The sequence below is a fragment of the Coffea arabica genome, chromosome 6e (genome assembly GCF_036785885.1).
Source record: "Coffea arabica cultivar ET-39 chromosome 6e, Coffea Arabica ET-39 HiFi, whole genome shotgun sequence".
NCBI lineage: Eukaryota > Viridiplantae > Streptophyta > Magnoliopsida > Gentianales > Rubiaceae > Coffea > Coffea arabica.
Window position 1 is genome coordinate 18,572,481 of NC_092321.1, and position 140,522 is coordinate 18,713,002.

Below are 140,522 nucleotides of genomic sequence, written 5' to 3' on the forward strand. Positions count from 1 at the left end.
AAAATGTGAAAGTTTTACGGTTCTCACACTTCAACACTTTTCATTCCCTCAAGGATCTCGCAAGGCCCAAGTGATGGAATATGTACTCCGAGCATGCGAGACTAAGCCTATGAAGACCCAAGGCTTGTGTGATGCACACACTTGGTTAGTCCAAATGGTGCCGAATGCAACAATGGAAATGGAGTGGAAATACAGCTAGCTGGAGTTGGTTATGGCCATGCAGAGACGTTAGTTACAACCATGCAAACGATATTTTTCCATGCAGTTGTAGTTTGTTAATAAATTTGTTAGTAAGGAATCTTTTAACGTCTGCCGAGGTCAGTATTAGTTGATAGCCGCACTTAGTGGCCGACATAGAAATGTTATAAATAGAAAAGTTAGAGCCAGGCAATGGGATATCTGATAATAGCCTTGTCATAGCCTTTCATTTGTCTTTTCATAGCTTTCATTTCTTCTTTCTCTGTAAACTCTTGGTTACTAAGAAATACCAAATCCTTTTCATCTTTGGATCTTCGAAGTTACTTCTTCGCCATCTTTTGTAGCTTCAAGAACTTAGATAAGCAGGCCTTCACTGACCTCTACATCAGTGGTATCAGACCTGGGTTGAACCATCTAGTTCACCAATGGCAGAGGGCACTAGGTCTCAAGACGTCAGAAAGATGGAGGAACATGTTCGCTCCATGCTGAAGGAACAACAGGAACAGTTCGAAAGGGAGATAGCAGCTCTAAGGAACTTGGTGATTGAATTACACGCACAGAAGGGTCCAGTAGAAGGAAATGACTCCCCTCATAATTCAGATTCTTCAAACAGCAATCGAGAGAATTAACATGTTCCCTCTCACTTATCCCAGATTGATTTTCCAAAATTTCATGGGGAGGATTTCAGGGGATAGTTGTATAAGTGTGAGCAGTTTTTTGAGATAGATGAGACGCCAAGCTCAGTGAAGGTCAAAATCGCTGCCATGAATTTGGAGGGAAAAGCTCTCCAGTGGCACCAAATTTTCATGCTATCCAGGCTTACGCGGGAGATACCGGCTTGGGAGGAGTATATAAGGGAATTATCCTCCAGGTTTGGAGATTCCTTGTATGACGATCCAATGGGAGAACTTAAAAGCTTGAAACAATCTGGGACAGTACAGGAGTATCACGACCTGTTTGAGGAGCTGCTCAATAGGGTGGAGCTTCCTGAGGACTACGCCACAAGCTGTTTCGTGAGTGGGTTGAAACCAGAAATCCAGTTGACGGTAAGGATGTTCATGCCTAAAAACGTGCAGCATGCTAGGATCCTAGCCAAGATTGAAGAAGCTAAGGTGCTTGTGCAGCAAAAAGGGAAGGGGTTATCCAAACCTTTCACAAGTTATCCAGGTCATACCAGCAATTCCGCTCCCTTCCACGCTAACCCGTCTGGTCACAAATGGAAGGTAGATTCTAAGCCACTTCTGCCCCTACCTACTTTTCCAACACTACCTAGTAATGAGAAGCAGAAAGAGTTAGTCGTCAAGAAACCTTTCAAGAGGCTGAGCAGAGCAGAAATGGATGAGAAGAGAGCTAGGGGGTTATGTTTTTGGTGTGATGAGAGGTTCACCGCTGGACACAGATGTGTCAATAAACAATTCCACCGGTTGGAGGTTTGGGATGATATGTCAGGGAAGGGGGAGAATGAGTCAGGAAGTGAAGAAGACACACTGGATGAAGGTCAACTGGCACACATTTCTCTTAATGCCATGACCAGCATGAGTGTTCCTAATTTTAGGACTATGAGAGTCACTGGTCATGTGGGAAGGCAGTCTGTGAATATTTTCATAGATTGTGGTAGCTCCCATAATTTCGTTCACCCTAAGGTAGTACAGAAGTTGGGTTTGACTACACAAAGGGTTGATCCCTTGGTGGTAGAGGTAGCGGATAGAAATAAGTTGACCACTCGGGACCTTTGTAAGGACTTCACTTGGAAAATGCAAGGGCAAGAGTTCAAGGCAGACTTACTAATGTTACCAGTGGGTGGTTGTGAGCTAGTTCTTGGCATGCAATGGCTGAGTACCCTCGATGATATGAAGTAGAATTTTGGAGAACTGAGGATGGAATTTATGCAAACTGGTCACAAGGTGACCCTAAGAGGAATCAAACAGCAAGGGTTGCATCTAATCCGGAAGAAAAAGATGCAGAAGCTCCTTCAAAAGCCTGAGCAGATTGCCGAGGCACAGTTATGCCTGATCAGAGTAGTACCGGATCCTGCCTCAAAACCACTATCTCTCTGCACCATCTCCACTAATATAAGTGAACATCAGGTAGGCCATTCAATGGAACTTGAACATTTGTTGGATGAGTACAGTGATTTGTTTCAAGAATCTAACAACTTGCCACCAGAAAGGTTTCATGACCATAAAATTACTCTGAAGGAGGGAACCGAACCTATCAATGTGAGGCCATATAGATATCCTGTTTTCCAGAAGTGTGAGATTGAAAGGCTAGTGGTTGAGATGCTTGCGTGTGGCATTATCAGAATCAGCTCTAGTCATTTTTCTTCTCCAGTAGTGTTAGTGAAAAAGAAGGATGGTTCATGGAGGATGTGTGTTGATTACAGGCAATTGAATAATGCCACGGTAAAGGATAAGTTCCCTATTCCTTTAATAGAGGAGCTGCTGGATGAATTGTACGAGGCAAAATTTTTCACCAAGTTGGATCTGAGGTCTGGATATCACCAGATCAGGATGAAGGCTGAAGATGTGGAGAAGACAGCTTTCAGAACTCATGATGGTCATTATGAATTTCTGGTTATGCCCTTTGGGCTAACCAATGCTCCCTCAACCTTTCAGAGCTTAATGAATGATATCTTCAGGCCATTCTTAAGAAAGTTTATTTTGATCTTTTTTGATGACATCCTGATATATAGTGTGGAGTGGGAGGAACATTTACAACATCTTAACACTGTGTTTGGATTGTTGAGGCAACATTCTTTGCAGGTGAAGAAAAGCAAGTGTGCTTTTACTCAACAACAGATTGACTATTTGGGACATGTTATTGATGCCAACGAAGTTCAGGCAGATCCACAGAAGATCTCTACAATCATGGATTGGCCTATACCTCAGACAATCAAAGCATTAAGAGGATTTCTGGGGCTCACTGGATACTATCGAAGGTTCATAAGGAACTATGAAAAAATTGCAAAATCATTAACAGGTTTGCTTAAAAAGAACCAGTTCAAGTGGCATGAGGGGGCCACTCTTGCTTTCAAGAACTTGCAGGAAGCCATGAGTAAGCCTCCTGTCTTAGCTCTGCCAGACTTCACTCAAGAGTTCATACTGGAGACTGATGCTTCTGGAAGTGGAATTGGAGCAGTGCTGATGCAAAAGAGGCAACCCCTGGCATTCTTCAGCAAGGCATTGGGGCCCAAGCATCAGGCTTTATCTGTGTATGAAAAGGAAATGTTGGCAATAGTGACTGCCGTCTTGAAGTGGAGAGCTTATTTGGTGGGAAGGCACTTTATTATCAAAACTGATCATCAGAGTCTGAAGTATATAATGGAGCAACGGGTGCACACACCTTTGCAACAGAAATGGATAGCCAAACTAATGGGGTTTGACTATGAGGTGCAATACAAACAGGGATGCAATAATATTGTTGCAGATGCACTTTCTAGAAGGCCACTAGAGGAAGGTTCAATGTATGATTTGGTCACTATCACATCTTCACTGATCAAAGATATACAACACAGTTGGCAGCAAGACAGGCACATTCAGGAGCAGATTCAAAAGGTAGCTCACAATGCGCACCTCCCCGGTAGTTACTCCTGGCAGCAAGGGTTACTAAAAAGGAAAGGCAGACTAGTGGTGGGCAACAATCAGGCATTGAGGAACAAGCTAATTTCCTTGTGGCATTCCAGTTCACAAGGAGGGCATTCTGGAGTAGAGGTGACCTACAGGAGACTTAAACAGGTCTTATACTGGCAACACATGTTTAAGGATGTGGCTCAGTATGTAGCCTCTTGTGATATATGTCAGAGGCATAAATCAGATAATGCAGCTTATCCTGGGTTGCTGCAACCGTTGCCTATACATCATAGGATCTGGACAGATATCTCTATGGATTTTATTAAAGGCTTGCCCCCCTCACATGGCAAGAAGGTGATTCTGGTGGTGGTTGATAGGCTCAGCAAATATGCGCACTTTATGGCAGTAGCTCACCCTTACACAGCCATTTCAATTGCTCAGCTATTCATGGATACGGTTTACAGGATGCATGGTTTACCTCAGACAATTGTAAGTGATAGGGACCCCACTTTTTTGAGCTCCTTCTAGCAAGAGCTTTTCAGGTTACAACATGTCAAGTTGAACATGTCTACTGCTTACCATCCTCAGAGTGATGGCCAGACGGAAGTGGTTAACCGATGCTTGGAGAATTACCTGAGGTGTATGGCTAGTGATCATCCTAAGGAGTAGAGCTTATGGCTACCACTAGCAGAATACTGGTACAACACCAACTATCACTCATCTGCTAAGTTCACTCCTTATGAGATAGTCTATGGCCAACCTCCACCTCTTCATGTTCCTTATTTGCCTGAAGCTACATCAATGGAATCGGTTGACAGAAGTTTGCATGCAAGGGAGAAGGTCATTCATTCTCTACGACACAACCTGACTAAGGCACAGCACAGAATGAAACAATTGGCTGATCAACATAGAACAGAAAGGGAATTCAGCGTTGGTGATTGGGTTTATGCCAAGCTTCAACCTTATAGACAACACTCACTGAGGAGTCATCACTGCCAGAAACTATCTCCACGTTACTTTGGCCCATTCCAGGTGATAGCAAGAGTTGGCACAGTAGCCTACAGGTTGGCACTATCCGCACACGTTCGTATTCACAATACCTTTCATGTTTCTGTGCTCAAAAGGAAGGTGGGCTCAGGGGACGTTCAGGCTCATATACTAGCTGGGGTTTCACAGCAGGACCAACTTCTGTTAAAGCCTATAGCAATATTGGACAGGCGCTTGGTCAAACGAGGGAGGGCCGCTGCTACGCAAGTGTTGGTCCAGTGGAGCAACAGCTTTCCAGAGGATGCAACGTGGGAATATTTACAGGATCTTCAATTGCAATTTCCCCATTTCAGTCCTTGAGGACAAGGACCTTGTAAGGGGAGGGTATTGATGCACACACTTGGTTAGTCCAAATGGTGCCGAATGCAGCAATGGAAATGGAGTGAAAATACAGCTAGCTGGAGTTGGTTATGGCCATGCAGAGACGTTAGTTACAACCATGCAAATGATATTTTTCCATGCAGTTGTAGTTTGTTAATAAATTTGTTAGTAAGGAATCTTTTGACGTCAACCGAGGTCAGTATTAGTTGATAGCCGCACTTAGTGGCTGACATAGAAATGTTATAAATAGAAAAGTTAGAGCCAGGCAATGGGATATCTGATAATAGCCTTGTCATAGCCTTTCATTTGTCTTTTCATAGCTTTCATTTCTTCTTTCTCTGTAAACTCTCGGTTACTAAGAAATACCAAATCCTTTTCATCTTTGGATCTTCGAGGTTACTTCTTCGCCATCTTTTGTAGCTTCAAGAACTTAGATAAGCAGGCCTCCACTGACCTCTGCATCATTGTGCCACATCCTACGAGTCATTGGTAGATTTTGCATGAAAGTTCTTGGGATTGAATACCGACATTTAAGTTTTATCAACGCATCACCTCGCAAAATCTAATGCTGCTAGATTACAGAACTATACAATCACAGAAGCTCCTGAACGAATTTCAACTCTAAAGATGGTTGGCTGTCACACCATGCCATTCCTTTCATAGTTTTCTATTGCCACTATCAGCAGGGTGATAATCGTTTATACAGGACTGTTCTATCTGGAGAGAATGGTGATAGGGTTGAAGCTCTTGCAATATGTCACATGGATACCTCCCAATGGAGCCATGATCACGTTTCCTTCCGAGTGCTTCGTATCGAACCGGGCACTGCCCCTGTTTGCCATTTCTTCCCAGCAGAGGACTTTGTATTGGTTCCATCTACTTCTTCAATCTAGTAATCTAGCACTCTTATCCAAGAGCTCAGCTCAAGTGATTTCTGTATTTTCGTTGTTCAGCTCAAATCACCTTGTCGTAATGTGTGATACTGGAACCTGTTTCATTCGTGTGCCTCATGTTTGAATTCTGTATTGAATAAACCTCTGACGAGTACTAGTGCTTCTTTGGACAATCAAAGTTTTATATGCTTCAATTTCTTGGTGCATCTCGAACATTCATGTTTCTAGATTGCACCCTAAAGTTTTTTCTTTCTTCTGCTAATGTTTCCCCTAATGTAGAATTTCTTTTAGTTTCCCGGCGCGGAGGTTTATTGTTGGCATATTAAATTAAGTCTCAAAGATAAAAATTTCTATATTATTATTTCATGTTTCTTTTAGTTTCACGCTTAATTGGTACATCGATGAAAGCGTGTATCATGTACAATAGAATGTTACACCATAACTAGCTAAGGTAATAACACTCATTTGATCGGTAACTTCATTTGTAAGAGCAGTTAAGAATTTCATGACCTTAAAAGCTTTCTATTGTTATTTTTACTAATTTTATATCATGTTAGTAGTATAATTTACTTGTTTTATTTGTGATAATCTAAATAATAGAAAAGTTTGAAAATCACTGGTAATTGACAATTTTTCTTATGCGATCAATACTTAATATTTCTTATACGCGGTAAGTCTATTTTTGGGATTATTTTTATTTTAAACAATTATTTATTTTGACTTAAATTATATTGTGTTTGAAAAGAAGAACCTTTTGAATAAAATTATAAAAATGAAAATATAAGAGCATGTAGAATTTGTATGCGAGAAATTATTATAGCCAAGACTAATCTAATAAATCATGAAAATAATGAATGAATTAACATGTGAGAGATAGAGAAGAATGTGAGTAAGTGAGTAGGAACAAACTTCACTTAGAGAGAGAGGAAAGGTAATGAGTGCTTAATGGATGTAAAAATATCAAGAAAAATGTATGAAGTTAACTGATTAAGGGTAACCTTGGTATTTGATAAACATTTGCCCTGAAAATATCAAGAGATTTTATTTCCTTTTTTAATTTGGATACTATTAGTTTAGGAACCATATATTTAGTTTCCTTTTTTTTTTATTAGTTTTAGTATTTATAGGATTCTTATCCTTTGTGTAATGGGGAATTACGTGAGTACTAGTACGAAGGATTGGTGGTGTGTTTCTGGGGATACGGTTGTGAAGAAACGAAAACAGCCAGAAAGAACAACGCACTAATATTTGGCTATTCTTTTGTTCGTTAGTTATTAGAAAAAATTAATTTTCCCTTTATTACTTATTTTCTTTTTCTCTTCAACTACAATACCTAGTCGTACTTTTGGCTGCAGATGAACCATGACAAGTGGATAAATTCCTACTCTAGGCAAAGAATAATCAAAGTTCTGATTTATTGAATACTATGGGATCTAATTTGATTTTATTTGCTTTATTCAGTTATAATTTTTTATATATTCCCAATTCATTCATGAGAATGATTATTTTATACAATTAAATAATTGATCACTATTTACTAGTGATAAGTGACTAATTTACGTTTTATTTGAATGATATTTTATATTATTTTTAGTCACTTTGGTTATATTATTGAAAGAAAATGAATCATTTTGGCTATAATTGGTGAAAAATGTTCTTAAGCGATTAAATGAGGTTTTCATCACTTTTTACTTAGATTTTGTGAATTTTGACTGCTTTGACACATCTTTGTATTTTGGCTATGACTTAAGCTACAATGATCGGATTGAGATAATTCTTAAATCAAATTGAAGATAAGAGATAGACCTACAACTTTGGTGAAGACATCAAAATCCAGTTCTAAGGTTTTCCAGGTCAAAAAGCTGAATTACAGTAACTAATTTTCTATGGTCGAAACTGAAACAAGACAGTGAGCAGTCAAGGGTATTTCGATCATTTCTCATCTTATACAAATCCAAATGAGGTGATTCTTGATAAATTGGAAAGTTAACTCAAAGGGTTACAAGTTTTATGTTTTGGTCAAGAGTTAATTCATCTTCCATCATCAAGAAAAGTTCAGTTGAAATTGAGACAAAATTCGAGCAGTAGTGAAGTTTGAACACAAAATGCACAAAAAGGTCACTGTAGCAATCCGGTCGGAAATCGGCCGGATTGTAGTCAGAAAAGGCTGCTCTGTATGCGGATAATTTGATTTCACCTCTAACAAGTCACATGTAATGCTAGACATATGACAACCATTTTACAACTGTAAAGGGAGGTGTAAGCCTCATTTCTTGACCACCTTTGTTTTGAAATAGCCAAAAACTTGTAAGATTGAGGAGAGACATATGGGAGAAGCTTGGAGTCTGTAGAAATGTAATTCTTCCATTTCCTTAGTGTAAGATAGTTTAGATAGTTAGTTCATCCATTCTTGTATATTGGCTAAATTAGGATGAAGATGGAGATGAAGAAGGAGGAGTTAAAGCTCACGTGACATGGATTATCTCTTCTCCAACTCTTTATCTTTTGTATTGGATTCTTAAGTATGGTTAATATGCAAGTTCTGGAATTTGTGTTTATTATGTATCTTTAAAGTTTATACCTTGGGTTTGGTTGAACTTCCTATGGTTGTTAGTGTTTATTATTTGGCTATTTGATGCTATTACTTGAGCAAGTTATTTAGCACTTTAACTCTTTAAATCATGATTAATCTGGTACCATTAATTGTGATTATCTAAGATGTTGTTTCTGCAATGAAAATTGAGATTTAACATTTGTTCAATAAGTGCTAAATATAGGGAGTATACTCACGAAAGTAGAGGTGCACCTATGTGGTTTTGATGATTAATTTCATGTAATTTCATTGAAAAATGAATTTGTAACTAATTCATAACCATGAGAAGAGGTATGGATTAGTTATGAGTATAATTAATTCACTACGAAAGTAGGATTCATATGCTTAAGGAAATTACACCATAACTAGCCTATAAAGTAGTAGTCAATGACCAAAATATAGCACTTGCATGAGTAGTTAGGAATATCATAATCTAAAGAGCTTTCATTTGTTATTTTCTTGTATAAGTTTAGTAGGTTTTACTTTTTATAATTCATTGATAGTCTAAATAATAGAGAAGTTTAAGTAGTACCGGTAATTGTTTAATCTTTCTCGTGAAATCGACTCGATATATACCCTAAACTACTAGTTGACCTGTATACTTACAGTGAAATGAGTGTATTTCGAAATTTTTTAACTTGTACATATATCAAAAGCCTGTCAACTAGTTAGAATAATCTACTACTATCTAAAACATCAAATTCGTAATTTTTTGGTAGTTTTAGTATTTGTGGTTAGTGAGATAATTTAATTGTTATAGAAACTTTCGAATTTATGTCATGCAAATGTACAATTTATGTAAATGAACCAAACTTTTATGTTTGTTAGATAAAATTGGTAGCTTTTCTAATAATTTATGATAGCTTTTCTAATAATATGTTTGTTAGATAGAACTGGTAGCTTTTTTCACAGTATTCTGATTAATTTATTGACATTTAAAAAAAAATCACTCAGTTTATGAGAATGTGATCCTATTTGTCACTACATTTGAGTTTGTATTTTTGGAATAGGAATTTCTTTCTCTTTGTTGATTTAACACCCATCATAAATCTTCAAGCATTTGGACTTTCTAGAAAGCACTTAGGGAAAGACAAAAATAAAGCCCATCTAGGAGGGAGGGACCAAGGATGCTTGGGGAGCAGGATAATGGTTTCTGCACATGGATTCATGCATTTTTCTCCTGATCAGAGGCGACAGAGGGAAATCTTATCCTCATGTCACACGATAATGGTACCATATTTAATTGAACATCACAAGTCACAACTGACGGATTTCTGGAGTTGCACAATCTTCGAGTAAAGGTATTGAGCACCGCAGATAGATTGCATTCTTAATTAGTAAAGTTGATTGACAGGACCATTCTTGTCCTTTAACGGGATTCTGGGACCAGTCCATACTGAACTGAATTATTGTAGTGCCACGGAATGCGTTAGTGTGCCATTGTCGGTGGAGTTACAGCATTAAAGAAGTACAGTAGTCGTTGTTGAATTAATTAATGAGCACAATGGAAATGTACAATTAATTGCACAGCCCGGGGTATAGGGCTGTCAACGGTCGGATCTGGATCAAAATTCATTATTTTGAATTTAGACCCATCAAATTATATCGGATTCGGATCCGACCCGTTTACCCGACGAATCTTCTACTCTATATTCCGGATTCGAATCCGTTGGGTCTCGGTCCGGGTCGGGTCTACCTGAAAAAAATATCAAACTTTATAATTTTTAATAAAAATGAGAAAAAATATATTTGTACACTAATTTCTAATTAATACAAAGAAAAAACCAAATAAGAAAAGAAATCAAATTAAGTTTACTCAAATACATCACCCTAATCAAATTATATTGATACATATATATTTTTAAAATTATTAATCCATTTATATTCGGATCCGGATCTAATACAGGTCGGAATACTATATTCGTATCCGACCCATTTTTTGTTTGACAAAACGGATCAAGATCCGGATCCGGTTAACAGAATTAAATCCCTACCTATACCCGCAATAATTTCACGGATCCGGTCCAGGTCCGGGTCTAGACCCGATCCGTTGACAGGCCTACCGGGTAGATGATTAGAAAAAAGTGACCCGGCAAATAACCATGCATCAATAAATGCTGAAAGGATAAAAAAAAGAGAATTTTGCAGGTTGAAATTAGATAACTATGCATCGTTATTTTTTTTCCCATATTGGACAAACTTTTGCTAAATAATTCCTCCCTCACCCTTGCTCTCTCATCCTTTTATGAATCGATCATAATCTTTTTCATGTCAAATTTTAAATACAAAACCATCAAATCATGTAAGTCATATTTTTTATGCTTATTTATAAGTTTTATCGCTTTCCCTTACAATTTGTCAAAGATCCAATTTGCAGGTATGTGAAGAATGTTCTCCAACAAAAGAATAAAATAATATATGAAGAAATTTTGTTCTTTTTTTTTTTGCAAGATTTTTTTTAATTTTATCAATCTATCATAACATTTTCCATATGAAATAGTATCATAATCTTCATGTAAGTCCTATTTTTTCATGCTTAATTATAAGATTGATTCCTTTTCCTTTTTATTTGTCAAGGATGCACTCTGCAGTTACATCAAGAATGTTTTTCAACAAAAGAAAAAAAAAAAAGGTACATCAAGATGGTTTATTCACTATTTTTTGCGTACGGATTTGTGTTTAGATCAATTTTAGGCCATTTGTGTTGTTTCCATAGATTTGTCCTAAACTGAGATATTCTGAGATAGTACAACATTTTTAAAGGTGGTCTGTGATAGTATCCTGTGATTTGCGAACTTCAGCCAAACCAAGAGTGAAGAAGAACATGATACTTCATTGTTGCCTACAGAATCTTTGCACTAACAATGCATAAATAAATTTTCCTTTAAAATATAATAACATTGACATGTCAAATTCATATGTTATGGTGGTATCTGTAGTCACCCCCTCCTCCTTCCTGAAAGAATCAGTATACCACGGATAGTAACTGTACGCTTTCAAACAAAAAATTGTATACTTAGTGTTACTGCCTTGCTGAGGTCTCATATAACTATTTGGGCTCCAAAGGACCGAGCTTTCGATAGAGTGCAAGAAGATACAGCACTTTATTATATATTTAGTAATACCAACGGATTTGATAAGGTCTTAATTTGTCCTGGTCGCGTGAAAACACCACGTTCTGTTTTTCAACTTTATATTTCCAGCTTTTTTTTTTAAAAAAAAAAGCTTTATATTTCCTGATACAAGATTAGGACAGCTAGCGTGGGACTTATATTTGTACTCATTGGAAAACTTTAATTTATTAACTCTGTGGTTGTCCGTCTGCTTAATTTTTATAATGATGGCTTCTTGGCATTGATTCCTCAACAACCGTTTATTTCTTCTAAGCTCTGAGTTTGCTGGCCCCGTTTCTGTGTAAAACAATTTGTTATGCACAATAATGGTTTCTGGATGTCGTTTCTTACATTTTCTTCTGATCAGCAGATAGAGGGAAAATCGGGGACGGACAATTTGCTGCGATCCCCAGCTAAAGCTTATCTCGTAGAATATTTGTGGTCACGTGTCAAAGCTCAAACTCCAATATTTTGTTTTCGAAGGTTCGACGAGTCTAATCAAATTTTTTACAATATATTTTTAATTTTTATATTTATTATTATGAAATGTCAATAATATCTTTTATTCAAAATTATATGTAAAATATTAATTTTTATTACGGGAGGTTGATTAGATTCGAATAGACTTGATTAAACTCGATTGTACTCCAATAGACTAGATCGAGTTTCACTTAATTCGATTAGATTTAATTAAACTTGAATTCGAGTTCGAATTCGAATTCAGTAAACCAAAGTTGAGTTTGAACTCGAGTTCGAATAGTGCACTACTCGAATTCGATTCGATTCAAATGTACCCCTAATCAGAACTAATGATTTCACGTGGTCGGGCCAACCAAAACCTCATCAAATCTGAAATATCCATCTTATACTCAATCTCACACAATAATGGTTTCTTGGATGTCGATTCTTACATTTCTTCTGAGCTCTGATTTGCATTTTTGTGGTGGATACATTCAATTAACTTCGAACTTCGTACGAATAGAAAATAATAAAAAAATATAACTGCGTGACTCACGAGATGATAAAAAACTGTGTGTTAAGTGGTAGTTATACCTCTTGATTACATGATTCTAGTTGTTGATCTCTTTTATTTGGATTCCGATCTTATTCAAATAGTTTTGATTTTATTAGATAATGTATGTCTTGTGCATTTCAATCTTTACAATTTAATAATTCTTTCTTAGATTGGATTTACATGTTTAGTTCTGGATGGTATCATTAATACAATGGTACTACACATGCAAAGCTTATCATACTAAAAGTTAGAGGTGTCAAAATGTGATTGGGATTGGTTTGTAATTAGATTAATCTATTTATACCTATTTAATAAATGAGTCAAAATCTATCAATCCATTTATGTCCATTAATTTAATAAATGGGTATTGGTATATTCAATTACACATTTATGATATGTTTAAAATTTTACTTGTTTTTTTTTAGAATGTTATGTTCCTTTTTTTAGATATTGTTAATAAGAAATAATGACATTTTATTCTTATTAGGTGGGTAAGAAATTCAAATTTATCTATTGAACATTCACCAAAATTTATTTTAAATATACCATTATTTTTAAATGGGTATAAATGGGCAATGTGAGCCTATCTATTACGCACTAATCCAATGAGTTCAACTGAGTCTCCTTTGAAAAACATTCAAAATTCATTGCATATCCAAATCTACTTATTAATGGATGAATTTAGACGGATCAACATAATTGAGTTGTGATTAACGTATAAACTTCTAAGTAACCACCTTTTCTTATATGCATTGGACATTATCCATTGCAGAGTTTACTATTTTGGTCCCTTATGTTTATTGTTTTACTTAATATTTATTCCTAGTTAGCTATTTTACATGAGAAATAATCAATCTAGGACTTTGCAAGGCAAATGAAGGAAGCTAATGGAGGAATTGCGTGAATCACCTAGGCATGTAACATGACAAATTTTGCTCCTTCTTAATTCTCCTTTTAGCTTACCTTCAGCACATATTTTTCTAATTATATAGTTAGGAAAAGAGAATGGTAATTGGATATAAAAAAAAGAGGTTGCATACTCTTGAGAGTATGATAAATAAGTGTATATTAATCAATAAGACACCTTACTTGTAATCAAAAGATCACGAGTTCGACTTATTAAGTAGTTGAAAAAAAAAGTCTTCAAAAATCAGAGCAAGGCTAACTCTGGAAGTAAATTCCTTCTTGTACCTTGACATTAAATTTTATTTAATATGAACGACATTTATTATGTAGACGTCCAAATAAAGGAGATCATTGTAACTTTTCAGAAACTTGAATGGAGCAAAATGAAATTGTTATAAACCTCAAAGCAGTTTTACATAAATATCCCCACACATTGGAACACATTTACAAGCAGATTTTATCATGCTAGTACCTTTATAGTCGAAGAAAGCCGATACACTCAGTGCCACATTGTTCCCTCTCCCTCTCTCTCTCTCTCTCTCTGTGGTCTACTTCATTAATTGATTTTTTTTTTTGTTATAAAAATTTTAGGGGCTATCAGTTTCAGACGTTTGTTTTTCTTCGTTATTGGAAAAATCCAGCAGCTGTTTGCATGCTAATATATGGGATTTATCTTTTGCTTAGATCTGGAACACTTGCTGTCTAGCAGGAAAGAATTAGTACCTGCATATTATGTGACACTGAAAAAAAAAAAAAAAACCATCTTTCTTTCTGTCCTTCATTAGTTTGGCACTAAAACTTGAGTAAGGTTAACAGGATTGTGCGGTACAACCAACAATAATGGAAGGGGAGAAGATGGATACAGAGGGAAAGGTGGAGACAGAGAAGATGAACAAGGCAATTGCGATGGCATATGATGTCCAATCTAAAATAGTAGAGGATCTAACAGGGGATCACTTTCATGTTGGCTTCTATGACTCTAGCTCCGTTATCCCTGGTTCTGATGTCCATTCTGCTCAGACTCGCATGATCGAGGCGGGCCTCCGTTTTGCCTCTGTATCAGGTATATTCAGCGCACCTCTCTTAAGATATGCATAGGCAGTTTCTCTCGAGTTTTCTTCTCTAAGTACAAATGCTGTAGTTATGAAACAAAACTGTATTTTGCTGCAGAGCTAAGCTTTTTTACTGGGGTGCAGATTAATTCCAGTTAATTTCGATTGTGACTTCGTTGAGTCATCTACCCCGGCTATCAATTTGTATAGGCTCCGACCCGTTTTGGACGTGAATCTAGTTAGTATAGATAGTTTAATAAAAAAAAATTACATGTTCATTAAAAATTTGTTGCTAACCTACTTATTATTTTTTAAAAAAGATTTTTGATAAATCAAACAATTGTTAGAACTAATATTATTATTAATTTAAATTAATTTTAAAATTTGGATATATCCGACTCAAATCTGGATCTGATGAAATTCGAATCCGAAACTATATATTGGTCCCCGTCAAAATCTGAATCCGGATCTAAACTAGTTTATTACATGTCGGATTTGGGTGTGAATGTACGGATTTTGTCCGGGTTGACATTCCTGTACCGGAGTTACTTAGAGCCAAGGCACTGAAACTTTGGATAGAATTTTCCATTCATTAAGGCAACCTTTACCGAATCGTTTAAAAAGAGTGTTGGGGAATGTGATGCTTTTGCTAAAGAAATATTTTGGGCAATAGAAGCAATTTTAAATTGTTTCGGAACCTGCAAGTTTAGGGGCAAAGCTTTTGATCTCAAAGCACTTTTAATACGAGCTCAAAATTAACTTTTGTATTTCAAAAAAATCATAAAAATAAAATTTGACCATTTTATCATGAACTTTGAACTAAATAAATTGATAAAATATTTCTAATAGAAAAGGCACTTATGTAACTTTGCCCCCAAATGATATAATTGAACACTAAATAAGTGCTCTTGTCAGAATCTCTACTACGTGAAATACTTCTCAATAAGTCGTCATAATCTTAAGGATTAATCTTATAAACACTGTTAGTGGATACACTATCACCATTAAATATATAATACACGTGCAAAATTTGAATTTGACAGTATATATACTTACAATGTATATAAAATTTATTCTAATCTTAAGCAATTATCATTTCTCTGCCAATTGCGCTAGTCATGCATCTTGTTCTTAACAACACAAAATATTGCTTACCTTCGAAAAATCAACACATAATTTTATTGGTATCACTCAATTTCAATCATATTTCCTAAGATTTGACCTAATTAAAAAGTATGCCTTGTGATTTGATCAGATTACAGTCGAATCCCCCAGTAGCAAAACATTTGTCAAATACCCGGCCCTCACTTTAAATACAATATTGGCAATTAAACGCAGCCCTCACTTTACTTCTATTATTTCCTTTCAAGCTAAATACTTCTTCACATATAGGAAAGAAAATAAAACTTTCAGTTCATGACCAAAAAACACCATTTCAATTTTTTTTTTTATCAATCAGCAACATCTATACCATCCTACCCTACAATGGAGAAATCCAACTAGGTTGTATAAGGGGTTAGAGAGCAAGCAAGTTCATCTAAACCAAAGAGGTGCTCTGCCAAACTTTTTGAATTTTTTAACTATGAGGTGTGGGTGTAGGGTTTAAACCTTCGACGTACAATCTAAAACGAAATTTTAAATCCCTTATTTTGAATTGAAGTACCAAATTCTACACCCAATAGTACATGCACATGTAAATGGGGATAATCAACTGGGGAAGGATAAAAACAGAAGCAGCATTTTCTTGTTCTTCTTTCTTTTGGTCTTTCCTTTTCTTTCTCATTTTAGTAGCTTTAGTTTTTCTTTGGCTACATTTGTAATGGATTTAGGGGTATTTGGCTATTCAAAAGGTTAGATTACAAATTGGTCAAATTACAGGATTAGTTCTATAATTTGGACAAGCCTGATGCAATGTGAATATACATTAAGCATAGAATTTGTTTTTTCTGGGCAATCATATGCAATTTCTGTAATTGGTACTCTGGGTTTAGGTCATGCACGCATTGAAAAAAGAAATGGTTTGATTGCTTTTCAATGTGTCTATTTTCTTTCCTAGCTAGTGAAACATCCTCCTCATAATTTCTAGTTTTTTCTCCTCTCCAACTTGGTCATTTTTTGTTTCATTTTTTGTTTAATAGTCAACCAACCGGCATTATTTATCATGAAATAATATGCAGAGGATCCATCTAAGAAACCAAGAAACATACTTGATGTTGGATGCGGTATTGGTGGCAGCACCAGGTACCTAGCAAGTAAATATGGTTCTCAATGTAAAGGCATCACCCTTAGCCCTGTTGAGGCTGAAAGAGCTCGTGTTCTAACTTCTGCCCAAGGATTAGAAAGCCAGGTTTGTATGAACTCTCCGTGTTACAATTTTTATGCAAGTGCACAATGAGTAAAAATTTTCATTCTTCCATTTCTTAAGGAATGATGACAGGGTGCATACTACTACTATGCATACATACGTATGTGTGTACATATACATACACACATACATACATATATATATATATATGTGTGTGCATGTATGTATATATATATACATGTACATATACATATACATACACACACACAACATGCACACACATGCACATATACATGCATATATATATATATACATATATGTGTGTATGTATATATATGTATGTATGTAGAATTAATCTTCTATGCACTAACTAATAATTTATACACTATTAGATTTAGATGTTTTTCACACGTGCAACACATGAATTTGAAATTCAAATTAAGATTAATTATTATGCATGTCAGTACGGAGAAGATTAACCATATATTATTTGATTATACCAAGTTTTAAATTTAGATCAAGTCACATTCAAATAAACTTTGTAGAATGACTCGGAACTTTACTCCAAATTCCAAGTAAAAGCCACCACAATGCTAGAAAGAGAAGTAAGAAAGAAAAAGACGTAAAATCATTAGGCAGATATATAGTAGTGCTGCTTTCTTTTCCTAACAGCTACTAAAATGTACGCAGCAGGTCTCCTTTGAAGTGGCAGATGCACTGAATCAGCCATTTGCAGATGGGTCATTCGATTTAATTTGGTGTATTGAGTGCGCAGATCACATAAGCGACAAAACAAAGGTTATTTTTCTTCTTCTATCCTTTACAATTACTATTTCTCTTTATTTTTTTTTTATCATTCTTTAAAAAAGATTATCTACCCTACCTGTTGAACGTAGGCATCACATATATGTAATAATATAAAATTCTGCTGATGCTATTTTCTTCTTGATGAAGTTCGTTCATGAGTTGAATCGGGTGGCTGCCCCTGGTGCTACTATCATTTTACTCACTTGGTGTCATAGGGATCTTTCGCCTCTTGAACAAGATTTGCATCCAGATGAGAAAAAGTTACTGAGCCAACTGGAGAGCAGCATTCGTATTAAGTGGATTTCTGCTGCTGATTACATAAATTTATTCAAGTCCTGCTCTCTTGAGGTGTTCAATTGCGGTTCCTTTTTGCTACTTATTTATTCGATCAGTATCACTATTTTTCTTCGTCACAAAATTTTCCTTTTCCCGATTATCTAAGTCTCCTGTTGTTAACTAGGAGATCAAGTATGCAGACTGGTCTCCACACGTTGCTCCATATTATGCAGAAATGAGGAAGATAACGTTGTCATGGAAAGGAATCATGGCGTATGTTAGACATGCTGGTAAGCATTGTGTATTTCACTAGCATAGCCAATTCATTGCCATTATCTATCTTGTAATTTTATTTCACTAGCATAGCCAATTCATTACCATTATGCTATAATCATTAACCATTTCTCCATCTTTTCTCAATTTCAATTAATATAGGATGGAGGCAATTGAGCATCAGGGCGCTGATGATGCCGTCAGTGTTCGAAAAATTTAAAACTGGTCTGTTCAAGTATTGCATTCTTACGTGCCAGAAGCCTCAGTAGTTCACTTCTAGTGATGTTTAATGTCGTCGTATAAATATCACTCCACCATCGATAACGTGTGAATCTTTAAGTATTGCACTTATGTTTTTGGCCCTCAAAAGCCAATTTGTGCTTGTATTGTTCCTCACGACGCGTGAATCTTCTTGATTTTGAGATTTACCATTTTCCCTTTTTTTTTTGGGGGGGTAAGATCTTCTACTGTTTGTGCAAATGCGTTGCACAAGATCTTGATATTTGACAAGAGTTTCGAATATTAGATCGCAATGGCACGTAACTCGGTAAGATGATGTAATTTGTGCAACTTGGGTCCCTAAACAGTGTAACACTGTTTGTATAAAGTGTAACTCCTTTTTAACCACTTGTAACAAATTGTTCAAAGAGATCTAAATAGTTCAGAGACGGTCCCGCTCCAAATTCTAATTTGTGAGTACTTCAAAGTTCATGGGCAATAAGAGTGCAATTGGAGCCCTATTTTCCATCTTTTTCAAGGATAAACAAAAATGAATTAAAAAAATCATCATTGATCAAAAAAGAAAAACTCTATCGTTTGTCTAGCCTCTAAGCATGTTCGAAAATACTTGGTTAATCCCATTTGCTGTCTACCTGTCCTTAGACCTTCTTGAGTTTACTATTGCTCTTTTTTTTTTTTTTTGTGGTGAGAATTTCCTTTTTTTTGGGCCGGGGGGGGGGGGGGGGGGGGGGGGGGGGGGGGGTTGGGGCCACAGGTGGAGCGCTTTGACTCAACTTCGTAATGCATGGTATACTGAGAAGTAGCAGACAAACTAGTCTAAGTTGAACTCTCTTAATTGAGTACCTAAAATTGTATGTATCATCGGTGACTAGTCTCTTAGTACCTGAGCCAAGTATAATTTTGAGAAAAGCAAAGTCAAAATTTGGTCTCCAACAGCGGGAGAAGAGAAAACCAAATAGAAGTGTAGAGAAATTTAAGAGGCCAAGAAAAAAGAAAAGAGAAATACCCAATAAAAAAAAATTCTATTGTATAGTTTCCAAAATAGGCATCCAATAAAAAAAATTCTATTTCCCATACCTCACTTCTTAAATTCCACCATCTTTTTCTAATTTTTGTTTTAAGTTAAAGATGTCTATTCCGTTTCCAATAATTGGAATAATCAAGATCATGTATAATGTACGTCCCAAGATGTATAATGTAATCCAATAATCACGTATAAGATCATGTATAATTCCAATAATTTCACGTATAATGTTCGTAATCCAACAATTCCAATTTCTTGTTATCCAACTTTCGCTCCTCATCTCCAACCCAAGCTCAAACAGGATTTGGGGCCTTCCAAGTTGTGTAAATAAAATGACTTCAAGTATAAAACATGATCTTTGTACAAATTTAGTTGTACAAGTTACAAACTAAAATTTTACACTAAAATTATACTAGTTTACACCAAATAATATAAAAATTACACAACCTATTCAAGCTAGATAACAACTCAACTTGTGAGATCCAGATTTAGCTGAAACTCGCGGACAAGCATCGTTAGGAACCGGCGCCAGATTGCATTTGTGCTGCTTCGAATCCCATGCCAGCTTGAGTCTGGATTTTTTAGGTGCTACTGACATCAGCCCCCACTAATTAACATGTTTTTTTTTTTTTTGAGTCTTGGATTTTTTATTTTTTTTTGGGGTGGACTAAAATTTACATTTATTTGCTTATTTTAAGGTAAGAATATCTATAAAACTTGAATTTTTAATTTTAAGACTGTCAAACTGGAAATGTCATGCGCAAGATCACCTTAAGAACTTCTTTCAGAAGCATATACAATTTCTAAAGCAATATGAATTATTGAGCACAAGAAGTTTTTGTTTCTAGTCGCTCCTTGTGGAGGTACTAATTTCCTGCTGCAAGCCACCAAGTGTTGCTTTGGGAATACTTTTGGGAGAGTCTTAGATGTGGAATCTTAAAGAGTATTTCTGCAGGGAAAAGTTTTCATTTTAGGGAACAATTCCCGTTCTTTCCCCAAAGGAAAGAATAACAAAATTTGCATTAGTATGACATTAGCAAATGGATGTAACCTGCAATTTTTACTGCAGATCTAACCAAAAAAATGTTTGGTGGTTGTTTATATTAATTTTTGGTAAAAATCATCACCTATTAAACCATCACTTTAAGAAAGCATAAGGTCACGTGCAGGTTACCCTTTCATGTTTGATCAAGAGTCTGGTGGAAAAGAATTAGGATACTCTATTCGGGAGACGGTCATACGATTGCCTTGTGCTTTTTTTTTTTTTTTTTTTTCTGGAAGAAAATAAATTGTGTTCCCATTTTGCCATCACAATGGTGGGCATCTAAGAGGTGTGCATTTTTGGTCAAAAAACTGATAAAAAACGAGCTCTATGACTAAATGATGCATTTTTTTTAATTTAAGGGTCTATTTTAGCTAATTCTAATTGTGAGGGACTGAAAAAATTAGGAAAAATCATACAAAACATTTCTCATATTTTGTAAAATGACTTTTGTCGTCCCTCATTTTTAAAAGTGTACTTTTATGTCATTTACAAATTCACATTAGTCAAATTTGATCCCTACCTAGGTTTCTGACTAATTTTTTGTTAGAATCCACCACGTGCCTTGCACGTGATCATTTTTTAAGAGCAAAATTATCAAATTAAAATTTACATAATCCGATTCATAGTCCCTCATATTTCACAAAAATAAATTTTTTCATCTCTTACATTTTACAAAATGAATTGTTTCGTCCCTTATATTTCATAAAATGAATTTTTCAGCCCTTACATTTTACAAAATATTTTTTTATCCCTCATTGACCATGTGTATGAACAAATTTTTAAAAAAAATTCATGTATATAGCTATTTAATTTCATCTAAATAATACAAATAACATGTAATATATTTCTATTTGATTTTGTCTAAACATACTATTCGGGTGAAATTAAATAGATATATACAGAAATTTTAAAAAAAATATTAATTTTTCACTCGTTCATTTCTTTTTACTCGAAAATTGAAAACAAAGAAGACATTTAATTCTAAACATTATCAAGTGCTTATATTGAATTAAATTTGGACAGAAAAAAATAAACGAAGAAAAAGTATGACAAAATGAAATAAGTGATTGACACTTTCAAATTTTAAAACAATCACAAGGCAAGAAATTTAACTATTGGTCTTAAAAGGTGACGAGTAGAAATTTTAGATTTAAATCATAATTTGTTAGCATGACTATAGAATTTGAGTTAGGACCGATTAATTAGATGGTTTTATTAAACAACTCAATAAATGAATCATTACCAAAAAAGAAAAGGCCACAAATATTGAATAGATTAACATGGTGAAATCAAATGGATATATATGGGTTTAAAACAAAATTTTTAGATTTAAACTCATGTATGTATCTATTAAATAGTATGTGTACAACAACAATTTGTTTGTTGAAGTGAAATCAAATAGATATATACATGAATTTTTTTTTTTAAAAAAAAAAACTATTCATACACATGGTCAATAAGAGATGAGAAAATTCATTTTAAAAAATGTGAAAAACGAAACAATTCATTTTGTAAAATATAAGGGTCTATAGATCAGATTATGTAAAATTTGATTTGATAATTTTGTCCCTAAAAAATGATCACATGCAAGGCACGTGATAAATTTTGGCCAAAAACTAGTCGAAAATCTAGATGGTGACCAAATTTGACCAATGTGAATTTGTAAGGGACGTAAAATTACACTTTTAATAGTGAGGGAAGAAAAAAGCTATTTTATAAAACATGAGGGACGTTTTGAACGATTTTTCCAAAAATTTATCAAAAATTGGATGGAACTAATTTGACAATTTTTCGTTTATTGCAATATAATCAGCATGTGTAATATTAATGGGATCAGGGGTGGAAGGGCCTCACAAGTTTTATTTTCCACAAGTTTGCTCTTTGAAGTAACTGGGTTGGAAAATAGTATACCAAAAGTTTAAATATATTGTAAATGATTTGACATAGAGTGCAATAAAACGTGAAATTACTAACTTATCCCGAAATCAAGTAAAGTACAACTCCAGATCCAAATCAAGGGCCTGAACTAAACATGTAAATCCCATCTCAGAAAAAATTATTAAATTGCAAAGATTGAAATGCACAAGAAAGACATAATCTCAAAGAGTGCAGCTATTACTTAGGAAACACTTTAGTCTTTATTAATTAGAAAAGCACTCAATTCTTTATCCACACGTAAATCACCAATTATATCTTTGATTATTTTCTGTCTGTACTGGTACCTCTCTATCAGTTATGATTTACTCTAAGTCTGTCTGTACTGGTACCTCTCTATCAGCACATTGGCATAAAAAAGACAGTTATTAATCTAAGAAACAATTATTAAATTGTAAAAGTTGAAAGAGACAAGAAAGACATAATCTGAAATAGTCAAAACTATTGGAAAAATATTGGAGTCCAAATCGAAGAGATCGACAGCTAGAATCATGTGATCAAGACTTGCAACTACCACTTAAGAGCACTGAATTCTTTATCAACTCATGAATCACCCGGTTGCATTATTGATTATCTATCGGTACGAATTATGAAGTCAATTCGATGTATCAGTCACATAAGATGCAAATCAAAGCTCAGAAGAAATGTAAGAATCGATATCTAGAAACCATTATTGTGCATAATAAATTGTCTTATATAGCAAGTTAAATTCCATCTAGTTTCTCTTAAAAAAAAAGACATGACAATCACATAACCACTCCTCTAGCAAAGGAATCTTAATTCATATCCACCATATCCATAATCGAACAAGAAAGTGTAAAGGTCATCTCTAGTTTACTCTTTCTTCGATTGTGAATTTGGCGGATAATAATTAGGATTCCCTATTCAGGAGGTGGTCATGTGATTGTCATGTGCTTTTTTTGGAAGAAAATAAATTGTGTTCCCATTTTTCTATTTAAATTGTGGGTTACCTAAGAAAGGCACGCACTTTTGGGCTAGAAAACTGATGAAGGAATGAGCTCGCAGACTAAAAGGACGCTTTTCTTTTTTATATTTTGATGGACTATTTTGACTAATTCTAATTTTGATGGACTAAAAAAAGCTTTTACCGAAAATTTAAGAGACCAATTTGGCAATTTTTCTTTTATTATAATATAATCTGCATGTGACAATATCAATAGGATCAGGGTCTCACAAGTTTGCCTTTTAATGTAATTGAGTTGGAAAATAGTGTACCGTGATTTGAAATATGATGTGATTGAATTGAAAAATGGTGTAATAAAATATGAAAATACTAAATACCTGAAATTGAGTAGAAATACAACTTGCAAGGTCTCGAATTGAGATCAGAGGGGCCTCTCCAGAACTAAACAGATAAGTCCAATCTAAGAAATATATGTGTGTTTGGATTGTAAATCATTTGAGATATTTTTACTGTAGCATTTTTTGTGATGTGATGTATGTGAAATAAAAAGGTAATTGAAAAGATAAAAAGATATATTGAAAATTGTAATGATGATGTAAGTAAATATATTTATACAAATAATCTCCGGTCCAAACAATTAAATTGCAAAGATTGAAATGCACGAGAAAGACATAATCTAAAATAATCAAAATCCAATCTAAGAAACAATAGTGTAATAAAATATGAAATTACTTAATACCCAAAAGCGAGTAGAAGTATAATTTTTCAGGCCTCGAATCCAAATTAGGGGAACTCTCCAGAATTAAACATGTAAATCCAATCTAAGAAACAATGGTGTGATAAAATATGAAATTATTAAATACCCAAAATCGAGTAGAGATACAACTTGTCAAGCCTCGTGTCCAGATCAGGGGCCTCTCCAAAACTAAACATGTAAATCCAATCTAAAAAACAATTATTAAATTGCAATGATTGAAATGCACAAGAAAGATATATCTAAAAGAATCAAAATCCAATGCTACATATCTTTATGGGAAAAGACTCAGAGAGCTGGCGTCCGTACATTTCTGGACCAATCTTTCATGGGACAGTAAGGACGGTCCCATTTACAGAATAAAGGGATAATTTTAGAAACCTCCCTAGGGTTTTTTATAGTCTCATTGCCTTCCGCTGAGATTTTCAAAATATCGGAAATCTCCTCTAAAACTAGGGATGGCAATGGGGTGGGGGACACCTCTCCCAACCCCTGCCCTGTTGCATTTTAATTCTCCCCACTCCGCCTCGCTTCCCCGCGGGAGCACCCGCAGGGGAAGTACTAAAATTAAATTTCATTAAACTTTATTATATAATTTTATTATAATTAATTTTGAGCAAATAATCAAGTACTAAAATATTAACACATCACCAAATTATTATTCATTATAACTTCACTATTGAAACTCATAAAAATAATTAAACAAAGGTTATTTGAATGCAATCTAATATGATAAAACAAATATAACTAAAATAATCAAGTTTTCACTTTTGATACAAATACAATCACTAAATTATTATTGTATTTTTTTTAGAAAAAAGTGTTATTGTATTAAGTGTAGTTAGGAATTTAATATAAATGTATTAATAAATTTACTATAAATAATTAATAATTTTTATTAATAGGCATGTATAATTAGTAGTATAATTAAAAATATCATTATATATATATAATTATGTACATATATATATAGTTTTTCAACGGGAAACCCCCCGCCCCCGCCCCAACCCCCACCCCAATGACCCCCTGCGGGGCGGGTGCCCGCCCTCGTTGCCATTCCTACCTAAAACTAATTCGCTAGTAACAAATCAGCCCAATAAATACAAAAATAATATAAAATTGGTGTTAGGAGAGAGAAAATAATTTAATTTCATAACTACCCTCAAGTTTTGTTTTAGATAGTTAATTTACTAAGAACAAAATACATCTATTTTAACTTTATCAAATGTGAGACGATGTAACTGTTACAGCATTCATAAAACTTAAACAAAAATCAGCTTTTTAACTCTACAACAAATTTAGCAACTCAAAGTCAGTGACCAAAATGTGACATTTAAGAAAATTCAATGGCTAGAAAAGTAACTTCGCCAAAATCAAATCAAGACAACGTCGTTTAAGTTGGGCCCTGCTTTCCCTAACCAAACGCTGTCGTTTTAGCACCGCAACTTTTCATCAGCGAACCAGGCAAGACCTCGAACTGATCACCTGAATTTGCAGCGGCAAAATTTAACGAAAGAAAGGTGTTGAATCTGTAACTTACTAACTTCCCCACCGACTACCGAACTCTCCATTTCAGTTTTCCCTCCCGAAATCAAAACCCAGAAAGGAATTTTCCGACCATTCAAATCCCGTACAACCGCTGAAAATTGAGTGATCGGATTCCATGTTAACGCCGCCGTTTTCGAGTCTCGGCGAATCATAGCAGGGTCAGCGGCGGGTTAATCAGCAGATAGATTCCTGGTAAACCCTTTTATCTTTTGAAAAAATTTGATCCTGATTAGCCGTTTTGCTGTTCTTGTCTCTCGCGTTTTTGTGAAACTTTTAGTGGGATGTGTTTTTTCTGGTTTCACATTTTAGTGTAAAACTAGGAGATGGATTAGAGTGCCCAATTATGCCCAGTTAATTTCTAATTATTTTTGTAATCTTGATGGATGTTAATGATAAACTACAGATTTAGGATTGCATGATTGGAATGTATATAATTGATCAAAAACTGTGTCATAAAGAACAAAAGAGGTGAAAATTGTAATACAATATGCCTTTCAGAAAGGTAACAAACCAGAACTACATAATTAGTATCTATCCAACTGGCCAATAGTCACATTGTGCTGTAGTGTTCTCAGTATCCTCATCAGTATTTAAAAACTAGTCTCATAAACGAAATGCAAAGATGCTATTATTAAAAAAATATCCATAAACCAAAAAAATGGAAATTAGCTTCATACAATTCCACATTAAATGGAGCTATTAAAATTACTTAAATCTTGAATCCAGATGCTAGAATAGCACTCCAATCATAATACTGCAAGATAAAATAAAAGGACTTCATCAATGTTCTTGCCACTTATACTATACATGGGCAATGGAGCTTGAGTGAAGAGGTGTATCATGCTTCACCTAAGAGTTCATGCCAACTTCAGTCCTCTCTTTTGTCCCAAATTCAGAAACTAACCAATAACTATAAAAATGATGAAAAAAGATTAATTCTATAGCATTTTGTCAAAATTAACTATTCTCGGCTTCTCTTATTCTGCATTCAAAAACAAGTACCTTATTAATTACAAAGTCGCAATAATTTATGCAAGTCCTTAAAGAAGCAAATAAAATACAATCAAGATCAAAACTCCATTACTTTTGAAGTTCCAGTATCCACGTTCTACATGACTCAGGAAAAGGCTGCTAAATCTTAACTAAGGCATAAAGAGGACACATGAGCAACCATCATAGTTAAATCATACTCTTAATAGGCAGAAAAATCACATGGTATTCTAGCGTGTAAATCACATAGATAGACCATATCCTGTTTTAAGCCAAACTTTGACCATTCCACCATGCTGAAAAATGCCAAAAATAATTGATAGGGGTCACAATTATATAGTACTCGGTAAGAATTCAACTAAGTAGATAAAAGAAATCTCTGATACGAATCAATATACCACAAGTGAATGATAGGACATTAATTTACCTAAAACAAAACTTTCTCTTCTCTTTCTTAGGAAGCTCATTGACATCATATTCAACTTGTTTAGACATAATTCATAATCAAAACATGAGCCTTAGTAGCAAAAACCACGACAGAGTGGCAAAAATAAGATCAAATATTCAGAGAACAAACAAAAATAACTTCAAAACAGATGAAGCCAACTTCAGTTATAAAATTTCTTAATATTCTTTTTGAAGATGAGCCTTTTTCCTGACCTTTTTCAACTAAGAAAGTAATCAGTAAAATTAATGATACGAATACAAAACTTTAAATAAGAAATTAGCCCTAACAAAAGAAAAATGATAACCTGAAAGACAGTGGAGAATATTCTTAGCATTTCCTCTGCTTTGTGGACCGAGAAGCTATTTCTCTTTAATCCTGAAATGTTGAGAGAACAGTAGTGTGTTAGGAAAAAGATCAGATGACAGATAGATGGATTTCGTGATCTGAAATCTATTTCTGGTTTTTCTGGTTTCTCAATTCTCTTTTCACTTGCAAAATCACAAAATTACAGATCACATGACTGTACTGGAAAAAAAATGTGGTAGATAGAAGTAATACCTAGAGAATTCTAAGAGCTAGAGGCTTTAACTTCCACTTGTTTTTCCTATCATTTTCCTGAGCCAAAGAACTAAAGCTAGAACATCAAGGAATTTGATCTCAACAAACGGAGATTTTGAGTTGGTTATCCTACAGATTGCCTTTTGTGAGTCAATAGTTGCACATACACGTGCATAGAACAATCTAAAAGAAAAAAAAAAGTCCCATTAGATCAGCTTTAAAGAGTTCACAATTTAAAAAGGAAAAAAATCTCTAAAAGAGAAAAACTCGACTTCTTTCTAGGAATTCAAGTTATATGGTGGAGATGAAATTCAGATCTAGCCAAGGAAAATGACTTCTAGAATACTGATAGTGAGTTTCACATCAGATAGTGAGGATGAGATACCAACCTTCCTCTTCCTTGCATGAAGGAGAGGGAAAGGATTTGATGCTTTTTAGCCAAGGCAATATCAGGAAAAAAATGGCAGATAAACAGAAGATATCAGCCATTACTACCTGAGGGAGGGAGAGAAGAAGGAGATGAAAAAGAAGACAATGAGGAAATGGGAGAAGCTGATAATTAGGAGATGAGGAAAAAATCAGCATCAAAATTAGAAGAAATCAGCATCAAAATTAGGTGGTCAAAGGAAAATTGCAAAAGAAATTAGCATCTAGAAGAGAGTTGTCCAATATCAACATTAGCAAGAATACCAGGTAACTTCGTTAACAGACTTATCGAGTCCACCAACCTTGACTTTTTACATTTGACATTGGTTTGCTGATCATGATCTTTTGAGGCAAACAATCAGACACCTCATATACTTTAAAACTCTACTACTTCAACTAGCAACAAATGTTTTTAAGCCAAACATCGAACAAATTAACTAATAGCATGCTAAACATCTTAGCAAAGTATATATCACTTTGTAGGCATAAATCAAACATTATGTAGTAGATGGCATGCTAAACATCTATCCAAAGCAAACATGACATTCGAGGATTAAATCAAACGTTATTGATCCAGACCAAAGCAAAAAGGCCCCAGGATGTAATTTCTCTCACTTAAGCTATAAAAAGTCGTCCAGACATTATGAAATAGCTTGCTGCAACAAGACAGAAAATTATAAAGTTATGAGTAACTAACTAAAAGAATTTACAAACTGTTTGGTTGCTGCTGAGGAATGGCAATGAGAATCACTATGAAAGACCCCCTCAGTGGCAACGAGTGTCTGAAAATTCTTTGTAATGAAATCTGGTGTTTGGAAGTGCCATTGTGTAATGGGAATGATATATTTTAAAAATAAAAAAAATCCCTTAACTTTCTTCAATTTCCTTTCCTTTTCTTCCTTGCTGTTCATCTTCTTCCCAATTCGCAGCCACCTCCCACCGCAACCTCTTTTCTTTATTATTTGTTCTTATGTTGCTTGCTCTTTGATTTTGAGACACTGCCAACCCACCTCCCTTGGCCACTTTAGTTTTGTTTCCTGCTTCCATTTTGTGAAGACCCACTACTAGCACAATTCCATTTTTTTTCTTTTGTAATTCTTCTCCATCTTTTGACAACTGCCAAACTGCATGTTGCTGCCAAACGCTTTCACTGCTACTGCATCGGGATGTAAACTGAAGATATAATATACAAGACAGTAATCCTTAATCAATGGTGTGAGGGAAAGGGAGGGAACAAAGGTTGCAGAGATGGAGTAGAAAGGGAAGGCAAGAGGCGGCAATATGGAGGGTGGTGGGAGAGAGGAAAGGAAGAGAGGTTACAGGGATGGAGTAGAAGGGGAAGAGGAGATGCATTCTCCTTCTTTTTCCTTTTTCTTCAACTTTAATTTTGATTATTTTTATTTTGTTCTAAAAGGTGGAGGAATGAGAAGTGAAAGTGCCCAAATTGGTGGGGAATGAGTTTTTGGTATTTGAAGACCTAAAAGTGGGTAATCAAAAAAGTCATAGTAGTCTACCAAGCACCATCAGTGGGAGTGATTACCCTCTTATTCCCATTGAGGGGTACAAAACCTCCCAACCAAACGGGTGGTTAGTAGAAACAGTCAATCCACATCCTTTTATTCTAAGTTTCCCACCTAGATAGAGTTGCTAAAAATATCAACTGGAGAATTAAACTTTGAGAGCACAGGGAAAAAAAAGATAAGACCGTGAAATTATCATAATTTTCAATGCAAAAGAGTGAAAACATAAAATAATGGACCTCAAGGATCATCACTGGATAGAGACCTTAGAACCTCCTCTTATTCATGACTTCACTGGAATTTTAGGGAACAATTCAACATGCAGCACAAGTTTCTCTTTGATAACTGTATACTGTCAGGAAAACAAAAAAAAAAGAAGAAAGAAATAGACAAGGTAACCATATAATAGGCAAAATTACATAATAAAAAAGAATAACAAAAAACCTGAGAAAAATAACATATCTTCAGTCATTTATCCTCCATTTCTTGAAGACCTAATAATAGTGGTAAAGAGATTAAACAAACAGTGTTGATAACAAATCTCTCAAAGCAAAAACAGCCGCAGAACACAGAAAATTTGAAACATAAGCCACTGCACATACCCACAAGGCTCAACGAAGAAAATGTTCCATCTTTTTTTCTTTCTTACTTTATCTGACATATACCTTGAATCAGAAAATTTTGACCAAATCAGATTTGTTAGAAAGACTTTAAAAAACATTGTGAGGAAACAAAACCTGAGGTTAACTCATTTTTGGACCTAAAAAATTGAAAAAAGAAACACAGAAGCCTAACAAGTCTTCACCTTGAGACAAGAATCTCTACAATTCTTCATCCTTGATGATAGTCTTGATCTCTCAACCTGTAGCAAAAGTATGGAACTTGTTAGAGAATAAAAGAAAATTTAATCAAGGGGGAAAAAAGGATACACAATATTAAAATGGAGAAAGCAGTGGACTTGAGAGACAAACAAAAAATAAATAAGAGAGAGATGGAGAGAAGAATATTGACTTATGCTGAACACAAGAAAAGGGAAGAAGAGCAGAGGAAGAATATTGATTGATCGAGTAAAGGAAAAAGGGAAAAGAAGAGGAGAGGAGGACGTCTGGAGTGGGTAGTTCTCACTACGGATCTTCTGTCCCACCCTGTGCCACTCTCTGTTCCACTTTTTATTATATTGCTATTTCTCCTACATAAATATCATGTTTTAGTTCTTTTTTGTTTCCTTAAGATCCAATAACTATTAGCTAAATAATACAAAAAATTTAACAAACTCAAAAAATCAAAATGCATAAAAAATGAGATTTTTTATGAATTTTCTGCTGTATTTTTAATTTCTATTACATATTACTTTTTTGAAGCTGTTGTATTTATTTTTTATTCAATTGATAGTTATTGGATCTTAAGGAAACAAAAAAGAACTAAAACATGAAGTTTATGTAGAAGAAATAGCAATATAATAAAAAGTGGGACAGAGAGTGGTACAGAGTGTAAGACAGAAGATCCGTTGCGGGTAGATCTAGGGCAGTTCCTGATTTCCAGTGAAGACCTTGAGCCCAACGCTGTCCCAAATGGGAAAAAAACATGTCACGTGCAGGACACGTGTGAGGATGACCAAACTTGCCACCAATCTCCTTTTGCCACGTCACTAAGAAGCCAATCCCCTTGTGCCACATGGGCGGCCGACCATTCATACATGGTAGGGGAGATGTTCATGCTTATACGATATGGTTGATAATGTATTGGGCAAGTGTGTGCTAGCATAGTTGACAGGATGATTAAATTAGAGAAATTCATTATGTAACTCAGGCATTATCTTGTTGAAACCATGTTCAATGACTAGGTTGTCATTTGAGCTGTTTTTTTTATTTTTCTTTTTTTGGATTTTCCATTCCATATTGTTTACATGTATAGTAGGTAATAGATGAACTAATCTACTTGATACTTGTGCAGTATTGCTCAAGAGGTGGTGTTCATTTGTCATTGGTTCGTCAACTAGTGCAACCATAATTTCCTATTTAATTATGTTTTCAAAATTAGTTGAGCCCGGCTGCATAAGCATGAAACTTGAAATTTACATGTGTATAAACCAAGCTATTCAACATCAGTTTGAGCATGGCTTAGTAATACTGGGTTGTTTTAGCTCAGCTCAAGTTAAGATCAAAGCAAGATCTTTTCAAAGAAAAAAAAATCATACCAAGCTTGAATATTGTATTGTTTGACTAGATTAGGTTTGTTGAAACCCCTAGTTGCAATGTATGTTCTTTAGTAGATTAGTTTTTTTTTTTTTGGAATATAATGAGTTATAAGCATGTTCAGTACCATGAATTTGTTGTTCTATTTGTTTCTTTTCAGTGTTTTTCTTTGTGTGAATGCAGAAATGGGAGACAAAGAAGACCAGCTTGATATGACGCAAAAGGGTTTCATACCCTATTATGGACAATTGTTTGATTCAGACGACGAAGCTTACAAATTCTACAACATGTATGCAGCAACCATTGGATTTGGTGTTCGAAAAGAATATTGTAACAAAGATAAATTGGGAATGGTAACTTCAAGGAAGTTTGCATGTAATAAAGAAGGATTCCGGCGTCAGGATAAAAGGGATAGGGAAACAAAGAGACCTCGCGCAGAAACTAAGACAGGATGCCTTGCTTGTGTCATTGTACTACTTGACAGGGACACAAAAATGTATAAGGTGACACAATTTGTGGCAGAGCACAATCATCCATTGCATATTCCACAATGCGTACACATGATCCCCTCACAGAGAAGGACAACAATTACACAGGATAATTCTGAATTGGTTGATGCATATGGGTTATCATTGAAGCAGTCCAATAACCTTGTAGATAAGTTGGGGTATCTTCCAAACAAGCGCTCTAGAGGCTTAAGGTTTGGGGAAGCTGGAACCATTTTCAGATATTTTCAACAGCAACTTCTGGAAAACCCATCATTTTACTTTGCTGTACAATTGGATAGTGAGGAACAATTAACTAATGTCTTTTGGGCTGATGCAAGGATGACTATAGACTACAAATATTTTGGAGAGGTGGTTACTTTTGACACGACATTTAGAACAAACGAGGAATATCGTCCTTTGGGCATTTTTCTGGGATTTAATCATCACCGCCAGATGGTAATATTTGGTGCTGCACTATTATATGATGACAGTGTTGACTCCTACAAATGGTTGTTCCAAACCTTTCTAGAAGCCATGTCTGGTAAGCCACCGAGAACATTCTTCACGGATCAAGAACCAGCCATGGCAAAAGCTTCAGCTTCAGTGATGCCAAACACCTTCCATGGGTTGTGCACGCATCATATTCGTCAAAATTTCCTGAAACACCTTGGCCACATGATGAGGACTGAAACGGGTCTGGTACAATTGTTTAGCAAGTGTATGCTTGAAATTGAAGATGAAGTAGCATTTGAGGAAACTTGGAGAGAGATGCTTCAGAAACATAACCTGGATTCTAATACATGGCTTAAGAGTATTTATGAGCTGAGAGAAAAATGGGCAAAGACATACATGAAGACAAAGCTCACATTAGGCATGCGAAGCAAGCAACTCAGCAAAAGCTTCAATGCAGACCTCAAGCATCATTTAAAGACTGATCAAGATTTGGTGGAATTCTTTACCGAGTTTCATAGGGCTGTTGAGAAAAGAAGATACAAAGAATTGACTGCTGAATATGGGGCAAGGCAAAAGGTGCCAAGTTTGAAGATAAAGTACTCACCCATGCTTAATCAGGTTGCAGAGATATATACTCCTACTATATTTGAGGAGTTCCAAGATGAGTTTGACGTATCTCTTGCCTTGGTAGTGAAGGGTCATACAGTAAATGATAATGTGCATGAGTATATGTTGGCACGCTATAATGGAGGAGATGATCAGAGAGTCATTTGTGAGAAATCTACTCAATCAGTCTTGTGTAGTTGTCAGAAGTATGAATGTGAAGGAATTTTGTGCTCCCATGCAATCAAAGTACTAGATTTACTTAACATAAAGTTAGTGCCTAATGATTTAATAGAAAAGAGATGGACAAGAGATGCAAAAAAAGGAATTTTGAAAGGACCTAACCAGGAGAATGATATGGAGGAGGATGTCCATTTGAAAGTTGTAGGGCGGTATAGAATGCTGTGTTCAACTTTAGTTAGGGTTGCTATTAGGGCTGCAGAATGTCAAGAAGCTACAGACTACCTTGTGCAATGTGTGGATAAGTTGACAAGAAAAGTTGAAGAAATATGTAATAAGCAGATGTCAATTGAACAAGCTAGCACAAATCACCAGTCATCTTATAATGCAACAGACCAAGAAGATGTTTTGGTAATTTCCATGGATGTAAACCCATCAGGCTCAAAAAGTGGACAGGGCTGCAAGTCCAATAAACGGACAGGAAGCTGGACTGACATGTTCGGTGAAAAGAGTATGTATGAGTCAAATAACAACCAAGTTCAGGTAGTTGTAACTAGTACCTATAATCTTTTCAAGTTTGTTTAGTGGTAGACTTCATGTGCAGCATTTGAGATTGATCACACTTCCTTTTTTCATAGATTGCTGATCAAAGCCAAGAAGTTTCAGTTGACCATGTGTCTTCTCCTCAATCAGCTAATAACTCTGTTTCAGTAAGTAATATAGAAAATACTTTTGTTAAATGAACAACATTTCCTTCATGGTTGTTAGCTAAATAAGAACTGTTGGTTGTGTTATGTGATGCTCAGGCTAGGTCTTGCTCCCAATCTACTAGTGACCCTTTGCATTTACATCAAGCTACTACGTGTCCGTCCCAGGTAAACACTGATCATTGAGCAATTAAATTGGCAGTTTACCACTCTCTCAAATTACGCCTGCTCTATAATGCAAAAAATTGCTTCAAATGTCTGAGAATGGTAGGTTGGTGCTGAAAAACTGGAGGCACTTTTGCCCATACTAATACTTTTTGAATGATTCAGGATAGCAATAGCAATTCCCTCTTTGGTCAATCTTCTGTGGAAGTGGTCCAACGTGCGAACAATGTATGTTTGTTTATATAATAAGGATTTGTATTTTTGGAGACACTATATGGCACCAAATTTTGTGATGATATCTGTGACATTGTTAACGGGTTTGTTTTGTGCCACATAAGGGTGCTGTATTGGAAAATAGGAACTTCTTAATGAACTTCAATGGGCTTGGTACTGCAATGTCTCCCACTGGAACTCAGTTTCTGATGGTAAAGCAATCCATATTCTATTATCACCATATGTATCTGCAGAGTTTGTACTTGTGTGATTAATTTTTAATTACTTTTATATTGGGGTGCTTTTGCTGGTGCACAGCCACATTGGGCTGCTAATCAGAGCTGAGAAATCAACTATCAGTTGTCATCAACATACCTGCTTGTGAGGGGTTTGCAAGATAATCTATTTTATGTAAAGTTCCTAGGTTATATGATGTATTTTTGTGGCTAATGCAAATTGTAATGGAGTACTAAGCTCTTCTTTATGGAATATAATATCTTTTTGAAGCTTTTGACTTTGTTGGCTGGTGTTTGTTTTACAAGGTTTAGAACTGTATTGATATATGATAATGTCTACCTCAGGACAAAATATGTGTTGAGGCGATTAGGTGTTGTAGTTGTAACAAGAAAGTACAAGGGTATAAATGAAAAATGTCAATTGAGCATATGATCGGAAGTAACTTGTTACACACCTAAGCTGATTACTAGATTTGATTGATCTTCCTTCCTTACCATATGAATTACCCTACTAGTTTACTTGAAGACTTGGTTTTTTTCAGAGTTGACAGCGCAGCATAGTGTTACTTTTGTGCAATTACCCAAATACAGATTTTCCTTTCTTTGTTCTCGTGCTATTTCACAGTGAATAAATTGGTAAAGAATATCTAAGCAAATGAGTACAGCTGTCATTTGGACTGTAAAAAAAGTCTATTTTGCTGCAATTCCACTGACTATGATTGCTTCCTGTCAGTCATTTACGCTTCATTTGCTGTCTCACATGCTGCTGCATTTTAACCCTTGGGTTAAAGTGATTAAGCCTAACCACTCTGGCAATAAAATACACGTAGTAGACTCTGTACAGTTTCATATAAGATATAAATGTATGCCATGCCGATAACTTGATGTAACATGCAGCACTCCTTTTGATATTTTCTGCTCTTTTCCTGTATCTTAAGAGGGGTCTTTTTACGTATAAATAGTTCTTAGGGATTCCTATTGGCTGCATGATTCCACGTGTTATCAATTTCTTTTACCTGGGCTTTTGGAGTAATAGTTGATTTCTGATTTTGAAGTTAAGTCTCACAAGATGATATGAGAATTTCACAGCCAAATCCGCTAAAAATGATTTCTCAAATAGAGCTGTTCTTGATACCCCCTTAACTTTTGGTGGTAAAGCCCTAGAACATGTCTCATTTCATCATCAGCAACGTTGAAGAAGGCAGCAACTCCTTGTCTTTTCTGAACATCAATCACTAGTAAGTTTAAGTTTTTGAGTTTATAACTGTTTAATGACCACTTGATTTTCAAAGGGAATGCTAATGTTTAATTGTATTTTTTCAGTTTATGAATTTTGTTCAGAATGTTGTTATTGTTAAAACTATTCTTTTGTATGGTGAAGTTGCTTCATTGAACTTAATTTTGTATAGATTTGGTGAAAATGTATGGACTTATTCTACACACAGGATTTCCTGGAGAATTGAATGTAATAATATTTACATGATCATAAGGTTTCTGACCTTTTTTGTTCTTTCTTGGTCTTCTGCTACTGTTTTATCTTGGAGAGGTGAAGTAGAGTTGCTTGTGGGATTCTCTTAGATAAGCTTGGTGTGACGATAGAGTTGGATCCAACAATTTTCATGCCATTTGTGATGGATAATGTGATTACTGATAAGTCCCATTCTTTTTTGCCCAAGCTAGCTTCTTGCCCTTTTGTTCATTAATGCTGACATTTGGAAGAGCTCCTCAAAAGGGGAGTTAGCATTATTGCTCAACATGAGAAACTTGTTTGTGTGCATTGTCTTTGTGGTCAGTTCAGTAGTCTTGTAACTTTCTACATTTTTGACAGAATTGTTTGAAGCTCATTGTTGAATAGCTAAACTATAGTTAGAAAGTTTATTTGACTTGAATGTACAAAATTTGAACTTAATTCTTGAAACTCTTGTTATGGATTAAAGGCAATACAGAGCTATACACCCCGAGTGCTGAAAATCCACATTTTGAGAAGTTTCGCATGTTGTGATTTTCGCTGAATTTTCCCATATATTTATTTTATTTTATTTTAAGAATCAAAATATTGCCTCATTCTTCTGCTGGAAAATTTGTGAAATATGTAGAAAGGATAGACCTTGCGAATCTTTTGCAAAGATGAGGTGATAATTGTTTTTCCCACCTGATTGGACTGTTAGGAAGGAAAGGTTTATTCTAACGTGGTTTATTGTTGAGTTTGTAACTTTTCGATCTTTAGCTTTGTCCTGGGCATGTTTTTTCACGCTCAGTTGTTGGGAACAACTTCATATTAATTCAGATGCCTATTCTAATGCTCTCATTGTTGCTACTCTTGTTTCACTTACCTTCGTACTAGGTATCTCCAATGACTTCAAGTGGGTTCTTGGAGCAGCATTCTCTCTTTTCTTCTACAAGGTTTTCCTTTGATGTTCATACTTGAGTTTGAGTATGGTCTAATATTTTCCATGTGCTGATGACTAACTTTTTCATGAATTTGTTGCCCTATATTCATCCATAAATGAGGAGCAAAGAGCTTGTGAATCCTTAAATCTTGGACAAAGAAATGCCACCTGCTGTTTTTGGGAAGAATCTTTCAAGTTTTGCTGGCACTGTTCTTGTGAGGTAAAGATTGTTGGGAGTTTGCTGACATGTAAAGAATGTGAGATATATTTGCTTTTGACACCTTAGATTTTGGCTTCGTCTTGATGTCTCCAATATTTAGAACGAAAACGTTTAACAACATTTGTGGTAAATTGGAGACTTTTCGCTGGCTATATCCTTTTGGATTTGGTGTGACTAGTTTTCTTCTGAGTTGCACATTTAATTCCCCAAAAAAAAAAAAAAAGAATTGTCTCCATCCCTGTACCTTCAAGATTGACATTTCTCATCAAAAGATGAGTGAGGTGGCAAGGAACGGGCACTTTGTTTCAGGTAATAATTGAACTATTTTCCCCATTACTTTAGCATAAATTAGAACAAAAAGACTAACAGTCTCCTATAAAATGTGCATCTCCTGCGGCTGCTTGGTGGCATCTTCCAATTGGCTCAGGAGGTCTTCCCGGAAAAAGTAGATCCCAATTCCCAACTGCCCAAGGACGCTACAATTACCTCATGGGTGACATAATACTAGTGTATCATGTTCTATTAAGAGCATCCATCACACGTCACATCAATATTTTATTTTTTTCTCTTTTATTATACTTTCATTCATAATAGATTACACTCCACAAAACGTAATAGTATGGATCTATAATTAAATCAAATATTTATTTTGTTATTTTTAAAAAATAAATTATTAACTTTCATTAAATTTTTTACCTTTTGAATTTTTATTTTCTAAAAATAATATTATTAATTTCTAAGTTTGAACAATATATCTTTTTCTATCTCTCAAAAATAATATATTGTTATTTTTTGAAAAATAATTATGCAATTATTAAACAAATATGTGATACCTCAAATGTGAAGATATCATAATAATTCATACTTAATTAATAATTCTTTATGTAATTAATTGAACTCCATAACAAAATATTACATAATTTAAATCAAACAAAATACAAATAATAACAAAATGAATACTAGTTTTCATTGTTATTGCCTTTGAATCATTTCCAAATATGCTCAACCAAGTTTGATCGAAATTTTGTCTGTTGTAGCTTCAAAAAATTAGTCCATCGCAACTTCAAAAAAATTGGTCTGTTGTTAACATTAATCACCATTACGTGCATCATTTTAATGATGCGTGTAATGAGCATTACACGGTCACAATAAACCTGTGTCATGACATGCATTACACCACGCATCATTACCCTGGGAATGATATGTGTAATGGACCCGTGTCAGAGCATGCATTACACGCGTCATTACCCTCCCCTCCGTTGCTAATTAATAAAGGTCCTCACATCAATGAAGGTTCCGCGAATTTGATCTTACGTGTCTAGTCAACTTCCTTGTTTCCCAAGCACCTGAAGTCGAATGCAATTTGGCCTTTTCTTTCATGCCTTTTGGATCCAGGTTAACATGAAATCAAGATTTGGTTGCAGACATATAAATTGCAGTCCGATCTCACCACTCACCTAATACGAGGCAAAAGAGAGAGTTAAAACACTCCGAAGATAAAATCAAGAACTCTGCAGGTACCAAGAATCAGAGGATTCAGTCAGCTTGATAGAAAGAGATGGCAGATTTGTTCTTGAATCAGGCTAAGCAGTACTCCTCCAGCAGGCCAAGATACCCAGATCAACTTTTTGAATTCATTGCATCCAAAACCCCTTCCCATGACCTTGTGTGGGATGTGGGCACTGGCAGTGGCCAGGCTGCTGCTGCTGTAAGTCCCTCAACTTCTCTCTCCCTTCCATTGGAATGTTGACCATGGATGGTGTGTTTTACTGTTTGCTAGTTCGCACGTTGCAGGTCAGCTGGCGCAGACATCTTTTATTTTATTCCTTTTTGAATCTCTTTTAATACGATTTGGACTCAAAGGAATGTATAACAGATTGAAGTCATCTCAAGGGGATAAATTAACTTAAAAGGCTTGTGATTATGCAATTATGATTTGCTTGTCTCACATTTTACAATAAACAGTATTAGCAGTAATGGTTTTTTGTTACTGTCGGATTTGGTGATAACATATGAAGAAGTTGGTTGAATAAGCAATTGGTGACTTGGTCCTTGTTCGAATAGTCCAACCCTACAATTCAGGTCAAATTGGCTAATAATAGTCCAATTTACTTCTTTGCTTATTTACTGGCTTGATTAGCTGTTTGTTTAAGGTGACCAACTTACTTTTAAGTAGTAAATTTTTGAAGCTGCACAATATTTACCAAGCAATACCTTGGAGCTGAATATGGTTTGTCAAAAAGGGATTGGACAAACTGAATTGTATTACTAATATCGAATGCCTGCCTAAATTCAACTGGCAAGATTGTCTTATCATCTTATCCATGCAATTCATTCTTGTCAGCTGGCAAAGATCTACAAGAATGTAATTGCCACAGACACAAGCCCAAAGCAGCTGGAATTTGCACCAAAGGTTCCGAATATTCGATACCAATGTACTTCCCCAAAGTTGTCCATTGCAGAGCTTGAAGAAAACATTGCAGCAGAGTCCACTGTCGATTTAGTCACCATTGCTCAAGCTTTGCATTGGTTTGATTTTCCTACCTTCTACCAACAAGTGAAGTGGGCACTGAAAAAACCCAATGGAGTAATTGCTGCATGGTGCTACACCCTGCCAGAAATTAACCCCAGTTTTGATGCTGTCTTCCAAAGATTCTACAAAGTTGATACTGATCCTTACTGGGAACCAGAGCGTAAATTGGTGGATAATAAATATGAAACCATCGATTTCCCATTTGAGCCTGTGGATGGCGTTGATCATACGGGACCATTCCAATTCAAAGCAGAGACTGTGATGGATTTGGAAGGCTTCTTCACATACATAAGTTCATGGTCTTCCTACCAAACTGCTAAAGAGAAGGGTGTGGAACTCTTGAATGAAAATGTGGTCAAGGATTTTACCTCTGCTTGGAATGAAGATGGTATATCTAAAAAAGTTGTCACTTCCCCTATTCATCTGAGGATTGGGAAAGTTGGGAATTTGCATTGAAATCTCTGCCTGTTCCAGTCAGCAAGCCCCTTATGGCAATCATTTTCCACTGGTTGGTTTATTATTCTTGGATATAGGCCATGGACCATGGTTGATGGCTCAAAGATAAATAAATTTGCGTATTTCAGCATTGAATCTCCTGTCACTTGAAACTGTTATCTAATTGTTACTATTAGGTGATGGCTAACATCGGATTTGGGGCTTCTTGTTCCCGTTTCTAATGTCTTATAGTATTATGTTTCCAAGTTGAGTGGAAGGCTAGAAATGCTACCTACAGTCAGCCAAAAATTTTTATTATTATTTTTTTTTTAAATGATGTGGCAAAAACTAGATTTAAGGTACCTAAACGTTAAATGTGATTCCATTTTTCCTTTAAAGACAAATCTCGTTCAAGGGTGGGATGCCAATCTATATTTTATTAGTAATAAAATTAATTAGTACAAGAAGGTGGGGTTAGGCATTACCGTTTGCAGTACATGATAAGAAAAAAAAGAATATCATAAGACATGAATATCAAAAGGAAGTGCTACTTCCATAGTGCAAGAGGAAATGTGATTCCATACAAATATGCAATACAAATTAAAACAGAATGTAATTAGCACAAAATAATATTATAAAATTTGTAAAGTGTTATTTGCATAATCTTGGGACCAATAGAAAGTGTATCGACAAGTTTTTCTTTTTTTGATCAGTCCTAGTTTGCAAAAATTTATTTGATTATATCATAAATATTTCACCAACCATTTATTTATATGTTAAATCACCTTTTTTATCTCATATATATCATATTAAGACAGAATGCAATATTAATTTTTCAAAGAATTATCTTAAATACTCAGTTTGAGATAAACAAGTTTGGATTCTCCATTTTTTGAAAAACAAGTTTTTCATTTACAATATTACAATAATATACAAACAAAAACAACTCCAAAAAATACCACATTCATACAATATATCAAAAATAATTCCAAATATACAAAAAAAAAAGAAAAAAATAAAATCTACATCATCTTCTTCTTCCAACTATCACCACTATTGACCGCCACCACCATCCTCTCCTTCCCTCTCTATTCCCGCTCCCTCTTTCTCCTCCCCTTTCCCATCACATCCACCTCTCCCCCCTCCGCCCCCTCCCCCAAATCTTATTGCGACTAGGTTCTGACCAGAGGCCTCGATTTGGTCGAGACCAGATCGAGGAAGGGGAGGGGAAGTGACAGGTGTCGAACCTATGCAATAATCATATTAAAACTTAACTACCACTAAAAGCAGTCAATAATCAATTTTAGGTACTGGAGCAGGGACTCTAGGTGTGCAATGGGTTACTTGATTCACCCTGTTCTCGAAGAGTTTGCTTAATCCGATATACCAGAATTAATTAGTTGACAAAATTTATTAACTAGTAGACAGTGGCAGGCAGGATCATCTCCTCAGGGACTGGGGGTATTTGTCTCTTTGCGGTTCCAATTGGTAAAAAGGGAGTTTATCAGAATAAAGCTAAAAAATAATTAAGCAATTCAACTAAAACGAATAATTAACTAGCACGAAGGTAAACAGGAATTAAATCAAGAATAGATAAATTCTAACCAAGGATACAACTATTCAGACACAGTCAATTCATCCGATCATTGATGCAAGGGAGGTTCACTTTATTTTATTAATAGGTTAGTTATAGTCGCCAACGAGCTCTGACGATTAATTTTTCCTTAATTTATTGATAACCAAGGTACGACCATTGATTACTCCTAACCAGAAAATACTCCTAGGTACGACCGTAGGAATTAATTCCCCAATTGCATTAAGAATTAGAAAAACCTAACCCCAATCAATAACACGCTACGAGGGTTATTTAAATCAGATTGCACGTCCCCCTAGTGTGTAAAAACGCTAGTTGCCACTAATATTAATCGATTAAACAATTACGGGTTTAATTGACTAATTTGGCAGGAGATCAATAAGTCACATTGAACATCGGGCCCTTGACATCCAATTAACAAAATAATCCAAAGGAAATTCAAGTAGACAACGTACAAATATTAACAAATTAAGAAACGCGTGAAAACTAATTCGATCTCATAGATATTCGGGACTGCATCGTCGCGTTGATTCTTAACTAGATGAAAAGCTTAACCACGCCGTATAGTAAATCTCTACGTAAATTAATTGATTGCAAAGGCATTACGTTTTTTTAACTAAAAAGCAAGAAGTAAAAGCTGTTTCCCAGTGGGGAATAAAGCCGAACAGTCGGCCCGCATGAACAAGGAAGAATAATAAAAAAAACTATCTCTAAACAATGACTAATGCTCCCTACTTGTTTTTTGCTGAATTGAGAGAAAGGGTACAAAAAGAGAGCCCTGCGAATTCCACTTTTTTCCTTTCCTCTTGATAGGAAGACTCCTAGTCAGCAACTCTTCATCAGCACAAGGAAAAGGAAGTCCGTTACTTCTCCATGTGGGCCAGGTTTGTGGAGCCTTTTGAAGCCTCCCACGTATCGAAAAATTTTCAAGAAGGTTTCCCTTTTTTTTTTTTGCACTTTTTCGCTCCACTCCCTGAAATTGAGTCCAAATATCAAATATAAGTGGATATTAACAATTAAAATAATATTTGATAAGGACAAAGGAAAAAATTAACAATAAAATTACTAACAATTAACACTCTATCAGGAAGGGCGGGGTGCGGGAAAGGGGAAGGGGAGAAGGAAGGAGGAGGAGGAACAGGGATGGGGAGAGGGGAAGAGAGAGGACGTGATGGTACTGAATGGTAGTTTTAATTTTTTTTAAATACTCTAAAAATACTCCAAAAAAATATTTTAAAACATATTCAAAAACATCATAAAAAACATGTATAGTAAAAGTTTTTCATATATATTTTTACACGTAAATAGTTAATCCAGATGAAGCTACTAGATATTTTTAAATGCACGTCACATCATATGCACTTAGGCCTGTCAACGGGCCAGAATTCATTATTCCGGACCCGGATCCGACCTGTTTACCCGAAGGGTCTTCTACTCCATGTTCCGGATCCGAATTCGACGGGTCTCAGATCCGGGTCAGGTTTACCCGAAAAAATTATCAAAACTTACAATTTCTAATAAAAATGAGAAAAAAATATATTTGTAAACTAATTTCTAACTAGTACAAGACAAAAACCAAATAAGAAAAGAAATCAAATTGACTTAACTCAAATACATCACCCTAATCATATTATATTGATAAATATATATATTTTAAATTATTAATCCATTTACATCCGGATCGGGTCTAATACGGATCGAAATACTATATTCCGTATTTGACGCGTTTTTTGTTTGACAAAATGGATCCGAATCCGAGTCCGGGTAACGGAATTAAATCCCTACCCATACTCGTAATAATTTCACGAATCTGGTCCAGGTCCGGATCTAGACCCGGACCGTTGACCAATGTTTTGAAAACCAGACCGGACCGGCCGGTTGAACCGCGAACCGGCCATGGCACCGGTCCGGTTCTATGCTCTGGTTGACTTTGCCAGAGAACCGGTCAAACCCGGTAAAAACCGGGAAAACCGGTGAACCGTGTTGAACCGGATTGAACCGGTTTTTGAGTTTTCCTTTTTTTTTTTTTTTACTTTTTGCAAAATGCTTCTATCAAGATTCAAACTCAAAACCTTTGTAATAGAAGACCAATGTAGTAACCATTGCACCATCACATCTTATTTGTTTTTTTTGATAACTTATTTATATAAAACAAACATCTATATTTCATTTTTCCATTTTTCTTATAAAATCTCATCATCTCATGACTCTTTCTTTTTAATCTTCAACTCTTTCTTTTTTCCGTCATCTTTTCTTTTGTCACTCCATTTTTAATCAAACCTCATTAGTTTTAATTTATTGATGTTTTCTTCTATCTTTTAATTTTGTTTTTGCCCATTAAATTGGAAAAAGTTAAAAAAGAATTATTTTTCTTTAACCCAAATTATTTAATGCCACAACCACTCACTTTTATCTCATTTTTTGTTTCTTATCAAGTTTGCATTTCTATTTTCAATTCTCTTAACTTCTTTCGAACTCCAAACTTTCTTTTTTAAATTACAATCTTTAAATCTCAAAGACGTAAATTAAAATTTAAGTTCACAATATCAAATTCTCATAGACGTGAATTTGTATAATTTCAAAATATTGTGATATTTTTGGGTTGGATTTAAGATTTTTTTGGTAGATATAATTGAAATTGAGATGAAATTTATTTGTTTTAACTTATAATTTAAATAATTTATTTTTGAAAATCCAAATTATTCAAAAATAGTGAACTTTTCATCATATAAAGTTTTAAATTAGTCCATTGCATGTCTTATTTTGTGCATATATATATTTATATAAATTATTTTTAAAAAAATTCATTGAACCGAGGTTAAACCGGTCCGACCGGTTGAACCTCAACCCTTTCACCTCACCGGTTCAATTGACGGTCCGGGTTTTAAAACATTGCCGTTGACAGGCCTATGATGATTCCAACACACAGATTTGGAAAACTCTTTGGGAGCTGAACATAAAACATAAGATCAAGCTATTCATATGGAGATGCATTACGAATACATTGACAGCTAGGGAATCAATATTCAGGCGAACAAAGCAAGGATCGCCATTTTGCTCAAGATGTGGAGATGGCATTGAAACAGTAGAACATATTCTCTTCCACTGTCAACAGGCACAGAAGGTTTGGAAGCTAGCACCAGTACAATGGGATGGTTTACAAAACCAAACAGGGTGCTTTAAGCAATGGTGGACAGCATTAGTCCAAGCCAGAAGTAGGAAAGGAGGAAGACAGCATATTGCATTGACAGCTAATATACTTTGGCAACTATGGAAGGACAGGAACGATATGGAATTTGAAAGGAAAGAGAGAGACGGATGGAAATCTGTACGAAAAGCTAGTACAGAATGGATGGAGTATGAGGAAGCTGGGATAAAGAAAAAGGAGAAAAGTACACCAGAAACAGATAAAGCTAGAGAAAGCTCAAGGGAGGAAGGAAGGGTGGAGGAAGGCCTGATGGAACTTCAAATAGCTACCAAGAAATCAGCTGAGGGCAGGAAGTTGGGAATTGGTGTAGTAGCCAGGCAGGCTGGAGGACGAATCAGAGCGGAATGGAAATTAGTAGAAAGAAGTTCGGGAAGGGAGATTCAAGATGAAGCTGAAGCAGTAAGGCTGGTACTTCTGAAAGCAAGACAATTGAGCTGGCAGAGAATCAAAATCATCAATGCAAACAAACAGCTCATCGCTTTGCTGAAATCTGGGAAAGGAGACAATCCAAATACTGCTACATTGGTGGAAGACATACAAGCTTTAGCTAATCTGTTTCAAATGTGCTCTTTTGAAGAAAGGACTAGTTGTAATATGACTTTATGTAATCACATTTGTCATTATGCTTTAAGCATATGTAGGGACGAGGAGAGATTTTTTGGCTCTCCTTAAGTGTCTTGGTACACTTAGTACAGTTGCTTGAGCCATTGCTCAGATATTGTAAAGTTAGTTTTATTTATAAAATGACATCTATCGTTTCCGTAAAAAAAAAAAAAAAAGTATCTTTTGGTTTATATCTACCAGAGAGGCCGCAGTTGACTAGTCTTTGTCTAACAGCACATCGCAGTCCATTTTTTCTTGTTTGTTGCTTTTCACAGGCTATTGAAGTGAGGCCAAAACTCAGAAGTCCAACCAATGACTTATTCCTCAGGTTCAGATCTCTGTACTCATGCATATTTGCAGGATGGCGTACTGGGAAACAATTTGATCAACATTTTTCCGTTTCAATGCAAATTGCTCAACCTTGTCCTTTTCGTCATATACTAAGGCTTCATTTGGATGGGGAGAAAAGGACAGAAAAGAAAGTATCCTGAGAGAAAGTCTTATCATTTCATTTTGGGAGTGAGAAGCGAAATGAACGGATAAAAGTCCCTCTAATTGGTGAAAATTTTTCTGCCCAAAATTGGGAAGAAAAGGATGGAAACTTGTTGGGCACCAAAAAATATTTTTAATATGACAATTTTATCCTTTAAAAGCTGATACAAAAATTCATTATTTCCAATATATCCTAAAGTTGATTTGTAAAAGCACCGATGTGCAAAGCTTTCTCAATCCTATACTTTCAATACTTCCAACTAGTTGAATTCACTTGGCTTTCTTCCGTTCTTCACTCACAATTCAATAACAAAAGGTATTTTTTTTTACTCAATCTCTTCTTTCTTTCTATGCTCAGTCTTCTCTAGAGAATTGTGGTAAAAGCATCTTTTGTGTAGATTGTTATTGTTTATATTCTAAATTTTTTATTCATTTTCAGTCATAAAATTCTTGTCAATGAACTCTTGATTTTTATATTATTGACTTGTGATTATATATTGCATGGTTATGGTACATGTAAGCTTCAGTGGTGATAAATGAATATGAAATTTGAATGCATACAATCTGTTTGTTTATTTGCCTATGTAAGCTTCCAATTGTAAAATGATCATTCTAGAGTCCATAAACAATATGTTAGCCACTTTTTATTGTAACAATGCATCTTTCTTTGAAATGATTAAAAAGATGATGATACTAGAAGTATTATTTTTTTGATGTCTTTTGTTGTTAAAAGTGTTCTGTTGTATTTAAACTGATCAGTACATGAAGGTACCAATGCTGATAATAACACGCAAATGTAAATGACAAGTACCAATAACGAGCTGAAATTTAACACTTGAGTAAAAATGGGCAAATAGTTCCAGTTGCAAAAAAAAAAAAAAAAAAAAAAAGAAGAACAAGTTAATGCAAAGAAGGCAAGAAATGGATGTAATCAGAAAGTTACATGTCTTGAAAGCTGCTCAAAGCATTTTCCCTCTCCCATCTCCCCTCCCCCTCACAAGTATGAAAAAAAAAGCCCAAAAGCATATGATAAAAGGAAATTAATTAAGGAAAGAATTAGAGGAAAAAAAATAAGGTGAGGAGTGAGTTTCAGCTTAGCAAAAACACTAGCTGAAACATGTATAATGGCATTTCCAGTCAACATCAAAATCATATGTCAAGAATACCTAAAAGATACTACAAGGACTTGAGGCGATTTACATGCATGCAAGAGAATCAACGTCTAGCAAGAAATTTGTTTTATTATTCACCTTGTGGGAATGCATATGCAATTGTTTTAGAAATTTGTCTTACCTAAATATTGGAACAAGAAAGCTAATCTTTGGACTTTGATTTAAAAATTGAAAGGGCAAATAAGTAAAGTTGTATTCTCATAAAATCCATTCTTTCCACATTTCTCCAACTCTCAAATAAGAGAAAGATGTTTCTTTTCTTTTCTTTCGTTGAACTCCCAAACGAAATATGCATATTTTCCCTTCTTTTCCTTTGTTTCCTAAGTTATCTTTTCTTTTCTTTTCTCCTCCTTCATAAATTCCCAAACTAAGCCTTAATAAAATCATAGATTAGATTACTCTGGATTCACTCAAGACCTTGAACATTTTCATTCCTAGATTTACCTGGATCCAATATTAAAAAGTAAAAAAGTAAAAAAAAAACTATTTCCCTTCCTGGAAAAAGCAGAAGATAGTGATCTTTCTTCACAACACTAGGGGATTTGGAATCGTTTATCACTAAAGTTGGTCATCACATGCCAACTCAAATTGGTTATACCATTCTGTCTTGTAAGTATCTTCAATCACATTCCCTGTCTGCTGTCTCCTTTCGTTGTGGACAAATGAAAGTTTATTTGTTTAGGCTAATCAAAGTCTCACATCAATGAAAGGTAGATCATCCGAATTTATCATATTATTATTGAAAGGAGCTGCTTGCAGGGATAAAGTTCTCAACATCTTTGGGAAAACAAATTAAGTAGACCAAGTACCTCAAAGAACTATAAAGTCACATTCAGTCTCATAGGCAGATCAGAGATGGCAGAATTGTTTAATGAGCAGGCTAAACAGTACTCGGAAAGCCGGCCAACTTACCCAGAGGAGCTGTTCCAGTTCATTGCATCCAAGACACCGTGCCATGACCTCGCTTGGGACGTAGGCACCGGCAGTGGCCAGGCTGCAAGAACTGTAAGCATCTTTAAACCAGAGACGACCCTAAATTTTTCTTTGGAACAGTTTTTGTTGAACTGTGCTTTACTGATTAATCACTACTGACTTTTGTCAGTTGGCTGGGATATACAAGAACGTGGTAGCCACAGACACGAGCCCAAAGCAACTGGAATTTGCACTCAAGCTTCCCAACATTAGATATCAATGTACCCCTCCTAAGATGTCTATTGCTGAGCTTGAGCAAAATGTCTCGGCAGAATCAAGTGTTGATTTAGTGACAAGTGCTGCAGCTATGCACTGGTTTGATCTTCCAACTTTCTACCAGCAAGTGAAATGGATACTAAAAAAGCCGGATGGAGTAATTGCAGCATGGTCCTACGCTAAGGCGGAGATCAACGCTGCCAGTGCTAACACTCTTCTCCAAATACTATACGATAATTGTGATCCTTACTATGATCCACGAGCCAGATATTTCGTACATGACAGGTATAGAACCATTGATTTCCCATTTCAGCCAGTTGATGGGCTTGAGCACACTGGACCATTTGAATTCAAAACGGAACGCTTGATGGATTTAGATGACTGCTTCACATTCATAAAGTCATGGTCACCGTACCAAACTGCAAAAGATGCAGGAGTTGAACTCTTGAGTGATGATGTAGTTCAGGACTTCACCCGTGCTTGGCATGAAGATGCCAATCCCAAGAAAGTTGCTACTTTTCATATCAGCCTAAAGGTTGGAAAAGTTGGGAACTAGAACAAGTGAAGGCTTTGCAGGTTCGTTTAGATGAAACTTCTCATTTCCTACCGATTGAGTTCTGTATCAAACATCAAAGCCACTAGCTCATAATTACATTATGTAGGTTTAATTCCCAATAATTATTGTAAGAAGGTGAATTCATAGCCAGTTAAGAGACCTATATTCTTTGTCAAACTTTACATATATTAATTTGCTGGGAAACTTATTAGAGCTGAAGTTAATAAAATATGCAGCCGGATGGAAGTCTCTGAACGAACGCTAGAATCTTTATGCTCATGCTTTCCGGGAAGGCAGGTTGTTTTCCTCGCTCTCCTTATGAAAGATCTTCGCTTTAATCTGCTGAGATGAAAACTTCCCTTCCTTGTCTCACTTCGACCTCTGTCTCTGCTAGTACCTACTTCCCATAGTCATTGGCCGATTAATCTGCCTTACTCTCAGATCAGATGTTGAGTCAGTACCAGAATCTTAGCTACGGTTTATTCTAGTTGAGGTGGAATCTCTGTTTCAAGACCTTTTCAGCCGGCCTTCTACAAGCTTCACCAGAAGCGACTAGTCGCTCCCCCGAATGCCTCTTTAGTATAGGCTAGTTTGTCTTTTGCCTCCTTCCTCACTTCCTGGTATGGTGACCCGACGAGGAACGACAAGGCCATATCATTATGTAGAATTTGTTTTGAATCATTATCAGGAAATTATCAAATTTATGCAATCTTCTTATGCCTCTCTAATAAAAAAAAATTTAAATTTGTAGTTCACGTTGAAAACTATAGATTAAATTGAAACTTTTCATTCTTTTTATCCCACGTGACAATTAGAATACTTAGATGGCAACAATAATATCGTTATGAAAATAAAATTTGAAAGTGAATCATATTAAAAATATTTTTTTAGAAAGAGTCTTGTTTTAGCAAAAAAACTCGAGCAAAGTAAACCTTCCCACTATTAATGGGATTTGGAACCCCGACCTTGTAAATTGACGGCTAACTCAAATTGAGAAGAAATTCAAAACAATACAAGTTTTGGAGAAGACATTAAATCGCGAGTTGTGATTTCCTTCTTTTTTTAATCATATTCCCTTCCAAGTAGGGGTCTTGGGAGAAGAGGAAATCGTGTTATATTATCAAAACAATGCAAGTTTTGGATAAGACATTAAATTGGGAACTGCACCTGTCTGTTGCAGGCTGTCCTGTTAAATTGCGGTAATATTTGCAAACCTAACAGCCTGTTGGAGGCTGTCCTGTCAAATTGCGATAATACTTGCAAACATAACAAAGATAGGAATCAAATCCCCGATCATTGGACAGGAAGCATAGAGCTCAAACCGCTCAGTCCACAGAAGCCCAAAAATGCTGATAACAAAGTAACGACACTATGCACCATATCAAGTACTCCCTCCGTCCTGAAATATTTGTCACACTTCGTATCTCACACTTATTTTCAATAATGCCAAAATTTCAAATGATTTTAGTCTAAGTTTCAGCAATACCCTTATTCAGTTTCTATGCATTATAACTTATTGGATGACAGAAAGGTAATGGAGTGGTGGCAAGACTATGGGACGCATGTCTCAAAAATGTCTCCAGCTGTTTTTTTGGACAAGTATCTTGAACAGCATTGTTTGCACTTGCTGTAGGTTCATGCATATCAAGTGTAATTCTTAAATCCACGCGAGTAACACAAAAAAAAAAAAAACATGTTTTTACATTCATAACATGTACAAAATGAAGAAAATATTAAAGAATTAATTGTCGTGTCATCAGCTTATCGCTCTAATCAATATAATTGTTGTTTTTCTTTTGTCATTTTATCTTTTCAGTTGGCAAGGACATTCAAGAATGTCATAGGGACAGACACTAGTCCAGAGCAGCTAGAATTCGCAGCCAAGGTACCAAATGTTGATATGAATGTACTTCTTCCAAAATATCCACAGCAGAACTTGAAGAAAAATTGGATCGGGATCCAGTGTTATTTAGTGACCATTGCTCAAGCAATGCATTGGTTTGATCTCCCAGAGTTCTACAAGCTAGTAAAATGGATACTGAAAAAACCCAATGGAGTAATTGCTGCATGGTGCTATACTGTGGCAGAAGTTAACCAAAAAATCGATCCTCGCTCAAGCAATGCATTGGTTTGATCTCCCAGAGTTCTACAAGCAAGTAAAATGGATACTGAAAAACCCAATGGAGTAATTGCTGCAGAGTGCTATACTGTGGCAGAAGTTAACCAAAATATCGATCCTCTCATGCAGAAAGGATACTATGGTGATGCTCAGCCCTATTGGGAAGCACCAATTAAGCTGGTAGACAATAGATATGAGACCATTGATTTCCCATTTCAGCCTGTGGATGGACTTGATCACACTGGACCATTCAAATTTAAGTCAGAGACTCTGATGGATTTGGATGGCTACTTCACATATATAAGGTCATTGTCAGCTTACCAAACTGCAAAAGAAAAGGGAGTGGAACTCTTGACTGATGATTTGGTTAAGGATTTCACTGCTGCATGGAATGAAGATGGCAAACCAGAAAAGGTTGTTTCTTTTCCAACCTATCTGAAGATTGGGAGAGTTGGCAATTAGTATTAATATGGACTATAGAATCTTCTTTTCCTGAATGCTCATAGTATTATATGTAGGCTGTGCAAACTTTTCTTTACTGTCCCTTCTATGCTCTTTCAGCTATTAATATCTGGTGAGATCATTACTTTATTTATGGTTACATTGATACCAAAAAAAAAAGGTTAGATTGATGCAAGTGAGATAATCTACACCAATATGTAAATATATATTCATTAGCATTACCATGATAGATCACTATTACAATAACAGGACTCTTGATTAAAAAGAAAAGAAGTCAACTTGTAAGAGATAGAAGAGAGATAAGTAATCAGCTACATCAAATTGGATGAAAGAGTAAGCAAGAAATTCGTAATTGAAAATGTCGTCAGCTATGATGCAGGTCAAGACAGAATCTTGTTAGCTGCCAAATTCTAACAAGGTTGCAGAAGAAAACTTCGCTTCCTGCTTGTACTACTTTTTGACTGCTTTACATTTATTCGGGACAATGATGACCACAAAATGCCAGGATCCATTGAACTTCTTTCGATGGACCCATGCCAATTTACTTCTAGTACACTGCAGAAACCATTGCTTGCAATCTTAAAGTTCTTTTATTTTAGGCTAACTAAACTCAAGCATTAATGTGAACTGTAGGTCACCCGAAGATACTGTATTTTTATTAAAAGGAGTTGCTTGCAAGCTTAAAGTTCTCTAACATATTTGGGGGGAAAATACCAGTTTTCATCCCCAAACTTTGGGCACAAGACACATTTCGTCCCTCATTTTTCGGGCATGACACATTTGGTGTCTGAATTAACAATTTTTGACCAAATGTCATCCTCAGACGGCAATCTAGCCAACCTTTAACGGAACCGTTAAGTAAATGTGGCTATCCGAAGCAAAATCAGGTGGAAAATGACGTTGTCTTCACTTTCCCTTTTTCTTTCACTTCAACAACTTCCTTTGCAAATTTCCAATACTAAGCTCCTACTGCAAATTTCTCCAAGAGTAAACTCCCTCTTCCAATTATAAATATATAATTATAATTATATAATACATATAAATATTACTTATACTAATATTTTATATAATTATAATGTATATTAGATATTAAATTTAATCATTATATAACATTATATTCATAATAATAAATATAAATATAATTACATAATTTATTAATATTATATACACATATATATTATAAGGGATAATTTCAGAAACCTCCCCTGAATTAGCTTATGGAAAAATGGATAATTTATGGAGGAAAGCCATAAAGAGCTAGTGTTTTATTGGAGAACGGGTTTACTTTTATTTTATTCGATAAATAAATTTGTTTATGAAAAAATGGGTACTCTATTCTTATAATAGAGGAAAGCCATAAAGAGCTGGTGTTTTATTGAAAAATGGATTTATTTTTATTTTATCCGATAAATAAATTTGTTTATGGAAAAATGAGTACTCTGTTCTTATAATGGAGGAAAGCCATAAAGAGGTGGTCTTTTCTGAGAAAGGGATACTTTACAGAAAGTGACTGCGATTTGGTTTATGAAATTATCCCAAAATTTTTTTTGAATGAATTTGTTTATTTAATTAAATAATTATAACATATATTTATATAATACATTATATAATTATACTAATATTATTATAAAATATATTATTATAACTATATAATATATATAAATATTAATTATACTAATATATTATATGATTATGAAGTATATTATATATTAATTATAATTTTTAGTATATATTAGTATATTTATAATAATAAATATAATTATAATTATATAATATATTATTACTATATACACATATATATTATAAATATATGCACATATAATATGTATTTATAAATATATATATAAATATATTATAGTTATTAGGGTATTAGGGTATAGTTATTATAGTTATTACCCTAAATATATTATAGTTATTAGGGTATATACCCTAATAATATATTAGTATAATTATATAATGCATTATATAAATATATATAATAATTATTTAATTAAATAAACAAATTCATTCTATTTTTTTTTGGATAATTTCATAAATCAAATCGCGGTCAGTTTCTGTAAAGACTAGCTCTTTAGGACTTACCTCCATTATAAGAACAGAGTACCCATTTTTCCATAAACAAAATTATTTATCAGATAAAATAAAAATAAACCCGTTTTTCAATAAAACGCCAGTTCTTTATGGCTTTCCTCTATTATAAGAATAGAGTGCCCATTTTTTCATAAACAAATTTATTTATTGGATAAAATAAAAATAAACCTGTTCTCCAATAAAACACTAGCTCTTTATGGCTTTCCTCCATAAATTATCCATTTTCCCATTTTTCCATAAGCTAATTCAGGGGAGGTTTCTGAAATTATCCCTTATAATATATATATATGTGTATATAATATTAATAAATTATATAATTATAATTATATTTATTATTATGAATATAATGTTATATAATGATTAAATTTAATACCTAATATACATTATAATTATATAAAATATTAGTATAAGTAATATTTATATGTATTATATAATTATAATTATATATTTATAATTAGAAGATGGGGTTTACTCTCCGAGAAATTTGTAGTAGGAGCTTAGTCTTGAAAATTTGCAGAGGAAGTTGTTGAAGTGAAAGAAAAAGGGGAAGTGAAAACAACGTCATTTTCCACCTGATTTGCTTTGGATAGCCACATTTACTTAACGGTTCCGTTAAAGGTTGGCTAAATTGCCGTTTGAGGATGACATTTGATCAAAAATTGTTAATTCAGACACCAAATGTGTCATGCCCGAAAGATGAGGGACGAAATGTGCCTTGTGCCCAAAGTTTGGGGATGAAAACCGGTATTTTCCCCATATTTGGGAGAACAAATTAAGTAGACCAAGTACCTCCTCTCGGAACTGGTGAACATACATACCCACCCATTCAGTCTCATAGGCAGATCAGAGATGGCAGAATCGTATGATAAGCAGGCCAACTTACCCAGAGAAACTGTTCCAGTTCATAGCATCCAAGACACCGTGCCATGACCTTGCTTGGGATGTAGGCACGGGCAGTGGCCAGGCTGCGAGAACTGTAAGCATCTCTAAACCAAAATTCAACTCTGCATTTCTTCTTTTTCAGGACAGATTTTCTCGAATTGTGCTTTGCTGATTTATCACTACTGACTTTTGTCAGTTGGCTGGGATATACAAGAACGTGGTAGCCACAGACACGAGCCCAAAGCAACTGGAATTTGCAGTCAAGCTTCCCAACATTACATATCAATGCACCCCTCCTGAGATGTCTATTTCCGAGCTTGAGCAAACGGTCTCAGCAGAATCAAGTGTTGATTTAGTGACAAGTGCTACAGCCATGCATTGGTTTGATCTTCCAAATTTCTACCAGCAAGTGAAGTGGATACTAAAAGAGCCTGACGGAGTAATTGCAGCATGGTCCTATACTAAGGCAGAGATCAACGCTAGCGCCGCTAATGCTCTTCTCCAGAAACTGTATGATGATAGTGATCCTTACTTAGATCCACGAGCCAGATTTTTCCTACACGACAAGTATAGAACCATTGACTTCCCCTTTCAGCCAGTCGATGGACTCGACCACACTGGACCACTCGAATTCAAAATGGAATGGTTGATGGATTTAGATGACTGTTTCGCATTCATAAAGTCATGGGCACATTACCAAGCTGCAAAAGATACCGGAGTTGAACTCTTGCATGATGACTTTGTTCAAGACTTCACTCGTGCTTGGCATGAAGATGGCAATCCCAAAAAGATTGCTACTTTTCGTATTAACCTAAGGATTGGAAAAGTTGGGAACGGGAGCAAGTGAAGGTTTTGCAGCTTCGTATGGATGAAAGTTTCCATTTCCTACAGATTTGAGTTCTGTGTCAGATATCAAGCCACCAGCTAATAAGTACATAGCTTTTAGAGTGATTATTTCTCAAAAAAAGTCATTTAATAGCCAGGTAAGCCACCTATGTTCTCTTGACAAACATTTATTTACTTGCTGGGAAAATTAATTGAAGTTAATAAACATCCATCGAATCTGAAAAGAGGTTTAGAATACATTGTCCAAATAATGCTATCCTGTCAAGAAAATCTCAAATTTACCAAATTCCGCACTTGTCAATTCAGAAAAGTTCGTCTTATACTTGCCTAAAGTTCCATAATTGGCTATCCTGTTCATTATAATAAGTTTTATATCAGATAAGTAGACAAAGCTAATGGTGAATTAAGATACATAAGAGGTAAAAAATGAAAAGAAGAAGAAGATTACACCTAACTTATTGAATGGCTGATAGTCAAAACTGCACACTACTTGATGTAATCAACGGATTGATGACTAGAAGACTAAGCCTAATTGGATAGTTTGAGAAAGTATGTTTTGGTCCGGAGGTACCAAATGAAATCCATTGACATATATATATATATACATACAATGTCTTAACTTCGACTAAAAGTAATCGACAGGCCATCAATTCATAGTTAGCAGGGTTAAAATGCATCATCTTCGAAGATTGTAAATCGCATATCCGGGAAGATTGTAAACCGCATATCAGGGAAATTACTCTTAAGACAACAATCCGTCATCACGATTTTCTGCTAGCTAATGCAGTTATAATTCCTCCAGCTATAAGTCCCACAGTAGTAACTGAAATGCCAATTCCAATGACACCATCTGCACCATAAAGTTAAACTTTTATTTCATGTATTGCTCTACTCGAACAAAAAATCCTGAGGATTCAAAGCAATATGGCTATCACCTTTTGTAATTTGTTCTATGACTGTCTTCTCAAGGTACAAAGCCTGCCTCCAATCAGGTTTAATCTAGCAAACAAAGACAAAACCAAGGGGATAAAAGCACCACTCTTGAACGCAACCAAAATGTTCAACAATTTCTTTCTTTTGACAAGTAATAGTCACGTTAAACTATGAGCAATTTCACTAATGGGAGCAGAAAACTAACCTCCAAACATTTCTCTACAAGCTGCAGGCTCCTTGACTACTCACCACTTCTATAACAACCAACAGATAGAAGGTAAAGCTTTTCACTCTTCTGCGATGGACTATTGGTTCCAGAGAGAGAAGCTGCACACAAACAATAGTCAGTCTTTAGTAGTGAGAGTAGTTTGCAACTCATGTTTAAATCGAATTTAAATGCCAAAACTCCAATTGCAGTTCTCTCCTTCCAGCTTTCTACAAAGGTCACACACTCTCAAAACAGTATTTTTCATAGTATAGCAAAACTTACCATTCTATGTAAGTAACAAGTACTACAATAAAATTGATGTAAAATTTTAATTCTTCTACTTGTGAAACTCAGCGAACTCTAACACATGCAATGACATAATTCCTTAATACGACATGGCATATGCTTATGACATGCAGTATTATTTAAAAAAAAGGAAAAAAAACTCTTAGTGACATGATTACTTCTCTAGATAACAAACATCTACATTCCAGTGGGACAAGTGTCATTGAACAACCATAAACAAATAATGCATGTAGTTACTCATGCACGGAGGGCACAGATGGTCAATGATTAGGAAATTTTTTTTTGGCCAAAGAGTTTAAAAACAATAATAATGAGAAGAAGAGGAGGTATGAGAACTAAACACGGATCAAAATATAAGGCATAAAGTGGTTTTCTCTGCTTCCTTGTATAAGTTGAATGTGACTGAACATGCATATAAGTAACAAAGCAACACAATGAAATGACAATTATTTGCAAGATGTTGAAAATATCCAGTAAGCTATAGTGATTAGGGAAATAAAGGGACACAAATTATGCAAAAAACCAGATTTTGACGTTGAACAAATATAAAAAGAGATTTCAGAGTACTTGGACATTGACAGGTGAGAATTGAGAATGTAAAATCTGATTTTCGACATAAAAGTAGATGTTTGGTGTATTGAGAAATCACCTTCGAGCATAGCAATCCCTCGCTGCACATCTTCCAACTGTGTAGAATGAACAAGAGCCCATGACAATCGCATAATGCTTTCACTCTTGTGTTCATCAGTACCACTATTTTCTACCTCTGCCACTTCTTTCTCACAGCCCTGCGGATGAATAAAAGAAACTTAAGGCTAACACCAATGGATAAGATACTAAATGTAAGTTATGCACATATAGCAGCATATGTTACTAATACACTACTCAGAAAGCAATTCCTACATGAAGGCACTTAATATGAGCTTCAGAGACATTCCACAGTGCACTCTCCCCTTCTAAATCAAAAACACCAAAATCTTCCAAGTTATCCAAAAGGAAGGTTTTTGGACAATATGATGTGCATATCTTTGACCGGTGCATACTGTCATTTTTTTTACTCCATTCTGAAAAAGAATCAACCAAAAATAGAACATAAGAAATCTGGTAATCCTTTAAAATCCAAATTATTGTGAATTTCTCAAATAACAATCTGCAAAACTAACATAATTTGCATTTTTCCACACAATTTTATATGACATTTTCCCCACTGTCTAACATAGCCATCAATCAACCCGTAAAGACCTTCACAACACCTCTTGAAAGAATCCTGCTTCCACAACTCCCTAATAGATCAACTTTTGTGGCAAAGGGTTGTATTTTATGCAATGACATTGCTCTGGAAACTATCAACTTCCAAAACTTATCCTAGTACAACTTCTAAAAGCATCACGAATAGGCCTACATTGCTTCTTTTTTTTTTTTTTGGTAGATTATAGGCGTACATTGCTACATGCACATATATTTTTCTCATTTACGTTTGAATGGCTATTATTTTCTGAAAAATTACATAACACGTTTCAAAGCACCTTTTAATCTTACATGAACATTTATCCAAGAAATAAATAAATAAAAAAAGATAGACTGCAAACTATCAATTCAGATTATGGATGATTGCTTCGATTGCTACTTTAAAAAAAAAAAAAATACCTCTTTTTTCCATGTTTCCAGACGTACCTAGAAATCCAAAGGCTAGATTACGAACATAATCTACAAAAAAGGATTTCTACCATTTTTTTCCCACAACAACCAAATAGACTTATGAAAGAATTATAGAATCACAAAACTCTAGAGAATTGAAGAAATTCTAGAAACCCACGTCAAGTTTCTAAGATACTCAATCATGCAAGGCTTAAAAAGTTTAGAAAAATATGGATACAACCAAGAGAAGTCGGAAATTAATGCCAAAATTTTAACAGGGAAAAAAAAGGGTGCAAAAAACTTGGATCTTTACAAGGATAATGTCCCGATTGCACTTGGGAAGGTGCTGTCCAGGGTTGAAAAAGGAGGTGACAGAATCCAACCATTGCGAAATCTTGGTCTCCATCTTCACTTCAATATTGAATCATAGTTTTAATTTCACGCTATATATGTCCTAGGCATGGAAGGGGAGACATAGGCGAGGTATTTATACCTTTGGGGCACTCTGGGCTTGCACGTTTGTAAGAGTTGGGCTGTTGGGAATATAGAGCTGCTGAAATTGCCATTAACAATTATAAAGGCCGCACTCGATTTCATATTGAATACTTTTGTATGGTGCTCTTATTTGACTTTTTTTTAAAAATCTTTTAGTAAGAAGACGGTGAAATTTAAGAAGTTAAATTTTTATTTTATTTCCCATAGCTTAGACACATTAGAATGGGTTGTGCGTGTGTGTGTGTGTGTTAGGGGGGAGGGGGGTGGGAAATTGTCACTAACAATTATAAAGGACTAATTGGGTTGGACTTATTTCAATTTCGTATTGGATACTAATCTCCTTTTGAGTTTTGTACGGTGCTCTTATCTTGCCTTCTTTTTTTTATTGGTCTTTCAGCAAGGGAATGGTGAAATTAAAAAAATTAAAGATTTTTTTATCTCCCATAGTTTAGAGACCTGAGAATGGATGTTGGAAAAGGGAGAAGGGGGGAGGAATTGGATTAGATGGTAAGGTAAAAGGGAGTCACTCCTCTCACTAACAAGAAAAAAAATGGAGATGCCTTAGAACCCTTCATTGTATTTGAAAGGGGAAAAAAAAAAAAAAAGACTCCATCTCATGGGATCTTGTAAATGGGGCTTTAATTTTATTATTATTTAGAATAGTACTTTTTGATGATATACATACATAATATAAAAAAAATAATAGAAAAGATATTGACAAACGTGCGTAAAAAGAATAAATAGATTGTTGTCCACACCCAATATTTAATTTGCGGGATAAATAGTTAGCATCACATTATGTGTTTTTGTGGATTCTAACCGTATGCTTCCCGAATTTCATCTCCCAGCAAAATGGGCACATTAAAGCAAATTCTTGGGCATTGATGCAACCTCCAACAAGGCTATTGAACACCAATCTTGTCTTAATAATCTATACTAGATACATAAGACCGATAGACTTGGTCAAGCTATTAACTTAATGTTTTAGGATAAAAGTAAAGTGTAAATCTTTACTATACTGATATTTTATATTTGTAAATGCTAACAAGTTTGGGTGAAAGTCAAAGTGTGCAAAATTTATAATTTAAAGTCAAATTGAAATGATATCCCATTCATTAGAATTCGTTAATGTATATACTGTAGAAAAGATTAATCCAAAAATAAAACCTCAAAAGTATGTTAGAGTTTATTCTTTCTTGTTTTCCTTTGGACTGAATGAAAGAAAGATCCCAAAAGAGAAAAGATTTGACATTTACCTTCAATATTTATAGCAACTTAAGCGGACATTGGTTGCATGGAGACACAAACTGATTAAAATGGTATTATATTTGCGTAATATTATTGAATTTTGAGACGAAATAACTCCTTTTCTTTCAAATATCAAAATATCTAATATTTCAAAACAAAATGTATTGATTGCCCACAGTCATCATGAATAAAATAATTTGGGAAAGGAGATTGCGATAATCAAAGTGGCAAAAAACAAGACAGAAATTAGCTAGTTTTCATAATTAAGAAATCTAATTGTTATTTTTATATTGGTCGTTAAGGAATGCAAAAGAAAGGATTAAAAAGAACGTCGATTGACAAAAACATAATTTATAACATAGGATTTATCTGTATCAATTCCAATCAAATATTGAACTTAAAAAGAAGATTAATTTCTTTATACCGAAATAGTTTTATATATTAGATGAATATATTATTTCAATTTGTTACTTGTTTAATTTTTAGTTGTGTGGATTTGTAACAATCAAATATTTTCCAAGTCTTATGTCTTATTTGAATTTATTTTTTAATTATCATTCGAAGTTAAATACTAGTTGTATCATTTGAGGTTTAGTTAGTTGGCGGATAAGAGCACAAAAACTGTACCGAAGCATTCACTCACAAAACAAACAATGGCCCATGCAGGTCTCGAACCTGCGACCTTCGCGTTATTAGCACGACGCTCTAACCAACTGAGCTAATAGGCCGATGTGATTGTTATGGTAAAAGTAACCGTGGCATTGGAACGGCCGTCCACAGTATACATTTTACAAAGTAAACTTTGGAAATTGGGGCATCTTTGGGGACTCGAGAAAATTAAATATAGTTTAATCTCTTCTTGTTCAGACAAAATACCCTCCAAAATCCAAAGTCCCTTAGAGAAATTGAACCAAAAAAAAAGAAAACTGATATTCTGAATTCTGATGTTCCAACCCCAATGTCCAAAGTAGCCGTTAGTTAGTCCGCCTCATGCATTTCAAATTCGAACTCGGTCAAGCGCCCTATTTAGTATTTTCTTCCCATTAATCAAATACTACTGTACTCTACTATTCAGTCCCAAAGCCCAGCCCCTTCCTTTCCTCCAGATAAAAAAATCTGATAAAGAGAGGAAAGAACAGAAGAAATGTTGAAGGCTGCCCAATCTCCATTATCCGACCACCAGATCCAACGGCCGAAAAGTGGCCGGAAGCCACTGCAGCCAAAGAATTCTCCGGCCACTCCTGTTGTCATCACACCCCACCAAAAACCGAAGCAAAATGCTCCAACTGATCGGATTGAGGTGTCAGTGTTGGATAATGACTCGAACAAGGAGAACGTGAATCCCCTTTTTGCCACCCCGGTGAAGAATGAAGAATTCAGGATCGAACAATTCGATTCGTCCCTGGCTGAGGAGCTGAGTGCCATTCGCGAGAAGCTCGAGAGGTTGAGGATAGAGAAGGAGAAGACGGAGAAGATGCTCAGTGAGAGGGATTTGGTTCTAGATTTGCAGATGAATGAGCTGCACAAGAGAGGCGAATCTCAGAAGATGCTCGAAATCGAGGTTGATAGGCTGTATCGATTGAAGCAGCTCAAGTTATCTTGCATGGTAAGAAGGATTTAAGGGCTAAAAAAAACATCTTTCAAGATTCCCTTCATTGCCTTTTATCTGAGTTTACTTGTTAGATTTGATATTTCCAGCGATGGAGGTAATGTAAACTCTCTGAATTTACTTGGGAACAGGGCATTTCGCCAATCCGATCGCTGAGAAATAAGGCAAAAGAAAAGGGCGAGGCAAGTGATCAGTTGTTAAACTTATTTGGTCCTTGTAACTTGATAGAAAGGCCCGTGTCTTCTAAACCTGCATTCTCTGTTCTTTATTTTTCAGGGAACGAAAACTGATTACAGGGATGAAGTTAACCCGGAGGAAAGCCTGTGAAGCTGAGATCAGAAATTAATAGCGACAGATGCAACTGGCAATATAATACTGCCTGCAAATTGAAATTTGACAGGCACGAATTATATATATAGCTCCTTTTCACAATTTTTGTCTAGTGGAAGAAAGAAAAGGGGATGTGAAAACTGAAAACTGGTGTGGCAGCTAAATGGTGGCACAATACATCATTGTATAGTTTCTATCAGAGCTACTATCTCTCCTGTAGCGAAAGAAGGAAAACAAAAAGTTTATCCAATTACTGTTTATGTTTATTTCTATGTGTATTTTCTCTTTAGATTGGCTCTCTCAAGTCTCAACGGAGGAAAAGAAATTATAATATGTTGCAGATTATCATAAAAGCTTGATGGAAAGATGCAGGGCCAAGAAAAGAAAAGATTAACTGGGATGTCATTGACAGCATATTAAGTATTAACAGATCAATCAACAATCAGTACCTTTAGTTCACCTATCTGGGCTGGATGAGATGTCGTTTTGTTCAAAATATATCATGTTCCATTTGTGAGAAGCAGTTGCTTTGATGTGCTAATCAAGAAATATTGCTTCAATTCTCTGCTTGGATAATTTCTTGTCTTACTAGCAGTCTAGCATAGTTCAATTTTGATGTCAGAGGATATGTTTCCTCTCGACCGTTATTTTCCTCTGTATATGAGGAAACAATGCAAGTAGATTGACTTGTTTCCTTACTTGATGATGTTTTGATTTAATCCTTCCTCTTTGATAAGGAAAAGCTGAATAACAGCGCCTGAAATCCTCCTCTGTTTGTTCTGTATCATGACTTGCCAACTTCGATTCAAGGTGCTGTTGAATCTGGATTTTCTTCCACTTTTATTTCCCACATTTAACCACCCATGAATTTTATTTTCCGAAAACACAGAATAAGTAGTTTTAATCCACATAAATCCTATATTTCCTAGTTAAGGTGGGGCACTTTGGTTCCTTTTTGTTTTTGCCGCCTAAACTCAACATGCTTACCAACTTAACTGAAATGGTTCGGCAACCAACACATAAATTATCCCAAGTTCTAAACAACCGCGCATGAAATAGGAAATCACACGCTTAAGTGCAAGTCTAGTAAAAGACTACCAAAATGGAAAAAAAGAAATGATCTTTGGATCATAATCCTCTTGGGGATGGAGAACAAATTGATGGATTGCAGCTTATAACAAGTGCTGGAGAATTAAGGGATAGTTCTGTGGTCGTCGGAGCACAAATTGATCAATTGCAGAATGTCATGACAAGTGCTGCAGAATTAGGGGATATTTTTGTGGTCAATGGAGCACAAATACATGGATATGAGCAGATAACAAGTGGAGCAGGCCATGTTTCAATGAAGGATCAGATGCAAATCAGGCATGAAGAAGGGATGTCTCAATGCAAGGCAATGAGGGATCAAGAGGCAAATACTGCACCTACTAATCAAAGGGCAGATGATGACTTCGGAGTTGCAGATGAATATTCCAAGCTCAATCCAAATCTTGTACTAGGAGATGAGATCTACTTGATTCTCCCTCACTATGATCTGGATAACAGATGGGAACAGTCCTACTCAATATCCGTGCTCATCTTTTGATGTGGATCCCGCTCTCTTAGCTGTGTAATAGTCTGATAAACCCTGGCTTCCCAAATGAATCAGCATAAAAGCAAAACAAAAAAATTGTTAAAAGGTCGTGAAGATTTTTTTTTTTTAATCTGTGGCAGAGTATAGGACCATGCTGCAATTACTCCACTGGACTTTTTCAGTACCCGCTTGACTTGTTGTTGGTAGAAAGTTGGAAGATCAAACCAATGAATAGCTGTAGCAATGGTCATGACTAAATCATCATTTGGTTAATCTCAGCTATGTGAACTTTTCCACAGAATAGGTTTATATAAATATAATATATATGCAGCTTATGCATCCTAAAAAGAAATCATACTAGAGATTCATAAAAGAAACCAAGATATGTCTCTAAATGTAAACATATTTCATGTACAGAACTGGTTTTCAATAGCTATAAAAATGCAGAGCTGCAACTCAGGGTTGAGTTCAATATATCAAGTTGCGGACAAAAGTTAACTATTTGAACAACTAGGGATCTACACAAGTTAACATGATGTGTGCAAAAGTACTAGTATTCGATGATCTTTCCTTCTTCTACTTCCCGACATAAAATATGTGTCTTCATCATCATCTGCTGCCACGAATTCCTCCTTCAAGTGCAAGCCAAACTGTTCTGAAGGGTGCACAACCTTATCGGTCTTTAAGCCTTTCAATACCATCATAGCCGATCTGTTGCTTCCATGGACAACGTAAGAGGGAGAACACTGACTTAGTTGCTCAAGTTCCTGAGAATCATGAGATTGTCCTCAAAGTCAACTGTGCTTTCCATCATCTGCAACGCAAAAAGGGCAGCTTCCCTTTCTTTTTGCCTCAATTCAGCTTCTTTCTTCTTTAAGTGCTGCGCTGCTGCTCTTATTGTTGCTGCTTTAAGCTCCTCCCATAGCGCCATGTTATCGTTCCAATCTTGATGGACATGGACATCAATTTTGTCAGCTTTTGCTGTAGAGATGATTTCAGAAAAGCGAGGTGTTAACCTAACTGCACTTAAAGCCTTCTTCAAAACGTATTCGTTATCAGGATTTGGTCGACTTTTGCTGCAGCTTTGATCACCAAAAACACAAAATTTCCTTCCTGCTGCTTGGTTTTACAACTACTGATTGCACCAATCTTCTTCTTGCAGCGTTTCCATCTTTTTAAAGTATCCAATATTCTTTTTCTTTTTCCATCGCTTTTATGACCATCTAGAACCAGAAGTACTTGAGCAACTTTTTGATCCTTGCTCCCATTAATTTGCGACGTTGATTTTCTCCCCACTGGATTGTTCTTCTTCCCGACCATGCCATGCCGTTCTGTTATGGTATTGAACCAATTAGCAGCAATGGTGACAGATTAGTTGCAGCAGAAGTGAATTAACTCCTGACGAATTTGAATGGAACAGGGAATGGAGATGATTATTGGAGCTTCAACTTCTCATTAACAATAGGTATGTCAAATACAGGAACAGAATCAACGGATTTAGGATTGAAAGGGAAAGATTGAAGGAATTAAGAGAGAAGAGAGGAGGAAGTTGGCAGGGCCAATTCCACTTTACAAACAATGGAAATAATATGACAAAAATCTATGCTAACTCTCGGATTCTTCAGCCTTTTATGGCATTTCCAGACTAACTAACTTGTAAACTAGCTAATCAGGTGAGGCCACGTGGAAGTTCTGGAATCATCAGCTCCACTTGCGCCAAACAGAAGTATAATTCTGTTATATCAGGTAGAAGGCGTGATTTGTAAGTCACGCCTTTCTTCATCAAGTTGAGCAGCTGCGCCTTCAATGCAATCTGGAACACGCCTCCTGTTTATTCTTCATACTCCATGACAGAGCCTCCCCCTTAAACAATCCTTGTCCTCAAGGATGTCGAACAAAGTTCCAAGCTTCCAAACAAAGTCTTCGGATTGATATTTGGCAATTCGCAGCAAGCAAGTAGTATAAGAAAATGGCAAAGCTTGCTGATTCTTCTGTTTTAGCTGAGCAACAAGAGCTGAAATTCTAGAAGTAGCACCACCAACCATATATAATCTTTTAAGAGCAACTTGATCCGGATAATGCAAACCAAGGAATTTCTCTACTGCCTTTAAAAGGTCTTGCATGTTAGCATCAACACACCCAAGCAAGGTTTGAAGTCCTGCTGTTACTCCTGGATTTGAAACAGATAGGAGAATTCCTATGTAGCCATTACAGGCCAAGCCAGCCAGAAATTGCAGACCAAAGTACCTATTTGCAGAAATTGCAGAAATTGGTACCACTGTTCTAGTACCAAGTAAAGAGTTCATGTCAAATGATGACTCAACTTCCATCTCTTCCATGTCAATAGTGTCATATGTCATCCGCTCCTCAAATTTCTCATCAGAACAATTAAGGAACCAAGCAAGAGAACATTTCAAACCCTTCTTTCCAATCATTGCATGTCTTGGTTTAATAGTTGACTCAAGACCATAAGTGAAAAAGGCTGGGAAAGAAACCAAGTCATCCAACGGTCTTGCCATTTTTCCCTGGAAGTAATCAAAGCTTACTTTCATGACATCAAGATTTAGAGCAAGCAGTTGGGGACAGGCCATCACCATCTTTCTCACTTGTTCCAAGGAAAATCCGCATTCCTTGAGGAAATCCAAATGCTTCAATATGGCAGTATTATTGAGGCTGACAATCTGTGGCATCTTCTCTACAACTCTCCCAAAACCAACAGGATCCAATTGGATGATTGAATTAAGAAAGTCCCTTCGAGTGCAAAGTCTTGTTTGAACATCTACTCCTATAATTTCAGGATACTGTGCAATGACAGATGCAAGCAACGATTTCCTAACATTGAACTCTAAAAGGGACTCAACATTTGGCTTGATCCTGTCTTCAAGTCCAAATCCAAGAATAAAAGGTCTTTTCTCTATTAGTCTAGCTATGGCTAATTGTGGTATTCCCAAGCTTTCTAGATAATCCACAAATGGTTTGACTGTACGGCCAACTCTCACTCCTAATATTTGGGGGTATCTAGTTAGTAGCCCACCAATTTCTCTCCTTGCGACCCCTATTCCAACCAAGTAAGCCACTAAAGTACTCATGGTGCCTTCCAGCTTAAACCCCAATACTTCAGGATACTTCTCCAGAACCCGAGGAATATCATTTGGCTTGATATCCATTCCTTGAAGATACTTAACTACCGGTGCAAGATCGACAACAACACTAGAATGGAGGACTTGTGGGTATCTACGCAAGAATTCTGTAAACGTAGATTTTTTAACACCCAACTTGCCGAGGTAATCAAGGACGGGAACCATGTTTTTCTTGACACTGTAGCCAAGAACCAGTGGGTAATTGTTTATATCCTCAACAGTGAGGCCTAATCTGTGAAGAAAGTCCACACGTTCGCACATTACATCTACAGTGACAGGGAGCTCCAATCCATCAAGCTCATCAGGGAAAACACCAATTCCCCTCAAGAAATCATAAACAGGGGCTCGATTGGCTGCCTTCTCACTCCTAATCTGTGACAAACTAGGATGAGCATACAAAGAGGAAGAAGCCTTTTGCCTTTGAAGCCCTTCATTACCAGAATTGTCCTTGGACAAAGATAAGTCTAGAGAAGTAGATGAAACGGTTCTACCAGAAACTGAACAACTAAACCGCATGAATCTACATCCATTCATGGAAGAAGAATACAGTTGAGGCTTACAGAAGGAAATGGCAGGCACGTCACAAATGACAAGGGAGAAAGTAGGCCGGGCAATGGCCCTGTAGCCTATGATCATCATGATTGGTCTTTTAAATAAAATCTCAATGAACTTTTGCTTTACCTCACGGCTGACCGAAGACCAATTTCTGGGACAGTGGAGCGGTGAAGCAGAGTTAAATATTTCCTTGTCTATAGAGCCTTGTTGCCAACCTAGCTCCCCTGTAAGCAATTCATAGCTAAGCCCTTGAGAGATAACACAATCGTTGTGAGCCAATCTATCACACACTTGGTTTTTAGCTTTTTCTTCTTGATATTCCCTTGCTGATGTTTTATGTTGGTTCTCCTCTAAAAAATCCATTGGAGTCCTTTGGCACAACCCATCAAACATGTGGCTGACTACACTTTCATCCTTCAAGTTAGTGATTATATCATTGTGTTCAGCCTCTACACCCTCATTTTCTTTCATAAGCTGCTCTCCTTTTGGTGAATCAAGAGCAGAATCATGCTTCTCCATCACGGCTTCCTCGATTTTTGCTCGGAGATATGCTTCATACAAGATCTTGGGTGGACTCCTAAATCTCTTTAGCTTCATCTGGATATTCCAATCAAGCCCAAAGTTAAAACCATCAATAAAGTATTCCTCACTGAGTTCTGGTTTCAAAGCCAACATCTCGTTTCTCCACTCTTCAAATTCCTCATAGTACTCTACTACGTTAGTTGCTTGTTTAGGCTTATTATGCTCTACCAGGAAGTAATTCAGCATTTTAGAGATTTCTTCAAGGGTCTTCATATATATATATATATATTGATTGGTCAGAAAAGAGATGAAGATGGATAGGGATGAAGGTGAATCAGAAGTGAAGGAAAAATTAGGAGGAAAGATTTCTAATCAAGCAGCCAAACCCAGACGGACCGTAGCTGCTCTGATACCACTGTTATGGTATTGAACCAATTAGCAGCAATGGTGACAGATTAGTTGCAGCAGAAGTGAATTAACTCCTGACGAATTTGAATGGAACAGGGAATGGAGATGATTATTGGAGCTTCAACTTCTCATTAACAATAGGTATGTCAAATACAGGAACAGAATCAACGGATTTAGGATTGAAAGGGAAAGATTGAAGGAATTAAGAGAGAAGAGAGGAGGAAGTTGGCAGGGCCAATTCCACTTTACAAACAATGGAAATAATATGACAAAAATCTATGCTAACTCTCGGATTCTTCAGCCTTTTATGGCATTTCCAGACTAACTAACTTGTAAACTAGCTAATCAGGTGAGGCCACGTGGAAGTTCTGGAATCATCAGCTCCACTTGCGCCAAACAGAAGTATAATTCTGTTATATCAGGTAGAAGGCGTGATTTGTAAGTCACGCCTTTCTTCATCAAGTTGAGCAGCTGCGCCTTCAATGCAATCTGGAACACGCCTCCTGTTTATTCTTCATACTCCATGACACGTTCTTAGCTACTCCCATGTGCGATGGTAACAACAAAAACCAACCAACCCAAGAATGATTGTACTTCTAGAGGTCCAAATCTCCCAAACCCAAGAATCAAACCAGATAGTTTTCTGAAGAAAACCAAGATATAACTACTTTGTTACTACTTGCTAGGGATCAAAGAAAGAAGAAGAAACTAGTTTTGGTCCTTGGATGATATGAATAATGATGAAGTTTATCGCTCCCTTCGGGTAGTTTGCTATTCCAAGATCAAGGAATGTAACCCTCGATGATATGATCACTATGTTCTTGTTTTCGTTGCGGCCTGTAGTTTAGAGTAACAATGAACAGAATCCTTAAATACTAAACGAAACCTGTTGGATTTAGGAAAGTGGAAGAAACAGAGGAGCTCGTGTCTGGCGGCAAATTTCAAAAATAGCCGTCAGATTATGGGCTTGAGTGTTTCAGCAAAAGACCTCTCTTATTTTGCCCTTTTCAGTTTTGGCCCATGCTCACTTTGGGCAATTGCAATTTCTTTCTGCTTCCATAAACATTGATACCCTAAGGGCTAATTACAGTAAATTCTCCTAACTTATAGCTATTTTGTACTTTATTCGCTTATATCATTTTTCTCTTAATTTGTCTATTAGTCCTTAAAACCATTAGTCAACTCTAATATTTTGTATCACTCAACATAAATTTATAGATGCAAAAAAAAAAATTTAGAAAAATTTAGTAATTCAAATAAATTTTAATAGCATGTAAGTATATATTAAAATAACAACTCCGGAAATTAACCATATTTCTCTTTTTTAGTATTATCAATAAAAAAAAATGTATACTTCCATATAAAAATGGTCTAGCTATTAAAAAAAAGTTTAGCCATATGCACATTACTAAAGAAAACTGACAATATGTTAATCATTTTTAGACTTTTAAAAATAATTTTCATATTTTAATTTTTTTAATAATAATTTTTTTCCTACTATTGAATCATACTAGCAAGATATTCTCATCAATCTAAAAAAAGGTGCAATTATGGAATGAAATTTAACTAGGACCATACATATATATAAATTATTATATTTTATTATTGTGTTAGGAATATTTATTTTTTAGATATTAATTGTTCTGGATGTTATCAAATATTGGAGTTCATTAATGATTTTAGTAATAAATAAACAAATTGATAAAAAAAGGGTTAATCGCACTTTATCCCCTTTAAGTATGGGTCATTTCTCAATTTACCCCCTCAACATTTGTTTTTCCTGAGTTTACCCCCTCCATCAGTCCAGCTAAGCAATTACACCGTTAAAAACTTCAAGATGTCGAAATTGCCATTGGAAGAGAGCCGTTTGTTTTGGATGACTAAAATGTCCCTCAATGAGTTATAAAAGAGGGTGTCTGATACTTTTTAGCCTATTTTTTCTCTTTCATGCTTTTATCCAGTTGCAGCCTATTTTTTTTCTTTCACTTTAGCAGATCCAACAGCTCCTAAAATTTTTATTTCTCAACCAAAAGCATCATAAAAATGTCACAAAGTATTTCAAATAACGTTGAAAGATCACCCCAAAAAATGTGTGGATGTGGTAAAGAGGCACCATTGTGCACCTCTTGGACACTTGAAAATCCGGAAAGAAGATTTTACAGCTGCTCAAATTACAATGTAAGAATTGTTCATTAATAATCTGTTATTATTGTCTTTAATTTTGCTCTGTACATGAATAAGTCAGAAAGAGTTTTAGACAGCTATATTTTCTTTTTATTTAGAACTAGTATGCATGTGGGCACTTTTCATAGGTAGATCCTGAAGTTTGTAGCAAAGCAAAAGAAGTGCAGCGCTGCAATCTAAACTGTTGGAACAAAAGGAGAAACTAATGTATTTGTCAAGGGATCATGAAGAATTGGCAAATGAGCATGAAAAATTGAAAAGCAGATATGAAGCCTTAGCAATAGAAGTCTATATATTAAAAGCTGAAAACCAACAGCTACAGCAACAATACATGATTGTCAAAGCTGCTCAATCTTTATCATGGAGAAAAACACTAGCCATTACATTTCTGATTGCTAGCATTATGTATATGTACTCTATTTCTGAACCAAAAGGCAAGAAAAATTTGTTTTATCTACCATAGTTGTAAGCAAATATATATATATATATATATAAAGATTATATTAAGCTAAAAGCATTTTGCACATCAGATTACATCTTAGCATATGTCCACATGGCCACCCAAACAAAGGCCATTTTAGTAGAGCCTAACTAAAACATGATAGTAGAACATGCCCAAATAATGGCAAAAGAAAAAAACATAGGCCCATTTCTAACGTTGTTACAAAACAAGCAATCAAGTACTAGTAATGACAAAAACAGCAACTTAATTTCACTGCACTACACATCCAGGTGTGTGCACAACTGTTGAACGTCTAGTTGTAGTTGAAGATCCTTGGCTAGAGAACACAGCTTCTCCAAATCTAGTACTCTTGGTTTGAACCTATAGTCATGGATAAGGGGTATCTTAGTGCATCAAACTACTACTAAGGGTAGCATGTTAACATGGTCAAAAGATTTGAACTCACAATTCCAGTTTTAGCAACACCTGAATTGCCTTTCGAACTTCCAGTTTTAGCATCACCCGAATTGGTTCTTGGTCTTTTAGTTGTTGCTGTAGTTTTTACTTTTGAACTTGTACTTGGTAAGTTGGTGGTAGCAACAGTAGTAGTTGAAATTAAATTGGCACCAAATGTTAGTGTTATTGTCCACTGTATCATCAATAGCAATAAATAAGTGAGCATGTATAAAATGGCCATGCATACAAAATTTTAAAATGTAGGCTTACCAGTTGGATTGGGGGGGATTGGCCAGTCTTTGAAGTACTTGGAATCTGCATAATAAAAATAGTTTTTAATCAGTGCAAGTGTAACAAATTCAATTATAAATGCAAATAAAAAAGGAACTCACTACCTTAGAGTCAAATGGGATATATGTTTTACTTGTTGATACCCCTTGGCCATTCCAAAGTCCAATGCCACATAGTGGGCCATTGTTGTGGTCCGAACCCCTACCCTTACCTCTGCCTGTACCTCTATCTCTCATTTTAGCTCTAGTTAGGCCTTTTGCAGTAGTAGAATTAGTTATATCAGCACTTCTCCCAATACTTGGAATAAAACAGGCTCAACATTATTTCTAGAGTAGCCCCTACCAGCTCTCCATCCTTGTTTAGTAGGTCCTTATACCTTACAACACACCAAAAAGTGACAGTCAGATGTAAACAGAAAAACCCCAACAAGCATATATTGATTGAAGTTACCTGTGCATTCGCTGGTTTCGTTTGCCTCACAAATGAACAACCAGTGACCTTGCAACTTCTGGTATTGTGGTCAGTATGACCACAATGAATATGGTGAATTGGTAGCCCCATTTTAAACAGTTTTCCAACATGTAAGTCCTCTAATGGAGCCTTTCTTCTAACTTTCTTAGGTCTACCCGGGGCTATCCTCCTATGAGGTGGGAGTAATGAATCATTGCATGTGTTATCCAATTTGCTTGGTTTGGCATAGGCATAATAACTCCAGCATATGCCTTTTTATATGTTTCCACTGAGTAGTAACTATCAATATATGCTTATGGACTTTTGTTGTCTTGCACAAGTCCAACACATGCATGGACACATGGAATTCCTATCATATTCCACACATTGCATGTGCAAGACCTTTGAACTGCATGAACAGCAAAAGTTCATGCTATACTAGTCACCTCATAAACCTCTCTTGTAGACACAAGTGCATCAAATTGAGCTAATTGTTTTTTCCTCCAATTTTCTGACAAATTCTCGGACAAATGTGAGACTTCACCTTCTGAATCCAGTCTTTTTTTTCTTGAAACCTGCATATTATCTGCCTTCGAAAAGCTGCAAACATAGTCAAAACAGGCTCCTCCCTAATATCCTTAATGTATTGATTGAAATTCTCACATATGTTATTACTTAAAATGTCACATTTTACCCTTGGAGACAAGGTGAGTCTGGCCCACAGGTTAGCTGGTATAGAACTGAGCCATGCATGTGCTTTTGGTGCTACTGTTTGCAACTCTCTCATTTTTCTTTCATAGTGACTGGGCAAATAAGCCCTGGCTGTTGCCCACATTAAATCTCTTAGGTGCTTATCCTTGAATTTTAGCTTGAAATTAGCATACATGTGTCTAACACAGAATCGATGCTCCACTCCAGGATTTAAATCCCTGACATAAAAAAAATAAATCACAGAATTAGTGACATGAGTGAGCAAGGAATAAATGAAAATAAAGCAGATTGTAGTGGTGCTGACCTTTTGCCTATCTGACAAAAATACCCAACCCCTTTCAAGTGGAGTTCCAATGGCATCAGTAAAGCTGTCCAAAAACCACCCCCAACTATCTTGGCACTCAGACTCAACAAGAGCAATTGCAATTGGGAACATCTAGGTAATAGCATCCCTACCAATTGCAGATATAAGTTGTCCTCCTATGATCCCCTTAAGGTGACATGCATCCAGCCCTATTACATTTACAGCTCTACATGCATTTACAAAACCTTCCTTTTGTGCAGTAAACATTACAAACATTCTCTTGAAGATTGGGCTTTTACAAAGTTGGGATTTTTCAATTATAATAAATGCCATTGAACCTGGATTTTTTTGAAGGAGTATAGCACAATAGTTTCTTAGTCTTGCATACTGCTTTGCACATGACCCTTTGACTACTTCCTCTGCATTCTCTTTTGCTCTATACATTTGAGAGTTTGTACAATTAAGGTTATACTTCTTTTTTATGCTCTTCTTGTACCCTTTTACTTTCATACACAGATGGTCAGCAATCTCCTCCATAAACATCTTAGACAGCCACCTAGAATTTGCACTCTTGTTCTTGTAAGACCATGGACATTCATCAGGTAAGCCTTTAATGGACTTCACTTGGAGTGTAACTTTGCTTCTATTATAGCCACTAGGATATATTCTCCATCGACAGTTATTTGTACATATAGCTACAGCTTTATCTTTGTCATTCTTAGGTAAGGTAACTTCAAATCCATTCAAAATTGAATACATTCTATCTGCAACTCTAAAATCATAAATGTTGGTGAAAATTCTGCCTACAGTCAACTCTGGATTTTTTAGATCCCTTTCCCTGTTAAACTCAGGAAATTCATGCTCCATGGCTTCATCATTTGAATCATAAATTTGTTTAAGCATTTCATCATCACTAACATCTTCATTATCGACCATTTTTCCTTTCACTTTGGAGTTAATGTATGTATTATATTCTTCACTAATCAATTCCATGTACTTAGCATAATCAGGTTGTTTTAGGTGACAATCTACTTCACCAACATCCCTCTTTACCTCATCTATAGGGTCACATGCATCATTTAAACCATCCCCATTTAGGAAAAAATTAAAGTCAGAGTCATATTCAAATTCCCTACAACTATCCCCATCACCTTCATGTGAAGCATCTGAAGTATCACTTTCGGCCTCATCATTTTGGGGTTGTTCAGCATTAGGATTTAGATTTTGTTCACCATCAACCTCAATATTATCTTCTACAATAATTTCATCAGTTTGCATATCTTCTTCAGGGATCTCACCAACATAAAGTTGTATGATAGTTTGAGTTCTATTTATCACAAACATTTCTAGAACTGTCTGGTCACTGTTTAACAGCCTAAGACCAACCTGAAGGTCAAGATTCCCAACCCTGTAGTACACTGATGTATCATGTGGAATTCCAACTTCTTTAAAAGCAACTCAAAAATTGACATCAAATCAGGGCCAACATCATCAAAATTAGCAACTTCTCCCCCCATATACTGTAAATTTGGGACATGGGCAAAATGACCTCCACAGTGAACCTCTAAAACATAAGTTTTAAAATCCATTTTTCTATAATCACACAGATAAAGGCAACTTTTTAGTGCATGCACAGGTAATATAAAGCATACATCTTTTATTGTCCCACAAAAAAAAAATCCTAGTTTGTCTATTTAACAGCCGACATAAAACCAACCAAAGTAAACAAATAATCCAGCAAATTAATAATTAAAAAAGACAAAAGTTGCTAAAAATCCATCGTTTTCATCCTAACCTGACAATGACAAAACAACAAAACAAGGGACCACAGCAACAAATAATTCAAACAATAATTATCTACCACATTAAAGGCCATGAAGCCACTAAAAAAACCCATACCTTGCTATTGCTGTTTCTGTACAATACAATTGGTTAAAAACTAAAAGTTTCTAAGATCAAGAAAAAATAGCAAAGCCGAACCTTAAGGGCTGCCCTTGCTACAATCTACTTCCACTTCAAATTCAATTCTACCTCTGCTACACAAGTTCATCGATTGACCGATTTTTCCATTCAAGATTCTGGTGAATTTTCAAGTTCTTTAATGGAGGTTTTGCTAAGGATTCAGCCAAAGAAGAAAGTGGCTGATAGAGAAGAGAGAAAAGATGACCGACACTGACAAAAGGTAGGGAACGTTTTGTCTTCCGAATTTCTTTTTTTTTTGTCCCATGTGCCAGATGGAGGGAAATTTCCCTCTTCCATTATTCCAGGGTAATTTTGGAAACTTGTCTTTATCCCTTTCATAAACCTAGATATATGGGTATTTTGGGTTGTTCATTATTTTCTTAAGGATATTACTGTTTTTTCATTATTTGGTTTATCTCCATTGGGGTTGACCGTTAGTTTTTGGGGTAAACTGAGGAAAAACAAACAATGGGGGGTAAATTGAGAAATGGCCCATACGTAAAGGAGATAAAGTGCAATTAATCCTAAAAAAAATGATGTTAGGGGATGAAGTGCAAAACAAGCTATAATTTAAGGAGATATGTCGTAGTTAGCTCTTAGGAGGTAAATGTCTTTTTGCAATCATCATTACACAATGTTAGAATTGACTAATGGTTTAGGGGATAAAATGAGAAAAAATTAATGTTAGGGGATAAAGTACAAAAGTGGCCATACCTTTGGGGGAGTTTTTGTGACTAACCCTTTCTTAAATCCTGTTTTTGTCAATAAGGAAATTTTTTTAAAAAAAGGGTACAAGAACAGTGAGATTTGAAATTCGAGCGGTCCCTTGTGGTCTAGAGAGGTTGAATTAGACAGAATAAAAGTCCGAAAAGGGATTGCTGGCTAGAAAACAAAAAATTGCTTTCATAAGAAAAAAATTATGTGGTGCCTTCAAACTAGCATTTCCTCAATTTGTGTATTTTGATGATAAAAATAGTTCATCTATTAGTATTAGAAATTGTTACAATCTAGGGCCAAAAATACTTCTTGGTATATTTAACAATGAATTTAATTTGAAGGTACGATACTCAAAAGTGATGATAGAATCACCCTACTTTTGATAGCACAACTGCTACTTCTTTGGTTGAGTAAAATCCTTGGTTTGCACAGGCTAGATACTGAAAAAGAGAGGAGAATTTTACTAGAAATTTAGGAGTTATAAATTTGAGTGGAACTTTGACATGGTTTTCGCAAACTCCTAGTCTAGTTTTATGGTCATTGCTCTTATGGATAATGTAGAGTCTAGATCCAGATTCCCGAGATCTTTCGAGATCGGCTAATCTCAATGCGAGTTTCCTGCATAGTAACCGATAAAGATAGGACTGGTTCTCCGGTTCAACTCCGATACTTAAATTAGCGAGTGTTTACAATTCGAAAATATAAAATCGATTCGAAGGTTTTGGTAGCAGTTAACTTTGGAAATGAAGTAGAGGGGATATTTAGAGTAGAGCTGGGGGCACACCCTTAGGACAAGAGCCATTGTGATAGGACCATAGTTATCAAACCCGGCCCGGCCTGGCCTGACGGTTCAACCGATCAACCCGACGAACCGGCCATGAAATCGGGTTGGGTTGTTAATTGGATCGTTTGTGCAAGAAACCAGTTGACTTGTCAACGGACCGGCGATTCAACCAATCAATTTGGTTGAACCGAACAGTTTTGTTAGATTCCGGTTATTGTGTTAAAAATTTTTAGAAGATGTTGCACTGGAGAATTAAAAATTTTTAGAAGATGTTGCGCTGGAGAATCGAATCTTGGACCTCAACCACAAGAATGAAGCACGCTCACCACTGAACTAGCAAGTCATTGGGTTCTTGTTTAGCCCTTCTATATTATGTATTAGACCTTTATTCTTATTTTATTTCTTCAAAACAAAATTTGTTTAGAATCTTTTAATAAAATTTTATTATTCCCCAAATTCTATAAGTTATGAATGGATTTAAAAAATAGCATATTACACAATTCATTTTAAAGACAAATATTATTCTTAATAACTTTTTGCACTTTAAATTCGTAAATAAACTAGATAACTACACTTAGATAAAATTTTATACTTGAAATTTGGTGGATTACTAATTAAATTTAGATTTTGTTAATTCTTATAAGAATTAATGATTTTATAATAAATTGGACTAACTGAGTATTTACTATGACATAGTTTATTATAGTTTCAACCATATTAAAAATTATAAAATATAATATTTAAGTATATTTAGTGACCCACTGGTTGAACCAGTAACCCGTTGATTCATTTCTTTTACCAGGTTCCTCTCCGGGTCGGGTTTAATAACTATGGATAGGACAGAGTGTAGCGATAGGTCGACTCTAGATCTGTTATAGCAGGAGGATAGACTTGTCATAGTCTATAAAGTGTCATGTCAATCACTTCTTGTCAGAGAAATACTCGACGGCCAAAACCTCAGCTATAAGTGTATTTCACCGGACAGAGGGTTCAAGGAAGGGGGAGTTATCTCGGAAGATAATCCCGATTACTACAGATACTGGCATTCATAATATGCCACTCTAAGTCTTTACTTAGCAGATAATGAAGGAAATTATGTTCCATTCAACTGTAATTGCAACTTCATAGGCTTTGCTTTCCATCAACTCGTATTGGTACCGTCAGGCTTTGCTTAGCAAACAATGAAGATTCTCTTCTTGCTTTGTTTTTACCCTTAATACTTTATGGTCTTGTTCTCGGTTGCTTTATATATTATATCACTTAATTATGGAAACTAATTATACAGCAAAATCAAAATCAGCAAAAGCTACTCTTTGGGTGATTTTGGAATTAACCTTTTTTAGTAATTAAAAAATTTATAATCAAAACACAAAAAATATCATAAAAATCGATTATCTAAAAACAGAATCTATAATCAGTTAAAATAATCAATCGAAAACAGACCCTATGTTATCTAATCATGGGTGATTTTCGAATTAACCATTTTTAGTAATTAAAAAATTTATAATCAAAATACAAAAGTAACTAAAAATATCACAAAAACTTATTACCTAAAAACAGAATCTATAATCAATTAAAATAATCAATCGAGAATAGACCCTATGTTATCTAATCTGTTCGAGGTATCCTGTATCGATTTTTATTGAGCCTTGCTTGGATTGCTGTTTTCCGTAGAAAAATTTCGTCATTTTCCGTGAACACATTTCCCTATTACCTTTTTTCCTCACATACATCAAATCGCTACAGTAATTTTTCCATGAAAAATGACGGAAAATGCAATCCAAACGGGATATGCTTTGTTCGAATGACAATGGCAGTCGTTGGCATTTTGGGCCATTTTAGGTACATAATTTCATTCATCCGGCCATGCTAACAATACAAACCAGTTTGAGCAACAAAATTAGTTAATATTTCAAAGTCTGGAACTCTACACATGATTTTGCTTCCTATTTCATGAATCCGAATTAATTGAGTAAATCATCAAGATTTTCAACTTTGACTGAATTGAAAATTAAAGTCAGTTTGTGTTATGGTATTGGACCAATATGCAGCAATGGTGACAGATTACTTGCAGCAGAAATGAATTAACCCTTGACAATTCTAAATGGAACAGGAAATGATAATGAATATTGGAACTTCAGTTTCTGATTGACAATAGGTAGATCAATTACAGAAATAGAATCAATGGATTTAGGATCGAAAAGGAAAGATTGAAGGAATTGAAAGAGAAAAGAGAGGGAAATTGGCAGAGCCAATTTCTGTTACAATCAATGGAAATAATATGGCAAAAAATCTATCTAACTCTCGGATTCTTCAGCCTTTTATGGCATTTCCAGACTAACTAACTTCTAAACTAGCTAATCAGGTGAGGCCACGTGGAAGTTCTGGAATCATCAGCTCCACTTGCGCCAAACAGAAGCATAATTCTGTTATATCAGGTAGAAGGCGTGATTTGTAAGTCACGCCTTCCTTCTTCAAGTTGAGCAGCTGCGCCTTTCACACAAACTGGAACACGCCTTCCTCCTTCTTCAAGCTGTAACACGCCTTTCCTGTATTCTAGATCACGACTTCTGTATTTCCCTCATACTCCATGACAGTTTGTTGCTTGTACTTTTGAAGGAACAGGAGGGTATGGATTTTCCTGAACTTCGAGGGCTTACATATAACGATACACAGATGGAACTTGGAAGCTTTGAATTCTTGAACTATTCATTCCTCTACCAACTGAATCGATCTAAAACTCACAACATTCGAAAATCTATTGTCTCTTTTGATTGGCTAACAAGATATTATATGCTGGTTTACAAAAGAAAATGAATAGGTAAACCGCCTATAACAAAGGCAAAATTTATTACAAAGGGAAACACAATAACATTACAAAGAACAGGAAAAACAAATCTCTTTTCCAGAGTTATTGCAAAACGCAAGCTAATAGACTAGTACTGCATCCAATTAGTAGAAAAGAACGTGTCATGTATTAGAAAGAACCTTTCAGAGCTTTCTTTCCAGTTAGTCATCCAATACTACTGGTTCCCAACTTTCCCGATCCTCATATAAACAGGCCAAGTAGCAATCTTTTCTTGTTTGCCATCTTCATTCCAAGCAAGGGTAAAATCTTTCACCAAATCTTCACCCAAGAGCTCAACCCCATTTTCTTTTGCAGCTTGGTATGCAGACCATGATTTTATCAAAGTAAGATAGCCATCCAAATCGATCAATTTTTCCATTTTAAGCTCAAGTGGCCCTGTGTTTTCAAGTCCATCCACTGGCTCAAATGGGAAGTCAATGGTCCTGTAATTGTCCTCCATTATCAACTTGGACCGTGGCCCCCCAAATGGAGCAGCATCAACGTAATACAATTTAGTTAAAAGGGTGTCGAGATTTTTGTTGATCCGTGGCAGAGTATAGGACCATGCTGCAATTACTCCATTGGGCTTTTTCAGAACGCACTTGACTTGTTGGTAGAAAGATGGAAGATCAAACCAATGAATAGCTGTAGCAATGGTCACTAGATCAACACTGGATTCTGCTGCAATGCTTTGCTTAAGCTCAGCTATAGACATCTTCGGAGAGGTGCAATGGTATTTAATATTTGGAAGCTTCACAGCATGTTCCAGTTGCGTTGGGCTTGTATCTGTGGCTACCACATTCTTGTATATCCCGGCCAACTGATAAAAATTCACCAATATTAATCAAAGCCACATTCACATGATCAAAGTTTTGTTCACAAATTTGGGAATTATTATCTTAGAAATTAGTTTACCATATGAATTCATATTTCATATGGTTCTATAATCCCATCAGACAAAACCTTCAAATTGAGCTTTCAAGAAGGTAACCGGGAGGACCACTTTAGGGGAATTTGTCTACTTTTAAAATTGAGTTTTCAAGAATCATGCCTATCAAAAATGAGGTATCTATTGAAATTCAACAAAAAATTTTCCTTAACACAATAAATAGGTTGAACTGGTGAAATGGCGCAAGAAACTAAAAAAATATTATCAGTGAGTCCAAATAACAAAATCTCTGACATATGAAATTTGTTTAATAACTTGGGAATCCTTGAAGCCATGAGCCTAATTCTCCTACACAAATTAGAAGGTAAAATAAGGAGGAAAGGGGTCTTACAGATGTTGCTGCCTGGCCACTTCCTGTCCCAGCATCCCAGACAAGGTCGTGACAAGGTGTCTTGGAGGCAACAAACTGGAAGAGCTCCTCAGGATATATCGGCCGGCTGGCAGAGTACTCCTTCGCCTGCTTAACAAACCGCTCTGCCATCTCTGTGGATCGGTGGTGGGGGGTTAACTTATATGCAAATGCTAGTATTCTTTTGCTGTCTGATGAGCGAGATCAGTTGCAAGCCTCTGTGGCCCTTTTATAGTGGCAAACGCTAGATTCGGACTTGCTTAACCGCGTGTTGATCTTTGAATTTGATTGGCCTAACCAATAGGTTTATGTTCTTCAGGTGCCATCGCTATCCAAAATAGTCGCAAGAAGCAGTTGGAGGTAAAGGGTACTAAAGCAAAGCAAAGTTCGCTTAGGCAACCTTCGAGCTGACTTGACCACCACAAGGTAAGTGGGACGTCAATAATTCAAATTTTATCTTTTATAACTGTTATTTAATGTGACTTTTTCTTAGACCCAGCCAAATAAGAAATGAAGGGTTCAAATCTTGCATTTTTAAATTGCTACTTAACGTGGCTTTTTTTTTTTTTTAATATTAAGCGGATGCATAATACATCCATTTCGTTCGGTGGTGATTTAGTCCCATTCAAGTACCCGATGATTGATTTAAAATTTTTCTTGGGACTATAGGTTGGGGTTTCAAACCTCAAGTAAATTGGCCACTACAAGGAATTTAAAATTCCGCTTTGGATTATGAGTCGAGGAGGATTCAAACCCTGCGCTCTACAATTGAAAAAATTCAATGAGTGTGCTAGAGTTGGGATAGTGTAGAGGTTGCCGATTGACTAAGAAAAAAAAATAGGCAATTAAAAGTGTAATAATTAATTTTTGACTGATAGAAATATTTCCAAAAAAAAATTGTGAAACCCACTAATTTCATGATAAATAGCAGTAACAATCTAAATAAAACTAACTGCTAATGGACCTTATTGTCAATTGCGAACATTAGTAAGGTTAGATTTGAATTTTAGGATGCAAGTTTAGTCGAAGTGGTAATTAAAAGGTCTCAAGGCACTTGGTAGGTCAAAGTCATGGCGGCTCTTTGTCTGTATCCTAAAGTTTTCCGCGTGAACAAGTCACTGCTGTTTCTGTGATTGTAAAGAACTCTTCACAACCTTTTTTTTTTTTTTTTTTTTTTGATAGAAAGAGCGAAACATTTTATTAATATCAAACTAAATCTGCTTCAAGAACAGAGATAATAAAACAAGGTGGAGAGTCAGTCCACATACAATAATCTGGAATTGATAATGCATACTTAGCTAAAAGGCGAGCAACCTTATTGTTATTTCTAAGAGCCCAAGAAATCTCCCAAGCCAAGAAATTGTGCAAGCAAAAAAATGACGTCTTCAATAAGAATACCAGAGTGAGAATCATCGGGTTCAAAGTTTTCAATCATCTTGATGACGCGTTGAGAGTCCCCTTCACAACTTATGTTAGGATTTCTGTTAGTACTCATATTGAGACCTATACAGTTTAAATGAGGTACAGAGAAATGGACAAGTGGTTATTTACAGACAAAACATTCTTTTACTATCTTGATTGCTGCTGTATTATATGCCAAAATGCTGCCCTCCTTATGTATGTATAATGTATCACACACATGATATCATAAAAATGCTAAAATAAATAATCCCACAAAATTTTCCCAATAGTCTTTACTCCGAATGAACCCAATATGGCCTCTACAATACACAAGGTAGGTGACATTGCCATGTTTATAACATTCTAGCAAATTATTATTTGCTGCAAACCCAGAAACACGAGCCAAACTTGAATCAGATTCAAAAGCAAAAGATTAGTAACACAGTAAACAAGACAGAATAAAGCCTCAAAGATGCTCACTTAAGAGGAAGATGTTGAATTGTCTGCCAAAAAGTTCGAACAGAAGGCGAATTGGATAATCATGAAGCATACACAATTTCATTGCAGTAAAGAGTTCTTTACTTTCATACTGTGCATCTTTCTAATCATTTGACATGAATTATCTCAATTCAATCACAGCTTCTCCCATAATACGATTAAAAACACCTTTACAGAACAAAACAGCAGTCCTTTCCCTCTATTTAAAAACAAATAGAACTTAATAAGCAATTCATTTGGGAACATACACATAAAAGTCACCCGCTAGAAGCCAGGGCAGACTGCAAGACTTCTTCAAGGTACTTCTCGGCGGCAGCATATTGCCTCTTTTTATCCTCAATAGCTAATACAGCCAATGCTTTATCCTGTGAAAAAATAATCAAAACGTAAGAGGAGAACGCATAATTGCAACTATATAAAATCATTAGATAAAAAGATGAGCTTACAGGCGGCAAGTCTTGATAGCTTCTCAAGGTGTCAAGTATAGGTTTTGTTTTTCTCTCCAATTCCTTTCTATGCTCTGCCATTTCGGCCAAAACTCCATGACTTATCTCTGGACTGTATCCCACACGATTGAGCATCGCCTGCATTACAAATGTAAAATTCTAAGATAAAGTACCACCAGCACAAAATGCTATAATTTGGTCAAGTCTCTGGTCTGGTGCTTACTCGTACTTACAAGGTTACTTATATTGGTAGGTGAGAATAAGAGATCACTGAAAGAAGGCAAAAAAGAACTAGGAGAAACCAAAATTAGCATATATTTTCCATTTATATTATTTACTGTTGGACAACTAGGAAGGATGCAACTTCAAAACAGAACCAAATCCAAAGATGATGTTCGTTATCTCAATAACACATGAAACCTCAGAAGGACATATACCAAATTCTCAACAGCAAAATTTACAAACAATGACACAAATAATATGAAACACTACAGATAATAGTTTGACCAAAACACCATAAATTTATGTATCTTTTGGGTCTAACACCTTTGAGTAAGAGTAAGAAACTGGTATTTCATACCAATTAATGTTAAATTAAACTAACACCTAAAATGTATCAATTTATCAGCACTCACTTGCCTATAGAGTATGCCTTGACAACAGTTCATATCAATGAGGAAAAAGGAACAGAACAAAGAGTACTAAAATCAGCAATATTTTCCATATTAATGCACCTAAAGAAACATGTCTAAACCTACAGTTCAAGCACAAATCATGAATCAACTGAATATAGCCTACCTCAACTATATGGTTGCAGGTCACTCAACACTAAAAGCCAATGCAGTTGATCTTATGCTACAGAAGTAAAGTACTGAGATGACATGTGTCAGCTTAGCATAAGCAAATACCTAAAAGGCCCTATAAGATTAAGCAAAAAGATCTGTTTCTTCCACATCTTAAAAGAAGATTTAAACATGAAGAAAATATCTTTTTGCTTCCTGAAACTTTCAGTTTAATTTGCAAGATCTCATGAAATTGAAGACTATGATACAATAACTGTCTACAAAAACATGTAGAAATATTATAAATCAGTTATGTAGGTTAAAGCAAAACACATGAGTATTCATTTTGGTTAACAGACGGTTGCACCATTTAAATTAGTGTTACCTGAAGCTTCCAAGGCCAAGAAAGCCACCTTTTCATGAGAGGATTGTCACCTAAATATGTCATATGGTTTTTATCATATCCTCTCCTATCATCAATAAGGGCTTTACAGTAAATCTCTGGCCATTATTTATCTCTTGTTCCTTTAGTGTTCTTCACTTGGAAGGATAACGAAACTACTACAGAAGCTTTAGATAAAGGCAAGGACTGTCAAATAAACTATTTACTTTTACTCCTCTAACACCATGAAAAGAAGATTTAACAAAGAAGACAGAATCTAATGCTAACAGCTAACTAGTCGTACAAACCACAAGCTCCAAATCAAAGCAGCCATGTAATATCAGACATTATCTACCAACGTTACATGCCATTACCACAAAACTCGTCCAAAATCAACAAGACGCCCTCTCTTACTGCGAAAACAGACGGGATTGGCACTTTATCCTCAAAAATTCTGAAATTCTTAGGTCAACTACACCTGATGCCATATCAAAACCTCGACAGATTCCATCTCCCACCCAATAGAAGGCTATTCATCTTATCATCTCATATTTCTTTTCACTGCTCTACCAAACAGCACTGATTATTTGCCACTTTTAATTGAATATGCCAGAGTAATTTATATGCTAGGAGCAAATCCTTGGAACATGGAAACATTTACATCATAAGTCATAACCCTAAGAAATATTAACCAAAAGTTTTCCAAGCAGAAAATCAGAAATATCCTACTCTATACACAACAAATTTCAGAATTTTGATCCTGAAAAAACTGTAAATCTCATCTAACCAATAATCCACATAACTTCTATGCACCTTTTTAACCAATTTACATTCTGTCCCCCAACGAAGACTACAAACTTATAAGACCAATATACAGCACACTAAAAATCATTTAAATATGCTGATCAAAGAAGGTAACAGTGTTTGGTGCCCTGTATCCACTCTTACTTTCTGGAAAGATATACAACTATAATTCAAGCAGCTCCCTGATTCCCCTTCTACAAAAGGCTAAGAGCGTTTCACCAGAATTATTCAATATCATCTCAAAATGCACCAGTAAGCCCAAAGTTCTGGATTCCAGCAGGTATCAAACACTCACCCATTTTAGCTTCTTGCACATCATTTGAGTGATTTTTGACACCAAATGACAAGCATGTAAACTAAGCAAAACACCTAGTAGGGGTGTGCAAGAAGCTAAAAAGGCTGTGAGAATTTCATTGCCCCTTAATTTATAGCTAAAATTTCAAAAATCCCACTGCATGGACCCTAAACTTGTTTTCCAATTTCACGTGATTTAAAAAGTACAGACAAGATTAAGAAAAGAGGTATTCGTACAAAAATAATTAAAAAGCAAAATACATGCTGGCGTTATTCAGAATATAGAGGCTTTGTACACAAAGTAGGATTAACCAAAATATCAGCTGCCATTGCACAGAGATATAGCTCGCCAACCGCCATTGAAAATTTTTGTGACATCCAGCAAATAGATACATTAATAAATAAAAAGGAAATTAGAAAATGCAGTTTCATAAGCCAGGTAGAAACCACATTGGAAAAGCATCACATAATCATTTCATCTATTAACCATAAAACAAAACTTATCTAACATTTAGAAATGGTAAAGTTCCCTAAAGAAGATACTACCTTGCAGTTAGAATACTGTTTCTCATACTGGCGCTCTTTCGAGTCCATAATAGCCAAATTTGTTCTGCGACTTTCCATTTCTGCTTCACAGGGAGCTATATCGTCTTCCAGTTGTGCAAGAATTCTACAAACAAACACAGGATTAGGAATGTACAAATTGACCACAAAGCTCAACATTGACTATTGCTCCTAGAGAAAATCCAAGCAAAGGAACCTAAATTTTGTCCAGATGGTGCAGAAGAAGATTTACCTTTTTAAATAAGTCAACCTTGAGATTGCCTTGCGAGTAAAATCGAGGAGTACTTTTGACTCCTGCTGCACTTTAGACCTCTTCTCTTCTACAGCAGTTTTCCTTAAGGAAAGATCTGCCATTGCTACAAGGAAACTAAAATTTCCCCCACAAGCTAAGCTCATTGGCACTTAAAATGGAATACATAATTGAATTAAATTGGGAAAAAAAAACTCACCTACTTAATTCAGTATCTCTAATATTCAGTAAATCAGCTACACTGGCAAGAACTTGTGCAGAGGACACCACATTTGATGGTAAACTCTCTTGAGCCAAACCCACATGCTCCAATATCTCTCGTATCCTCACAGCTACAATCACAGAGCAATAAACATTAGAGCCAATAAAATGAAACAACGTCCCAAAGACTAATGCAGCCGTTTTCCTTCTATTTCTAACTGTGAAGGTCAGTAAACAATACTTCCTATTACAAGCATGGCTGCACACAGTTAAACATCATCGTTAAATTAACAACACTGGTTTATAATATGATATCTAAAACTACAAGAACACAAAATTTACTGTAATTATATATAAACATGGAATAGAAATTTAAGAAATTAAATGAAGGCATAACAAAAGCATATGTCGAAGAATCAAGGACCTTGGGCGCGATATTCAGTTGCTTTCTGGCGAAAGTCATTGGCAACAATAGAAGCAGCTTGAGTTTTGGCTTGGGAAATGGTGGCACTGTTGTGCAAATGAGCAATGCTTCTAGGGGTGTACTCAAATTCAGGGACTTCTTTTCCAACTGCACTGAATTGGGATTCAAGCCATGATTTCACTTCAGCAATTCGATTCACATCGAACCCACTGCTGCTATTCTTTGATGCTTCTGATGTAACAGAGGGCGAAGGATCTCCTCCACCAACAATTTCACTCATTTCTCTTCTTTTTCTCCTCAGACCTATAAGAACAAAATAAAATTAACAAATTAGAAATCAGAGAAATCAAGATCGGAAATTTATGGGACAAATAGCTGTTTAAAAGTTAAGATGCAAAAACCCATTTTTGGGATTAGTTATCTGAAATGCTTTTTCCGAAAAAAAAAAAAAAAAAAACCATGTTTTAAATTACTATGGAACAACATATCAAAAAAAAAAGGTAAGTACTAATGCTGTTGAATTCCTTAAGCAGGGACTTTGAGTCAGTAACAAATGACTAATCAAAGAAGAAAAATTCATGAGAAGAGGCCAGAAATGAGGTGGACTTGGAAGGTTACTTTTGAGGTTTTCTCAAATGGGTCCGGGAAATTTTGAGTAAAAATGAAGTTTTTAAGATGAAATTTGGGTTCTTAATCATATGAACCCCAAATATACATAAAGTTACTGACCAAAAGAAAATCTGCACACATTTGCAGAGAGAGAGAGAGAGAGGGAGAGAGGGAGAGGGAGCGACCTGATGAAGAAGTCTATTGAGTGGATTTGAAGTGAGAAATGCCGGCTTCAGAGATTATTTTAAACAGCTTTTCACAGAGCACAACCTTTGCTTTTGAGAAAATTGCTGAAATAGTCCCTGCTTTTTTTGAAAAATCATACTTTGGTCTTGAATCTATAAAACGTATTTTATCACGAATTTTGTTTCTTTTTTTTTAGGTATTATCTTCAAATTTTATGCCAAGCTATTTTCACAATAGTGGAAGAGAGTTGTACGCTTGTCCTATCCATAATTTGAAGAATTCTTCAAAACATTTGTATTCTACGGTCCGAACAAGTTATTTTTATAACCAGTTACATTTATATTATATGGTGTTTGTTAAAATGGACTAATACAAAATTACTTTTATTATTACAATTTAGGGCGATAATTAAACTTTTTATTTTCCTTTTAAGAACAAAGAGTGATTGCTAGCTTTCAAATCAAGAAATTTAACTCTTTATCCCTTTTTTTTTTAGCTAAGACCATTGACCAATGAGCTTTAATTCTTAATCACATTAGTCCAACCAATTGTTAAAAATCTCTAACATTAATCATCTCCAAGGATTAGCAAAGCATTATTGGTTTGTCCAGTTCATTATTGAAGGATGGATTTTCCCTTTAAGGCCATTCTTTTATTTAACCAATGTTTTTAAACTCGGACCGGCCAGTGAACCGGAGAGGTTGCCGGTTCGCGGTCCGACCGGTCCAACCGGCCGGTTCATAGGTTCACTGTTTTTTTTTTTTTTTTTTTGTTAAGTACTAAGCAGTTTTCATTCTACACTTGAACTTTACCAACATAACTTAATTTAAGTTATGATAATAATAAATTTCGTAAAAGTTATACATAAAACATGGAATGATAAATATAATTAAAATATCATAATTCACCACAAGTTTTCATAAATTCATTATAAACATAAATAGATACAATCCAAATGTTCACTAATTATCACAAATAAAAACACAAAAAATAAATAAATTAAATATTGAAATTCTTTTACAACCCTTAAAAAAATCCATAAAAGAGTTCAAGTTAAAACAAACTATTTGAATAGCAAACTTTTATGAGTGGCATGATAAGCAACCACACCACCTTCACAATTTAATCAACTTAAGCTGAAAAAGTTAAAATTTTATTATAAAAATATAAATCTAATTGCTCAAACTAAAAAAAAAACTAAAAATTTTTTAAAAACAAATATACAGTTAAACACATAAAAAATTAATTGCTACTAAACATTACTAATTAACATGTTATATTAAATTCAATGATCCTATACCATTAATTATTTTAAATTCAATTATCAATAGCTTCGATTATGTGGCAACTACCATATTTTTTACCAGCCCAATGTTATTATTTGTAATTCCTACTCAATTCCTACATGGATGTGCATTACTTTTGCAAAAATTTCATCCTTAATTAATCAAATAAAAATAAAACAAAAAATGAGGGAAACATATGAAAATTGAGGGGAAAAAGAAGAAAATGCAAAAAAATCAACTAAAGATAATAATATAGAAAAAAAAAGCCTTGAAAAGAAAAAATTTAAACTTACCAAGATGTTGGAAAACAAGAAAAGTTGAAATTTTCAACTTGTTTACAATCTGCTAAAGATAATAACCTGATAATAATGGTGAAGACTTGAGAAAATCTTGTTGTGGATATTTGGGTTAAAAATGGTTAAGAAGAAAAAATTGAACAAAAAAAAATAAGAGAAGAACTTGATGTTTTAATATATTTTTTAGTCAAGTAGAATTCTCAACAAACTTAACTATAGTCTAGCGGTAAGATTGTCATATGTAAACCTGGAGACCTAGGTTCGAATCATGGCTACACCATACTTGGTATTTTGTTGAAAAATTTAAAAAACCGCCGGTTCACGGTTCTTAACGGTTCACACGGTTCGTCTGGGTTTCAACGGTTCTCCATGAACTTCCGGCTTTAGCATTAGACCGGACCGGTGACATGGCCGGTTCGCGGTCCAACCGGTCGAACCGGCCGGTCCGGTCCGGTTCTGAAAACACTGTATTTAACAGCTCAAAAGCCTTAGTGAAGTACTACTGGTTTGTTCAGTTCTTATCGTAAATCTGTGTGAAAAATGTTGCAACCAGGTAGACGGTGTGGAAACAAATTAGGCATGGCAGATGCATTACAGATTAGGCCGTTGGACTGGTTTGAGGCAGCTCCTAACCAGGATCCTAATTTTGCAGACTTTTATCTTGAAGCAACAATCCTCACATTTCGCCTCTGAACTGTCCTGCAGGAATATTGAAATTGTGTACTGCTTGGCCGTTTACGCTTAGACTTCTGATATAAGATTTTGATCACCATTAACAAGATCAAATACTTTGAATCTGAACATGGTCATAAAAAGTAAAAGGACTCGGCAAACATCCCTATGAATCTTCCCAGTTCAAATATAACCTAGCAGCAACATGCTCAAATCAGCCTTTAATAACCAGCTAATAGTTAAACAGAAAGATATCGCCATCCAGTTAAATCGCCTGATGGTAGTAAAGGAATGGATATAAAAAAGAAAGAGTAGCAAAAGCAAATAGAACAATCCAAAGTTGAGAGAGAGAGAGAGAGAGAGAGAGAGGAATCTGCAATTAAAACATTAACAATACATAAGAGTTGATAAACTTTCTGCAGCACTTAGAAGAATTTACAGGACTATTAATATTTAGCAGTCCACAGATAGCATCTCTACAAACATTCAGGGCAAGATTGAGCTCAACATCTATGATCACCAAACACATCTGTAGGTAACGTGCGTCTCAGTGATCTCGTTATTGTAGGTAACCTTCAACACCTGCCCCTTTTCAAGTCCATAGTATCGAGCAATTGCATCTTTTTGCAACATCCGCGGGAGCTGAAAAATGGTTTAGTGGATATGTCAGAGAAATTCCGATTTAAGAATGAAACAACAGCTGCCTCAGATTTTTTTTTTTTTTTTGGGGGTGGGGGGGGGGGTGGGGGTGAAGCTGCCTCAGGTGAAATCTCAGACATAAACTTCACATTGGAAGTATTTTTAACGTTTTCAGAAAGCATATACAACTAGTCCGGGAATCAAAAATCTTGTCTGAGGAAAGAAGAAATGAATATCAGATGTTATGAACCATATGCCCTTTGAAAAGATTGGAATATTTCAATAAGAGTACTTAATAAAGAAGCAGATGCTGATAAAAGAATAGGCAGAAAACCAAATAAAGATCCACAAATTGATAAAAAGTGGAGAATAATAAACAAGATACAAACATTGTCTCCAGAGAAGCTCTCAGAAAATGTGACTTGGGGATCAATGAATCTTATCAATCAAATATGTATGAGCAGAATCAGCATTTCTAGGTTGATGACAAAGTACATTTATTCAGAATGAACATCAAGATAAGTCAACCAGATAATTTTACGAATTAGAACACGGGGGTACATTAATACCAAGAAACATTGGTTTCTCACTATACCATCAAAGAACTTGAAAGGTTGCAGCACATTTCTGAAACTTTAAGAAAATGCTGCCGCCACAACATGCTGCAAGAACCATGTTCTGCACCTAGAGATGTAAAACTATAAGAAAACAAATTCTATATCACTTCCATAATAACACCAACCTGTTTCTCCTCTATGTTATACTTCTCAAGAAGCCTTTGTTTCTCTTCTTCAGTTAGCAGTTGATGCTTTGGCTTCAAAACGTGCTTAGTGACATTGACAAGCAAGTCAGTAATCTGAGGCATGGCAAGATATTAGGCGCATGACATGGATTATTAGTCAAAAATCATAATACATATTCAAATCATTGAGTAAATGAGGCTTCCACTTTGATCAACATCTTGCTTTGTCTGGGACTCTTAGGAGATGAAAGAAGCACATTTAAGTGTATCTTGTATTGTTTTCACATAACCAACTTAGCTTTTTGCAAGAACATCTGGTCATTTACTTAAGCAGCCTAACTCCTTGGCATGCATAGGAGAGTGTCAGTTCTAGATATCAATATAAGAAAGTAGTGGCCACTGAAATATCTCCCTCTTTATCATCTTGGAAAGTCATTCACACCAAAACAAAGTAACATTCAACTCTAAGAAGTTTTAAATACTTTTCCCAATTATAGCTATTAACAATGCTAGAATAGAGTATGCAAGACTCACACATATAAATAAGCTTACCCAACAAGTTCGATTTTTGACTATACCTGGTTGGGTCCGTTCAAATAGAGTTGTTGGCTTCAGAACAAAGAGACAGGTAGAGGATGAAAACGAAGAACTGACAACAGCCCTAATAATTTAAAAGCCCAATTATTTTGGAAAAAAAACATTCAGGAGCAAACACAAGGGTTGCCGAATTCTTTGATGCACTTTCTAAAATCACAAAAAGGGAGTGACATATATTACTCACTGCTCCATCAGAGGCTTAGAGTTGAAAAAATGGTTGCAGACGACAAAGAGAGCATGGAGGAAACTGGAATTATAGGCAGGTACCAAATAGAGTAGCAAGTAATAAAGACTGGGAGATGATTGCAATGCAAAGTTGTAGTGGCTATAGCATGCTGATTCATTAGCGCGGGCTGCAAACGAGCCGAGCCAAGTCGAGCTTTGAGCTAATCGAGCCGAGCCTCGACTAAATTTTACCAAGCTCGAGCTCGAGCTCGAGCTCGACGAGCCGGCAAATTTCGAGCTTGAGTTCGAAAAAAAATAAAAAATAATTATTTTATTTTTAAAAAAATAAATAAAATAATATTTTTTTCTTAATAAATAATAAAATATTAAGGATATATACGTAATTTTACTATGAAAATAAAAAATAAAAAAAATATATATATAATATACGTAATTTTATTATTAAATAAAAATAAAAATAAAAAAATATATATATATACCCAAGCTCGCGAGCCGGCTCGCGAGCTAACGAGCTTAATATTCTGAGCTCGAGCTCGAGCTCGAGTTTGACTCGAGCCGGCTCGAGCTCGACTCGAGTTCGATTAATATCGAGCTCGACTCGAGCCGCTTGCGAGCCGCTCGCGAGCGGCTCGATTCGTTTGCAGCCCTTTGGCGGTAGCAACTTTCACGATTTGAATGCACGGTCTGTTTCTTTTTCTTTTTCCCTCTCCAAGCCTGTTTATTCCAATTTTTATCCACAAAATCCAAACTCACCTTACACCAAATGAATGACAAAATCATGCATAGTCTTAAAACAGCTTCGAACATGCTTAGAGCTTCCTTGAGTAATTAGTACATTCTAACGTAAAATGGAAAAATATCATAAATCACATGGAAAGCATAAACCTCCAAGTGCTCTAAATTTTTTTGTTGGAAAGTTCCTTCATTTCACAGGTTCCTTGAGGAGAGGGTACGCAAGAATACTTACAGCAGCAGCTCAAAGGCCAAGCATTCCCAAATTCCAATATATTCAAACATAAATGGTAAATGTAAACAGCGAAAAGAAGGCAACCAACCTGGAAAATCTCAACTTTGAAAGGCAAGAGATCCACAGCTTTCATAGCCTGGCTGGTCATGTGATTTTGCACAATTAGTATCAGCCTACTTAGAGTGTCTTTGTTCATGATTTGGTTTGCAATAGCACGAATTACATTTACTTTCACCACATTAGGCCCACAGAAAAGGACTAGAATCTGCATTCAAGAATTCAAAGATCTCAATAGGTATCCCAATTTGATGATGGTACATAATTTCTAAATATAAAAGAAGAAGAAAACATTCGACCAAATAATAATCTTAACTTCAGCATCTTAAATCTATAAAGAAACCAGAGGCAGTGCTGTTTAAGGGCATATTCAAGAATTTGTCCAAGGCATGTCAAGAAAAGGGGAGTAAACTTCTACTTCTCCCAATCTTGACCTATCATCAAATGCAGAATAGCCAAATCAGAAAGAGATAGACACACACACATGGAACCACATTATCCCTCCTATTTCAGTTCTTAAGAGGCTTGAAGATTGAGCATATAAAACGTGAAGAGCTAAAGAAACAACAAGAAGAAGCAAAGGAATTTCAAATTGAAAACTAGCAATCAGATACGTATCAAAAACTACTTTGTTTTTTAAACTCACATAAAGAGCAACTGAAATGAATAAAAACAAAAGAAAATGCATGAAAAAACATTCCTTATAATTACTTCAATTTCCACTAACCATTAACCAAGTCGAGATTTCTATCACTCGAACAAAAAATACCAAGGGCTATAATCAAAAGAAAAGAAAGGTGCAAAGTAACTAGGTGGACATCGTGTGCAAAGTAACTAGGGGGACTTCGCAATATGTCCATGGTACTATTTGACTCCTGACAAATCAGCCATTTCAGACCATGCCACATTGACATAGATGCCATTGTCTGCTTCAGTCACATTTCAAAGCATCAGGACCACAGATGTTCTTCTCCAGTTCCAGATAAATGCTAATTCTGAAAATAGTAAGAATCAGACTTGATGTTAAAGAACCAGAAGTAGAAAAACTGAGGTAGACTTTCCTATGCTGTAGTTAAAGACAGTTCGAAACATTTAACATGTCATTTTCTGAATGGAACTTCTGTGGGATGAGTAAACAAATTTCTGGAACAGATAAAACACACAGAACTTGCTTAAAAGTGCTGCACTCATGATTCTGCAGTGGCTACTTCCAATTCTTTTTCTTCAAACATATTTCAAGTGTGACTTGGGTACGAGGTCACAAGAAAAATGTGCTATCTGAATCGCAGAGAGCTGTTAATTGAGCATTTGCAATCTTGTAATGCATCTTTGTTATCTTCAGGGCATTCATATCTTAAATCAGTTACTAAATCTCCAATCTCTTCAGTGATTTCATTGCAAACTTCATTTAGCATTTCCATTTACCCATCTTGTCAATCTCAGAATTCATAGAGGAAGAACCAATGATCTTTTCTGGAAGATCATGAGCTGCAGGCTATGTTTTAACCTCAACAGTAGGTCTTCATGGACTCTATTGCAGAAACCAATAAGAAGGATTCTAGAGGTTTAGCTGGTCTATCAAACTAAGTCAAGACATCCCCAGCTATCTGTTTAACTTCTATCTTTTTCTGTGAGTGCCAACTCCAGTTTTTCCAACTCTCTTCAGCCTGCATGCATAGCTTAATTGCTATACCGGTAAATTCATCGCAGGATTCCATTTACTGCATGTCATTGTTATTATTTTATGACAGCAGGTTTAGAGCTTAAATTAATGAGCTTAGATTCAATTGAATCTCAAATAAACCCTCAAGATTCCACCTCAATTAGGTCCTCAAATTGGATGGAATGCTAGATTCAGGGATAACACTACCATAATTCATTCAGATGGAGGAGTATACACAAAGTTGAAACTGTACAAATTGGAAAGAATCATAAGACCAAGATTTCAAAGGAAATAATAATAATTTAAATAGATATATCCAGCATTCCAGCAAATGGAATATATCCAATATTTCAGACATTTGATGGGCCAAATTTGAATTCCCTTAGAAAGACGGTGAAGAAAATTATAACTTATCTTGAAGGCACTAAAATTTCTATGACATGTGTGAACCCTTTTAATTCCAGTAAAATTTGAAGAATATAGTTCTCAAGCACAACTTTGATGTTCTCAGATACATTAAGAAATCAAAACCTACATAACCATTCTAACCTAAGCAGCATTGGTGATTCCTCAAGGCTCAGACAATTGCTTTTCCTTTCTTGGCAACTGTCTTAAGAGCATTTCTCATGTCCAGCCAACCATCTGTGTAAAATATGAGTCCTTTTCATCTTCTTATTATTTTGGCTGTCAGACCTTTCTTGTTATGAAAGACATTTAATGAGACTCGGTAACATAGGTTTTACAAAAAAAAAAAAACTGTTAAACTCTAACAAAGCAATACTTTGAGTACTTCCTTCAATTTCAATTGCTAGTGTAGACAGCATAGAGCAAAACAATATCATGTACAAAAATCATGCCAGTATGGCTGTTCATGCAATTCCGAGGTGACTGAATCGGTCTACATCAATATCTGACATTGAAAAACTCAGGCGCAATTATCTACGAGCAGGGTAACCTTTTCACAAGGAGCAATAACAGATTGGTGAGTGTGATAAATGAAGAGCTTTATTCGCCATGTTGATAAGAGCCAGAGAAAATAACAGGAAAAGAAGCACAGTTGATAGGACAACAATGAGAAGAGAAAAAAAAAAAAAAAGAAACAATTTTCATCTAAAGGTGCTAGACTTTAACAAAAACAAAAACCATGCAAGTCTTGAGTTCTAGATTTTTGAAATATAACAAATCAAGAACTAATAACTTGTCACAGACAGACTAGGAATTCATTATTGACATTTCATCATGAATGTTAGCAACCTAACATAAGGCAAACGTTTCACAACTTGAAAGATACCAGGACTCAAAATCTGACCTTGTTAGAAGGGTCATCCTTGTGAAGAGCAGAGATTCTCAGGCGATCAATGTCAGGCTGTTGGCCGTAGTTATTACGGAAGTCTTGAAGAGAGAGTCCAATCTCCGAATTGGGTACAAGAAAACCACGGTCCCTAAGCATTTCCAGCACAGTTCGGCGTGACAAGTAGTACCTATGAGACTCTATGCTACCCTCGTCGATATAGCTGCTCAAACACCTCGGGTAACTCTCCCCATCTACATCCATTTCCATTTTCCCACCGACATCCATAGCTTTTCTCACCGGGTTTTCAGCTAGGCAAGTTGTGCTCTTTTTTTCTTCTTCCTGAATGCAAGAAAGCATTAACCATTAAACTCAGGGCAGTTCGACAAGGGCAATTATAATAGGGATTTCCGCCTTATCCTCATTTCAATTGTCAATGAACCTCTTCGAATTAACAGCTAGATAAAGTAAACATTTAACCAGATAAATAATTACCATTAGAAGAAGTCACACTAAACCCTCTTAGATTTTTATGCCATTAGACCCTGTATCATCAAGAATTAGAGTAATTTTGTCGCAGGCACAAATACCATAAACATATTCAAGCAGATTACACTCTCTTCCCAAAACTAAACTAATGCATTTCCATACCAAAAACAGATTACAAACTAAACAATCAACCAATTAAGGGATTGTAGCAACTAATATCTAACTTTCAAGAAACCAAAACAAAAAAATGCTTTTATCTTGCTGGAGATAAAATGATACACAAAAAGGCAACACATTGGAGAGAAAGAAGCAGAACGAAAGATGTTGGGAGGAGGAGAAAGTGAGAGAGCTTGCCTGTGCCGGTGATCTCTTGCAGTATTGAGGATTGAGCGTAGGGTTTAAGCCCTTGGCCTTAAAACCAGAGACCGTGGTCGGAAAATGGACAAAAGGTTAAAAAAAAAAAAAGAATTTAACTAGCATTTTTGAGACTCACTAGGTACCACCGTACTAGCATTATATACATTGTGATTTTGATTTTGATTTTTTTTTTATACTCTTACTAGCATCGCAAATACTAGTACTGTTTGGATTATAAGATGATTTGAAAAAAAAAATTCAAGTTTTGTTTTGTTTGTAAAAATAATACTGTAGTATTTTTATTGATGCGTTGGGTGTGTGATTAAAAAAATTGATTGAAAAGATAAAATGATGATTAAAAACATATTTATAGTACAATGATAAAATTTTTTAATGATATTAACTATGAAAGTGAAACAACATATGATAACGATGTGTTTTTATAATAAAAGACACATATAAATATCAAAAATATTTCTATAAAATCTAAAAATTACATGTGCCTAAACATTTAGGATAAGTGAGATAATATTTCTTTTTTTTTTTTGTTGCAAAAGGATGGAATAAGGTTAAGTATAGAGCTAGTGAGATAATATTTCTTTCTTTTTTTTTTTTTTTGCAAAAGGATAGAATAAGGTTAAGTATAGAGCTATCAATAGGGTTAGATCAACACCAATCAACTTGAAATAATTAAAATCAAGTCTTACACTTCATTGGGTTTGGTTGAGTTTGAACTTCAAAATGAGCCCTAATTAATTTGTGAGTTGACTTTATACTTGATGAGGCTCGATCCGATTAAATGTCAACCCAACCAATTAAGTACATAAGTACTTATTTTTTTAATTCACTGTGATGTATATTATTTAATAATTATACATTATAATGTACATAATTTATATAATATATATATTGATTAAACAAAATAAATATTATGTACACGCCATGTATAAAATTATAGATTAGTTGTGAGCTTGTATTGGACCCAAATTAGGCCCGAAACTCTTGTATTTTGATGAATCATGTACAAGTCTCACACGACAAACTTGAAACCCAAGTTCAAAAGCCCGAAAATTATATTTTGGTTTGTGAGTTGAGTTTTAACTTTTCAAAATCCGACTCATGAGACTCGATTGACACCTCTAGTTAGGTACGATAGAGTTGATTATTTAAAATTGTCTTTGCACCTTATTTTTTTATCCTTTTTAGAATATGACGATAATATAACCTTTTAAAGAACATTTAACGAATTTTACCCTCAACTTTTACTTGGCCCCCTCCAATTATTTTTCCAGCGCATACCCCACTTTTCATTGAGGGACAAATGTGTACCGATTCATTTTGTTATTATTATTTTTTTTACATACATATGCTTGGCTTTTGTTGACACAGAAAAAGTTGATTACAAAATATAATTTAGGCTTGTTGACCAAAAAACAAAAAAAATGTCAGCATGAGTAGCAAATAAAGATGATACTAATAAAGATGCCTCCATTCAAATCCAACAACAAACAGACTTCATTTTAATTAATTACAATCAAAATCTTGCATAAAAAAAATATAGTGTTATGTCAACATTGTCCTTTTGTTGCTGAAATGATTAATAATTTCCTATTATTGACCTGTTTCACCCGGAAAAAAAATTGAAGTTCGATTTAATCCCTGTTTTCGTCCTCTAAATTTAAAAAAGACGTATCAGCCCTTATTGACAATTTTGGTCTAGTATAGGATCATACATAACCATTTTCAAGCTTGAAAAAATATAAAAATAAGCCATATAACCAAAATTAGTCACTTTTCAAACATGTAGAAATGATCATTGGAGAAATTGCCACCAGTTGGGAATGGGAATTATTTCTACTTCTCTGTAACATATACAGAAAAACTGGTTCAGGAATGGTGGAGTGGTAAAGCATGGATTCTAATCCGATCAACAGAAGTAACCACTACAATCAAAGGCCAGACATCTGACCTTCTCCATATTGATGGAGTATTTATCTGCAACAAGAAATAGAAGAACAGACAATCAATGATCAAAAAAAGTGGTAAAAAGAACTTCATATTTGACTTCCACACTGTTGCCCTATAACCTGGACTGGGATTTCTTGCATGATCTTCCTGTTAACTTGGAGTGCCTTGGCGACAATGTCGCCGTCGATACACAGATTTGATCCGAAGACAGCATCTCCAGTGGTTATGAGACCTGAAATGTGACAGCTCAATGCTTCAATGGCAATTGCATGACCTTTTCTACATTATGTTGGAAATGAACAAGCGCAAGTGGAAAAAACACATTAAGATATGTAGCTCTGTGTTAAAAAAGCATGTAACCAATAAATTTCAAGGACATTTAGCTGTGGAAAGAGGCCCAAAACATTGAGCTACATAAGGCATTTTGCACACTGCAGATACCACTTGAGAGATATATACAGAATACAAGAGACATTCATATTGACAGACGAGAGCAAACACATAATTATGTAACTAATCCCCTAGTGATTTCACAAGCAGATTTACATTCAAGATCTGCTCCTTTTGGAGTTGATAATCTCGAGCCATTGCATTGTTGTGTAGATATTTATTAGTTGGAAAAAAAGTTTCAGGTGAGATGTCTGATCGGTAAATTGAGGTCCCTATTCCTAAAACTCCCAAAGTCTATCTTTGAATCACAAACTTCAAGATGACTCAAGGCACGCATATACAACTAACTAGCTTCAAAGAAAAGGGGCATCATAATATCAGGTCAGGTCAGGAGGTTGCAGATAGAAGCCAAGATATTCAGAATTAAAATTTTCATGGTGTTAGCAGAAATTTGCTGTGAATCATTTAATATTGCTTGAAGAAAGATTACAGGGGCCATACCAACCAGAGGCTTTTGAAGAATGTACTTTTGGCGATGAATGATATTATGTAAATCAAGTTGAAGATCAGAATCAGCTCCTTTAAAATAAGTGATGTTGTTTCATTTAATGTAGAATGAGACTTAAGAAAGTTCAGTGGAGAAGCTTTTAGGGACCAAAATCCCAATACATAGTTATAAGAAACTAGTTTTTCATACCAAGAGAGGGGCTAGGTTTTTCTTACCTCACCATGAAAGAAGAATAGGGTAATATGAAGTTTTGACATATCTAACAATTGTCATAGGTTTTTCAGCCAAAGTATCTGTAAGACACATAAAAGAGATAGAGATTTGTTTATCATAACACCAATCAGTTGCTCCTTTATGTTGGAATTCTTAAGAAGCCTATGTTCGACTCGGTCACTTAATTAAGCCAGCACTTCATGGCTTCAAGAAGCAAGTCAATAATCTAAAGACGCGTCAAATATTAAGACATTGCATTGATAAGTAAAAGAAGCATGCCAAATGATTACAAATAATGCACCAATTGGATTATTTGGTATGTGTAGAAACAAGCTCTACAAAATTTAAAGCACAGAAAGGTAGATTATTAAATGAGTGGGACCAAATCAGACATTTTATGTGATATAAACAGTAAAAGTTCTTTTTATTGAAAATTCATTACTTTGAACCAAATCAAAACCTAAATGCAGACGTTTTACTGCTTATTTGTTGACTAATTTAAAAAGTTGCTGATTTACTAACCAAAATAGAATATGCAAAGATTTTTCTAAGAGCTACTTATCAATAAAAATACAAAGTTCTTAAAGATAAACTGCAACAGAGATGTGGACATTTCTCTAAACGATTGTTTATAACGAAAAAAGCAAGCCTGCTTGACAAGTAAATTTTGCTGTAGCTAAGAATATAGCTAAGCATTTGCACCTGGAATGCACTGCATCTTCATCACTCAAGCCCTCTCCTTTTACACCTTCCCAAGGCACCATGATATAATCATTGTGCTGTCCCAATAACAGTTGGCCATTTTTCTCCTCAAAGCCAAGCTACCAGGGTGCCATCTCCAATCCAAAACAAACTTCTTGCCCCAAAATCCCCAGCTTAACCATCATCCTGCAACTTCCACCTTTTAAAGGTAAACCAGCCAACACAAACATCAGATTCAACAACTCTAATTGGCCACCCCTGCCTTGCTCCTTGACAAAATACAGAACTGCACAAGCTCTGCCTATGCATATTGCCAACCACATCTTCTCCCAATCTGAGTAAACAGCTAAACCCCATGCAACTGATAATGTCTCCTCCAATGCAATCTAACAACGAGCACCATGCCAATATCCCATCCCTATGTCTTGGCATAAGCATGCTATTGCAACTTAAATGAATTTCTTTGTGAATACATGGTGTTGCAATATGAATGAGTGTAAAGCAACTGTTATGTGTGCACTTACGTTCCTTCTATTGCTTTATGACATTTTACTCGTAAGATGGGCTGCATCAGCTTTGAATGGAAAAGGATTTATGTGAGACAAAACAAATCCAAGAGAAAGGAAACCCAGGTCTAAGATGTCCAAAGCAGTTAATATAACTACGCAATACCATACCTAAAGAACCAGCGTTTGAAGTTCCAGATTACCAGCTGTTCAAGCTCGTGCTTGAACAATAAATCTAGTAGTGAGACAACCCTATACTGCCTTGGAGAAGCTGACTGTTGGTTTTGCTTGGCCTTTCAATTTGTTTAATTTACATCCAGTTCTTATGTATATATGGCATCAATAAAATGCATTTTACAATATGGTGAGGAACAATTAGAAAAAAAAGCTAGAGAAAAAAGGAAATTTAGAGCAGATCTCAAACAGAGTAGCCATGAACAAAGACCGGAGTCTTTGCAAACAAGAGTTGCAGTCGCTACACTCAGCCAGATGACCATGTTGGTGAGTTTTTGGGTTTCATAATGATGTTAGTGAAGTGTTATGCAATGCATATTCAGCCATGTTTTTTATAAGAAGTCATATATTCCAAAAGCTTTGGGAGCTAAAAGGGAAAAATACGATAAATCTAACAGACATGACACTTAATTGAAGTAAAATTTACAAAATTTCTTGGTTGTACATGAGCAATGAGTAAAGAAAAGCAAAGATGCGTATAGCAGTAACTTGGAGGCCAATATCAACTCAAAACATTCACACATTGAAAAACGTAAACAGGAAAAGGTAAGAGAACTAACCTGGAAATCTCAACTTCCAAAGGTAAAAAATTCACAGCTCATTTCATTTCAGCCAACTCAAAAGATTTCAAGTATCAGGGATGCAATCAAACCAAGGACCTTTTGCTTTTACCACATTAGGGCCAAGGAAAAGGACAACAATCTGAATGCAAGCTTTCAAAGAACTAATTTAATTTCATTATTGATGACAAATAAACAATTTTTCACAAAATAGCTGATGTCAGGAGGAGGAAGAGTAAGCTAAATAAAAAACAATCAACAAAGTTTATGAACATATTAAAGAATTTCTAAAAATTGGAATGCCTCACAGATTATGAAGATATTCAAGAATTACTATGCATGTAAAAAATGGATTAAGTACTTGAAAAAAGGCATCAAGAGGCAAATGATACAGAAAAAAGACAGGCCAAGAACAAAATTTGGCAACCAACATCTGTAAAAAGTGCTTGACACAAACCAGCTAACATCTGTGAGAAGGCCTGCTAGCAGGAAATGCATTTCACTATAAGTTGGTAAGTATGACACCATGCAACAGACAACAAAGAAAAATTTTACTCATTGTCTACCTAATCATGACACAAGGATGAAGGAATAAAGAATGGGGCAGCACCAACAGCAGCCTGCTTTGCTCATTAAGCATTTGATGAAAGCACAGTCACTGGTCAAATTTTGAGAAAAGGGGAACAAGATTCATGTAAATGCTGTATGCCATGCCCAAGAGTAGGTATAGCCTAGCTTGTTTAAACTCCTCACAGAACAGAAAAGTTGAAACTTGAGAAGTAAAGCATATATGCAGAGGATAGAATGTAGGACAGACAGACAGTAATGGCAACATTCTGCATCAGTGGCAATTGATTTGCATTATGTTCAATGCACAATTTGACATTCATTGACCCAAAAGGATATTAGACTTACAAATATGTGAAACCTGTAAAACATGTTGAACAAAAGCACGTCTTTGGTAAAGAGAATAAAGCCAAAGAAGAAATGCAAGGAGTTTACCTTCTTGCGCAAAGTATTCAACCCATGTGTGTAGAAAATGAATCTAACCATCTACAGGCTCTTAACAACGCCAATTACAAAAAAAAATCAAAATCTTAAACTACACCATAGTCCAATTATTGCTCAAAAGATTTCCAGGCAAACCTCTGAGAACCGAGAAACTTTGCCTTCAGAAACTCACGCATTCTTGCTTCTGCCAGTGCTGTCAGCTTGGTAAATATTTCAACCAGTAGATGTTTTAATATATACTTAACAAATTTATTACTGCAGATCAAAATTGTAAGCAATCCGTACCAAGATTTGTGCATCCCTTGGTGAGAATGAGGATGAAATTCAACCTTTCAAATTGCATTGTGGTATTCTGATGTTTGTTATGACTTAGAGGATATAGGAGTTAAAGTGACTCATATCCTGTGAAATTCATTTAACAGCTCAGTCTAAACCAAATGTCATTTGAAATTGCAGCATGATACCAATGCTCATTTGCTTGCTAATTTTTCCGACTAAACTATTCCACATCTCAGAGTGAAATAACATTTTAAAGCAACATTAACCTTCTCAATAAAGCAAAAAAAAATGGAAAAGAGAAGCGAACAAGGTTGTGTCTTTATTTAATAAATAACACAGTTCACAGAGGCAATGAACAAGAATACCCAACAGCTAAACAATATAGACAGCTAAAAAAGAAACAATTCTAGAACAAATCCTCCAATGACAGATATACATACAATTCATTAGCAGGACAATTGTCTAAATGACCTCATAACAAATACGACAGGCGACATCGGGCATATGTAGCATTCAAGGACAGCAGCTGGGGCACCTAACCAACCCGTTCTCATTACAATCAAAACACCTTCTCAATTTTCCTTCCTCCTCTTCAAAGATCTTCCGACTTCCATTACAAGTTGAACACGGTACAAATCTTGCATCTCCACAGCTCTCGCAGACAAAACGAGAATCCTTCACCGGAATACCATCCAAAAGAACAGCCAGTTCCCCTTCCTCATGAAGTTCCTTAATTTCCTCTGCTCCACCAATGTACATTCCCTTAATAAACACTTGGGGCAAGGTCACTGTCTTCCCTCCCAGCAGACTTTGCAACTCCTTCCTATACGAAGAATCCATTGACATATCTCTTTCATCAACACACACTCTAAACCCCCTAAAAATCATTCTAACAGTGCAGCATTCTTCATAAGTCTTCCTAATCCCTCTCAAACTAGTATAGTACAACACAACCCTATCCTCAGCTCCTGACAAATAAATATCACTCCTTTTGGAACAGAATGAAGTACTATTAGGTGACCCAATAGGCTGAATCTTTCCAGATTTCGACCACTCTTTTGCTTCTTTTCCCCCAAATTGTTTACTCAATAACGCTTTTCGATAACTAGAAACCACATTGGGGTCTAACTTAGCCAGCAAAGACTCCTCAGACAAATGCTGCCACAAGGGCTTGGAATCCGAATGCTCAACAAACTCATAACTCCTTTCCAACTCATTTGCATCAAAATCTTTCCTCATAGACCCCAAATCAAAAGTCTTAGACTTGCTATACAGAATGGGCGTTTTAGGGGATTCACCAGGAGGATCAACCACATCAAAATCTAACTCGTCGAGGCCTTCCATGAGCTCCCAAGTGTTGATAACCGAGTCAGGGGATAAAGGGTCACCAGAATCATTTACATTTGGAGGTTTAACAATCTGGGCAGTCACCGTCGAATTCACAAAATCTTCAGCATCAAAATTAGGCTTTGGAGGGTCAACAAGGACTAGAGAACCATAGGTGGTTGATGTGAGAGAAACCAAATGGTTAGTATCCCCTTTGCAAAGAGGAAGATGGTGGACCAATGGGGTGGGAAGGGAGAGAGTTCTTGAAACCGGGGTTGAAGAAGAGAAATTAGAATGAGGTGATTGAGAAAGTGAGGAAGATGAAAAATTTGAGGACTGATTTTGCTGAGGCTGATCTCTTGACATAAAAGCTTGGGGAATAGAAGCAGAACAGCCCATATTTTTCAAAACTTGCTTGCCAATCAAATAGGGATAGGATTTTTCAGTTTGAAATCAAAGAATTAATAGAGATGGAGACAATAAAATTTGGCCTGTTTTACAAGTATACAAAAAGTAACAAAAGTAGTATCTTTCGGTGCTTCTTCCTCCCTGCCTATAGTGCTGCTCCAGTGCTACCAGACAACACAATTATTGCTTTTCTCTCTCTCCTACTTTTTGGGGTTTTGACGTAATTTTCTGTGGATAAAAGGTGGATTGAGAGATTTTCAGAGGTGGGTTTTGGCCGGGTTAGGTGGGTGAGGGGAGATTGTCACGAATCAAAAGGACGAAATGGATACCCGTGGGGAAGATGATGGAAAGAAGTAAAAGAAATTAATGCAGTGTAGACTGTGGAGGAATGAAATCAGGAAAACGCGGTTTGGACTTTGGATTAGGGTCTGCGCGGGTTACATTTGTTGCTTTTTTCATCCTCCTCCTTCAAGTTGCCAGTTTCATTTTGCTACGCAATTACTCCTCCTTTTCTTAATTAACATTTTTTGGTTTGAAATTGCCCTTTTCTCTTTCCCTATAATTCCATGGATTAATCTTTCCTATACTGATAGTGATAGTGTGGATGAATGACAACTATGCAAAATTTGAATTTAAAATTCAACTTTTGCACACATGTCATGAATCCAACGCTGATAGTGTATATACCGTCAGTGTAGAAAAGATTTACTCTAATTCCATTCCATCATTCTTTCACAAGTTGTAATTCTTTCTTGGGCTCACTTAATCAAGGATATTGAGGTAAGTAGTCACCTGTCAGTTCTGAGTTTTTTCTGTCTAATGAGTGGTCAGTGGACACTTATTAGAATTTTTAAAAAGATAAATTTAGTTAGAGAAAGTGTATAAATATAAAGAAAAATAATAATAATTATTATTAGTGTGTGCATTATAAATTGGGTGTGATTTAGATTTGTTAATAGGTGCCCAATAGAAAAACTTCAAAAATAATTATGTGACTAAAAGATATGGTAAATAAGTAGTAAAATCAAATTATGTTTGAATATCTCTTTGTTTTTAACTTAGTTTGAATAGAGGCAAACCCGTGTGAGAAAATGAGATGAAGGAAAATACAAAAAAAAAAAAATTTGGCCGTACACGGTTGGTTACCAAGGAAAAGAAGTTTAAGAGAAAGTGGAGGGAAACTTTCTAATTTTCTTGCATATACTACTATAAAAGAAAAAATAACTGACTTTTTTTCATTTTCTCACAGTTTTCTTAGCAAACAAACACGACCTAAATGTTTTCATGAGAGTTAATCAAACGTCCAAGAACTTATTTAGTTTGCTCTCAAAATTATCTCCTTTTCTAAACCATTTACCCATCTAATGTTATATTGAGAAGAAAATTTCTATGCTCTTAATTTAGTCATTTGTTGGAATAGTTAAGAAGCTACAAATTATTGGCTCCGAACTTGTTCAATCATGATTCATCAGCAACGCGTGGGAAGATATATTTTGTTTGGTTTGGTCTTAAGCATAGACACTTTCAACGGAATTGAGACAGCTACGGTTGTCAAGTCAATCATTCACGCAATGTAACATTATTTGTATAAATTATAATTCCTTTTTAAATATTTATACATCTTTATAAAAAATATATAATATTTTATTATTATTCATATGACTCTCGTGCATAATAATTGTATATATATTGTGAAATTTTACAAGAATTATATCGTTTAAGAACGGTTGACCTGCCCTAAGTCTCACTTTTGACACAAATTAAAAGCTTTTTTGCTTGCACCCAATCCAAGTGACCACTAGGGGTGTCAATGGGGCGGGGGACCCCTCCCCCAATCCCTGTCCCGTTGCATTTTAATTCCCCCTGCCCCCGCCCTGCTTCTTTCGCGGGGATACCTGTGGGGTTAAAGAAATTTTATTATATAATTTCATTATAATTAAATTTGAGCAAATAATCAAGTATTAAAAAATCAACACATCACCAAATTATTATTCATTGTAATTTCATAATTGAAGTTCATAAAAATAATTAAACAAAGGTCATTTGAATACAATCTAATATGATAAAACAAATATAACTAAAATAATCAAGTTTTCACTTTTGATACAAATACAATCACTAAATTATTATTGCATTTTTTTTTAGAAAAAAGTGTTATTGTATTAAGTGTAGTTAGGAATTTAACATAAATGTATCAATAAATTTAATATAAATAATTAATAAATTTTATTAATAGACATGTATAATTAGTAGTATAATTGATAATATCATTATATATATATATAATTATGTACATATATATATATATATATATTTTTTCAAACGGGGAAGGAAAGCGGGCGCTAAAAGAGTTTTCAATGGAGACTTCCTAGTGGTTGCTCAAAAATGAGCTCGTTGCCCGGTTAACCAGTATGGAGCCGAACCCTTCATTTCCCCCGGCCCGCCCCCGTTGCCATTCGTAGTGACCACCATCATACCCTGGACTTGCTGGGCAAGGTGAAGAACCAACTGGAGGCCCCAAGGATCCCAAGAAGAGTTGACGAAGACAGCTTACTAAATGAGTTGCTGCTTGGTAGTTTTGAGAAAGTAACGTCTGCTTTAAGATCCTTTGTTTTATTTATTCAAGCATTCATTTCTTCAAGCTTCAATCTCCATTTTTCAACCATGAACTCATGAGACTTTGGAAATATACATCAAGGAAAAGGAAATAAAGAAATGTTACGAAAGGCATATTCTAACCAGATTTCGTTAGCTGTTTTTTCAATTCAACTCATGTGTGATAATATGTTCTTGCAGAATCTCTTTGGAATATTTTAAAGCTAAATCTCATGGAGTATTAGAAGTGAAAAATATTATTGTATATGTCCAACGCAAAATTTATATTAATTTTTCCTATCAACCTTTTAAAAAGCTTGGATTTGGCGTAGGGTGCTCTCCTTCCTAAGTTTGGACACTCCACAAACTCCACCAAAAGTATTTGGATAGCTAAATTTTTTCAAATAATGCTCTGCTTGTATCATAAATACATTTTCAAATTCATCTTTTTTATATTCTCAACTATTTTTTTGTTTTACATATATCATATCACAAAAAATGCTGTAATAATTATTTCAAATAATACTGTATTCAAACGCACATTGACCACCAATTCTCTATAATACAAATGACTAAAAGAGGCAAAATTAATCTACTAAAAAGGGATTCACACCATCACTCCCATCAATAGGTGTTTTTGCCACTCGTGGAGGACATACATTGAAATATGTAGTTATCATAAATTAGGTGTGACAATGGGTAGATAGAAGGGTTTGAATTTACTAAATCCTTCCTTCAAAAAAAAAAATTTACTAAACCCAGGTTCAAACGCCCAGATAAATAAAAAGAGTAAATTTTTCCTACACTGACAGTGTATACATTATCATCGTTGGATTCATGACATGTGTGCAAAAGTTGAATTTCAAATTCAAATTTTACATAGTTATCATTCATCTAACGCTGATAGTATATACACTGTCAGTGTAAGAAAGATTAATCTAAATAAAAAACATGAACATCGTAGTATTTAAAAAGAGAAATTTAATGTCAGTCAAGATCAACTATTTGATATACTTAGTAGTTGATTAAAAATCAATGAGAGAATTCCACTTGACCATCTAAGTACTTTGTCAAATCACACTCTACTTAGATAAAATATAGAATTAGGAAAATAGATAATGAATTTTTTTATGATACAACTGCTTTTAATGTGCTAGTAAATCCTAAACATAAAAAAAAGAAAATTTTCAACTAATTTTTATTTACTTTCCCTCTCTTTGTTCAAGTAAATTTCAAAATCTCTTTTAACACGCCCACTATTAAAGTTAATATCAAATCTTTCTCCTCATCCTCTTCCCAAGCCAAAAGACTAACGTTCACACCAAATGCTGATCTTCTGAGCGCAAGGATCAAATGAGGAGGATTCATTTTATCAAGGGATAATTGCAAAAACCTCCCCTGAGATTTCTGACATTTGCACTGACCTCCCCTCTAGGTTTAGAAATTGCATTCACCTCCCCTGAACAGTAACAATTCGTTGCAGAAACCTCCCTAATAGCTTGATGTCCCATTAAAAAATTATTTGTAGAAGTGAGATAAAACATTTCTTCCAAATTTGCCCTCATCTTGCTTGACAATTATTATTTGCTTGACAATTGCTTAACTAATTATCTAATTAGTTAATAGTTAAGCTAATTAACTATTAACTAATTATCTAATTAACTATTAACTAATTAACTAATTATCTAATTAATTAATTAACTAATTAACTAATTTCTATTTATCTAATTTACTAATTAACTAAAGCTGTTGTTTGTCTGAAACTAACAAACTATTTGCATGTTAAACTAATTAACTAACTAACTGATTAACAGACTATTTGCATGTTAAACTATATGCAGTACGCATTACCTATTTAAAGTATCGGCTCTTTATGGGTATTTTACTTTCAAACATTTAATTTATGATAAAAACATCAATGTTTGTAAGTAAAATTCAAAAAGTGTTACAGTAATATTCTTACAAAAAGAGAGGGGTATAGGGCCATAAATTAAATATTTGAAAGTAAGAATATTGATCTTTTTTGTAACACTTTTTGAATTTTACTTACAAATATTGATATTTTTATCATAAATTAAATGTTTGAAAGTAAAATACCCATAAAGAGCCGATACTTTAAATAGGTAATGCGTACTGCATATAGTTTAACATGCAAATAGTCTATTAATCAGTTAGTTAGTTAATTAGTTAAGCAGTTAATTAATTTAACATGCAAATAGTTTGTTAGTTTCAGACAAACAACAGTTTTAGTTAATTAGTTAATTAGATAATTAGTAAATTAGATAAATAGAAATTAGTTAATTAGTTAATTAATTAATTAGATAATTAGTTAGTTAATTAGTTAAGCAATTAATTAGTTAATTAGTTTAACATGCAAATAGTTTATTAGTTTCGGATAGACAACAGTTTTAGTTAATTAGATAATTAGACAATTAGTTAATTAGATAAACAAAAATTAGTTAATTAGTTAATTAATTAGATAATTAGTTAGTTAATTAGTTAAGCAGTTAATTAGTTAATTAGTTTAACATGCAAATAGTTTGTTAGTTTTGGACAGACAACAGCTTTAGTTAATTAGATAATTATTTAATTAGTTAATTAGATAAATAGAAATTAATTAATTAGTTAATTAGTTAATAGTTAATTAGATAATTAGTTAATAGTTAATTAGTTTAACTATGCAGAAATAGTTTGATTAGTTAATAACTATTAACAATTAGATAATTAGTTATTAGTTTAACTATGAAGAAATAGTTTGATTAGTTAATTAGTTAATTAGATAATTAATTAATTAGATAATTAGATAATTAGATAATTAATTAATTAGTTAATTAGTTAATTAGATAAAATAGAAATTAGTTAATTAGATAATTAGTTAATTAGTTAATTAATTTAACTATGCAGAAATAGTTTGATTAGTTTAATTTGTTTAACAAATTAAACATTGGTTTTGATGAAAGTACTCAAATCTTTCATCTGGTAAAGTCAAATCCAATAGGGGTGCTCTAGTAATTTCACACACTTTTACCTTTTAAATTAGTTACAACTTTTTCTAGGGGAGGTTAATGCAATTTCAAAATTGATAGGGGAGGTCAGTGCAAATGTCAGAAATCTCAGGGGAGGTTTCTGCAATTATCCCTTTTATCAAACTCAAAGTAGCTAGGCCCATTGCTGATTGACAGATAGAACTTCAATTTCCAACATCAACTTTGTTTAGCTTTTCTTTCATCATTCTTTTCTTGAGTTTCAAAGTGATTGAGTTCAAGAGTTGTAGAGCTCTATATCTCCCTTAAAGGGATAGGTAGTCATATCAAAATTATGTATTTTTGTTGGTATCTTCCAACAAAAATAAAAATACCATTCTGGAACTTATTTGGACTTACTCTTTCTTTGCTGTTCGGTAATTATGCTTGGTAGTACTCTGAGATTAAAAAATTTACAAGTAAATTTTTTACACCAATAATTTATACCAATAATAAGTTAGATTGAATTCCTAAGAGAAGAAATTTGACCTACAAATCATGTAAAACAAAGAGATATTTGCATACTAATTTGAGAAGAGAATGAAAACAATTGGTTCATTTGGATGGTGAATTTTTTGGTGTTTGTATAAAATTTTACTGTAACTTATTGTATAATTTATGAAAATTCTTATGTATATGAGGATCTGAAAAAATAAACTAAAAATTTATTTCTTTTCTTTTCTTTTTCTCTTCTTTTTCTTTCATTTCTTCCCATTTCTTTCCTCTCTTTTGCTTCCCTACCACCATTGCCACTCCAACCTTAGATCTCAGCTGTCGACAGCTTTTTCCTTTTTCCCCCTTTTCTCTCCCTCTCTCTCCTCCTCCTTCTCCTCCTTATTCCCCCTTCCCTATCACTTCTCATCCTTTCTCTTCCCCTTCTCCTCTTCCACCCCGTCGTTACCCCCCTCGCCTCCTTCCTCTGCTAGATTTGAACCAACCTCCTCCTTTTTCAGAGCTAGAGAAGGGATAGGAGAAGGGGAAGGAGGTGAGGAGGAGGAGCCAAAGGGTGGTGAGAGAGGAAGGAAAGAAGGAGGGGGTAAGAAGAGAAGAGGAGGGATGGAAGAGAAGAGAGAGAGAGAAAGAAAGAGAGGGAAAAGGAATGTGCAAAATGATCGTAGGAATGGTAATGAAAACGAATATCCGTGGATACCCACTTCCGAGGGAAGGTAGGGCACCGGGGGTGAGGTGAGAATGGGGGAAAACTTTTCTTCGCCAACCTTAAATGGAGTGAGTGGCATGAAAGCATAACCCCGCCCCCTCGCCCGTATTAATTAAATATTATTATTATTAGTAGTAATAGTAACAATGATAACATTAGTCGAATCTAATAATAAAGAGACTACTATAATTAAATTTTCTTCTATGGTTTTCCTCATTTCTTATCTTTCTTGTCAAGTTATTTCTCGTAGTTCTAATGCTTTAATCTTGAAGTTCTGATTCATCCCATTGGTATACTTGCAGATTTTTTCCCCACATATTCAACGTGGATTCTAGGTTGCTTTTTGAAAGATAATTGAATGTGCTTAGTCCCCTGGGGATTGGTCTGCCCTTAAGGGCTATTTTTAGCACTTATGTGGAAGTGAAGATGAATAGTCGACTTTGCCTACTTGACTCGAGTGATAACTTTCTTCTATTAGAGACAGAACTGTGCACTCTTTAGGCGGAGCTTTCTCAATCTACTAATTCACTTGGGAAGATACATTTTGAGGGAAGCCTAAGTGGATTGAATCCAAGCCCATTCTTAAAAAAAAAAAAAAGTGCCCACATGTTCCTGCAGGAAGAGGGGACGAGGAATGAGACGGGGATAGGGGGAGTTAGGGGTGAAATCGAGCCGAGTCGAGCTCGAGCAGTGACGCACTCGAGCTCGAGCTCGACAACCAAAGATCGAGATCGACTCGATGAGAGTGTATGCAGACTCGAACTCGACTTGATCGAGCTCGACATGTCATTCGAGCTCGATATCAAGTCGAGTACTCGAGCTCGAATTGATCCTGGTTCCTGCGCAAATCTAAAGAATCTAGTCTTTGTATCTTAAATGCAACACTACTAATTTGTACTAAACAATAAACTAAGTTGCACTAATCATTCGAATGAAAGTACATTAATATCAATTCAAAGAAACAAAACTTAGAAGCCAATTAAAGTCTTGGAGCCACATGGACAAAACTTAGAAGCATGCCATTGCATACAGAGGACAGACAACCTTCGGCAGAGGTTTCAAACCTTCAACAAGCTTGGGGAATCAGATGCAACCTTCCACTGCACTCTGCCCAGCAACACGCAGACAGGGGAGACAGCAACCATAGCAATGATAGCAACTGTGATGAATTGATCCAAACCAACCATAGCAACTGTGTTACCCCATGGCACATCCTCAACTGTTTCCTGCTTCTTACCTATCCAAATAACTATTCTTTAGACATTCTTAAGTCTTAACATTATAACATACAAGTCCTTTTTCTCTCCCGGAACATAGTTGGGACCCATGATTCTAACCTTCATGCCAGTGGCACTTTTTCCAGAAAACACACGGCCAAAAGTAAAGAAAACACACAGACACACACATCCTCAATACAATCAACCACCACCAATGCACCATCAGTAATACGAAGGGCAGCAGTCACCTCAGATGAGAAATCAACATGCCCAGGGGAATCTTCATGCCAGTGGCAATTTTTCCAGAAAACATACAGTCAAAAGCAAAGAAAACACACGAACACACACCCTCAATACAATCAACCAGCACCAATGCACCATCAGTAATACGAAGGGCAGCAGTCACCTCAGATGAGAAATCAACATGCCAGGGGAATCAATAAGATTAATAAGGATTGAAGATTCAAGAATTCTAGCTTCCAAAATTCAGAAATTCCGCAAACGAGAAACCAATGACAAACAAAAGAACAAACACAATGGCTAAAGAAACACCATACGCATGCAGAAACTAAGTGGCCATGATCCACATTAACATTTCAGCATTAAACATAAGCAACAACCTGTTCTCAAACTCATCAGAATTTCACGAAAATACAAAAAGGAGTGCTGCAGCCAATTGAAAGGAAGAACTTAGGGAAATTTTCTGGAGTCTAATGAGCATTTAGAAGCTCTTGTTTGTAATCTGGTAAATGAAACAGCTTGTTTGCTCCTTATGCATCTTCAAACTTCGGTGTACAATCTACAACACCTAGCCATACACAAATGACAAATCAACCAACTTATGTACAATTTAAATTTAAAATTTGAACACAACTTATGGCAAATTAAGAATAAGAAAATGAGAATTCACAAAAAGATGGACCTGATTTTCAGCAAAGTACTAGCTCCTTACACAACTTCAAGCATTGGGCAGCTCATATTCTTTGAGAGCTTTCTGTGGCTGCATTTAGGCAGTGGAAATGCAAATAATGTAATACTTTAAAATCAATAAACAAACTAATAAATACTAATTTATCTCTGCAATAACAAATTCATATAGATATAACTTACTTTCAATTTCTTTTTGACCCCGTGTAAATTTCTACACCAATCGCCTGCACACATTAACGTCTGGACTGTCTCCGGAGCAAGTGAAGCACGGTATGAATCAATCACCCTAGTTCCAGCACTAAAGGTGGCCTCAGATGCGACGGTAGTGATAGGAATGGCCAATACATCAGCCGCTAACTGAGAGAGTACCGGGTATGCTGATCGGTTGATTTTCCACCAATCTAAACAGTTGAAATCCTTCGGATTTTGTCCAGGAAGTTGGCGAGGCTTGTCTAGGTAATCCACCAACTCGCTCTTATGGGGTTCATCGGATTCGAGTTCACCACAATACTCATCCAAATCATCCCAATAGTCAGCACTTGCTCGAGGTGGACACACTATTTCGGATGTAGGATTTAATGAACAACCTGTCCCTGCACTTCCACTTGTAGCCATAGCAACGTACTCGTCATAAAGCTCAAAGATGGCTTTTCGAACATATGTGATATTCTCTTGAGCTTCATATGCCGAATACATCTTAGGGAAGGCAAACTCTATTGCTCGCATTTTCTGTCTGGGATCCAAGATAGCTGCAATGGACATCAATAAATTACACTCTTTCCAGTATTTGTCAAACTTGAGCTTCATTCTTGTAATCATACCCCGGACAAAATCATCTTCATCATTCACTCGTGCATCCAAGAGTTTTTTCACCTTTAGAATCTCAGGGAGGAATAGATTGCTAGTTGGATACTCACTCCCCGAAATTATGTGTGTGGCTGTGTAGAACTTCTCTAAAATGGTGCAAACTTTCTCAACCTTCTCCCAATCCTCTGAAGATGGACAAGACTCATAAAGGGGCTCTCGAACTTGAAAACGAGGAAAAACCTCTTTATATTTTATAGCACAATTCAACATTTCATATGTTGAATTCCATCTCGTCCTACAATCATGGAGCAATTTTTTTCCAGGAATTTGTAGGTGTTGAGCAATTTCTGCAAAAAGCAATGCCCTACCATCAGACTTGTTCACAATATCCACACTATCTCGGATATTTTCACAAATATCTACTATATCCTTCAAGCCATCTTAAACCATAAGGTTCAAGATATGGGCGCAACAACGAACATGAAACAGTTTCCTCCACCCAAAAGCTTCTTGCATCTCCCGAAATCATCTTTCAACAATCTCACGGTCACATCATTGTTTGAGGCATTGTCCACAGAAATAGTGTGAATTTTTCCCTCAATTCCCCATTCCTTTGCACACTTGAAAACTGCATTCGAAATCTCAACTCCTCGACGTGGTGGTCGAATATGAACAAAATTTAACACTCTCTTCTGAAGCTTCCAATTTCCATCAATCCAATGTCCGGTCACCACCATGTATTCAATTTTTTGATTCTTTGATTTCCACATATCGGTGGTCAAGCTAACTTTTTGTACATGCCTCAACAAGTTCTTCAACTTCTTTTTCTCTATCTCGTACACCTGTGTACAATCTTTTTTAGCTGTCATGCGTGAAATCTTTTGCCACTCCGGCCAGCCGCGTTTCATCATTATGTTGAACCCCTTTTCCTCCAAAATTGTGAAAGCATGCTCGTGCATCAAGATCCAATGTGCAACAGCCTCTCTCATTGATTCCATATCGAATTTGCCAGTGTGCAATGATGGTACAGTTGGAAAACGCTCATTCGCTTGCTGAAAGTTTATCTTTGTTTGCTACTCGGCCTTTCTAAGCTTGCCTTTTCTAACGAAACAGTTTTCTCGATGCCTCCACATACTGCTGGTTTGTTTAGTTTTTCCCCGATTCAGTTTCTTACTACAATGTTTACAAATGGCATAATATATGCCATTTTCTTCCAAATCATCGAAGTCTTCCCATGCCTCAGATGTTTTATTCCTTTTAGGCACTCGAAATTTACCATCATCTTCAGCTTCATCTCCTTGCTGCCTATTGGTGTCTTCAGTTCCCTCTTGTTGTGTTTCACCACCCTCTTGTGTGGGATCACAGGCATCACGGCTTACAAATACTGGGCTGTTAATCATGACTGGTGTGGATGAATCGGTCCCAGACACATGTGGTATTGAAGAAACCTCGGGAGGACTAATAGACATGCCTTTAATAGAAAAATAAACATTTACATTAAAATGAGTTACACTTCAAATATTTTGACACGGAGCATTAAATTCAAGTCAAACAGACATTAGAAGAAATAGAAAATGACACACAAGCACCCAAATCTGGAAAACAGCTTCCAAAAAACATTCATATCAGGGCTAAAGTTCATAGCAAATTCAGATCTGATGTTGAGAAGAAGAAAACATAAAAAAGAGTTATGGATTCTGTTAAGGAAATTTAGATCTGAACTTAGCAAATTGAAACTCAAAATGTTAAGGGCTGGCTGACATTAAACTTAAATGCATTTATTATTATTGGTAAGAGAAAGAAGTTGACGCCTCGCTAATCCCTATCATCAAGGCTTCAACAACTGCTGATAAATATTGAAAGCATCCATCATGGCTTTTATAGTTTATGGTTAGATGCATAAATTTTCTAAGTAGTAGTCCTCTGCCATTTTGCCAACCTCCTTGTTGACTATCCTTTGCCTGATTTATTGGAGTACTAATATGAAGAGCTGAAAGATGGAGCTTGGCTACTTTTCAGTCCTATATATAGATCGGCATGGGAATAAGTTGACGATTCAAACCAGCAGGAAAAAGGAGCAAAAGAAATCCAAAGACATATCAACACACAATACTTTTGGTAAGAAAGATAGATAAGCTGAGAGGCAGATCAACATATATAACGAGAAGAATTTGTATGAAACTTCAAGCACTACTGTAGCAATAAAGCCTGAAAGTTTTGATAAGATTTCATATATATTCGGCTGGGAATCATAAAGGGGGCTATTAGAAGCTTTGATATGTCTTCAGATTGAGAAACTTTTGTACTTTATGACGTATCCCCTTTTCTACAGTTTCCTATTCCATGCAGTGTTTTGTTTTCCAGGAAAGGTTAGTTTTAGTTCCGATTGAGAAACTCTTGTTTTGATGCTGTTATTGACCCAAGTAAAAGATCTTTTAGTTTAACTGCATAAGCTAGCATCAAAATTATTCTCCAGAGAACATAACTGAATATTCTCATTAATCTCATTAATATACTAGCTAATTAACACTTAATAATCCAACTTAAAGCAAATTTCTGAAATCAGTGCATTTTCACATCAAAGAAAAACCCATAAACATGTTAGAGCCAATGTCAAGAAACTTACCAATTCTTGGAGCTGTGGCGCCAACCACCGAATCACTTGTTGAAGGAATCGAGCTGCCCTCCATCTCCTCAAAATTCCAGTACAGCAATGGAGAAGGAATGGGATACGGAAATTGAATGTAATATTGAATCGCAGGCTGCAGCCCCCAATTTTTTTGGTTAGGATTTGGAGATTAAAAATTAATATTACATTTATAAAATTTAACCTCATAATGCACATAATTACTACACAAATGCACAATAAGTACCTTAATTTGTCAAATGCAGCTGTTGAAATTGATGGGTTTTGATTTGATTTGAAACCCCCACTCAAAGGTCGGCTGCTCAGTGCTCACGCTGCTACCTACTCCATGTTGAGCTAAACTGCTGAAGTGTTTAAAGCCTTAGATGATCGACTGCCTTGTGAGTTGTGAGTTGTGACAATTGAGGAGATGAGCCAAAGAATAAGAGATTGAGATTTGAGAGAGGCTGAAGAGGAAGGAACGGCCGAACGAAGAAGAAGAAAGAACTGTGAAGGATGAATTCGACGGAAGCTTTTTCATTTTTCGTTTTTAGTTTTCCTCATTTCATCAGAATTCTCGAGCCAAAATTACTTATTCACCCTTGTTTACTAATTGGCAGGGAACTGCTTAAGCCCGTAAATATTCTAGCTAACAAACCTAAAAGAGTAAATTGATATATAAACTAAAATACAATATATATGTGCTACCGAGCTCGAGCTACTCGTCGAGCTCGAATTTCTGATTCCTAAATACTCGAGATCGGCTCGTTTACTGTAGCAAGTAGATCGAGATTGACTCGAACTCGAATTTGCTCGAGATCGATTCGAGTAGCTAATCAAGCTACTCGCGAGCTCGATTCAAGCTACTCGAATTCTCTGCACCCCTAGAGGGAGTTGTATGACAATGCTCTCTCCTCAAACCTACTCTGTTGCCATCCCTAGGTGATCAGCACCAGCGACAGAGCAATGACAGTGGACTAAGGTGAGGCGATGGTGGAGGAAGTACAAATGGTTAGGAATGGTGGTGGCAGAAGAGGGATTAGGTGTGTATTAGATATTTTGAAGTATGTATTTTAAAAATTTGGTGTGTTTTTTAAGGGTTCCTGTGGGTAAAATTGTTGAAAATTTTGTCTAATAAAAATAAGGAAAAAAAGGGGTGCCAAACAAGTCCAATATTACAAAGCTGTTTTAGGTTCTTTGATCACAAAGAAATCAAAATAAAGTGGTAAAATTTAGGAAGAGAGTGTGCGTGGGAGAGAGAAAGATATAGAACTCTGTGGGCACCATTTTACTGGATTTAAGTTTTCGATTCGGGAAAAGTTCTTATTTTTTTTGGTCTTCATAATTCTTAAAAATATTGGCAATTGTCATTTTCATTTTCTGTTTAGGTGGAATGTGATTTGACAAGTGGGACATTTAGCTAGCCAAGTGGAGCTCTCTTACTAGTTTTGGATCAATTACTAAGCATGACTAAGTAGTTGATCATGACTAGCATAAAATTTCTCAATTGAGAAAGAAGGTCTGAACCACGTTATACTATAGATTTTGTTTCAAAAAATCCAGGCAGGTGCGTAGTGCACTCGTTTGGTCCAATGGTAGTTCAGTCCCCTCTGAGTTACTTCTGGACCTCCTTAGATCCACCCCTTCCTTCTAGTATAGGATATATTAGGATATATTACAATTGTCGTCTCCCAAAAAAAAAAAAGGAAAGAAGGTCTGAACCCAAACCAGGTTTGGATACCCAACAAATATCATTGAGTGTCTTTTAATATTCAATAAAATACTATGGGTCCGTTTGGATTGTAAGTTATTTGAGATATTTTTTAGATTACTTTTTAAGATTGCGTAAATATGAAATAAGCGTTTGGATAGTAAGTAAATCGTGTAAATTAGCGTTTGGACAGGTGCTCATTGTTGAATTTAAGCAGGTGACTTTGACTTTGAAAAATTTGACTTTGACTTCGAAAATTTTGACTTTATACTACGTTTACGCTAAACCAATTGCATACTTAATACACAAACGGTACAGATTAATTTAGAAGTTGGAAATCGAGGGCATTTTAAGTACACTCTACACATGGGAAAATAAATTGCCTGGACAATTACAATCCTTTGTAATGCGATGAACACCTAACGGCGGCGTCGCCCCCGTGCTGCGTACATTTGAGTCGCTATGTAGTCTCGTTTAGCTTTCCATTCCGCCAGCTCTGCAGGAGATACGTTTAATGCGAACGGCTGAGGTACTAGCCCGCCTATTTCTGGCTCTTCATTTAAGTGCACGTCTTCTGATTCAAACCGTTGAAAATGGGCATCTTCTGGTTGGTGCATTCTTAAAAAGTTGTGCAACGCACAACAAGCAATGACTATACTGATTTGAGTGCTCATATAGAAATTATCTATCGGACCCTTTAACCATTTGAATCTTTTCTTAAGCACACCAAATGTGCGCTCAATGATATTGCGAAGTTGCGAATGTCGAGTATTGAACAAGGCCTTTGCCGGAGATTCGGACCCCACGTTCTTATACGGGGGCATGAAACCTGGAGCATTCTTGTATGCCGCATCAACTAAGTAGTACTGCCCTAATTGACAAAGTTATTCTAATTAATAAACGCGATAAAAAATAGGAGTTGTGGTAATAAAGCGTAGCACATGCTTGACTTGAAATATTGGACCCATCACTTACCAGGTTGCGGCAGTGAAAAATGGGACGGATATGCTAATGCTGACTCCAACACTCGCGCATCGTGTGCACTTCCCTCCCATCCAGCATACACATAGATGAAGCGCATGTCATGATCACAAACTGCCAGAACATTCTGTGATTGCCACCCGTGCCGATTTGTATATGCCATTTGCTCGCCTGTCGGAGGACAAGCTGAGATGTGGGTGCCATCCATCGCTCCCACGGCATCCTAATATGTGTAAAAAATATATATAATCAACTTTCTAGAATCGTCTTACTACATCAAGCCAAAAATCACTTATGCTTTCCACATTACCTTGAACCATGGATAAAAATTAGTTGAGTTTGCAATTCGTGGATGAACTGCAGTCTGGTCACCCGGTCGTATTATTTCAGTTGCAAATAGACACAGGCCTCGGAGCACCTTTTTTATATTTCGATTAATCGTCTCGATGGATCGATCAAAAATAGTACCCAACACACAGTGCGTATGCTTGTGGCTGACCAACATTAAAGTCATAGCAAGCGCCTCCTGTATGGGCACGCGCTGTTGGTAATTGTGTGGAACGTACTGTCTCTCGACAAGGATATTGGACAATAGCAAGAAATTATCAACCGTGATACGCATGTTATCTATTGAGCGTCTATGATGACCGTAGAGTACGCGTTCTACCCACTGCCTATCTGTGAAGGAACCATCATGTTGCGGAAGTGGTTGATTATTATCCACGTGTGCAAGTGACGGATGCATTAACATTAACGAGGCACTGATAAGAAGTAAGGCCTCATCTTCCTCGTCTTGCCTCATGCGATTTGCATTGCGTCCTCTAGCACCACGGCGGTTGTTCCAGGCCATGATAATTGAGTATATATCTGTATATATGTTTACATAAGCGTGTTCGTATGTGTATAACCAATTTCATAAATGTGTTAATACACGTGTTAATGGAAATAAATTAAATATCGGGAATCTAGACATAAAATGGCTTTAAATAAGTATGTAATTGGTCAGACATGTCCCGTTAGAGTCTTCATCATCCTCTCAAACCAATTAAGAGAACTAGAGTAGCTTTATGGAGTATAAATTAGTAGTATGACTTTTAAATAGAATACTTAGCAATATGACTTTTATAGCACGTATTTGGCAATATCACTTCTAATATAATATAAATATATTTATAAATGTATAAATATATATAATTATAAATGAATATTATATAAATGTATAAATTAATATATTTGTGATTTATAATTTATATATTTTTATATAAATATACATTTATGGATTTATAATACATTTATGCATTTAAAAGTTGGATTCGTACTACCACAAAAAGGTCTATCTCATTATCCAGCCATAGCTATAACTTCTAACTGACACTTTTTGAATCGTAATACCTCAAATAACTGCCACTTTGTTCTGATATCACTTTGAACATGAAAATATGAATCACTTTTACACGATACACGTACAATGCATTAACAGAGAGTATAAACGATTCCCATACAAGAACTAAATAACCACAGAAATGAATTTAGATTGCACTATTACAAAGAGACCTCTACTACTTACCTCACTTCCACTGGCACACCACGTACAGAACGTTTTGCCACACTCTCTGCCCACACAGAGAAGCACGTACACAATCAACTGTAACGCTACTTTGGGAGAAGAAATTGCCGGCTATTCGTCTTGGTAAGGTGCCTCGAACTTTTCGTTCTTGTGATTTTAGGAGTAGCGAGGTATTCTGCAAGTTCTTAAGGTAGTATGATATATTTATTGGGGTGGATGGCTGATCTGCATTGCGATGCATTTGGGTTTTCGTACTACGATAAGAACTTCCACCCACAAGTTGCCACTTTATGGTGGTTAAGGCCTTGGGATGCAGATTAGCACATGCATTTCTGCAATTTGTGGCCCCTATAGTACTCTGTATTTATGTGCTACTGCATACCTGCAGAGTAATTTCAAATCCATCCTGAATATTTGCAAGTGGAAACATACAAGTCCATCACACTTCTACTTTTCAGACTTCTGTGGACGAGCAAAAGCAAAAATCACTAGCATACAAAACCTATCTCCATGCTTGGTAGGGCGCCTGGCGGTAGGGAGCCTGGCCCCATGGACTAATTATTTCAGCCTGGCCCCAAGGTCCGAATTATTTCACCACGCTCAAGCATTACATTTTACACTTGAACTGCCTCTCTGTGGGTATAAAAACTGCAAAGGGCAGTAGGCATTAGTGGCGTAGGGAAATAGGCACAGCAACAAAGCTGAAGCATAGTGGAAGTTGATCCTTAGTGGTAACCTCGTTGCTTTAGCACGTTTGGAATTTGTAAAGCATCTAAACATTTTGAAGGCCCACCAAATAACAAAGTGCATTTGCAAGATCTAATTTCTGCTTTGTTCTTTGAAGTCCCCTGTCAAAGTGACTGTTGTGAGTTATGCTTGAGAGCGAAGCAAATAACAAAATGGCGTGGTATTTTTTTGTTTTGGATCAAGTTTCTCATATTTCGATTTCAAACCAAAAAGTGCAGTGACCAATAAAAAGTTGTCATTATTTGATGAATTAACTAATTAATCCTTCATGTTTTATTTAATTCATCAAATTTGCATTCCAAAACTGACAATTACAACATATATATGTAGTTTTTATATTCAATTCATATTTTATTGATTACATAACAAATAGAACCGTCCCATACATCATGACTCAAAGAAGATAGGTACTGAAACAAAAATATGAGATGAATGAAGAGCTTATGTCCTGTACTGCACCCTAAAATATATAAACCAAAAACCAGAGGAAACACAACAAACATCTGACATAAAAATATAACCAAATGCGGTTTACTTATAAATAGCTGTAAAAATAATCTGAAATTGTAACCACGATACAAATCCCCATCATGACTCTCAAAGACAATACATATATTTTATTTTCATATGTCCTCAGAAAGCCTACTCTCAAAGTCAACGCGGGGTAGGCTTATACACACCAAAGAGCAAAGAGTAACTGACTCCAACAAGTAAAGAGTAAAAAGTAACTAATTTTCAGCAACAACACATACAATAATAATATAATAGTTCTGGAAATACGTTAGTTTTCAGCTGCCCACACAACTCAAGCCAAGCCTTTCTCTTTCATCAACTTAAGGATATAGCCGTACTGGTCAGTTGCAGAAGCCCGAAGGAATATAACGCGCTCACCCTCTTTTTCATAATTCGCATAATGACAGTTAGCGTGTATTCTCCATTCTGGCGGAATGTCCATTGTGTTGATCACATCCTGGCACTGGATTACGCTATAGAGGGACTCGAACTCCATCCTGCTCCGTCTGTCCTCAAGTACAACGTCGGAGTAATTTCCAATTTTGCTAATAGCATCCTCAAGACCTGTAGATGACCTTGTAGATTTTGACCCTCTAGTTCCCTCCGGTTCACCGCTGGTCCCTAGGCTTGACGCTGACCTTTTACCTCCAACTGCCCCTGGAACTGGCGGCACATAGTACACGTCATCTTCATCCCCTTGGTCGCCCATGTTTGTCGGATTAGGAGCCCTCGAGATAGAGGCTTTACCTTTTCCCTTCCGGCTCCTAGCAGAAGTATTGGCCCTTTCACGGCGAGGTGGTTCCGATGGTACTACTTCGCTTGCCGATTGGGCACGGCTGCCTGTGGCGTGTCTTCCAAGCAGTAATGGTGTCAGTCGATCATACCAGTAGCAGGAGTTCTCCTTTTTGAATTCAGCATACGCCGCATTAGACTAATGAAATGCAAATCTGTAGTCAGCACAAAGGAAAGAGGCGTGCAATACTACTTAACTACTGAAATAGGTAGTTCGTACATGCAATAGATGTGCATTTCAGTTAATATACGAGTTGGCAAAATTTAACCAGCAAATGTGTTGATTAAAGCCACTACCAGTATCCATTTCGTACTATTGTCACAAGATAATAAAAGACTAAAACTAATTGTAAGGCAGCAAAGTGAACACATATGAACAATATGGCTAGTGAACCATTCATACAATTGAGAAACACATATTTCAAGCCACAAATGATGGAAGAATGGACAGCAGTATTCAGTCCAAAGTAGTGGTCTCAAAACAAGTAGTAGTTGGAAATTCTTAGACAAGTAGTAGCAGCCAGCACCTACAGTAGTGTATGGTAGCTTGATTTTATCACAGTTAATACCAACTACTTGGTGAGCCTAGTTATGCTTGATAGCATATAGTTTTCACACTTTTCAGTTATGCCCCATCTGTCTCTCAAGTTCATGCAGTTCTAGTGCTCTAAAGGAGACAGTCAAACAGAAATCCAAATTTCAGCAAGCCAATATCACCAAGACACATCTACTTAAGCATCGAATCAGCTAATAGCAAAAACTATCCTCACCAAGACTAGTACTATCCGCCAAAAGTAAAATAACAAATAGCAGTAGTAGCAGCAATGGGAATTCGAAACAGTGCAACTATTAACAAAATTCCAGAAATGGGAATTCCTCTATTGCAGCACTAGGCATTCAATTCGCATCGTAAGAAAGTAAATTAACAAATAAAGGCAGCTACAAGTCCATACCTGGACCAAGTTTTCCCAATGTTCATCATCAGCAGTAAAGCAGTAGGTGTCCTCACTCCACCCAACCCCGGTCTCTGCTTTTGATGATATCCCACGCAGATTACAGAATAGGTCCCATTTCTTCTTGATGTGATAGAATCTGGTCTGCAGCTGTTGGCCAGTGACGGTCAAGCTTCCATTACTCACCAAATGTGCTGCCAACTGGTCATAGTTTGTCTCTAGCGATTTCCTGTTGTCCCACCAGTTATTTTCCCTAAAACTAACATAGGCTATGAGGAAAGCTTCATCCATTGCATCGGTCCATTGAATCCTGGAGGCCATTTGCTGAAAAACGTGGGAAAAAAAACTGTATTTCAGAAACGGATATGTCTACAATACTTTAAAGTGCTTTGGAAAAAATAAAGCGACAAATAATAAGTGGGATAAATCAGGTCAAGCTTTCTGCATTGCGAATTGACTTGCCTCAATGTAGGTGGACAGGCAGTCGATGTAGTTGTTAGAGGCTGTTGACGAATGGGAGGAGCAATCGGAAGTACAGCTAACAGGTGAGGCTACAAAATAGGATACATAACTGGTAAGACTAAATCAATTAAGAGCGAAATTTACTCGACCATACATATGAACATGGAAGAAGGACATACAATCGCAAGAAGGCTTCTTCCTCTTGTCAGCGGTCATAACCGAAGAGCTAACAGCGGCACACAAATAAGGTGGCAGCAGCTGGACATATATAAATTATTATTCATCAGATACCCAAAGTCAATAGTTTACAATTTTCGTTGTTGTTCAGATTAACAACGGCAGCCAAAACATTAATGATAGGAACTTTTTTAAGATAAACATCTACTTGTTTTTTAGACCCTGACCTACTTGCTGAGGTAATCTCTCTTAAGGATAATAATTCTTGTATTTAAATGTTTTTTGTTCTGTTTGCCTGTTTCTCTGATTACCTAGACATTGCATAGGTTACAATTAGCTTCCAATGCATATAGAATGTTGTGAGGCTTTACAAAAGTTCCATTATAAAGTTAACAAATAGTTGCATTAATAGATGGTTAGAATCCTGCTAACTCATATGATATCTTGAGATTGCCTTCATATTTTGGCAGATTGAGCTGTCCCAGACTACTTAAACCAATGTGTCACTGCTTCCTCTTGAAGAATTAGCGATTGACATGCTTCATATTATAATCAACAACAATTACAATAAGTTTGTACTTCAGAAGTCTCCGTATTTAGTATATATAACTGGGGGATCTTTTTTTCCTTCAAATTTTTGTTTGTGCTATGTGTGTTGTAGTTGTTTTCTCTGTATTTTTGTTTTGTGAGTTCAATATTTTCTACTCTTCTGTCAATCTATAGTTCACTTGAATCACTAAATCTATTTCATAGCACTAAATCTATTTCATGGACATCCTTAAATTACGAGGAACCTGACCTCCTTCCTTTAATATGGTGGTTAATAGAGTTATACCCCAATCTAAAAATTTATTTTACCCATGGCATTTATGCGCAATATTTATTTTTTGAGTCTCTAATCTTTAGCCTTAATTTAAAAGTTAAGCTGTTAAACATTCATATCACTCCCACGCAGAGTATTTTGGCACTTTTTCTGTTTGAGGCATGACAATTAATCAGAAGTAGTTGGCAGAAAATCGAAGGAACATACCTGCCGGAGAGCATGCCGGAATCACCGCTGGAGTGTGGCAAGTACAAATCGCCGCTGGAGTGTTGCAATTGAGAAGCTGAATGAAAGCCCACCACCTTCTTAAACGCAAGCAATTCAAATTGGGAAGTTGATGTTCGCCAACAATTGGAAAGAGTTTGATGTTCGCCGACAATTCAAATACCTGGCTGGATGTGGTCGGAGTTTGATGACCGTTCTGAGCTAGATGAAAATGGGCAAAATATGGGAGAGGAAAGGAACACGTGAAGCCTGTCGGTTCTTTGAGGAGTAAATGGCTTTACTCTGCCACCAACGGTTACTTTTACTTCACATTTGGAAAGAGTGCGGGCCCTCGTATTATTTGTTGTGTAGTAAGTATTTTGTACAAAAGGCTGCTGACATCCAGGAATCCAATGTGGGTCAAATTGGGGAATGATTATTTTATCCAGTCCAAACAATTATTTTCTAAAAGGTTAAATTGCAAACTAAATCTACTGTCCAAACAGTGCCTATATTTAGATAAACAAGTATAGATTTGGCATGCTTATCAATTACCTTTAGGAGAGCTAAATATAATTGGTTAAAGGATTTAGCAATATCTCAGACACTGTAATTTTGAAAGTTACAAATATATTTAAAACTTTTTGTTACTTACCAATATTGGTGTGTGTGTCTAAAATTTAGGGGTAAAAATACTAGACATCGTTTGGGTTGAAGAAAATGAAGGGAAAGGATACTGTGGAAAAGAAAAGAAAGAATTGTGGAGAAAAGCAATTTTTCATCCATTTTGTTTAAATTGAAGATGGAACAAAAAGAAAGAATTGAAGTTTTGTTTATTTTGAGGAAGGAAAAGAAAGGAAGAGAAAAGACAAGTATCAATTAAGTCAAAAGATGAGAAAAATCTTTTTTTTTTTAATTATATTATTTAATTAGATACGATTACCTTTCCCTCCATTTCTGCCTACTTCTAGATGAAAATCATTACTTAACAAAATAAATATATCATTTCCCTATCTATCTGGCCTTTCCATTCTAAAATTTTAATTCAAATAAAAAAATCAATCCCCTCAATCCAAGTAGCGCCTAAATGTTAAGATAATACGATAGACTTATAATGGATTGAAAAAAATAAGTGACCAGTAGAGCTGTGTAGAGATGGCAATCGCAGCCACACCGCCCCATGGGGGGCTAATGGGGCGGGAGTTGGGGCCCTCCCCGTTTAGAATATAAATATAAATATATATATGTATATAATTATAAATATAATATTTAATTTAATTAGTTGTAAACTTATAATAATAATATTATTAGTTCTATGTGTTATATAATATATATTAGTATATGTAATATAATTGATATTATCAATTATAGTACTAATTATATATGTCTACTAATAGAAATTATTAATTAGTTATATTAAATTTACTAATACATTTATACTAAATTCCTAATTACATTTAATATAATAGCATTTTTTCCTCAAAAAAAAACTCAAGCACAATAATGAATAAGTGATTGTATTTGTGCCAAAAGTGAAAACTTGACTACTTTAGTTGTTTTTATTTCATCATGTTGGATTGTATTCAAATAACTTTTGTTTGATTGTTTTTATAAGTTTCAATTGTGAAATTACAATAAATAATAATTTGATGATGTGTTGATATTTTAGTACTTGATTATTTGCTAAAATTTAACTATAATAAAATTATATAACAAATTTTTATTAAGGCACCAGTGGGAGGAGCGGGGTGGGGCGGGGCGGGGCGGGGAGAGCGGGCCATAGAGCTGTGTACTTTTAAAGATCACAGTGTCCATAATTTTTCCTTGATTAAAATGGTTAAAGATTAACGATACTTCAATATAAGAGAATGTCTGCATTGAATTTTACTCTTCTAATCTTCTTTCACTGCGAATTATTCAAGTTTATCTTGCCCATGATTTCTTAGATGCGAAGTTTATACATTACGCTCGGCGAAAGCCCAAACAAGGCCCAATTATGTTTGGATCTGATCCTTTTAAATCCCATGGACCACTGATGGGCCGTTTGCTATACTACATATTATCAACTGTTGCCCGATTTGCTTTTGACCGAAAAAAAAGAAAGAAAGAAGAAGATGCATAACGAAGCATACTTTGTTGATTGCACGTGATCCTGCATAAAGAAGAATATTCTAATTTGTCTATAATAACTGGCTTTTTGCACAGCTACATAATTCCATCACATGCAACCATTGTCTTATGGAAGGTGTAAGATTTTCATGCGGCAAATGATATTGACACTCCAAAAAAAGTTTCAAACACGTCAGTTTTCTTTCTTTGCTTAATAAAATACCACGAAGATTTATAAAATATTCTATGAGACGAAATTGTCTCTTTCTGTATTTACTACTAATTTTCTCTACTTTGTCTCCTCAAGTAAATTAATTCTCCCAACTCTTAAATTAGTATTAAGAGTCTGTTTGGTTGGAAGTAAAATGTTTTCCTTGGGAAAATATTTTTCGTGGAAGTAATTTTCCATGAAAATCATTTCCCTTTCATCATTTTCAGGTGTTTGGTTAGCTTATTGAAAATATTTTCTTACTTCATTTTTCTGGTGTTTGTTTAACTTTTGAAATATTTTCACTTTTATCTCTATCTTTACTTTCTACACATTATAACTACATACTTCTTCCCATGCAAAATAAGAAAATTTATCTCATTGTTTAACTTTAAAAAATCTTGGAGAAAGGTATATATGAATAAAAAATATCTCCTTAAGCAAATAAATAAATTGCTGGCCATTTAGTGTCAAATATCAATCACATGCAATGCTTATTGTGACATCTATCTTGCACTCTCACTGCTGAAAGTTTCTCTAGAAAAGAATGTCCCTATTATACATAATTAATTACCAGTATAGGATGAGCAGGATGAGGTTTTTTTTTTATTTTGAATATACTAGGGGGAGGGTTGGGTGGTACGGGGGAGGGAGTGTAAGGAAGAGGTCTTGGGTTCAAGTCTTCCTGTTTACACTAAAAAAAAAAAAGAACATACTGTAAGATGATTTCAGTAAGTTTGGAACATACTACAGGCAAGATGCATGCATTTCGGAAAACAACTTCAGGAAGTTGGGAAGGGAAGTTGTTTTCCATAAGATGAGTGAAAATATTTTACATAGGAAAATGTTTTCAGTAACTTTTGTGCAACCAAACACGAGAAATTAGGAAAATATTTTCCTGGAAAACATTTTCACCCGAAACAAATGGACCCTAAATTATTGTACAACTACTAATGGAGGGAATTCCTCGTAGCAACGATTTTAAAATTGCCGCGTCAGCATGTATTGTTCAACAGTTATTGAATAAAATACTAGATTTTGTAGTTTGGAGTTGTCTTTTAGGTTTGGGTTTGCTCAACACTTTAATCTATGTTGCACTTTGGATTTTCTTTTTTTAGAAAACCAAAATTAAGACTTTGTAATTGAAAGTGTAGAGATCTCCATAAAAGTAATACAAATTGGTCATTAAACTATGTTTTGAAGGTAAGTTTGACATTTAAATTGTTAGATAATTTAGGTTATAGGTGTTTATATCATTTTTAATAGTAATGAGTAAAGATGGGATGCCAAAATTTTTTTTTGAAGTGCCAATATCATTGGCCTTTCCATATAAAGCTGAATTGATATACTATACTTCAACTTTTTAAGTGCCAATAATATTGGACTTCCATTAGTAGTCAATTCTGCTTTTGGAAATATACTCCCTCGAATGCACTTTATGCCTGTGAATTTTGATGATTGCAGATAGGAATTGGTTGCCAATTGAAAGGTAGACAGTGATGGCGATTAAGAAGGATAAAATGGTTCAAAAATTACAATGTGTTATTCTGCTCTTTCGTCCAATCTTAAAACTCAAGTGGATTAGAATAGATGAAGGAAAGCAACGTATTTGCTGTGTCAATTAATTGAGATGCTAAGAAAGCAAAGTAAGAAGCTAGTCCCATGTGTATGAAGCCCAAGGGCTGTGTACGAGCTGAGACTCTGTAATGTGATTTGATCCATTCACCTCCTAAGGGGAGGGAGCGAATCGGGACTAAATCCTCCGGTATATCTCTGACAATCAAGTTAGGTCAAGTATAACAAATTGGAAAATTAAGAATTAATTTGAATAAGATAGCTCTTAAATAAAACTTGGTGAGAGTATTTATACGGGACCACGGGCAGGAACGGTTCCACCAAATTGGTGAGAGTATTCATACGGGACCACGGGCAGGAACAGTCTTGACAGTTATGTGCATTTTGCACAGCGCGAAATTGTTTGCAAATGGTATAATTTACTTTCAATAACGTATAACTTTAGAATAAAATTTTATAGGTTCCACACATGTTGTTAAAATCGAAATACAAGATAAAATCTAAACCGTAAAAATTTTTTTGGCCAAATCTTGGCCATGAACTGCTCAGGACGGCCCTTCTGATGACCGTCCCTGTCCCATTTCCATTTATACAGGAGAGACGATGAACTGTGATTGATGGACCACTTGCTCTGAGATTCTGATAAAGCACGTGATTCAAAACTTGTTCCAATCAATCTTTTCTTCCCGCAACCAAAGTAGGGGAATAAGGAACAGCTGAAGCTAGAATTTTCTGTACTTTTTTAACGTCAAATTGTAATCTTATTGATCATTAAGGAAACTTAGGTTGTGTTTGGATTGCATTTTCCATGATTTTTCATGGAAAAATTACTGTAGCGATTTGATGTATGTGAGGAAAAAAGTTAATAGGGAAATGTGATCACGGAAAACGACGTAATTTTCCGACGAAAAACCACAATCCAAACAAAGCCTTAGCATGCAGAAAAACTGTAAAACAAGTGCTCATCCAGCACAAAATGGTCAAAGAATGCTAAAAGAAAACTTATTTGCTGAGAAATTTAAGTTCCAGACTAGTTCCCAATTTTCTCTTATGCTTGGCATGTTCCTCCAATAGGCAACATTGCTTCTAATCACTTTAATTAATGACTCGCATGCTTATTATCTCAACAGACTTTCATTTTTTCTTTCCTGCCTAACTTCCTTATAGCTTTCTCAACAAATTGCAAAAGGGATCCTTCCCCAGAGGTTCATCTAGCAATGCTACTTCCTCCTTCCATCCATAGACATCTCTAAATACTAAATACGGGCCTGCCTATAACCCCTGTAGCCTGTAAGCACCACCGCCTATTAGTAATTACACCTCTACTAAGTGTTGGGATCCTAATCCTATTGGTTTAGACGTTAATTAGTAAGCAAAACTGGAACTAAAGGCCAAATGGATACCTTTTTCTTCTTTCATATTGAAACTTTTCTGTATTAGGGGCTATTCCGAAATTTTTTTGCTACCAACTTTGATAGATTAAACATGAAATTACACTTTAACAAAGTGCACGAGAAAGGAGGCACCTAATTGGACTACTTCAGACATGTATGGCAGAGGGTGTACAGGTTTCAGTTCTCAGCTACAAGCTTAAATTAAATACTAGATGGAATCAAAAGTTACAAAAGAAAAAAACTTTACTAAACAACTAAATTCTTGACTCCTCCAAAATACCCATTAATACAAACAAATTCTAAAGTATTTCAGCCGTTTAATGGTACATAATCACTTCCATCACTTCTGCACCCCCAAAAAAAAAGTGTGATTTCATTGGAAAAGGAAGATGATGATGAGAGAAGCCAAAAAAGGGTACATTATACATACTCCAATTTGGATGGTATTTTCTTTATTGTTCCATTATGGTATCCAAGAGTACACTCAAAAGTCTCCAAAACTATACATTTGTTTGTTTACTTCCTACCTAAGCCTAGCGTTATCTAATGTAATTCTCGAAAAGCTAATTAATAAATATTTAAATATTATGTTTGTCAAAAAGAAAAAACGATGTCAACTTAGTCGTAAAAAGTTTGCAAAATAAATGGGAGGATTGACAAGATCAATTTCTTTGTATTAATCGTATGCTTTTTCCGGCTTTAGCATATAATATCTAGGCAATGTGAACTTGTTCTAGATACTTTTTTTTTTTGTCGATACGATAGATTATCCTACACTAGCGGGGAGGGGGAGGACTTGAAGAAGTTCCAGAGTTACCCGAAGGGAACTGAACCATCACCGAACTAGATGAGTGCACTATACACTCATTTGAATTTTTTAAATAAAGTCACTTTAATGTGACAAATTGATGGGAGACCCTTGCCTTCCATCCCACCAAATCTATATCCATATATATTGCAAAAGAGGTTTTTAGCAGAGACCCTCTTAATGACTTCCAAACTTCTCATTCTTTTTTCTAAATTTTTGTATTTATTTTAATACATAAAAAGTAGTGGGTTATAACTAACTCTATCACTAATCAAATTTAAAATTTAAAACATTCTCACTATCTACTTCATAAACCGTTTATAGTTTGTTATTTATACTTTAAATCTTTTTTACTCATTAATTAAAGACAAATGCTCATTCGTATGCTATTTTAATACAATGTTACATTTTTATAATTAAGAAATATTTGTCACCACACTAACCCTATAACCACCCCTACAAATGAGCTTTGCAAATTACAATTTCAAAAAATCACAAATGTGCAACTACAAATAAAGTTAAGGGGGTAAAGTGCACCTAAATGTAAAGTTAAGGGGTTTACTATATTTAACCCTAAAAAAAATCCCAAGAACGTAACAAGTAGCGGGTTATAGATTTTTGTATTTATTTTAATACATAAAAAGTAGTGGGTTATAACCAACCCTATCACCACTCAAATTTAAAATTTAAAACTTTCCCATAATCTATTTCATAAACCGTTTATAGTTTGTTATTTATACTTTAAATCCTTTTTACTCCTTAATTAAAGACAAATGCTCATTCACATGCTATTTTAATACAATTTTAATTCGCAAGCATACAACATAATCAAGCAATAGCAAAACCAGTTAGAACTAGATTTTGATCCCAAAAAAAATTAGGCCTAAATGGCACAGGCGCGTTGCCGTAACTTACGATGCCAATTAGGACTATTTAGTGCTTTTTTTTTTTGCAAGGAGTTAGGACACTGTAAAGCTTATTTAGACAAACTTTGCCTCATCGGTGATTTGAGTATCAAGTTATTGAATATGCTACAAATCCTATAATATCAGTCTGCTACAAAAACAATAATATTTTACTAGCATGTAGTATTTGCGTATGAAATTTCAGAGGTAAATCAAATGCTTTTACTTATACTCTATATAATTTGAATAGTTTTTTAGCGAATATAACCATACTATGCAGGACCATTACTTTGTACAATTGGAGTTAGCAAATTGTATATCAATCACAATTTAAATTTTGCTCGATACTTACGCAGTTGGTGAGTTCCATCTGTAACACTACATCAAACTTTTAATGTTGTTTCATACTCTTATCAAAATATTTTTCCAAAAGTTGTAGGTTTGAAAATGATACATGTGCTCGAAAGTTAGTTACGTGGTTGAGGTCAAGCAATTTTACAGCATCACAAGCATTGTTGATAGCAAATTCAAAGAGAATATGGATATCCGAATATACAATCATGCGCACGGTAAACTTACTCTATTTAATTTAATTATTGCACAAATTTTTTAAATTTATAATCATAACCTATACCTTCTTTCATTCTTACTAGGTTAAATATTTTCGAATACTTGCTTACATTCAGAGCATTAACATAGAAAATATGTTCTATGAATTATGCAAAAATTGTGGATAACTATGTGAAGGTCGTTTTTCAAAAACAGTGTGTATGCATTGTAATGACGTGGTCGACACTGTTGTTAGGTAATTAATTTCATGTACCTTTAATTTCAACAAATTTTTCTGTATTGCATATAACATTTTATTTGTCAAACAGGTACAATGTTAACATACAAATCAAAGGCCCTGTTTGGAACCTGAGTTTTTTGGGAGTTTGTCTAAAACTTTACTGTAGTACACTGTAGAAGTTTTTAAAAAAATTTTGTAGAAATTTTTGTGAGGTAAAAAATTTTTTTGTAGAAGTTTTTGAAATGTGAAAAATTTTAAGACGTTTTTGTAAGGTGAAATTTTTTTTTTCCTTTTCTTTTTTTTCTTTCTTTTTATCTTTATCTTTTTCTTTCTTTCCTTTTTCTTTTCTTTCCTCTCCTCTTCTTCTTCTTCTTCCTTCCCCCTCCCCCTTCCCCGTTACCTCTCCTCTGCCTCCCACTTCCAGCACCTCCGCCAGTACCATCTCTGTTTTTTATTTTTTGCTTTTCTCCTCTCCCTCCCCCGCCACCCCTTTCCTCCCCTCTCCCCCGCGCACCCCCAAACTTTTCCACCATTCATTTCCTCTCCCCTCTGCTCGCCACCCCCTAGGTCCGCCACCCCTCTCTCTTCCTCCCCCGCCACCCCATCTGCCCACTCTCCCCCTTTCCTTCCCTCTCCCCTCTCCCTCTCCTCTCCCCTCCGCCTCTCACTCCGACTCCCGAGGAAGGCCGGTAGTTGTGCATTTTTGTTTTTGCTTTTTCTCTCCCTCTCTTCCCCTCTCCTTCCTCCGCCACCCTCCCCCTCTCTGCTCTGCGGATGTGTCTGGTTTTCTTCTATGCCTATTGACCGCCTCTGCTATGTACTGAGTAGGAGTAGTTAATATTTGACTGAATTCTTCAGCTGCGTTAGCTTGAGGGCAGTAATACTAATAACTAATGAACTCGATTGTCCCTTTCTGCTCACTGTCTCCTTGGTTCCTGTCTCCTTTTCCTTTTCCCTTTTTCACCGATGAGTTTCTATAAAGAGCCCACAGGAAATGGGTGGTGAGAATGTGGGATTTTGGGGCCGCGATTGCACATGCCATGTCTCCTGCTTCCTTCCGGGCTTCTTTTGGAGTTTTCTCCCTGACGGCACTAGTGAATGGTTCAAATGTTCATCGTTCAACCCAAATGAAAAATAAAAAAGGAATGCTTGAACGTGCGCCGGGAAAGGGGGTGAGGGTGAGGGATTCAAAATTTTTTTTTAAGGTTACCGGCGCCGGAATAGGAGACCGGCGCCGGGAGAGGTGGTGGAGGTGGCTGCTGGTGTGGTGGGTTGGGTTAGGGAGGAAGAAAAGTTTTTGGGAAATTTTTTGTGTAAGATTTTTGAAGTGTGTAGGTAAAAAACTTTGGGAAGTTTTTTGGAGTTCCTGTAGCAAAAGTTGTTAAAAAACTAGTAGCTAAAAAACTTGATAAAAAACTAGGGTGCCAAACAAGCCCAAAGATTTCAGAGGTAACATGCATCTTAATCTACAGGACAGATATGCACGATTCATATTTGATCGTAATGTTTCTTATCTCAGAGAATTACAAAGGAAGGTAGAATTTCTTGATATATGTTTATTTTTTATAATGCTATTTATAAACTATGTAAAAAAATACACTAATTTTGAATTTCGCACGTACTTAATTCTTAGGACAATGTTGATAGGTTGTTTAACCAACGAATCAATTCATGCAAAAATCGTGCATTTTCATTTGTAGTACGCATTCTACAAAATTCAACAGAATTAATTAAATCACTAATTTTAGCTTTCGTACTAAAAGTTGATTGGTGTGAAGAGTGTTCGCACCTTCATGCAAGATTATCAAATCGAATGCATAATATATGTAAGTATTTTATTTTAACAACATTTAATTACATTCATTTTTATTCATATATCATTCATTTTCTAATATAAATTTCTTCTATTTTTTTAGGATCTATCTTTCGAAAAAAGGTAATTTTTGAATAATATACATATTCTGTCATATTTCAAACTATTGTTAGATAGATATTATATTTTAATTGTGTTGGTACAATTTTTTAACCTTTTTTAATTCACCCTTTTATTTTCATTTTTTTAATAATGTCAGTAACGTGCGTAGCACGGGTATTTACACTAGTTTTAATGCATTGATAGTAGCCACAAATCCAAAGTCCCGTGGTTTGTCCTAGATACATGGCAAAAGCAAACTTGGATCAGACACCCATTTGAAAATAGTTTAATCACATGGTCTATAATTGGTTTTGAAATTTTCAGAAATCTTTTATTCTTTTAACACGTTACCTAGTATTTTTTGATTGCATGCACTCTTTTTCATAAAGTGCTACAACAGCCTCTTTTGTCCCTTTCAAAAACTCACACAAAATGTACAATCCAAAAGATGTTTAACGTTAAGATAGTTTCATTTCAAGCTAGTTTTCCTAGAAAATTGTTGGAGAGGAAACTAGCCCAAAAAAAAAGATGATTGAATCTCGAACTGTACAAGATTTTTTTATCCCAACTAGATGGATATTTCTTTTTGAGGCCTATATATCCAGACCAACATTCTAGCTGCATAGATGCATCTCCCTCAAGAAACACGAAATAGCGATAAACAGAAAGTTCTTCTTAACTTAACTATGGCTTTTGCATGGCTTTACTGCCTGAGTTCCCTTTTCTGTTTTGTTACCGTGACCAACCAAGAAATCACTCGCCCTATCTGTTCCATATATCAGATTGGCGATTCTGAAAGAAAAATGATATAGAAGTACAAGATTGTATTGAGTCAAACCAGAAAAATTCAAGAGAGAATTCTATAGAAATAAGTTTACATAAATGGGGATCAAAACTTGAAGAATTCAAGGCGTGTAATCACTTTCCTTGAAGTTTGATTGCCCCCACTATCTTGCTAATCCGGTTTCTGGGCAAAAATTCTAGGATACAATGAATTCTAATTAGACAACCAAGTAGCAAGTTCTTGGATTTGTCTAGTCAAGAATAAAAATGCTTAAGTTAGTTTTCTGGTGTTCAACACATTGATTTATACACCCACAATATTCAGAAAACTGTTAGAAACTATTCACATGTAACCTTTCAAAGGAACATGAAATTTCACTGTGAAAAGGTGCTTCAAAAAGTGCAAACCTTTCCTATTTTGCAAACTACATTAACAATCCCTCACTTAGTTTGCAAAATAGAAAGTTAAACTAACACTGAAAATTCATGCATCAAGGAAAGTAACTCTTGTCTTAAACTCCCCTTGCTGAAAAATTAAGTTTCGGTCTGATTTGGTCGTTCTGGATTAGACGTGGGCACGTCTAACTCATAGGAAGTCTTCTGTTTTGTAATTGGAACTTTGATCTTTAAGCATGGGCACGCTTAACTTGTCCCGGATTAGACGTGGGCATGTCTAACTCATAGAAAGTCTTCTGTTTTGTAACTGGAACTCTGATCTTTAAGCGTGATCACTTAGCGTGGGCACGCTTAACTCCTAAGGAGTCTTCTGGTCACTAAACCGAAATACACGTGAAGCCCTTGGTGGCTAGATTGCTTAAACCAAGATTCACAAAAATAAGAAATATTACATACATGAATCATGTAGCATTTATATATTCACAACCATCTGTAGCACTATTACTGGCCATGTGCTCATCCTATTCATGATCATATACAAGAGATCACCCAAAACTCTTGTTAGAAGCGGCACCACTTCTATGACCATATAGGTAAACTATATTTCTAGTTTTAACAAAAAAAAAAACACAAGAAATATGTTTATTAAGAGTTACTTCTCATCCTACTCACTTAAGAGTAACACATAACACTACTAATTGAAATGGTCTACACACAAAAAACGTAGTGTTCACTATCACTTGAAGCAACTTGTTATTACCCTTTAAACCTTCCAAACTAGGGGTAGTACTAGAAGAAAGGTTGGGTTACCATTGCTAAGTGATTTTAATATAAGGGTTTTAATCCTATTTCGAATGTTGTCACATTCACTAACTCTCTTGTTAGAGGTTTAGTCAACGGATCCGCCAAGTTTTTGTGTGTTCTTACAAACATAATACTAACAACATCACTTGCAAGCATTTGTCTTATAAATGCATGTCTCAAACTTATATGTCTAGACTTACCATTGTAAACTTTATTCAATGCTCTAAACATAGTAGCTTCACTATCACAAAAGATAGTTGTTGGAGGCATTGGTCTAAGCCAAAAATCAATATCGAGTAAAAGATCTCTTAGCCACTCAGCCTCTTTACAAGCTAAAGATAGTGCAATAAATTCAGCTTCCATGGTTGAATGAGTTATCACCGTTTGCTTCTTTGAAACCCATGAGATAGCTCCACCACCAAGCATAAAAATCCAACCACTAGTCGGTTTTTGCTCACTAATACTAGTAATCCAACTAGCATCTGAAAACCCCTCAAGAACACTAGGAAAACTATTATAAAAGAGCCCAAGATCTTTGGTTCTTTTAAGATAACCAATCACTCTACAAATAGCTTTCCAATGATCTTTATTTAGATTTTTAGTGTATCTAGCTAGTCTACAAATGGAGTATGAAATATCCGGTCTAGTGCAACTCATTGCATACATAAGACTACCAATAACACTAGCATATCTAGTTGAACTATTGGTTTACCGGTATTCTCATACAGTTTAAAGTTAGGATCAAAAGGGGTACCAACTTCTTTCACACTTAAATGTTGATACTTCTTTAATATTTTCTCAACGTAATGTGATTGAGACAAGGCAAAACCCCCACTATGTCTTTTAACTTTAATCCCCAAGATAGTATCTACTTCACCAAAATCTTTCATCTTGAATTTAGAAGATAAATACTTCTTAGTTTCTATTACACCTTTAAGTGTAGCACTAACAATTAGCATGTCATCCACATACAAACAAATAATCACACCATACTCACTATTGGATTTAGAATAAATGCACTTATCAGCATTATTGTACCTAAATCCACTAGAAAGTAAAACAGATTCGAATTTCTCATGCCATTGTTTTGGAACTTGTTTCAAACCATATAAAGGCTTCACTAGTTTACACACCTTATGTTCATTACCCGGGAGTACAAAACCTTCTGGTTGTTCCATGTATACCTCCTCGTTCAAATCACCATTTAAGAAAACTGTTTTAACATCCATTTGATGCACATGAAAACTAAAAATAGAAGCTAAAGCTAGTAGTACTCTAATAGAGGTTATCCTAGCCACAGGTGCATATGTGTCAAAATAGTCTATTCATTCCTTTTGTCTATAGCCTTTAGCCACTAATCTAACCTTGTAAGCAAAAATAGTTCCATCAGTGGCATATTTCTTGCGAAATACCCACTTACAACCAATAGGTTTAGAACCTTGAGGCAAGTCGACAAGAACCCAAGTATTGTTAGACAATATTGAGTCCATTTCATCATTCACAGCCTCTTTCCAAAATGCAGCATCTCTCGATTTCATAGCTTCATCATATGTCTTAGGATCATCCTCTACACTCAACAAAATTGGAGTTTTATTTAGTAGAGAATCTCTATTTCCTTCTACCAGAAAAACAATAGCTTGAAGAGACACAAAGTCGGGGGGCAATTGTTTTTCTTTTCTTTGTCTTTGACTCCTCCTAGGTTCACTAGGAGTATCAATTTCTTTTCTTTTTGTACCACTAGAAGAGGTTGCATTTGGAGAGGATGGACCTATAGTAACTGTTGAATCTTTAAGAAACTTATCTTCAAAAAACTCAACATCCCTTGACTCAACTATTATATTTGAACCAAGATCAAGTAGTCTATAGGCTTTCGAATTTTCTGCATAGCCAACAAACACACTTTTAAGGGTTCTAGGTCCCAATTTAGCTCTTTTATTATCAGGGACCCTATAGTAGGCTATACAGCCCCAAATCTTTAAATAAGACAGATTTGGTTTTCTATTTTTCCACACTTCATAGGAAGAAATTCTAGTTTTTAAGGAAGGAATTCTATTATGAACATGACATGCAACTAATAAAGCTTCACCCCACAAATTATTTGGCAACTCTGAACTCACAAGCATGGAATTAACCATA

General features: G+C 35.4%; 17 protein-coding genes, 1 long non-coding RNA gene, 1 other non-coding gene and 1 pseudogene across 35 annotated transcripts; 8 read left to right on the forward strand and 12 right to left on the reverse strand.

Annotated features, from left to right (window-relative positions):
- Positions 1 to 14,164: 14,164 nt before the first annotated feature.
- Positions 14,165 to 18,995, forward strand: LOC113723320 (gamma-tocopherol methyltransferase, chloroplastic-like). Of its 3 annotated transcripts, none has more exons than XM_027246481.2 (6): positions 14,165 to 14,718; positions 16,885 to 17,054; positions 17,703 to 17,810; positions 17,967 to 18,167; positions 18,283 to 18,385; positions 18,531 to 18,995. In XM_027246481.2, the coding sequence occupies exons 1-6, from the start codon at positions 14,496 to 14,498 to the stop codon at positions 18,635 to 18,637; spliced, it is 912 nt and encodes a 303-aa protein (XP_027102282.1). In that variant the 5' UTR covers positions 14,165 to 14,495; the 3' UTR covers positions 18,638 to 18,995. The 3 variants fall into 3 exon arrangements, with proteins under 3 accessions (XP_027102282.1, XP_027102280.1, XP_027102281.1); XM_027246479.2 differs by having other exon boundaries at positions 14,174 to 14,718; positions 18,280 to 18,385; XM_027246480.2 differs by having other exon boundaries at positions 14,174 to 14,718; positions 17,706 to 17,810; positions 18,280 to 18,385.
- A 6,741-nt stretch (positions 18,996 to 25,736) lies between these two features.
- Positions 25,737 to 37,783, forward strand: LOC113696268 (protein FAR1-RELATED SEQUENCE 5). 9 transcript variants are annotated; one of them, XR_003449722.2, is made up of 8 exons: positions 31,156 to 31,480; positions 32,160 to 34,246; positions 34,339 to 34,410; positions 34,507 to 34,575; positions 34,738 to 34,800; positions 34,911 to 34,997; positions 36,077 to 36,259; positions 37,366 to 37,783. XR_003449722.2 is itself a non-coding variant. In XM_027215704.2 (7 exons), exons 1-7 carry the CDS (start codon positions 31,456 to 31,458, stop codon positions 36,092 to 36,094), a joined length of 2,421 nt encoding a protein of 806 aa, XP_027071505.1. In that variant the 5' UTR covers positions 31,156 to 31,455; the 3' UTR covers positions 36,095 to 37,783. The 9 variants fall into 9 exon arrangements, 8 of the variants coding, with proteins under 8 accessions (XP_071911632.1, XP_071911634.1, XP_027071502.1 ...); XM_027215704.2 differs by having other exon boundaries at positions 36,077 to 37,783; XM_027215702.2 differs by lacking the exons at positions 36,077 to 36,259; positions 37,366 to 37,783 and adding an exon at positions 35,104 to 35,451 and having other exon boundaries at positions 31,159 to 31,480.
- Positions 37,784 to 38,888: 1,105 nt separating this feature from the next.
- LOC113694917 (uncharacterized) lies at positions 38,889 to 40,755 on the forward strand. Its single transcript, XM_027213839.2, has 2 exons — positions 38,889 to 39,339; positions 39,976 to 40,755. The coding sequence occupies exons 1-2, from the start codon at positions 39,190 to 39,192 to the stop codon at positions 40,618 to 40,620; spliced, it is 795 nt and encodes a 264-aa protein (XP_027069640.1). The 5' UTR covers positions 38,889 to 39,189; the 3' UTR covers positions 40,621 to 40,755.
- A 3,334-nt stretch (positions 40,756 to 44,089) lies between these two features.
- Positions 44,090 to 46,073, forward strand: LOC113696506 (uncharacterized). The gene is made up of 2 exons (XM_027215911.1): positions 44,090 to 44,147; positions 45,205 to 46,073. The coding sequence occupies exons 1-2, from the start codon at positions 44,090 to 44,092 to the stop codon at positions 46,071 to 46,073; spliced, it is 927 nt and encodes a 308-aa protein (XP_027071712.1).
- Positions 46,074 to 46,214: 141 nt separating this feature from the next.
- On the forward strand, positions 46,215 to 49,671 carry LOC113694979 (uncharacterized). The gene is made up of 3 exons (XM_027213922.2): positions 46,215 to 46,812; positions 48,428 to 48,673; positions 48,771 to 49,671. The coding sequence occupies exons 2-3, from the start codon at positions 48,524 to 48,526 to the stop codon at positions 49,410 to 49,412; spliced, it is 792 nt and encodes a 263-aa protein (XP_027069723.1). The 5' UTR covers positions 46,215 to 46,812; positions 48,428 to 48,523; the 3' UTR covers positions 49,413 to 49,671.
- LOC113696507 (uncharacterized) lies at positions 49,653 to 51,993 on the forward strand. The gene is made up of 4 exons (XM_027215912.2): positions 49,653 to 49,709; positions 50,593 to 50,772; positions 51,229 to 51,540; positions 51,661 to 51,993. Exons 1-4 carry the CDS (start codon positions 49,653 to 49,655, stop codon positions 51,991 to 51,993), a joined length of 882 nt encoding a protein of 293 aa, XP_027071713.1.
- A 2,856-nt stretch (positions 51,994 to 54,849) lies between these two features.
- Positions 54,850 to 55,987, forward strand: LOC113694637 (uncharacterized). Its single transcript, XM_027213483.2, has 2 exons — positions 54,850 to 55,060; positions 55,163 to 55,987. The coding sequence occupies exons 1-2, from the start codon at positions 54,947 to 54,949 to the stop codon at positions 55,811 to 55,813; spliced, it is 765 nt and encodes a 254-aa protein (XP_027069284.1). The 5' UTR covers positions 54,850 to 54,946; the 3' UTR covers positions 55,814 to 55,987.
- Positions 55,988 to 56,573: 586 nt separating this feature from the next.
- LOC113695221 (mitochondrial fission 1 protein A-like) lies at positions 56,574 to 59,303 on the reverse strand (annotated as a pseudogene).
- A 1,991-nt stretch (positions 59,304 to 61,294) lies between these two features.
- Positions 61,295 to 61,368, reverse strand: TRNAI-AAU (transfer RNA isoleucine (anticodon AAU)). Its single transcript has one exon. It is a non-coding gene; the product is annotated as a tRNA-Ile (tRNA).
- A 347-nt stretch (positions 61,369 to 61,715) lies between these two features.
- LOC113695537 (uncharacterized) lies at positions 61,716 to 63,360 on the forward strand. The gene is made up of 3 exons (XM_027214663.2): positions 61,716 to 62,246; positions 62,381 to 62,431; positions 62,526 to 63,360. Exons 1-3 carry the CDS (start codon positions 61,785 to 61,787, stop codon positions 62,574 to 62,576), a joined length of 564 nt encoding a protein of 187 aa, XP_027070464.1. The 5' UTR covers positions 61,716 to 61,784; the 3' UTR covers positions 62,577 to 63,360.
- Positions 63,361 to 65,564: 2,204 nt separating this feature from the next.
- LOC113698860 (uncharacterized) lies at positions 65,565 to 68,639 on the reverse strand. Its single transcript, XM_027218809.2, has one exon. The coding sequence runs from the start codon at positions 68,613 to 68,615 to the stop codon at positions 65,991 to 65,993; it is 2,625 nt and encodes an 874-aa protein (XP_027074610.2). The 5' UTR covers positions 68,616 to 68,639; the 3' UTR covers positions 65,565 to 65,990.
- Positions 68,640 to 71,443: 2,804 nt separating this feature from the next.
- LOC140009574 (uncharacterized) lies at positions 71,444 to 75,822 on the reverse strand. 5 transcript variants are annotated; one of them, XM_072055538.1, is made up of 5 exons: positions 75,596 to 75,822; positions 72,255 to 73,529; positions 72,130 to 72,174; positions 71,870 to 72,052; positions 71,444 to 71,784 (listed from the first exon to the last, which is right to left on the reverse strand). In XM_072055538.1, exons 2-5 carry the CDS (start codon positions 72,384 to 72,386, stop codon positions 71,674 to 71,676), a joined length of 471 nt encoding a protein of 156 aa, XP_071911639.1. In that variant the 5' UTR covers positions 72,387 to 73,529; positions 75,596 to 75,822; the 3' UTR covers positions 71,444 to 71,673. The 5 variants fall into 5 exon arrangements, with proteins under 5 accessions (XP_071911639.1, XP_071911636.1, XP_071911637.1 ...); XM_072055535.1 differs by having other exon boundaries at positions 72,130 to 72,526; positions 72,601 to 73,529; positions 73,616 to 75,822; XM_072055536.1 differs by having other exon boundaries at positions 73,616 to 75,822.
- Positions 75,823 to 79,896: 4,074 nt separating this feature from the next.
- LOC113694819 (uncharacterized) lies at positions 79,897 to 81,505 on the reverse strand. Its single transcript, XM_027213703.2, has 2 exons — positions 81,207 to 81,505; positions 79,897 to 80,746 (listed from the first exon to the last, which is right to left on the reverse strand). The coding sequence occupies exons 1-2, from the start codon at positions 81,354 to 81,356 to the stop codon at positions 80,102 to 80,104; spliced, it is 795 nt and encodes a 264-aa protein (XP_027069504.1). The 5' UTR covers positions 81,357 to 81,505; the 3' UTR covers positions 79,897 to 80,101.
- Positions 81,506 to 83,161: 1,656 nt separating this feature from the next.
- On the reverse strand, positions 83,162 to 88,110 carry LOC113694748 (AUGMIN subunit 1-like). 2 transcript variants are annotated; one of them, XM_027213611.2, is made up of 7 exons: positions 88,065 to 88,110; positions 87,271 to 87,573; positions 86,845 to 86,977; positions 86,628 to 86,762; positions 86,378 to 86,501; positions 83,570 to 83,707; positions 83,162 to 83,488 (listed from the first exon to the last, which is right to left on the reverse strand). In XM_027213611.2, the coding sequence occupies exons 2-7, from the start codon at positions 87,548 to 87,550 to the stop codon at positions 83,381 to 83,383; spliced, it is 918 nt and encodes a 305-aa protein (XP_027069412.1). In that variant the 5' UTR covers positions 87,551 to 87,573; positions 88,065 to 88,110; the 3' UTR covers positions 83,162 to 83,380. The 2 variants fall into 2 exon arrangements, with proteins under 2 accessions (XP_027069412.1, XP_027069413.1); XM_027213612.2 differs by having other exon boundaries at positions 88,000 to 88,082.
- Positions 88,111 to 90,673: 2,563 nt separating this feature from the next.
- LOC113697220 (DNA-directed RNA polymerase V subunit 5A-like) lies at positions 90,674 to 97,456 on the reverse strand. 2 transcript variants are annotated; one of them, XM_027216737.2, is made up of 5 exons: positions 97,305 to 97,456; positions 96,480 to 96,803; positions 93,539 to 93,715; positions 91,701 to 91,814; positions 90,674 to 90,961 (listed from the first exon to the last, which is right to left on the reverse strand). In XM_027216737.2, the coding sequence occupies exons 2-5, from the start codon at positions 96,747 to 96,749 to the stop codon at positions 90,836 to 90,838; spliced, it is 687 nt and encodes a 228-aa protein (XP_027072538.1). In that variant the 5' UTR covers positions 96,750 to 96,803; positions 97,305 to 97,456; the 3' UTR covers positions 90,674 to 90,835. The 2 variants fall into 2 exon arrangements, with proteins under 2 accessions (XP_027072538.1, XP_071911640.1); XM_072055539.1 differs by lacking the exon at positions 97,305 to 97,456 and adding an exon at positions 96,957 to 97,270.
- A 6,522-nt stretch (positions 97,457 to 103,978) lies between these two features.
- LOC113694660 (uncharacterized protein At3g28850-like) lies at positions 103,979 to 105,836 on the reverse strand. Its single transcript, XM_027213516.2, has one exon. The coding sequence runs from the start codon at positions 105,401 to 105,403 to the stop codon at positions 104,192 to 104,194; it is 1,212 nt and encodes a 403-aa protein (XP_027069317.1). The 5' UTR covers positions 105,404 to 105,836; the 3' UTR covers positions 103,979 to 104,191.
- An 8,128-nt stretch (positions 105,837 to 113,964) lies between these two features.
- On the reverse strand, positions 113,965 to 115,478 carry LOC140010016 (zinc finger BED domain-containing protein RICESLEEPER 3-like). Its single transcript, XM_072056398.1, has 3 exons — positions 114,517 to 115,478; positions 114,329 to 114,406; positions 113,965 to 114,214 (listed from the first exon to the last, which is right to left on the reverse strand). The coding sequence occupies exons 1-2, from the start codon at positions 115,411 to 115,413 to the stop codon at positions 114,365 to 114,367; spliced, it is 939 nt and encodes a 312-aa protein (XP_071912499.1). The 5' UTR covers positions 115,414 to 115,478; the 3' UTR covers positions 113,965 to 114,214; positions 114,329 to 114,364.
- A 370-nt stretch (positions 115,479 to 115,848) lies between these two features.
- LOC140010030 (uncharacterized) lies at positions 115,849 to 118,291 on the reverse strand. The gene is made up of 3 exons (XR_011817288.1): positions 118,017 to 118,291; positions 117,770 to 117,905; positions 115,849 to 116,614 (listed from the first exon to the last, which is right to left on the reverse strand). It is a non-coding gene; the product is annotated as an uncharacterized lncRNA (long non-coding RNA).
- A 1,608-nt stretch (positions 118,292 to 119,899) lies between these two features.
- On the reverse strand, positions 119,900 to 121,311 carry LOC113696510 (uncharacterized). The gene is made up of 3 exons (XM_027215914.2): positions 120,772 to 121,311; positions 120,456 to 120,684; positions 119,900 to 120,351 (listed from the first exon to the last, which is right to left on the reverse strand). The coding sequence occupies exons 1-3, from the start codon at positions 121,309 to 121,311 to the stop codon at positions 119,900 to 119,902; spliced, it is 1,221 nt and encodes a 406-aa protein (XP_027071715.2).
- A 1,981-nt stretch (positions 121,312 to 123,292) lies between these two features.
- LOC113694476 (uncharacterized) lies at positions 123,293 to 127,004 on the reverse strand. The gene is made up of 5 exons (XM_027213290.2): positions 126,703 to 127,004; positions 125,675 to 125,753; positions 125,496 to 125,584; positions 125,034 to 125,357; positions 123,293 to 124,219 (listed from the first exon to the last, which is right to left on the reverse strand). The coding sequence occupies exons 2-5, from the start codon at positions 125,709 to 125,711 to the stop codon at positions 123,581 to 123,583; spliced, it is 1,089 nt and encodes a 362-aa protein (XP_027069091.1). The 5' UTR covers positions 125,712 to 125,753; positions 126,703 to 127,004; the 3' UTR covers positions 123,293 to 123,580.
- Between the last annotated feature and the right edge of the window lie 13,518 nt (positions 127,005 to 140,522).

Excerpts from the sequence above, each read along its gene's own strand:
- LOC113698860 (XM_027218809.2), bottom strand. The coding sequence starts at position 68,615 with ATGCTGAATTACTTCCTGGTAGAGCATAATAAGCCTAAACAAGCAACT.
- LOC113694748 (XM_027213611.2), bottom strand. The coding sequence starts at position 87,550 with ATGAGTGAAATTGTTGGTGGAGGAGATCCTTCGCCCTCTGTTACATCA. Across the intron at positions 86,763-86,844 it reads AGAGATACTGAATTAAGTAG|TTTCCTTGTAGCAATGGCAG; the intron begins GTGAGTTTTTTT and ends GGGAAATTTTAG. Across the intron at positions 83,489-83,569 it reads GCTATCAAGACTTGCCGCCT|GATAAAGCATTGGCTGTATT; the intron begins GTAAGCTCATCT and ends ATTTTTTCACAG.
- LOC113694917 (XM_027213839.2), top strand. The coding sequence starts at position 39,190 with ATGGCAGATTTGTTCTTGAATCAGGCTAAGCAGTACTCCTCCAGCAGG. Across the intron at positions 39,340-39,975 it reads GTGGCCAGGCTGCTGCTGCT|CTGGCAAAGATCTACAAGAA; the intron begins GTAAGTCCCTCA and ends CATTCTTGTCAG.
- LOC113694979 (XM_027213922.2), top strand. The coding sequence starts at position 48,524 with ATGGCAGAATTGTTTAATGAGCAGGCTAAACAGTACTCGGAAAGCCGG. Across the intron at positions 48,674-48,770 it reads GTGGCCAGGCTGCAAGAACT|TTGGCTGGGATATACAAGAA; the intron begins GTAAGCATCTTT and ends GACTTTTGTCAG.
- LOC113695537 (XM_027214663.2), top strand. The coding sequence starts at position 61,785 with ATGTTGAAGGCTGCCCAATCTCCATTATCCGACCACCAGATCCAACGG. Across the intron at positions 62,247-62,380 it reads AGCTCAAGTTATCTTGCATG|GGCATTTCGCCAATCCGATC; the intron begins GTAAGAAGGATT and ends ACTTGGGAACAG. Across the intron at positions 62,432-62,525 it reads AGGCAAAAGAAAAGGGCGAG|GGAACGAAAACTGATTACAG; the intron begins GCAAGTGATCAG and ends TTTATTTTTCAG.
- LOC140010016 (XM_072056398.1), bottom strand. The coding sequence starts at position 115,413 with ATGTTGAATTGTGCTATAAAATATAAAGAGGTTTTTCCTCGTTTTCAA. Across the intron at positions 114,407-114,516 it reads GGGTCAAAAAGAAATTGAAA|CCACAGAAAGCTCTCAAAGA; the intron begins GTAAGTTATATC and ends GCCTAAATGCAG.
- LOC113696507 (XM_027215912.2), top strand. The coding sequence starts at position 49,653 with ATGGAAGTCTCTGAACGAACGCTAGAATCTTTATGCTCATGCTTTCCG. Across the intron at positions 49,710-50,592 it reads CATGCTTTCCGGGAAGGCAG|GCTGTCCTGTTAAATTGCGG; the intron begins GTTGTTTTCCTC and ends TGTCTGTTGCAG. Across the intron at positions 51,541-51,660 it reads CTCGCTCAAGCAATGCATTG|AAAGGATACTATGGTGATGC; the intron begins GTTTGATCTCCC and ends CCTCTCATGCAG.
- LOC113696506 (XM_027215911.1), top strand. The coding sequence starts at position 44,090 with ATGGCACCGGTCCGGTTCTATGCTCTGGTTGACTTTGCCAGAGAACCG. Across the intron at positions 44,148-45,204 it reads CAGAGAACCGGTCAAACCCG|CTAGGGAATCAATATTCAGG; the intron begins GTAAAAACCGGG and ends ATACATTGACAG.
- LOC113723320 (XM_027246479.2), top strand. The coding sequence starts at position 14,496 with ATGGAAGGGGAGAAGATGGATACAGAGGGAAAGGTGGAGACAGAGAAG. Across the intron at positions 17,055-17,702 it reads CCCAAGGATTAGAAAGCCAG|CAGGTCTCCTTTGAAGTGGC; the intron begins GTTTGTATGAAC and ends AAATGTACGCAG. Across the intron at positions 17,811-17,966 it reads ACATAAGCGACAAAACAAAG|TTCGTTCATGAGTTGAATCG; the intron begins GTTATTTTTCTT and ends TTCTTGATGAAG.
- LOC113694476 (XM_027213290.2), bottom strand. The coding sequence starts at position 125,711 with ATGACCGCTGACAAGAGGAAGAAGCCTTCTTGCGATT. Across the intron at positions 125,585-125,674 it reads GAAGAAGCCTTCTTGCGATT|CCTCACCTGTTAGCTGTACT; the intron begins GTATGTCCTTCT and ends CCTATTTTGTAG. Across the intron at positions 125,358-125,495 it reads GCCTGTCCACCTACATTGAG|CAAATGGCCTCCAGGATTCA; the intron begins GCAAGTCAATTC and ends CACGTTTTTCAG.
- LOC113694637 (XM_027213483.2), top strand. The coding sequence starts at position 54,947 with ATGATAAGCAGGCCAACTTACCCAGAGAAACTGTTCCAGTTCATAGCA. Across the intron at positions 55,061-55,162 it reads GTGGCCAGGCTGCGAGAACT|TTGGCTGGGATATACAAGAA; the intron begins GTAAGCATCTCT and ends GACTTTTGTCAG.
- LOC113694819 (XM_027213703.2), bottom strand. The coding sequence starts at position 81,356 with ATGGCAGAGCGGTTTGTTAAGCAGGCGAAGGAGTACTCTGCCAGCCGG. Across the intron at positions 80,747-81,206 it reads GTGGCCAGGCAGCAACATCT|TTGGCCGGGATATACAAGAA; the intron begins GTAAGACCCCTT and ends AATTTTTATCAG.
- LOC113694660 (XM_027213516.2), bottom strand. The coding sequence starts at position 105,403 with ATGGGCTGTTCTGCTTCTATTCCCCAAGCTTTTATGTCAAGAGATCAG.
- LOC113696268 (XM_027215699.2), top strand. The coding sequence starts at position 31,456 with ATGGGCGGCCGACCATTCATACATG. Across the intron at positions 34,247-34,338 it reads ATAACAACCAAGTTCAGGTA|ATTGCTGATCAAAGCCAAGA; the intron begins GTTGTAACTAGT and ends CTTTTTTCATAG. Across the intron at positions 34,411-34,506 it reads CAGCTAATAACTCTGTTTCA|GCTAGGTCTTGCTCCCAATC; the intron begins GTAAGTAATATA and ends TGTGATGCTCAG.
- LOC113696510 (XM_027215914.2), bottom strand. The coding sequence starts at position 121,311 with ATGGCCTGGAACAACCGCCGTGGTGCTAGAGGACGCAATGCAAATCGC. Across the intron at positions 120,685-120,771 it reads ATTTTTATCCATGGTTCAAG|GATGCCGTGGGAGCGATGGA; the intron begins GTAATGTGGAAA and ends TACACATATTAG. Across the intron at positions 120,352-120,455 it reads TTTTTCACTGCCGCAACCTG|GGCAGTACTACTTAGTTGAT; the intron begins GTAAGTGATGGG and ends TTTGTCAATTAG.
- LOC113697220 (XM_072055539.1), bottom strand. Across the intron at positions 93,716-96,479 it reads AGGATGACCCTTCTAACAAG|ATTCTAGTCCTTTTCTGTGG; the intron begins GTCAGATTTTGA and ends TCTTGAATGCAG. Across the intron at positions 91,815-93,538 it reads TCAAAGTTGAGATTTTCCAG|ATTACTGACTTGCTTGTCAA; the intron begins GTTGGTTGCCTT and ends GCCATGCCTCAG.
- LOC140009574 (XM_072055535.1), bottom strand. The coding sequence starts at position 74,959 with ATGTTTGTGATAAATAGAACTCAAACTATCATACAACTTTATGTTGGT.